This window comes from Salvelinus namaycush, chromosome 10 (assembly GCF_016432855.1).
Source record: "Salvelinus namaycush isolate Seneca chromosome 10, SaNama_1.0, whole genome shotgun sequence".
In the NCBI taxonomy this organism is placed as follows: domain Eukaryota; kingdom Metazoa; phylum Chordata; class Actinopteri; order Salmoniformes; family Salmonidae; genus Salvelinus; species Salvelinus namaycush.
Window position 1 is genome coordinate 44,521,786 of NC_052316.1, and position 144,179 is coordinate 44,665,964.

The 144,179-nt window shown below is 44.2% G+C and overlaps 4 protein-coding genes across 6 annotated transcripts in view; 1 reads left to right on the forward strand and 3 right to left on the reverse strand.

Moving 5' to 3' along the window:
* Window positions 1-22,579: 22,579 nt before the first annotated feature.
* Window positions 22,580-29,650, forward strand: tm4sf4 (transmembrane 4 L six family member 4). Its single transcript, XM_039002952.1, has 5 exons — window positions 22,580-22,948; window positions 24,095-24,184; window positions 27,187-27,332; window positions 27,518-27,705; window positions 28,498-29,650. The coding sequence occupies exons 1-5, from the start codon at window positions 22,775-22,777 to the stop codon at window positions 28,500-28,502; spliced, it is 603 nt and encodes a 200-aa protein (XP_038858880.1). The 5' UTR covers window positions 22,580-22,774; the 3' UTR covers window positions 28,503-29,650.
* Window positions 29,651-32,361: 2,711 nt separating this feature from the next.
* wwtr1 (WW domain containing transcription regulator 1) lies at window positions 32,362-96,302 on the reverse strand. Of its 3 annotated transcripts, none has more exons than XM_039002948.1 (7): window positions 95,531-96,302; window positions 62,975-63,111; window positions 52,041-52,154; window positions 41,767-42,002; window positions 39,700-39,833; window positions 39,204-39,319; window positions 32,362-32,928 (listed from the first exon to the last, which is right to left on the reverse strand). In XM_039002948.1, exons 1-7 carry the CDS (start codon window positions 95,932-95,934, stop codon window positions 32,744-32,746), a joined length of 1,326 nt encoding a protein of 441 aa, XP_038858876.1. In that variant the 5' UTR covers window positions 95,935-96,302; the 3' UTR covers window positions 32,362-32,743. The 3 variants fall into 3 exon arrangements, with proteins under 3 accessions (XP_038858876.1, XP_038858878.1, XP_038858879.1); XM_039002950.1 differs by having other exon boundaries at window positions 39,700-39,830; window positions 95,531-96,301; XM_039002951.1 differs by lacking the exon at window positions 52,041-52,154 and having other exon boundaries at window positions 95,531-96,287.
* Window positions 96,303-103,054: 6,752 nt separating this feature from the next.
* Window positions 103,055-110,686, reverse strand: commd2 (COMM domain containing 2). Its single transcript, XM_039002953.1, has 5 exons — window positions 110,485-110,686; window positions 109,340-109,417; window positions 109,114-109,196; window positions 108,736-108,909; window positions 103,055-105,144 (listed from the first exon to the last, which is right to left on the reverse strand). The coding sequence occupies exons 1-5, from the start codon at window positions 110,549-110,551 to the stop codon at window positions 104,944-104,946; spliced, it is 603 nt and encodes a 200-aa protein (XP_038858881.1). The 5' UTR covers window positions 110,552-110,686; the 3' UTR covers window positions 103,055-104,943.
* A 14,240-nt stretch (window positions 110,687-124,926) lies between these two features.
* Window positions 124,927-144,179, reverse strand: part of lmnb2 (lamin B2) — a 21,218-nt gene continuing 1,965 nt past the window's right edge. Inside the window, exons 2-12 of the mRNA XM_039002954.1 lie at window positions 142,187-142,323; window positions 140,115-140,271; window positions 136,832-136,957; window positions 135,509-135,679; window positions 133,725-133,850; window positions 133,294-133,514; window positions 131,909-132,137; window positions 129,947-130,054; window positions 129,656-129,775; window positions 128,541-128,627; window positions 124,927-127,158 (exon numbers count right to left, since the gene is read on the reverse strand). Coding sequence (XP_038858882.1) covers window positions 127,120-127,158; window positions 128,541-128,627; window positions 129,656-129,775; window positions 129,947-130,054; window positions 131,909-132,137; window positions 133,294-133,514; window positions 133,725-133,850; window positions 135,509-135,679; window positions 136,832-136,957; window positions 140,115-140,271; window positions 142,187-142,323 — 1,521 coding nt within the window. The 3' untranslated portion in view covers window positions 124,927-127,119. The remainder of the gene's footprint in view (window positions 127,159-128,540; window positions 128,628-129,655; window positions 129,776-129,946; window positions 130,055-131,908; window positions 132,138-133,293; window positions 133,515-133,724; window positions 133,851-135,508; window positions 135,680-136,831; window positions 136,958-140,114; window positions 140,272-142,186; window positions 142,324-144,179) is intronic.

The following is a 144,179-nucleotide window of genomic DNA, read 5'->3' on the forward strand; positions in this document are numbered from 1 at the left end:
ATTCTTAGCACGCAATGATTACATCAAGCATGTGACTGGATGTGTTGGATGCATTTGCAGTTTGTTTTGGTTGTGTTTGGGATTATGTTGTGTGGACCATTTCAGTTTGTCTGTGATGTGTACGCTGAGGAACTCAAAACTTTCCACCTTCTCCACTACTGTCCCATCGATGTGGATAAGGGGGTGCTTCCTCTGCTGTTTCCTGAAGTCCACAATCATCTCCTTTGTTTTGCTGACATTGAGTGAGAGGTTATTTTCCTGACACCACACTCCGAGGGCCCTCACCTCCTCCCTGTAGGCCGTCTCGTCGTTGTTGGAAATCAAGCCTACCACTGTAGTGTCGTTTGCAAACTTGATGATTGAGTTGGAGGCGTGCATGGCCACGCAGTCATGGGTGAACAGGGAGTACAGGAGAGGGCTGAGAACGCACCCTTGTGGGGCCCCAGTGTTGAGGATCAGTGGGGTGGTGATGTTGTTTCCTACCCTCACCACCTGGGGGCGGCCCATCCAGGACTGTCTGCACAGGGCGGGGTCGAGACCCAGGGTCTCGAGCTTAATGATGAGTTAGGAGGGTACTATGGTGTTAAATGCTGAGCTGTAGTCGATGAACAGCATTCTTACATAGGTATTCCTCTTGTCCAGATGGGATAGGGCTGTGTGAGTGTGATTGCGATTGTGTCGTCTGTGGACCTATTGGGGCGATAAGCAAATTGGAGTGGGTCTAGTGTGTCAGGTAGGGTGGAGGTGATATGATCCTTGACTAGTCTCGCAAAGCACTTCATGATGACGGAAGTGAGTGCTACAGGGCGATAGTTGTTTAGCTCAGTTACCTTAGCTTTCTTGGGAACAGGAACAATGGTGGCCCTCTTGAAGCATGTGGGAACAGCAGACTGGGATAGGGATTGATTGAATATGTCCGTAAACACACCAGCCAGCTGGTCTGCTCATGCTCTGAGGACGCGGCTAGGGATGCCGTCTGGGCCGGCAGCCTTGCGAGGGTTAACACGTTTAAATGTTTTACTCACATTGGCTGCGGTGAAGGAGAGTCCGCAGGTTTTGGTAGCGGGCCGTGTCGGTGGCACTGTATTGTCCTCAAAGCGAGCAAAGAAGTTGTTTAGTTTGCCTGGGAGCAAGACATCTGGGTCCGCGACAGGGCTGGTTTTCTTTTTGTAATCCGTGATTGACTGTAGACCCTGCCACACACCTCTCGTGTCTGAGCCGTTGAATTGCGACTCTACTTTCTCTCTATTCTGAAGCTTAGCTTGTTTGATTGCCTTGAGGAGGGAATAGCTACACTGTTTGTATTCGGTCATGTTTCCGGTCGCCTTGCCCTGATTAAAAGCAATGGTTCGTGCTTTCAGTTTTGCGCGAATGCTGCCATCAATCCACGGTTTCTGGTTGGGGAAGGTTTCAATAGTCGCCGCGGGTACAACATCACCGATGCACTTGCTAATGAACTCGCACACCGAATCAGCGTATACATCAATGTTGTTGTCCGACGCTATCCGGAACATATCCCAGTCCACGTGATCGAAGCAATCTTGAAGCGTGGAATCAGATTGGTCGAACCAGCGTTGAACAGACCTGAGCACGGGCGTTTCCTGTTTTAGTTTCTGTCTATAGGCTGGGAGCAAAAAAATGGAGTTGTGGTCAGATTTGCCAAAAGGAGGGCGAGGGAGGGCTTTGTATGCTTTGCGGAAGTTAGAGTAACAATGATCCAGAATTTTTTCCAGCCCAGGTCGCGCATTCAATATGCTCATAAAATTTAGGGAGCCTTGTTTTCAGATTAGCCTTGTTAAAATCCCCAGCTACAATAAATGCAGCCTCAGGATATGTGGTTTTTACATAGAGTCCAATGAAGTTATTTCAGGGCCATCGAGGTGTCTGCTTGGGAGGGGGGGGATATACACGACTGTGATTACAATCGAAGAGAATTCTCTTGTTAGATAATGCGGTCGGCATTCGATTGTAAGGAATTCTAGGTCAGGTGAACAAAAGGACTTGAGTTCCTGTATGTTGTTATGAGCACACCACGACTCGTTAATTATAAGGCATACACCCCCACCCTTCTGTACTGTCGCCTCATATGATTTTTTTGTTTTTGTTTTCTCAAATCCAAAATGTCGGCGTATAGATCCAAATTAAAAGTTTTAGCTTCACTGTACAAATACATATGTAGAAGAGTTCATTTCTAACCGTACACAGATGCACCAATGTTTCAGACAAACAGCTGAACTATTCATCCAAAGTAAACCCATGGCATGGCAGACATTCTGTGGTATCAGGTTATATGACCTTGAGTTTATTGACAGGACAGGTGGCTGCGAACAGCCCTCTGACTGAGCCAGTGATTCTCTCCACCAACAGGAGATGGCATGAGAAGAATAATCATAGACCAAACAGACGAGACGAGACGACACCAACCTATCCTGACAGACCTACAGAGTGACACAGTCTATCTGGAACGTCAGTCAGTTCTTTTATTCAGTCACAACAACCTCATCATAGTATCCCCAACACAATATATGTAGGTCAATGGGTACTTCATTTGGGACAGCTACTTAGTTAACCGCGTTACGTGTTTAATAGCTAAGTACACACATTGGGACTATACAATACTACACTTGTCCCGTGTAGCTCGGTTGGTAGAGCATGGCACTTGCAACGCCAGGGTTGTGGGTTTGATTCCCACGGGGGGGGACCAGTATCAAAATGTATGCACTCACTCAGGATAAGAACGTCTGCAAAATGACTAAAATTATTATGAGCAAGGCAGGAATGTGCTAGAATGGAAAGATATAGGATCAAGTGTAATGTAGTCTAGTAATATCATCCTGTATTAACCCTAATCTGGCGTAACCAAGGTTAGCTGGACTCGTTCACGAACCGCAGCTGCTAGTAGTAGTTCGTTCTTTCATTTGCTGACTGACCTATTCCAGGGGATTGGAGGCTGTGTACCAGGGGAAGCCTGTTGTAAGGGGATACAACAGTGGGCAGAGTCCAATCCACTGACGAAGGGCCACAGGTTTGAGATGTTGTGGGTAGATTTATGGAGCTCATGGATGGATTAACGCAAGAAAACCAAACGGTAAATGAAACTAGTCTTGTACCTACACAATAATGACATTTCACACATAACCCCAGGACGGCCTTTGTTCCTCTTTTCCGCAGTTGGGGGATTTCCCCCCCGGTGTCTAAAAATAGAAATAGAAGTCTCTCACAGGGTTATAGGGTCACTGACATTTCTATTCAATCAAATCAGGAAGAGAATACAAAATCCATCTAATGAATATTTCAAATGGAAATGCAATTGACCCCAACCTGCTATAACAGTCTGCCAGATAGAAAGAGAGAGCGAGAGAGAGAGCGAGAACATGCAGTCCCTGTGGAGTCCCATATGAGTTTGGTTGAGGGGGAATCGTGCAGTTTGAACACAACTCCCTGTTTGGATCAGGAGTGTTCAGTTGATTTTCCAGTGGCTCAGTCCAAGTCTGGGGTTTTAGGGCTGGGCTGGTCTGGGCTGGGCTTTCCCCCTAACCTCCCTCTCAGCCTCTCACAGAAGCAAAAACAAAGAGGGGCTTGGAGGGCTGTGACTCAGCCAGGATGTGCCCCCCCATCGCCCTTTTCCTTTCACTCAATAGAATTCAACGGCCATGACACATCGCGCTGCTGTTCATTCCAAAGGGATGTCGTCAAGGCTAGGCAGGGCAAACAACAAAACACTTTATAGGAGAAACAATTTTGGGATGCTTATCGGAATATACACTTTGTGATAAGAATAAAAACATAGAATTTTCACACACTTCCACTTGCATTACTAACAAAATGTGTGCACACGTTTCTTTAATTTGATTCTGAGAGAGAGAGAGAGAGAGAGAGAGAGAGAGAGAGAGAGAGAGAGAGAGACAGAGAGAGAGAGAGAGACAGAGAGAGAGAGAGAGAGAGACAGAGACAGAGAGAGCGACAGAGAGAGAGAGAGAGAGAGCGAGCATGAACATGGGTCATATTTGAATATTTAGAAGCGTCCACCACAAGACAGACAGATGGTTGTTGAAGGGATATTTATGCAGCGGTGTTAGACAGGGAAACCAGCCTGTTTTGTTTGTCTTTCATCTAGTGAATCAAGAGAGCAAAGTCTGGTAGGATTGATCGATTGGTGCTGTCGCCAGCAATATCTACAGCACGCAGAGTGTACCTGGCAGATACAGGTACCTATTTAGAGGGAGGAGGCGGCTATGCTGATATCTGCTTTATTGAGGAATTGTTTTACTTACTATGACTAAGCTATGTGGTTGTCTCCCCTAGCTCCCTTCAGATGAATGCACTAACTGTATCACAGGAGGTTGGTGGCACCTTAATTGGGGAGGACGGGCTCGTGGTAATGGATGGATTGGAATCAGTAGAACGGTATCAAAAACATATGGTTTCCATGTGTCACATGGTTTCCATGTGTTTGATGCCATTCCATTTACTTAGTTCCAGACATTATTATGAGCCGTCCTCCCCTCAGCAGCCTCCACTGAACTGTAAATAGAAAGGGTGGCGTTACCTCAAAGCCCTGATCCTGTCATGGATACAGACATTCTCTCTCTCTCTCTCGCACTTACTTAATCTTTCATAACACACACACACACACACACACTCCTGTGTGGTCTGACCTGTCCATGTGTATGTTGTGTGGGACTGTTACAGGCTGTAGTCGGTGCTAGACTTTCCAGAGCAGTGGCAGTCGGTGCCGTTTAAGAGGAAGAAGGATGTTTGAGTAGGCCAAACTAGCTAGCTGCATTCGATGCTAATTAACTAAGTGAAAGGGGAAAAAAATATATATTATGAAATATAGCTAGGTAGCTCTCTCTAGTTCTCTCTCTAGTTCTCTCTCTAGTTCTCTCTCTAGTTCTCTCTCTCTAGTTCTCTCTCTAGTTCTCTCTCTCTAGTTCTCTCTAGTTCTCTCTCTCTAGTTCTCTCTAGTTCTCTCTCTCTAGTTCTCTCTAGTTCTCTCTCTCTCTAGTTCTCTCTCTAGTTCTCTAGTTCTCTCTAGTTCTCTCTCTCTAGTTCTCTCTCTCTAGTTCTCTCTCTCTCTAGTTCTCTCTAGTTCTCTCTCTCTAGTTCTCTCTCTCTAGTTGTCTCTTGTTCTCTATTGTTCTCTCTCTAGTTCTCTCTAGTTCTCTCTCTAGTTCTCTCTAGTTCTCTTTCTCTAGTTCTCTCTAGTTCTCTCTCTCTAGTTCTCTCTAGTTCTCTCTAGTTATCTTTCTCTAGTTCTCTCTAGTTCTCTCTCTCTAGTTCTCTCTCTCTAGTTCTCTCTTGCTTCTCCTTAATTTTGGAATAAATCAATTTGTTCAAAACTATTGTTTTTCTCTCTCTTTGAGTCATGCATGCACTGCAGTGCTAACTAGCTGTAGCTTATGCTTTCAGTACTAGATTCATTCTCTGGTCGTTTGATTGGTTGGACAACATGTCAGTTCATGCTGAAAGAGCTCTGATAGGTTGGAGGACGTTCTCCGGAAGTTGTCATAATTACTGTGTAAGTCTGTGGAAGGGGGTGCGAACCATGAGCCTCCTAGGTTTTGTATTGAAGTCAATGTACCTAGAGGAGGACAGAAGCTAGCTGTCCTCCACGCGGAGTTGAGTGGCACTCATGCTTGCGCACCGCTCCATGCTACAAGTCCTTTCCAACCATTCTGCTAAAAACTGCTTCTCACTCACAGTAAGAAAAAATGCTGCTCCAAATTCACTTCATTTATTAAAATCACAATTTAACCAACCAATTATTTGGGCAATATTATTTCAATTATTTCAAGGCTATAACCTACAAAGAAATACATTGTAAAGCATTTGTGAGTGCAACACAATAGGCTGGCAGGGACATTAAGCGCTCAGAATTTAAACAACATTGTTGTATTAAATCATTATAGTCTATAAATTGAACATACTGTATAGGCTGTGACTTACTTACAATTAAATACAAATTAAATGAAAAATTAGGGCCTTATTGCCTTTGAATTCATTTTTAGAAACATGAGTTTGGCAGAGTCTGTGGCTTCAGGCTCTTGCGATGGTGCCTGGAGAGCAGGCCAGCAGCGGAGAATATCCTCTCAGAACCACTGGGGATCCTAAACACCTTTCTGGCCACTCTTGCCAGGCTGGGCAGGGATATGTATTTTTTTCTTTTCTTTCTGTAGCTAGATCTAAAGGATTTTAGGTAAAATAACCTTTATGATGGCCTACCGTATAGAAAATAGAAGGAAAATTAATGAAACTTTTAAGAGATCAGATTTTTATTTATGAATACTTTGCTACAGTGACACACTTAGCATGTGCACGTAGTAAGTACACCGTCATGCTTTCAGGATACCTGTCTTTTCAGATTCCACAATGATTCCCTCTGTTGCTCTTGGTCCTTATCATCTTTGTATGTCACCTTGATTTTTCACCTATGTGTTTTTTCAGTTTATTAATTCAAATATTTAGTGAACCCCATGACATGAGCTAAAGTAAGGGGCTATAGCTGCACAAAAGTAGACTATAAATGCATGCTGGGCCGGGCATGCCCTGAGCTCGTGAAGTGAAGAGTGAAATTGGAGCGGTGAGAAGGCAGATACTCCAGCCTCTGGAAAACTCGCTCCTCGCTCCGCTCCGCTCCACGCTCCAGTCAAATGGGGCACACTCCACTCCTCACTCCGCTCCGCTCCACGCTCCAGTCAAATGGGGCACACTCCACTCCTCACTCCGCTCCAGCTCCGCTCCTCGCTCCAGCTCCAGTCCTCGCTCTGCTCCACTCCTCACTCCGCTCCAGCTCCGCTCCTCGCTCCAGCTCCACTCCTCGCTCCGCTCCAGCTCCAGTCAAATAGGGCACGCTCCACTCCTCGCTCCAGCTCCACTCCTCGCTCCAGCTCCACTCCTCGCTCCAGCTCCGCTCCTCGCTCCAGCTCCACTCCTCGCTCCAGCTCCACTCCTCGCTCCAGCTCCGCTCCTCGCTCCAGCTCCGCTCCTCGCTCCAGTCCTCGCTCCCCTCCTCGCTCCACTCCTCGCTCCAGCACCGCTCCTCGCTCCAGCACCACTCCTCGCTCCAGTCCTTGCTCCGCTCCAGCTCCAGTCCTCACTCTGCTCCACTCCTCGCTCCAGCTCCACTCCTCACTCCTCGCTCCAGCTCCACCCATTGCTCCGTTCTAGCTCCACTCCTTGCTCCGCTCCAGCTCCACTCCTCGCTCTGCTCCAGCTCCACTCCTCGCTCCAGCTCCACTCCTCACTCCTCGCTCCAGCTCCGCTCCTCGCTCCAGTCCTTGCTCCGCTCCAGCTCCAGTCCTCACTCTGCTCCACTCCTCGCTCCACTCCTCACTCCTCGCTCCAGCTCCACCCATTGCTCCGTTCTAGCTCCACTCCTTGCTCCGCTCCAGCTCCACTCCTCGCTCTGCTCCAGCTCCACTCCTCGCTCCAGCTCCACTCCTCACTCCTCGCTCCAGCTCTGCTCCTCGCTCCAGCTCCACTCCTCGCTCCAGCTCCAGTCAAATGGTGCACACTCCACTCCTCGCTCCAGCTCCGCTCCTCGCTCCAGCTCCACTCCTCGCTCCAGCTCCACTCCTCGCTCCAGCTCCACTCCTCTCCTCGCTCCAGCTCCACTCCTCGCTCCAGCTCCACTCTTTGCTCCAGTTCCAGCTCCGCTCCTCGCTCCAGCTCCGCTCCTCGCTCCAGTCCTCGCTCCGCTCCAGCTCCAGTCCTCGCTCCGCTCCAGCTCCAGTCCTCGCTCCGCTCCAGCTCCACTCCTCGCTCCGCTCCAGCTCCACTCCTCGCTCTGCTCCAGCTCCACTCCTCGCTCCAGCTCCACTCCTTGCTCCGTTCTAGCTCCACTCCTTGCTCCGTTCTAGCTCCACTCCTTGCTCCGCTCACATACTCTGCCTCCGGCTACACCATGTTGCTACCATACAGAGTGTGTTTTCATCAATTGTTTGGTGACGTGAATATATTTTGTAAAGTTTTATTTAAAAATTGTAACTTTTTTTAATGTTTCACTATTTAAAAATAATGATAATAATTCACTGAGGAAGATGGTCCTCCCCTTCCTCCTCTGAGGAGCCTTCACTGCTCCAGAGGGATTTTAACATGGTCTGGGTCGGCACAGTAATGTATCAGCCAGGCTCAGTCTCAGGGCCTCAGCCGCCACACAGAGGTAACTCCACTGTTATGAACTGGAGCACAGATACACAGAGAGAGACACTTTTCATTTGTTTGTCTCAAAAGGATAAGAAATGTTTCTGAGTAGAATCTTTTATACCACAGATAGAACCCTTTTTTGGTCTCCATTATTCTACTCAGAACCTTTTAGTAGTGAAAGGGTTCCACTTAGAACCTTGCATTAGTGAAAGGGTTCCACTTGGAACCAAAAATAGCTATTTTCTGAAGGATCTCCTATGGGGGACAATTGAAGAACCCTTTATGGTTCTAGGTAGCACCTTCTTGTGTTGCATTGAACAGGCCAGTGTTTCTCAACACCGGTTCCGGAGCAGACCCAGGGTTGGATGTTTGTTGTGGAACGCCAAGACGGGTCAACCCAAGATCCTCACTGAGAGTAACAGGTGGCCTTATGTGGTCATTTCCTTTTGATTCCTATCAAAGCAACAATGGAAAAATCAAGCTGTAAGTAATTATTAACACATTCTCTCAATGGAGTTTAATGTTGCCATGCTCTTCCCCACAAATCAAGACATAGCTGGGGTTGTCCTTTATTGTTGAGCTGTAGCCAAGGTGAGGGGTGGACCTTTGATGGGAAAGTTCTCCAGTATATTGAGGGCCATGAGTCCTGCCATGAGGGATTTTCCATAGCTTCACCCCCTGATAGAGAGAGGGAGAGAGAGAGCGAGAAGGAGAGAGAAGAGCGGGAAAGAGAGAGTGGGAGAGAGAACAGAGAGAGAGAGAGAGTCCACAGTGAAGGACTGATAGTAACATGAACATTGTGTCACTGTGATCCATCACATCAAACTCCTGCTTCGTTGGTTGTGTTGTGTGTCCTTGAACATAACCTGTAGTCAGTGTGGATTTGTTTGAACTCCTCGTTGTCATGGTCACATAGATCCTCCAGACTCATCACGCCTCTGTTCTGAATGGTAGATGGGAGGGGTTGATGGTAGCTGAAGGATGGGATTCAAAACAAAACAAAAGATAACTATTTGAAATGCATTCCAGGTGACTACCTCATAAAGCTGGTTGAGAGAATGCCAAGAGTGTGCAAAGCTGTCATCAAGGCAAAGAGTGGCTACTTTGAAGAATCTAATATCTAAAATATATTTTGATTTGTTTAATACTTTTTTGGTTACTACATGATTCCATATGGGTTATTTCATAGTTTCTACAATGTAGAAAACAATGTAGAAAATAGCAAAAAAATAAGAAAAACCCTGGAATGAGTACAGTAGGTGTGTCCAAACTTTTGACTGGTACTGTATATATATTTACAAAACAATATATGGGGGTTTGGAAATTATACAGACAATTACATTGATGGAAGCTACAATCTATCTGCACTATTAAAGCTGGTCTACCCCCTCATTTATTTATTTTTAACATCAAAATAATACATTTTTAAAAATACATGAATCAATCATTAAGTTGGGAAATATTTTATCTATGAAGATATAGGAGTGACACTGCATAATAAAACTATTCCGTCAATCATTCATTTCATTCAACTGACATTCTCCGAACATAGACACCAGTGAAATATGAGTCAGAGATCAGTTTCTGTGTACACATGACATGTCGGCCCACTGGGACCAGGGATCTCTGTATCGGCCCACTGGGACCAGGGATCTCTGTATCGGCCCACTGGGATCAGGGATCTCTGTATCGTCCCACTGGGACCAGGGATCTCTGTATCGGCCCACTGGGACCAGGGATCTCTGTCTCAGCCCACTGGGACCAGGGATCTCTGTATCAGCCCACTGGGACCAGGGATCTCTGTCTCGGCCCACTGGGACCAGGGATCTTTGTCTCGACCCACTGGGACCAGGGATATTTGTGTCGGCCCACTGGGACCAGGGATCTTTGTCTCGACCCACTGGGACCAGGGATCTTTGTCTCGGCCCACTGGGACCAGGGATCTTTGTCTCGGCCCACTGGGACCAGGGATCTTTGTGTCGGCCCACTGGGACCAGGGATCTTTGTGTCGGCCCACTGGGACCAGGGATCTTTGTCTCGGCCCACTGGGACCAGGGATCTTTGTCTCGACCCACTGGGACCAGGGATCTTTGTCTCGACCCACTGGGACCAGGGATCTTTGTCTCGGCCCACTGGGACCAGGGATCTTTGTGTCAGCCCACTGGGACCAGGGATCTTTGTCTCGACCCACTGGGACCAGGGATCTTTGTCTCGGCCCACTGGGACCAGGGATCTTTGTCTCGGCCCACTGGGACCAGGGATCTTTGTCTCGGCCCACTGGGACCAGGGATCTTTGTGTCTCGGCCCACTGGGACCAGGGATCTTTGTCTCGGCCCACTGGGACTAGGGGATCTTTGTCTCGGCCCACTGGGACTAGGGGATCTTTGTCTCGGCCCACTGGGACCAGGGATCTTTGTGTCAGCCCACTGGGACCAGGTATCTCTGTGTCTCGGCCCACTGGGACCAGGGATCTTTGTCTCAGCCCACTGGGACCAGTGATCTTTGTCTCGGCCCACTGGGACCAGGGATCTCTGAATCGGCCCACTGGTACCGGGGATCTCTGTATCAGCCCACTGGGACGAGGGGATCTCTGTGTACAGGATTGGTGACTGACACCATCGCTAATAGGTGATGTGTCGTCTTGCCAACTGAAATATTTCATATTGAGGTCACACCATTCCTGAGGAAGGAGCTGTGGAGCGGATGCCATGGAAACTATGTGGTCCTCTGTAGCTCAGTTGGTAGAGCATGGTGCTGGCATCGGTATGATAGTGGGTTCGATTCCCGGGACCACCCATACGTATAAAGGTTTGCACGCATGACTGTATGTTTGATTTGGATAAAAGTGTCTGCTAAATGGCATAAATTAACTACAAAGGCACAATGAGATGTCTTCTTTATCAATGAACTGAAAATAATAATCAACTGGCTGTTATGATGGATGGATGATGCTATCCATGGCATCACTCAGTAATGAATAATAATAATCATATATTAAACTTCTATAGCACTTTTCATAAAAGAAAGAAATCTGAAAGCACTTCCAAAGCAAAAAACAAATAAGCAATACATCCATCGTCATGAGTAGCCTAGCTAGCTAGGTTAACCAATATATCATCATTACTAGCCTAGCTATAGCTATCTAGGTTAACCAATATATCATCATTACTAGCCTAGCTATAGCTAGCTAGGTTAACCAATATATCATCATTACTAGCCTAGCTATAGCTATCTAGGTTATCCAATATATCATCATTACTAGCCTAGCTATAGCTAGCTAGGTTAATCAATATATCATCATTACTAGCCTAGCTATAGCTATCTAGGTTAACCAATATATCATCATTACTAGCCTGGCTATAGCTAGCTAGGTCAACCAATACACCATCATGAGTAGCCTAGCTATAGCTAGCTAGGTTAACCAATATATCATCATTACTAGCCTAGCTATAGCTAGCTAGGTCAACCAATACACCATCATGAGTAGCCTAGCTATAGTTAGCTAGGTTAACCAATACATCATCATGGGTTTCCTTTAGGTTTTACTCATACAAAACCAGACTGGTGACTCAGGGACTCACAGGTTAAAGGACCAAGTCTGTTAGATATGGCATTAGAGATCCATTCTGTACACAATAGAGGTGAGCCCCATGCCCCAGGAGTGAGAAATGCACACACAGACACTCCTCTCTGAGTAATGTTGGACATCACTGATGGTGCGCTCAGTCAAGGCCCAGGACAGGGTTACCTGGAAGGTTAGGGCCAGATGGGGGTTGGAAAACATCTGTCCATGTTTGTGCCCCTCGTTCTTAATCAGGAAGTCTCCTTCCAGCTCCCTCCCAGCATCCCACCTGCTATGGACCCACTTGACCCAGTGGTGGGCGGAAACAACAGGGAAGGTCTGAGGAGGGCCTCAGGATGTCCTGGATGGAGATCTGCAGACACAGAGGAACAGGAAATGCACGGTCAGTTTGTCAGCGGTAATAGGAAGTTAACAGGAAACATAGAGTCACACCCCCATCTTCAACAGGATACACAGAGAGTCATTACCTGAGGGCAGTGTTGGAGAACCCTTTAGGAGAACCCTTTTTGGTTCCAGATGGAAAGGGAAAGGGTTTCCTCTGTGGAAAGGGTTCTACATGGAACTCAAAAGGGTTCTACCTGGAACCAAAAATGGTTCTTCAAAGGGTTCTCCTATCTATGGGGACAGCCAAAGAACCCTTTTAGGTTCTAGATAGCACATTTCTTTCTAAGAGTGTACCGGAAATTCACACACACAACCGCCCCACTGACTACTCCCAGGATGAAGACATGGAAGCTCTGAGATACAGTAGCCTACCAAACTTGCTAATGGCCAGTCGCTAATGGCCTGGTACTCAGCGCTCTAGTGTCCCTCAACATGAGCTCATGAGACCCCATGAGCTCATGTTGCGCAACATTTGTATGTCCTCTTAAAAAGAGGAGGATCCCATCAGCTTTCTATAGGCTAGGCCTACTATATTTATTTCTCAACTGTCCTAATATTAAGCACATTGCAACAGGAGTAGCCTACCTGGCTGACATGAAAGTGAGCCACGGGAAAAGTGTCCTCCATTTCCTATTTAAGTGCGTATGATCATTTTTCCCCTGAAAAATCGGAATAGAAAAATGTAATAAAATATTTTTTTCACAAAAGTAGTGCACTGGGCCTTTAATAGTGCTGTATTAGAGGACCAATATATCTGTCTGCAGCGCCAGCGCTGGCTAAAATATGTGTCCTACAATGAATTACATTCATCCTCTTTCCAACTAGTGTAACCAACCTGACATACATAGACGATGTGTGAGTTTCAAGTTTGGGGAAGCTAATTTTCACCATAAAAATGCGTCTTTATAATAAAGCATCCATACATAATTTCATTTGCAGACTTGTGTAAAGACAGCCTACTATTCGTAATGTGATGAGTAGATAGGATTGTCATAATTTAGGCTAATAATATAACTCAATCACTGTTTGCCAAAAAATACCTTTCAATGCATGGCTGAGATAGTATGGCATCGAGTAGCCTATAGGCTATGTTTCTTCTTTCTCTGAATGGGAAAAATGTGGCCTTTCATAAACACATTTCATGCTATTCTACTACTCTGACCTGTTTGTCTGCGACGGCCTACTCTGCTGACAAACAGGCCAATACAAATGAAGTTGTCCATATAATAGACCTACAAGAAGGGGAGACAGAAATATAATTTTGACGTCCAATTAAACTGGAGGAGGCAATTATTGTCCAAAAGCAAATTTAAGTAGCACTGACCCAATGATAAATAATGAATAGGCGCAGTGCACGCCCACCAAGGATATTACCAATGATCTCTGCGGGTGCCAATTAGATAGGCTATACTGTTATTCGCTCAATTTTGATAACAAACTTTTACAGCAATAATCATTTGCTTTCCAAACTATGTATTCCTGCGATTGTATTTTGAAATATTGTGATATGCCTGGCTTGGACTCGTTACTATCACAGACAGTTACAAATCAACAATAATCTGTCCAAATTGCACGCACTGTCTTTCCTTCTAACTGCAGGCAATGTCATTTAAAACAATCCACAGTTTATTTTTTGGAAAGAAGCTAACAATCCTCTGTAGCCAAATCATGCTTTAGGAGCCTATTTTGAATGGTTTTATTTCTGTATAGACAGGAGTAGGCGAATTAGGATAGAATTTTGGCAATTTAAATCAATTTACTTCAGGGAAAGTTTACCCCAGCCTTGTGGACGCACCACCTATGCTTGCATGTTATTAAAAACGGAACTGCACGTAACCTCCGTTTGCTATTCAAATGCAGGCTACGGATTACGTTTTTTTTGTGTGGGCCATTCTAAAGCAAAAATAATTACACACATATATTAGTAGACTATATGTAAAGACCAGATTAAATTAAGAATAGTCTGATGGGTGAGAATATTATCAAGGGGTTGTCAAATTGTGATTGAGAGACTGATGATGTGTGTGCAGCCTGCAACCAATCCCTGATTAGAGGAGAATAATGAAAAAATGCAGTGGAACTGGCTTCAAGGTCCAGAGTTGAGTTTGAGGGGTGTAGGCTATATTAAATTGATTTATTCAACTTTTTTTAAATGTAGATGTTCCAAAGGTCCGCATCAGTGGCTTGTAGGCTATACGTGGAAGCCAGGCGATGCTAAAGGTGTTTATGTTCATTAACGGCCAATTACCATGAGGCCGGCTGTTATTTGCATGACAATCACCGGCTGATAAAATGTCTTGAACACCACAGCCCTAGATGAGTCCTACTTTTTATTAGTTAACAGATCATGTTTTGAGGTATTACCACTTTAAATTAGTTAACAGATCATGTTTAGCGGTACTACCACTTTAAATTAGTTAACAGATCATGTTTAGCGGTACTACCATTTTAAAGAAGTTAACCAATCTTGTTTAGGGAAGTGCTATTATTAATGGTGTAGGGAGGGATGTTATTATACGTCTGGTTAATATATCTGGGTTATTAATGTTTACATATCAGATGTAATGACAGATAAATCTGTCATAACAGTGGAAGCAGAAGGTTGCCATGGAGAGCGAGAGTGACTATGAAGTCTTAATATGACACTGTACTATACGGATCATCACAGCAACAGACTGACTATGAAGTATTAATAGAATACTGTACTATATGGATCATCACAGCAACAGACTGACTATGAAGTATTAATATAACACTGTCCTATACGGATCATCACAGCAACAGCTCCTCTGAAGAAGGCATGGTAACATAGTAGAGGAGCCTGCTGGAGAACCTGCTGGACCCAGGCCAAACACAGGGCTGGAACGAACCAATGAGATCTACAAATAACAGGAAGGCAGTGTGTGAGGGTGGGGTCCATGTTTTTAATGCTATCACTACACAGAAAATGACGGCGAGAGTTAGGATTCGTTCATTTGTTGCTATAGACAAGCTACAGAAAAACAAAGGGTTAGAAAGAAGTTGTTTTTGATGTTTCAGGTGCAAGGCCTTTTTTAAGATGAATGTACACTATGAATACACGGCCTCACAACATGAGGGGTCTCATAGCTGAATAGAATAGAATAGAATAGCGCAGAATAGAGCAGAGTAGAATGGAATAGAGTAGGAAAAAATAGAGAGGAATAGAGTAGAATAGATTAGAGTAGAATAAAATAGAGTAGAGTAGAATAGAATAGAGTATAATAAAATAGAATAGAGTATAATAAAATAGAATAGAGTACAATTTAATAGAGTAGAGTAGATTAGAGTAGAATAAAATAGAATAGAGTAGAGTACAATTTAATAGAGTAGAATAGATTAGAGTAGAATAAAATAGAGTAGAATAGAATCGAGTAGAATAAAATAGAATAGAGTAGAATAGAGAAGAGTAGAACAAAATAGAGAAGAGTAGAACAAAATAGAGTAGAATAAAATAGAGTTGAGTAGAATAGTCTTAATATAACACTGTCCTATACGGATCATCACAGCAACAGCTCCTCTGAAGAAGGCATGGTAACATAGTAGAGGAGCCTGCTGGAGAACCTGCTGGACCCAGGCCAAACACAGGGCTGGAACGAACCAATGAGATCTACAAATAACAGGAAGGCAGTGTGTGAGGGTGGGGTCCATGTTTTTAATGCTATCACTACACAGAAAATGACGGCGAGAGTTAGGATTCGTTCATTTGTTGCCATAGACAAGCTACAGAAAAACAAAGGGTTAGAAAGGAGATGCTTTTGATGTTTCATGTGCAAGGCCTTTTTTAAGATGAATGTACACTATGAATACACGGCCTCACAGAATTGAGTAGAATAGAATAGAGTAGAGTAGAACAGAATAGAATAAAGTAGAATGGAGTAGAGTACAATAGAATAGAATAGAGTAGAAAATAACAGAATAGAATAGAAATTCTATCAAATAGAAAATAATAAAAATTGATTGTCTATCTGGAGCTTTAACAAGATAACCATACATTATACTTTATACATGGCCTTCTGACTGCCAAACAGGCGGACAGTGTCACACCAGCAGGCCGCGGCCCCCGGCACGGTGGCGTTCAGGGCGTGGAAGGATGGGATTGGCTTAGACGCCCCTCCAGGAGATCACACACACACACACACACACACACACACACACACACACACACACACACACACACACACACACACACACACACACACACACACACACACACACACACACAGTGTATATAACAGAGGCCTGAGGATCCAATGGCAAGCCACACTGGTTATTAACACAACACACACACACACACACACACACACACACACACACACACACACACACACACACACACACACACACAGTGTATATAACAGAGGCCTGAGGATCCAATGGCAAGCCACACTGGTTATTAACACAACACACACACACACACACACACACACACACACACACACACACACACACACACACACACACACACACACACACACACACACACACACACACACACACACACACACACACACACACACACAGTGTATATAACAGAGGCCTGAGGATCCAATGGCAAGCCACACTGGTTATTAACACAGCACACACAAATGGGTTTTGCGATTTGGACAAATCGAGATACCTACTGTCAGATTGACTGGAACCAGTGAGCAACCACTCCTCTGTGGTCAAGTATAACACATTGGGCTTAAACAGGAAGCTTAAGGTAATAGTGGCTTGATAAAAAGCCAAGAACAACACTGCTTATTACTGAATCAACACAGACACACACATACGTAAACCACTGACCCGTTACCTGGCTGTAGCACTCATTAATAAGAAACAGCAGGTATTATTCGCTGACTGACTGATTTGTTGGAGATCATTTTATTTCTCTGTTTATAGTTTGTTTACAAAACCAACGGGATGCAGGCTAAATCAAGGAACGGTAGAGGTCGGTTCAAATAGGGAAAATAGGCTTTATGACGTATGAAACATGACAGATAGAATACATGCAAAATCATTTCTCTACTGGTTAAAATGGGTCTCAGTTTATGCTGCATATGATTCCTTAGTACTGATGTCATTCAGGAAACTGCCATTGTCATTAGAGTGTCATTGTACACGATACAGAACACTGGCTATTTTCACAACAAACAAACAAACACGGAGATTATATTAGATCATATCACCAGCCTGACCATTCATGATACATTAACACTTGTATGAAAAGGCTGACTGTTACCACATATATTTGTCTGACTGTAGGTCCGGTTGTATGGTTAAAAACTACTCAAACAGATAATGAAACATGCCATTGTTCAACATTAAATATGACAAAAACATGAGCTACTCGGTTTGCAGGCTTTTATCCCTTCCAATCCCTTCTGAAAAGTCGAATTAGTCTCAGAAATCCCAGAGCCAGCACTGTGTGTGCATCTAGGTGGGAGCCAACATGTCTGCCTAGGGCATCTAGGTGGGAGCCAACATGTCTGCCTAGGGTATCGATGTGGGAGTCAACATGTCTGCCTAGGGTATCGATGTGGGAGTCAACATGTCTGCCTAGGGTATCTATGTGGGAGTCAACATGTCTGCCTAGGGCATCGATGTGGGAGCCAACATGTCTGCCTAGGGTATCTATGTGGGAGCCAACATGTCTGCCTAGGGCATCTATGTGGGAGCCAACATGTCTGCCTAGGGCATCAATGTGGGAGTCAACATGTCTGCCTAGGGCATCGATGTGGGAGTCAACATGTCTGCCTAGGGTATCTATGTGGGAGCCAACATGTCTGCCTAGGGTATCTATGTGGGAGCCAACATGTCTGCCTAGGGTATCTATGTGGGAGTCAACATGTCTGCCTAGGGTATCTATGTGGGAGTCAACATGTCTGCCTAGGGCATCGATGTGGGAGTCAACATGTCTGCCTAGGGTATCGATGTGGGAGCCAACATGTCTGCCTGGGGTATCTATGTGGGAGGAACGAGACTTTAGCAGCCCTCCTGTCCGGTGCTTGTGCCATAGAAGAGACAGAAGCTGTCCCCAACGATACTGCTGCTGTGTGGTTGTGTCACGGCCAGGGCGCGGCTACAGCCATGGCAGCATCGGCAGCATTCCGTCCTCTCTTCGGGATTTCTGTGAGGATACTACAATACAACATCAGGTCCAGCCTGGACACGTCTCAGATTCGATCATCTTTTAAAGCATAAAATTGTGATTTAAGTGTTATTTAAGTTATGTACAAAAATCGAACAACATGTAAAACAAATGTTCAAATTTAGAGAATAACTTCCTCATATGCCTACAGCCAGGGTTGGGGATGTAATGGATTACAAAAGTTACGTTACTGATTACAATTTTGGACAGGTAACTAGTAACTGTAACAGATTACATTTAGAAAGTAACCTACCCAACCCTGCACCAATGTCAGTGGCTCACACTACCCTAGCTCTGGTCTAGAAACACGCAACGCGCACTAATGACTTGGACCAGAGCTAACACTCACCCAGACCGATGTGGAGAGAAAAATGTACATTTTAAATTGTATTTCCTACAATTCTACGCATTTTGGCATGGGGTGTAGAGAAAATGTTGCTGTTTTAAAGTACGTTTTCTGTAATTCTACACATTTTGCAATGTGGTGGAGAGGAAACTGCAAATTTATAAACAAATGTCATGTAATTCTACAAATATTGCCTTGTGGCAGAGATATTTTTGGGGCAGAGATATTTTTGGGGCAGAGATTTTTTATTTTCTTCAGGTTAACAGCTAATGTCCTGCAATTCTACACATTTTATAATGACTTCTGCCATGTTAGTATGATATCTGAGTGTGAATAACTAACAAAATCAATGGGGACCCACTGGAGGTCAGGGACCCTGGGTAGATGCCCTGCGTGCACAGTCAGTATTCGGCCATGATTACTACAAGTTTAGATAGCTCACTAGACTAAATACCAAGCTAAAAGTTTTTAGCTTACATGGCGAATTGAGTGACTGTCAATAGGATTCTATTGACCCAGGTTAATTCGACAAAAGCAATGTCGCAACAAAAAATGGATTGCAACATGTTTAATGGAAACGGCAGAGATAAGAGACATTTTCTAAAGATCGACCACATTTTTATTCGTTCCAACAGCGTTGGATTTGTCTCTTATCAAACTTTCTTTATTGCTACAAAATTTGATGATCGAAAAAAAAAAATCAAATAATTTTGAAGATACGTGATGTCATCACCATAAAACTCAACTCCACATTTAATTCTAAACGCTTACTGCTTGCAAAATCTACCTTTCCAACTGTAAAAAATAATGTTTCTTTCAAAAATGTCTGAATTGTTTTGCCTTGCTCTTATGTGTTATGGCTTTACACCCCCTGCTATAATGTGGATAAAGAGTTACTTGTCTAACAGAACACAGAGGGTGTTCTTTAATGGAAGCCTCTCAAATATAATCCAGGTAGAATCAGGAATTCCACAGGCCAGAGTTTCTATGTATGCGGATGACTCAACTCTATGCCGAAGACGTGGATGTCGATTAAGGCAGCCCCCACGCACCTCTCTGATTCAGAGGGGTTGGGTTAAATGCGGAAGACACATTTCAGTTGAATGCATTCAGTTGTACAACTGACTAGGTATCTCCCTTTCCTTTTCCTTTCCCTATACATGTCAGCTACTACAGCAACTGAAATGACTGCAAAACTAAAACAAAGAGTTGCAGTTAGTTTCAGAATTGGTGGCAAGGAATAAGTTATTCCTAAATATTTCTAAAACTAAAAGCATTGTATCCGGGACAAATCAATCACTAAACCCTAAACCTCAACTAAGTCTTGTAATAAATAATGTGGAAATTAAGCAAGTTGAGGTGATTAAACTGCTTGGAGTAACCCTGGATTGTAAACTGTCATGGTCAAAACATATTGATACAACAGTAGCTAAGATGGGGAGAAGTCTGTCCATAATAAAGCACTGCTCTGCCTTCTTAATAATACCATCAACAAGGTAGGTCCTACAGGCCCTAGTTTTGTCGCAACTTGACTACTGTTCAGTCGTGTGGTCAGGTGCCACAAAAAAGGACTTAGGAAAATTGCAATTGGCTCAGAACAGGGCAGCATGGCTGGCCCTTGGATGTACACAGAGAGCTAATATTAATAATATGCATGTCAATCTCTCATGGCTGAAAGTGGAGGAGAGATTGACTTCATCACTACTTGTTTTTATGAGAGGTATTGACATGTTGAATGCACCGAGCTGTCTGTTTGAACTGCTGGTGCACAGCTCAGACACCCATACATATCCTACAAGACATGTCCCCAGAGGTCTCTTCACAGTCCCCAAGTCCAGAACAGACTATGGGAGGCGCACAGTACTACATAGAGCCATGACTACATGGAACTCTATTCCACATCAAGTAACTCATGCAAGCAATAAAATTAGATTTAAAAAACAAATAAAAATACGCCTTATGGAACAGCGGGGACTGTGAAGCAACACAAACATAGGCACAGACACATGCATACAAACACATGATAGCATATGCACTATACACACACGTACACATGGATTTAGTACTGTAGATATGTGGTAGTGGTGGAGTAGGGGCCTGAGGGCACACAGTGTGTTGTGAAATCTGTGAATGTATTGTAATGTTTTAAAATTGTATAAACCGCCTTAATTTTCCTGGACCCCAGGAAGAGTAGCTGTTGCCTTGGCAGGAACTAATGGGGATCCCATAATAAACCCTAGGAAGAGTAGCTGCTGCCTTGGCAGGAACTAATGGGGATCCATAAGAAATACAAATACAAATTTGTATTATACACTGCAGTTTTTAATATATTTTGTAGGTGTGATGTCATTACGTCCAGCCGTTTTAATCGACACAAGGTAATGAAATGGAAACGCACCATAGCAGGCAAACTGCACCTGGTGTATTCTCCAATTCTCCGGAGGCCCTAAGCAACCGCTTATGTCACTTATCCCTGGAACCGGCCCTGGTTGACTTGAAACCACACAGCCATGTAAACAAACAACAGGTGACCATCGAGAGGTGATGGTTGCATAGCTTACCTTTATCACACAAAATACAATTTGCTACGTTTTCCTCATGTGAAAATGTGTTAACAATTTTTCATCATGTGAAAATGTGCTACAATGTTTCCTCATGTGAAAATTCGCTAAAATGTTTCCTTGTGTGAAAATGTGCTACAATGTTTACTCATGCAAACGCACCGTGTAAAGTTCAGTCACATGTGTTGGGAGTATGCTCAATCAGGCCTACAGTGTGTTTCCCTGTGTCGTACTGTCACTGCCACTATTATTTACTCACCTAGATATCATATGAATAATCCAATATTATTATTCACGCTATTTTGCTACGTTGTGTGACTGCTTCCTGATTGATTAATCGGTGCTCGACTGATCCAGGAATAGTAGATGGATTACAGATCACACCCGTGAGCAGTGCATTGCATTAAACTGTACGTTTTTCTTTTCATTTTGTGACTATCATGTCAAGTGGCAGTATGTGGTAGGACTACATAGCAGTTTAACGACAAAACGAAGAAGACCAAAGTGAATGTCTACTTACCAACAGATAGGACCTGGTACAAGGCTAAAAGGGTTGTCTCTATACCGATTGTCCAGTTATGTTATCAAATTCTCTATTGGCTAAACATACATTTACCCTGTAGCCTATACATGATCAATCTAATAGTACACAAAATACTGCTTGCAATGTTGTTTTCAGACTGTATAAATATTGTGGACCTAATATAAGCCTAAATATGAATAAAACTGTAAAGGTTTTTACTGTGTATGATACCTTATGAGAAGCTTCGCAGGTGTTTCACTACAGTTTGACTGAGTCAAATAGAGTTTTTTTTATTTTACCTTTATTTAACTAGGCAAGTCAGTTAAGAACAAATTCTTATTTACAATGACGGCCTAGGAACAGTGGGTTAACTGCCTTGTTCAAGGGCAGAACGACAGATTTGTACCTTGTCAGGTCAGGGGATTCGATCTTGCAACCTTTGCGGTTACTAGTCCAACGCTCTAACCACTAGGCTACCTGCCACCCCCAGAGTACCGTAAAGTAGCAGGTAAAACTTAGTATTATCCCAAACGTACTCCCGTTGATAACCCAGTGTGATATGATAGGATTTAATTTATTGTCCCCGAGGGGAAATTTGACTTTGGACAAGTAGAATGTTGCTTCCACATAAATACATAGAGTCAATTGATACAACACACATAGATTCACTTCTTCATCGTCAGATGGACTCCAATAGGTCACCAATGTGTTCAATAACTCCAGTCTCGCTCTCTGTCAGGGCTGAGGCCAGGCAGACAAATCGTGTAGTAGAATATTAACCAGACCAGATGGTTGCCATGGCACAACTGCTGTAAATTCAATTTAAGGCAGTGTCATCATGACATCATCATCCAGCCAGCGGTGTGTATATATATATACACCCCTCCCCAATCTGAGGGACTGAGACCGTTTTCTGGTTCTGGACAGGTAGGCTATAGTCCTAGATAGGGACCTACAGTACCGTACAGTTTAGGCGTGTACGAGTTTGTGTGGGAGCCCTTTGGACTTTTAGAGAATCCCGCTTGGCCCTGTGTTGTGTGACTGTTTTAGCTGCTGAGGTGATCGTGAACCATCGACCATGTGTTCGGGTAGCTTTGCCAAGTGTCTGGGTATCACCCTGATCCCCCTGGCCATCCTGTGTGTTCTCTGCAACATCCTGCTCTTCTTCCCTGGGGGGCTGGTCGCAGAAGACAATAACCACATCACCGAGGAGGTGTTTTACTTTGGGGGTATCATGGGATCTGGTGTTATGGTAAGTCAACTGTTGCCGGGGGAGTGGGAAATGCCAGGGCTTTTGGAATGGGGCCTTTTAAATAACTTCTAATACTGTAACTCTTTAATGTCAAAATGTCTAATGTCAACGGTTGTATTTGAATGTCTCTATTCAACATGTGGTGAAACATAGAAAATGATAAATATTGTATTGAGTCTATCAGAAAACAGGTGAACAGTTAGACAGAGATACAGGTGTAGTTACTGGCCTAGAGGTTCTGTCTACATGACAGAATGGCTTTAGTGAGATGGATGGCCCTTTTTAAAAAGCTTTGTTTCCTACTACACAATCTAGGCTCAGGATATTCATTGAGAGGTCAGGATATTCATTGAGAGGTCAGCATATTCATTGAGAGGTCAGGATATTCATTGAGAGGTCAGGATATTCATTGAGAGGTCAGGATATTCATTGAGAGGTCAGGATATTCATTGAGAGGTCAGGATATTCATTGAGAGGTCAGGATATTCATTGAGAGGTCAGAAATGGGATTGAGAGGTCAGGATATACATTGAGAGGTCAGGATATTGATTGAGAGGTCAGGATATTCATTGAGAGGTCAGGAGTGGGATTGGTGGAAGTAATGTGTAGTCTATTATGCTCTGTGTCCATGCATAGTATATATTGCATTCACGTCTTCACTACAAGTCCCCTGTATGAATCAGAAACAAAATGTATGAGAACGACAGGCGTTTCCTTTAACTTAAGTGATAATATTGCAGACAAGATTTTGCACCAGTGAGTGTATTGTTTGATGTAGAATCTTTATATGAGGTGCAATTGAAAGGATCAAAATGAAAGCCTTTGTGGGTGGTCTTGTCCATTATGCTTGTGTTATTACAGAACTGTAAGAATTTTAGGAGAAGTTTAGGAAATTATCACAATGTTCAACGTTGCCAGTTTATTTCTGCTTCTAAAGCCAACCTGCTGTTGTCCTTCATGTCGCTGATGACAGAAACACTAGAATCTGTACTAATCTGATTCCAGCTAATATGATTGTCTGGCTATAGGGAGTATTTAGAACTGGAGAGCAGTTTTCCTGGTATTATCCTAATGGTTGTGGGTAGTATGATGTCTTTCTGTCCAATATTTGTGTATCCTAATGGCTCTGTATCTCTTTCTGAGCAGATGATCTTCCCGGCGCTGGTCTTCCTGGGCCTTAAAAACAATGACTGCTGCGGTTGCTGTGGCAATGAGAGTTGTGGAAAGAGATTTGCGGTGAGTACATAGGGACAAACATATCCATAGCAACTTTCCTATATAGTGTAGGTGTTCTCTTCTGTTAAGGGTCCGATTCAGACTTAGGAAATGTACGCCTGTCCTACGTACGCCTTTTCTACGCACTTCTCAGTAGATTGTACTCAGACTTATCTTATGCAGGTCCATAATGCTTTGCAGGCGTGGTTCCCCTGTGCACGGAATACATTTTATTCAACCGCTGAAAACCCTCCCATTTGTTGGCCAACAGATCTTCTCGTGGAATTTTTCATACAATAGGGTTATTTATCTAAAGCCATCTATTTAAATTTGGTTTACCTTTACGACAGACTCACTAGAACACATGGCGAGAACGGTTCAGAATATTAGGGATCAATGACAAAAAGCTATCTAAATACATGCAGATCATCTCCTGTTCAGCACCAATTGGTAGATTTAAAAAATACTCTGATCTTGTATATTATTTATCATTAGGAAAGCATAATTTAAAAAAAACAGGTTTGGAGACCCTCATTATATTGGTGAATCAAAAATACAGTGGTTGATTGACTAATCATGTTTAATCCATAAAATATTTGAAGGTGAGAAAAGTGTAGAATAGGGATTGGACAGTAGTCTAATAAATCTACCCTGATAATCCTCACTAGTCATGGAACTGTGATGACAATGGTCCAACTGTGGTGAACCGTGCACCAGGCTCCATGTTTAAACTGCTACAGTATGGTCTGTGTTCCATAATGATTCAAATAGGTTACGTGTCCCAAATTATTGCACTACTTGTAATACGTTAGCCTGATATGACCCACTATAGCTAAAGATCCTCAGGAACAACCACACTAATGTGACAGAGGAAAGAGAGGTCAACTAACGATTTAAAGGAATGATGCTAAATTTAAGAAAACTAACACTAAAGAGACATTTACAATTGTATGTGGGTATAAATGACGGTGGCTACCGATAGTGGCTCATATTTAACAGGATACAAATTGTAAAATATACAGTGAAAAGTCTGAGCATATAATCAAAACGTTGTAGAAATCCTAAATCAACTCGGTAGGTTTGACGCTACACTGTCATTTGCGCAAGGCTACAGAAGCCTATAGCTTTGGTGTCCACATTTCATCCCAAGTTACAAGGCTAGTGATTCATAAACGTACTGTGGAAAAGGTGCTATGTTGATATGTTTCACTTTGCTGTCATATAACTGGTTTCACATTTGTCTCCATCAATTATAAGGTCAAATAGATCTAAAACAATTGTCATTTATATTTACAATCCCTTTATCAAATCGGCTTACTCATTTACCCAGCTCTTATCAATAGCTCTTATCGAGTTGTAAATGACAGTGTATGGGGAATGGTGTTATTTCTTATCATGAATAATAAAGTAGACGTTGTTCCACTCGGAACCTTATTCATTGTTTCATAGTTTCATTATGAGGGAATGATGTCACGGTCAGAATAAGGTGTAGACACAGCTCCGCCACACCTTCATTGTTGGGGCGGCAGGTAGCCTAGTGGTTAGAGCGTTGGACTTGTAACCGTAAAGGTTATGAGGTAAAACAAGGTAAAAAAACTGCTGTTCTGCCCCTGAACAAGGCAGTTAACCCACTGTTCCTAGGCCGTCATTGAAAATAGGAATCTGTTCTTAACTGACTTGCCTAGTTAAAGAAAGTAGATGTTGTTCCACTCGGAACCTTATTCATCGTTTCATAGTGCGTAAAATGTGATGGAATTATGAGGGAATGATGTCACGGTCAGAATACGGTGTATCTGTAGACACAGCTCCCCCCCCCCAAGTGAATATAATGCTATTCTAAATGGATCAGTTCAAAGGTCAAAATGTACAGAGAAAAGAGCATAAAAAGGGAATTATGTTCCATTTACGCACGCCGAACTCGGGTCTGGGAATTTACCCATAAAGCACAGGGCGCATACTTGTAGACCTAACCAGTCTCTCTCACACACACACACACACACACACACACACACACACACACACACACACACACACACACACACACACACACACACACACACACACAGAGAGTAGATATAACACCTAGATGTTTGATCGGCCCAAAGCAGGGAGTTCAACTGACATTTCCCATGTCTCCTAGGGACAGAGCCCCCATTATATTGGTGGCCAGCAGATAGGAGAAACAAAGAGCTCTTACCACATGATCAATAGTATCATTCCATCTCACACTGGTACCATACTGCATCGTAGGAGGGTGCTGTTGCTTTCAACTGATTTTGGGCAAAAGGAGCAATTGATAGTTTGTCCAATGTTGCATTGGTTAGTTCAAGGAAATAACTCCTGCTGAAATACAGTATCAAACTGGGCCCGGTATGAGACCTGGGCCCGGTATGAGATCTGGGCCCGGTATGAGACCTGGGCCCGGTATGAGACCTGGGCCCGGTATGAGACCTGGGCCCGGTATGAGACCTGGGCCCGGTATGAGACCTGATCCCGGTATGAGACCTGGGCCCGGTATGAGACCTGGGCCCGGTATGAGACCTGATCCCGGTATGAGACCTGGGCCCGGTATGAGACCTGGGCCCGGTATGAGACCTGATCCCGGTATGAGACCTGGGCCCGGTATGAGACCTGGGCCCGGTATGAGACCTGATCCCGGTATGAGACCTGGGCCCGGTATGAGACCTGGGCCCGTATCCACAAAGCATCTCAGAGTAGGAGGGCTGATCTAGGATCAGTTTTGCCTTTTTTTTTTAGATCTCAATGAATCAGATTTATATGGACAGATCCTAGATCAGTACTCAACTACTCTGAGACGCTTTATACGGGCCCTGAAGTCCATCCCACTAACAGTATGAACCCTGAAGACTAGTGTTAGTTCTTCCTACCACAGGTTTTAGCTCAGTGGACTAACATGGTCTTCTTAAGTCACTTGTCTTGGATAGACCGGGTTCAATACCCAGATTGATTGATTGATTAAATTGGACCTCTGTAACTATGATCAATTTCACCTCTATCATCAGATGTTCACCTCTATCATCTTTGCTGCGGTGGGGGTTCTGGGGGCCGGCTACTCCTTCATTGTGTCTGCTGTTGCCATTCATAACGGACCCAAATGTCTCTATACGAATGGCACAACAGAGTCGTGGACCAACCCGTTTGTCAACGGGTAAGAACTGTTTTACCGCTCAAACACATATTGGTAATACATTGTTCATGTTGTGACACAATGTATGTAAATCACTCGCTCGCTTGCTCATTCACCCGCATTCATCATGAATTACACATGACGCAATTTATGTGCAGTGTGCTGAGTCTTATTTAACTTTTTCTGAACTCTCTGTTGTCCACCAGTGACTACCTGAATAACCACACCCTGTGGGAGGGCTGTAGAAAGCCTGACGGCATCGTGACCTGGCACCTGACTCTGTTCTCCATGCTGCTGGTCATGGGTCTGCTGCAGGTTGTGCTCTGTGCCATCCAGGTCATCAACGGTCTCATCGGGGCCATTTGTGGAGACTGCTGCGGCTGCTGTGGGGGGGGTAAGAGGACCCTGTTGTATTGAAACACCCCATGTCAAATCAACCTCTAGTCTAGCCCATAAGCCCAATTGGTACACATTTTTCTCCAGTTGACCACACCTGATTTAATTAAATGTATTAAATATGAGACTCGAAGCTGCTCAGCCCCAGTCCTAGCCCCACCCCCAGACCTAGCCCCACCCCCAGTCCCAGACCTAGCCCCACCCCCAGTCCCAGAGCTAGCCCCACCCCCAGTCCCAGTCCCACCCTCAGTCCTAGCCCCACCCCCAGTCCCAGACCTAACCCCACCCCCAGTCCCAGACCTAACCCCAGTCCCAGAGCTAGCCCCACCCCCAGTCCCAGAGCTAGCCCCACCCCCAGTCCCAGTCCCAGTCCTAGCCCCACCCCCAGTCCCAGACCTAGCCCCACCCCCAGTCCCAGAGCTAGCCCCACCCCCAGTCCCAGTCCCACCCCCAGTCCTAGCCCCACCCCCAGTCCCAGACCTAACCCCAGTCCCAGAGCTAGCCCCACCCCCAGTCCCAGACCTAGCTCCACCCCTAGCCCCACCCCCAGTCCTAGCCCCTCCCCCAGTCCCATCCCTCCAATAAGAGCTAGACCCTATTCTTCCACCTGTGTCACTGACCTCTCAGCCATGTGTTATCTGACCATGAACTACATGAACTTCAGTAAGCTAAGCAACAATTAGCTCATCCATGATTGACCCACTAATACACTGTATAAATATGTTTTTGTTTTGAGTAAGAATTTATTTGAATATTTTTGGAAAGTTATTGTCCTGTGTTTGTTTTTCAGAGTAGTGATGATGCAGTCTGAGGATCCGTGAGCCCTTCAGAAGAAGACCGAAGACTTCTTATATCAACAACACTGACTGGCTTTCTATGAGGTCCATATGATTTTGTTAAATACTTGTAGGAAAAAAAAGAAGAAAAAAACGAACATTTCCAACCTACCTACCTTGACGGCCATTTGCTTGGTGGTAGGTCTTATGACAGCAGAGGACATTTAAGAGCCACATTAAGTATTTCTATTTTTCACTTTTTAAATGGTAATATGTAATTAAATCAAACTTCTTATTCAATACGTTAAAAACATGAAAGCACTTTCAACATTTCATATTATAATTCCATATTATGTACCTTAAAAGACAGAACACTTGGCATCAATTAAATCTATTAAATATTAGTCTCTGGGCTTATTTAAATTGCAAATAATTTCCAATATTCAAAAACACATGAAAACCCCCTTCATAGAGGTTTATTACAGAGTGTGTGTACACTGTGGGCCACACCCGTGTCAGTCTTATCAGAGAAGGCTTGTGGGTGTCATTTTATAACTTTATTCTTGCTAGTTCCTGTTAAATGGAGGGACATGACGAGATTCCCTCCTCTGTGTCAATGTTTACTGTAGCGTCACAGGGTTACTAAGGAGTCTGTCGTGTTTTCAGCGACTTTATGGTTGGCTCCGCTATATTATACAAAACACACTGCAATGTAGCTTTCTCCAACCCTATTTACATATATAGATGGTAGAACCTGAACATTTACATTCTTGTTAGAACATTCACCCAGGACTCTCTGGAAAACAGAGGCAATTGTTACCGAGTGGATTATCCTAGCTAAATAAATACAAATTAAATTAAACTTCTACTTTATAAACATTTCTCTGGGTAGAGCTAGCTGGCCTTGGTGGGAGGAGGAGGGGGGGGGGGGGGGGGGGGGGGGGGGTGTAATTGGACTGCTCCCTAATGTATGGAGTGTAATTATGAAGGTGGGGGTATGTTGTTTTGTATACTAGCTTATTTTACCTAGAAGTAATAATGTTCGTAGGTCATTTTTGGTTCCGTATACGGTTGTGTGTGATCTGTGGCTTGTTGTGATATCAGTGATCAAGAGTGATCTTCTGTAATAAATGGCATCAATAAAATAAAAAAAACAAAGATCCACGGTTCTGACGCCATTTTATTCTTTATTCATTTTTTTTTTTAAACATGTTACTGTAATTTTCAGAGACTTCTTGCCGAGGTTACATCACGTAAAAATGAAGTCCACACTGCCAGGATAGGATAGAGTATGCGGCCATTTTGTTAGTCTGATTTTCACCACCAATGAGCATGCCTTCAACATTCCAAGAACCCTGTAACTACTGACAACACACCCCCGTCCCATCCTACCATGCAGCTGTAGCCTAGCCACTGCGCTATACTGCGCTATATATTGCTACAGTGTTATCCTGTCTATTCCATTTCCTGTCAAAACATGCGCTCCACACCAAACCATTTCCTCAAACCCTTAACGGTATAACACCACCACTGTGTTCTATGGTCTCATAGAATCTCTCTCTTCATCTGGTCTTTATATATCCCCCAAAGTATAGATTTACAAAAAGACAATCTGATACAAATGCTATCATCCATTTTCTCAAACATTTAACTTGTGCCCTTCATACTGGTGCAACCTTGAATTGTGTCCCCAGTAATGGTGCACAGACAGCCCTGCCAAGTTTCGCCCCTTAGAGCCTGGAACAGCACATCATTCAACCGAAAACACAAAACCTCCCTGACACAGAGACACCAAGAGAGGCAGCTGTGTGACTGGATTAATAACCTTGTTTGATTCTAAAAAGACCTCATCACCTCTCACTGGAGCCCTTTTCATGAGCTGTGCATGAGTTAGCGTGTTGCTAGCCCCGTCAGCTGGGCCTGGGCATGAGTTAGCGTGTTGCTAGCCCTGTCAGCTGGGCCTGGGCATGAGTTAGCGTGTTGCTAGCCCTGTCAGCTGGGCCTGGGCATGAGTTAGCGTGTTGCTAGCCCTGTCAGCTGGGCCTGGGCATGAGTTAGCATGTTGCTAGCCCTGTCAGCTGGGCCTGGGCATGAGTTAGCATGTTGCTAGCCCTGTCAGCTGGGCCTGGGCAAGAGTTAGCGTGTTGCTAGCCCTGTCAGCTGGGCCTGGGCATGAGTTAGCATGTTGCTAGCCCAGTCAGAGCTAGCCTTCTTTGGCCATGCCTGGGTAATAGAGGCCTCCAATCTCTGAAACCAATCCACACCGTCACACCCTTTCCCCCAATCCACACCACTCCAAGGACACAGGTGGTAGTGATGTGATAACTGTGTGCCCCCCCTTCTCACGCCCCTCTTCAAATCTCCCTTCTCACACCCCTCTCACCCTCCCAGTGTGTTTTGGCGTGCATTGAACACCCCCCCCCCTAAACTCAACAACCCCCCCTAATTCACCTGCCCCTACCCAGGATCCATCACTTCCTCGCCTTCTTAGTTCTAACGTTCTACATAGTAACCAGACTCGGTATAGTCACAATATAAGGTCGGGCTATAGACCACCTAACGCTAGGAATAGCAAATATGTCAATCAACATGCAAATACAAAAACTGAGACAAATGTAGATTTAAAAAAAAGGATCCGAGCAGATTGTGTTGTGGGGCCGGCACATTAAAACAAGATCCGAATACCAACCTCCATGCCAATCCAATCTGACAATTCACAAAAAATCCTCTAAAAACGTAAAGGCACAATAACCTCTGACCATATAAAAAGACTATTGTTGCATATTTCCCCGTAGAACAGATAGAATAATTTTTTTGTGTGTCCTTTTTGCAAAATCCCCCAAAAAACAGACCGAAGACCAAGGAGAGTTTGCGTATGAAGGATTATCAAGCGTCAACGCATATTGAAACAAAAACGTCTGGTGATCATCTAACTTCAACATTCACTTCATGATCAGATATATTTCAATCATTTTGCTGATTTGTAGTGCTTTGAAATCTCAATTTCATAAAAAAAAAAAATTGGAACAAAAATAATAGAATCATAGCTCTTGATAAATACAAAAAAATGCTAACTATATTATAAGTCCTACAAATGGCACCAGATGCAAAAGAACCCATGTAGGCTATTTTACAGATCAGAAAAAAACAAATACTATAGTATGATATAAAAAAAAAAAGTGTAGTATTAGAATACAGAATTTTACATTGTTGCATAACCGAGGCATGATATTTTAGTGTTCAATTAGCTACATGGAGTACAATTATTAAAATGACAAAAAAAACAACTAAAAACAGTTCTGTTTAAAAATCAAACTAAGTACAATTTTAAAGTTTTAAAGCTTTTGTAGTGATAGTGTAGCGAACAATAGGAAACTTTATTTGGTATACAACACACTTTGTTCCCATGGCTACTAATGCTGATGTAGAAGTGAATCTGTAGTTTTTTATGAACAGAAACAACAGTAACAGTGTGGGTTTTTTAATTCAAACCCAAACTGACAGTTAAAATACTGTTGGTGATTGATCATTTGTTAGATAAGAAGGTTTACAGTGCTGTAGCCGACAGAGGTGCACCTTATACTAAGAACCTACAGATGGACAGCCTTGTAGCCAGTAAAAGATCCATTTCATAACTACAGTAGCTTAAGCAATAGCGCCACCTATTGGTAAAATAAAGCCTCCCTGCATACATTTAGTCATGACAAAGCAATACCATTGGACGCCAATAATTATTCTAATTTTTTTTTCTCACCAAGTACTTGTTCCACATAGTGTCACCCCAAGAGAGACAGGAAAGCTGTAAAAAATAACATCTATTGTGATTCAAAAACCAGGGTGGGCGAGTCTTACAGAACATACAAAACGACTAACTTGTGTTACCATACAGTATTCACTTTAATACGTGTCATGATTTGATTTGATTTTGTTCTCTCAAGGCTTTGGTTAATACTCTTTATATATCTTTAACCTGAACTGAATCAGACTGATAGGCGGTCGGGCACACAGAGGGTAATATTACTGGACACGTGAAAAATAAATCAAGCTGATTTGAATAGGTCGCTAAAAGGCAGCACAGACAGAGTCTTTAGATACGTGGAGTCTTTCGTCCTGTTTGTTGGGCGTGTGTGTGTTGGTCTGTGTGTTTAGGGTTGTACATGTGTGTGTGTGTGTGTGTGTGTGTGTGTGTGTGTGTGTGTGTGTGTGTGTGTGTGTGTGTGTGTGTACATGTGTATGTTTGTAGAAGATGTGTGTGCGTGTTTACAGCCAGGTGAGGAAGGGCTCGCTCTTGTTGAGGACTGACTCCACATCGTTAAGAATGGGGATGAGGTCCGCTCCCTCCAGGGTTCCCAGGTCCACGTTGGTCCCTGGCAGGGAGTCGAGGAAGTCTGGGAAGCTGCTGTGCTGGGACACGTTCATACTGCCCGCCTGGGCCATGCTCTCACCTGGAGGGAAGGGGGGAGAGAAGGGGGAGTCAGAGTCAGTGAGAGAGAGTAATGATAGCAGTTTAATGGTGACGGTGGTGGTAGTATTAATGGTGACGGTGGTGGTAGTAATGGTGACGGTAGTAGTAGTAGTAATGGTGATGGTGGTAGTAGTAATGGTGATGGTGGTAGTAGTAATGGTGATGGTGGTAGTAGTAATGGTGATGGTAGTAATGGTGATGGTGGTAGTAGTAATGGTGATAGTAGTAATGGTGATAGTAGTAATGGTGATGTTGGTAGTAGTAATGGTGATGGCAGTAGTAGTAGTAATGGTGATGGTGGTAATGATGGTCGTAGTAGTAATGATGATGGTCGTAGTAGTAATGGCGATGGTCGTAGTAGTAATGGCGATGGTAGTAGTAGTAATGGTGATGGTAGTAGTAATGGTGGTGGTAGTAATGGTGACGGTAGTAATGGTGACGGTGGTGGTAGTAATGGTGACGGTGGTAGTAGTAATGGTGACGGTGGTGGTAGTAATGGTAGTGGTAGCAGGGGTGGTAGTAGTAATGGTAGTGGTGGTAGTAATGGTGATGGCGGTGGTAGTAATGGTGACGGTGGTGGTAGTAATGGTGACGGTGGGGTTAGTAATGGTGACGGTGGTGTTAGTAATGGTGATGGTGGTGGTAGTAATGGTGACGGGGGTAGTAGTAATGGTGACGGTGGTAGTAGTAATGGTGACGGCGGTGGTCGTAATGGTGACGGCGGTGGTCGTAATGGTGACGGCGGTGGTCGTAATGGTGACGGCGGTGGTAGTAATGGTGACGGTGGTAGTAATGGTAGTGGTAGCAGGGGTGGTAGTAGTAATGGTAGTGGTAGTAGTAATGGTGATGGTAGTAGTAATGGTAGTGGTAGTAGTAATGGTGATGGTAGTAGTAATGGTAGTAGTAATGGTAGTGGTCCTAGTAATGGTGATGATAGTGGTAGTAATGGTGATGGTAGCAGGGGTGGTAGTAGTAATGGTAGTGGTAGTAGTAATGGTAGTGGTAGTAATGGTAGTGGTGGTAGTAATGGTGATGGTAGTATTAATGGTAGTGGTAGTAGTAATGGTGATGGTAGTAGTAATGGTAGTGGTAGTAGTAATGGTGATGGTCCTAGTAATGGTGATGGTAGTGGTAGTAATGGTGATGGTAGCAGGGGTGGTAGTAGTAATGGTAGTGGTAGCGGGGGTGGTAGTAGTAATGGTGATGGCGGTAGTAGTAATGGTGATGGTGGTAGTAGTAATGGTGATGGTAGTAGTAGTAATGGTGATGGTAGTAGTAATGGTGTAGTAATGGTGATGGTAGTAATGGTGACGGTGGTGGTAGTAATGGTGACGGTGGTGGTAGTAATGGTGACGGTGGTAGTAATGGTAGTGGTAGCAGGGGTGGTAGTAGTAATGGTGATGGTGGTGGTAGTAATGGTGACGGTGGTAGTAGTAATGGTGACGGTGGTAGTAGTAATGGTGACGGCGGTGGTAGTAATGGTGACGGCGGTGGTAGTAATGGTGACGGCGGTGGTAGTAATGGTGACGGTGGTAGTAATGGTAGTGGTAGCAGGGGTGGTAGTAGTGATGGTAGTGGTAGTAGTAATGGTGATGGTAGTAGTAATGGTAGTGGTAGTAGTAATGGTGATGGTAGTAGTAATGGTAGTAGTAATGGTGATGGTAGTAGTAATGGTAGTAGTAATGGTAGTGGTCCTAGTAATGGTGATGGTAGTGGTAGTAATGGTGATGGTAGCAGGGGTGGTAGTAGTAATGGTAGTGGTAGTAGTAATGGTAGTGTTAGTAATGGTAGTGGTGGTAGTAATGGTGATGGTAGTAGTAATGGTAGTGGTAGTAGTAATGGTGATGGTAGTAGTAATGGTAGTGGTAGTAGTAATGGTGGTGGTAGTAGTAATGGTGGTGGTGGTAGTAGTAATGGTGATGGTGGTAGTAGTAATGGTGATGGTGGTAGTAGTAATGGTGATGGTGGTAGTAGTAATGGTGATGGTGGTTGTAGTAATGGTGATGGTGGTTGTAGTAATGGTGATGGTGGTAGTAGTAATGGTGATGGTAGTAGTAGTAATGGTGATGGTAGTAGTAGTAATGGTGATGGTAGTAGTAGTAGTAATGGTGATGGTAGTAGTAGTAGTAATGGTGATGGTAGTAGTAGTAGTAATGGTGATGGTAGTAGTAGTAGTAATGGTGATGGTAGTAGTAGTAGTAATGGTGATGGTAGTAGTAGTAGTAATGGTGATGGTAGTAGTAGTAATGGTGATGGTGGTAGTAGTAATGGTGATGGTAGTAGTAATGGTGTAGTAATGGTGATGGTAGTAATGGTGACGGTGGTGGTAGTAATGGTGACGGTGGTGGTAGTAATGGTGACGGTGGTAGTAATGGTAGTGGTAGCAGGGGTGGTGGTAGTAATGGTGACGGTGGTAGTAGTAATGGTGACGGTGGTAGTAGTAATGGTGACGGCGGTGGTAGTAATGGTGACGGCGGTGGTAGTAATGGTGACTGTGGTAGTAATGGTAGTGGTAGTAGTAATGGTGATGGTAGTAGTAATGGTAGTAGTAATGGTGATGGTAGTAGTAATGGTAGTAATGGTAGTGGTCCTAGTAGTGGTAGCAGGGGTGGTAGTAGTAATGGTAGTGGTAGTAGTAATGGTGATGGTAGTAGTAATGGTAGTGGTAGTAGTAATGGTGATGGTAGTAGTAATGGTAGTAGTAATGGTGATGGTAGTAGTAATGGTAGTAATGGTAGTGGTCCTAGTAATGGTGATGGTAGTGGTAGTAATGGTGATGGTAGCAGGGGTGGTAGTAGTAATGGTAGTGGTAGTAGTAATGGTAGTGGTAGTAATGGTAGTGGTGGTAGTAATGGTGATGGTAGTAGTAATGGTAGTGGTAGTAGTAATGGTGATGGTAGTAGTAATGGTGATGGTGGTAGTAGTAATGGTGATGGTGGTAGTAGTAATGGTGATGGTGGTAGTAGTAGTAATGGTAGTAGTAGTAATGGTGATGGTGGTTGTAGCAATGGTGATGGTGGTTGTAGTAATGGTGATGGTAGTAGTAGTAATGGTGATGGTAGTAGTAGTAGTAATGGTGATGGTAGTAGTAGTACTAATGGTGATGGTAGTAGTAGTAGTAATGGTGATGGTAGTAGTAGTAGTAATGGTGATGGTAGTAGTAGTAGTAATGGTGATGGTAGTAGTAGTAGTAATGGTGATGGTAGTAGTAGTAATGGTGATGGTGGTAGTAATGGTGATGGTGGTGGTAATGGTGGTGGTAGTAATGGTGATGGTAGTAGTAGTAGTAATGGTGGTAGTAGTAATGGTGATGGTGGTAGTAGTAATGGTGATGGTGGTAGTAGTAGTAATGGTGATGGTGGTAGTAGTAGTAATGGTGATGGTGGTAGTAATGGTGACGGTGGTAGTAATGGTGACGGTGGTGGTAGTAATGGTGGTGGCAGTAATGGTGATGGTGGTGGTAATGGTGGTGGTAGTAATGGTGATGGTAGTAGTAGTAATGGTGGTAGTAATGGTGATGGTGATGGTGGTGGTAATGGTGGTGGTAGTAATGGTGATGGTAGTAGTAGTAGTAATGGTGGTAGTAATGGTGATGGTGGTAGTAGTAGTAATGGTGATGGTAGTAGTAGTAGTAATGGTGATGGTAGTAGTAGTAGTAATGGTGATGGTAGTAGTAGTAATGGTGATGGTGGTAGTAGTAATGGTGATGGTAGTAGTAATGGTGTAGTAATGGTGATGGTAGTAATGGTGACGGTGGTGGTAGTAATGGTGACGGTGGTAGTAATGGTAGTGGTAGCAGGGGTGGTGGTAGTAATGGTGACGGTGGTAGTAGTAATGGTGACGGTGGTAGTAGTAATGGTGACGGCGGTGGTAGTAATGGTGACGGCGGTGGTAGTAATGGTGACGGTGGTAGTAATGGTAGTGGTAGCAGGGGTGGTAGTAGTAATGGTAGTGGTAGTAGTAATGGTGATGGTAGTAGTAATGGTAGTGGTAGTAGTAATGGTGATGGTAGTAGTAATGGTAGTAGTAATGGTGATGGTAGTAGTAATGGTAGTAATGGTAGTGGTCCTAGTAATGGTGATGGTAGTGGTAGTAATGGTGATGGTAGCAGGGGTGGTAGTAGTAATGGTAGTGGTAGTAGTAATGGTAGTGGTAGTAATGGTAGTGGTGGTAGTAATGGTGATGGTAGTAGTAATGGTAGTGGTAGTAGTAATGGTGATGGTAGTAGTAATGGTGATGGTGGTAGTAGTAATGGTGATGGTGGTAGTAGTAATGGTGATGGTGGTAGTAGTAGTAATGGTGGTAGTAGTAGTAATGGTGGTAGTAGTAGTAATGGTGATGGTGGTTGTAGCAATGGTGATGGTGGTTGTTGTAATGGTGATGGTAGTAGTAGTAATGGTGATGGTAGTAGTAGTAATGGTGATGGTAGTAGTAGTAGTAATGGTGATGGTAGTAGTAGTAGTAATGGTGATGGTAGTAGTAGTAGTAATGGTGATGGTAGTAGTAGTAGTAATGGTGATGGTAGTAGTAGTAGTAATGGTGATGGTAGTAGTAGTAGTAATGGTGATGGTAGTAGTAGTAGTAATGGTGATGGTAGTAGTAGTAATGGTGATGGTGGTAGTAGTAATGGTGATGGTGGTGGTAATGGTGGTGGTAGTAATGGTGATGGTAGTAGTAGTAGTAATGGTGGTAGTAGTAATGGTGATGGTGGTAGTAGTAGTAATGGTGATGGTGGTAGTAGTAGTAATGGTGATGGTGGTAGTAATGGTGACGGTGGTAGTAATGGTGACGGTGGTGGTAGTAATGGTGGTGGCAGTAATGGTGATGGTGGTGGTAATGGTGGTGGTAGTAATGGTGATGGTGGTGGTAATGGTGGTGGTAGTAATGGTGATGGTAGTAGTAGTAATGGTGGTAGTAATGGTGATGGTAATGGTGATGGTGGTGGTAATGGTGGTGGTAGTAATGGTGATGGTAGTAGTAGTAGTAATGGTGGTAGTAATGGTGATGGTGGTAGTAATGGTGGTGGTAGTAATGGTGATGGTGGTAGTAGTAATGGTGATGGTGTTGGTAGTAGTAATGGTGACGGTGGTGGTAGTAATGGTGGTGGTAGCAATGGTGATGGTGGTAGTAGTAGTAATGGTAATGGTGGTGGTAGTAGTAATGGTGACGGTGGTGGTAGTAATGGTGACGGTGGTGGTAGTAATGGTGACGGTGGTGGTAGTAATGGTAGTAATGGTGATGATAGTAGTAATGGTGATGGTAGTAGTAATGGTAGTGGTAGCAGGGGTGGTAGTAGTAATGGTAGTGGTAATGGTGATGGTAGTGGTAGTAGTAATGGTAGTGGTAGTAGTAATGGTGATGGTAGTGGTAGTAATGGTGATGGTAGTGGTAGTAATGGTGATGGTAGCAGGGGTGGTAGTAGTAATGGTAGTGGTAGTAATGGTAGTGGTAGCGGGGGTGGTAGTAGTAATGGTGATGGTAGTAGTAATGGTGATGGTAGTGGTAGTAATGGTGATGGTAGCAGGGGTGGTAGTAGTAATGGTAGTGGTAGTAATGGTAGTGGTAGCGGGGGTGGTAGTAGTAATGGTGATGGTAGTAGTAGTAATGGTGATGGTAGCAGGGGTGGTAGTAGTAATGGTAGTGGTAGTAATGGTAGCGGGGGTGGTAGTAGTAATGGTGATGGTAGTAGTAGTAATGGTGATGGTAGCAGGGGTGGTAGTAGTAATGGTGATGGTAGCAGGGGTGGTAGTAGTAATGGTGATGGTAGTAGTAATGGTGATGGTAGCAGGGGTGGTAGTAGTAATGGTAGTGGTAGTAGTAATGGTAGTGGTAGTAGTAATGGTGATGGTAGTAGTAGTAATGGTGATGGTAGCAGGGGTGGTAGTAGTAATGGTAGTGGTAGTAGTAATGGTAGTGGTAGTAGTAATGGTGATGGTGGTAGTAGTAGTAATGGTGATGGTAGCAGGGGTGGTAGTAGTAATGGTAGTGGTAGTGGTGTAATGATGAGGATGACAGTTCCATTTTCCATGTTTAGCCTTTTATCGTCACTATTATTTGTTATATTTCTACTATTGACTTACCATTTTGTTGTTGTTTTTTATTTGTATTATTGTTCATTATTTTTATTACAATGATTATTAAATACATTGTTGCCTTGGCAAAATTGACACAATGTTTTTCATGCCAATAAAGCAGCTTGAATTTGAGAGCGAGAGAACAAGAAGGTGAGAGAGACGTCGGGATAAAGCGTACTACCTGTGTCCATCTCCTCCATGTTATTAAGGAAGTCCTCTGGGGTGGTGGGGATGCTGTAACAGCCCAGCCCCAGGCCACTGTCTGTGCTCTGCTCCCGGGAATGCTGGAAGTGACCACTGTGGATCACAGAGGAAGGAAAAGAACGTATTAATAAACTGATCCCGTCTAATAACCAGGCTGAGAGAAGAAGGAGACGAGGGAGAGAGGGAGAGGGGGTGTTGAGAAAGAAGGGAGAATGAGGGGAATAAGAGAGAGAGAGGGAGACAGATGAGAAGAAACAGAAGCACATCATTACAACACTGTATATAGTCATAATATGACATTTGAAATTACTTTATTATTTTGGAAATTCTGTGAATGTAATGTTTACTGTTAATTTTTGATAGTTTATTTCACCTTTGCTTATTATACTACTTCACTTGCTTTGGAAATGTTAACATACGTTTCCCATGCCAATAAGGCCCTTTGATTTGAATTGAGTCAGGAGTGCACATGCCTGTTCAGGAAGGGGTCAGATCCGTTGGTGGGCATGTTGCCCTGGGTCATGGGCTGGGCAGGGTTGCCACCGGGAGTGGGCGCTGGTGCCATGCTTTCAGAGTCCACAGGGAGCTGTCTACACAGTGCCACCTCCTAGGGGGAAGCAATAGGCAGCAGGGGGGAGGGAGAGGAGGGGGGGAGGAGGGAGCGAGAAGAGGGAGAGAGAAGAGGGGAGAGAGAAGAGGGAGCGAGAAGAGGGAGCGAGAAGAGGGGAGGAGGAGGGGGAGAGAGGAGAGAGAAGAGGGGAGAGAAGAGGGGAGAGGAGGGGGAGAGAGAAGAGGGGAGGAGAGGAGGGGGAGTGAGAAGAGGGGAGGAGAGGAGGGGGAGTGAGAAGAGGGGAGGAAGGGGAGTGAGAAGAGGGGAGGAGAGGAGGGGGAGAGAGAAGAGGGGAGGAGAGGAGGGGGAGCGAGAAGAGGGGAGGAGGGGGAGCGAGAAGAGGGGAGGAGGGGGAGCGAGAAGAGGGGAGGAGAGGACGGGGAGCGAGAAGAGGGGAGGGGGAGCGAGAAGAGGAGGGGGAGCGGAGAGGAGAGAGAAGAGGAGAGAGAAGAGGGGTGAGAAGAGGGGTGAGAAGAGAGATTCAAGATTACTGAAACTATGTTCATTATTGTCCAGGAACACATTGTGTGCTACATCACTTATTGTCCAGGAACACATTGTGTGCTACATCAATCAAAATCAAATCAAGTTTATTTTATATAGCCCTTCGTACATCAGCTAATATCTTGAAGTGCTGTACAGAAACCCAGCCTAAAACCCCAAACAGCAAGCAATGCAGGTGTAGAAGCACGGTGGCTAGGAAAAACTCCCTAGAAAGGCCAAAACCTAGGAAGAAACCTAGTGAGGAACCAGGCTATGAGGGGTGGCCAGTCCTCTTCTGGCTGTGCCGGGTGGAGATTATAACAGAACATGGCCAAGATGTTCAAATGTTCATAAATGACCAGCATGGTCAAATAATAATCAGGAGTAAATGTCAGTTGGCTTTTCATAGCCGATCATTAAGAGTATCTCTACCGCTCCTGCTGTCTCTAGAGAGTTGAAAACAGCAGGTCTGGGAGAGGTAGCACGTTCGGTGGACAGGTCAGGGTTCCATAGCCGCATCACTTGAGAAACATTTGCTGAGTTCATAACAGAATCTGCTTCTGAACAAAGCAGTGTTTTTACAGCCGGTGTGCATCTCTCTCTCTCTCTATGTGAGCCTGCCTTCCTGTAAGTAGATGATTAACAGAATAGAGTAGCTGGTAGCTACCCCTTTCGGCCACTAGTGGGAGCTAATGTTTACCCCCCCAAAGTCATAGGCCCAAAGCCTGCACTCAAAACCAATCTACTGTCCAACTAAGAGATCCATTTGCTGTCTTTCTGAGAGTCTTCTGGGAAACCTTTTTTCTCATTGTGCTCGGAGGAGGCACGTGATGTGCTGGCTTGTGGCCTGTGTGTATGCTGGTTCTTCTATCCTTGTAGGGACCTAAAATACCCAAAAGGATAGTAAAACAAGAAAAATGTTCCTCGTTTAAGCTTAGGGGATAGGGTTATAATTAGGGTTAGGGGTTAAGTTTAGGGTTTTGGTAAAGAAAATAAGATTTTGAATGGAAATTAATTTTAGGTCCCCACGAGGATAGAACAAAACGTGTGTGTGTGTGTATGCATACATGCTAGTGTGGGTTTAGCCTGAATACATTTTTTAAAATGTAAAATCGGGTCTAGGTGTCTCTCTAAGAGGAAAAGAGGAGAGCAGGATTGATTAGGGGTATGTATCAGGTCTCTCCTGACAGTCTCCGGAGAGTTGTAGGTGTGGGATAAACAGAACAGCGTTAAGACGTGGACTGGAGGTCTGAGAATAAAGCAGGGTCTCCTTCTGCAGTCTCTTTAGTAATGCAAAAGAGACGTTGGTCTCAATGAGAATTCCCCTGCCTAAATAACGGGTAAATACTCTAGGATTGAGCAGCAAACCATTGAGGGCTAGCATTGAAGGCCTAGCGATGAAGGCCTAGCGATGAAGGCCTTTTAATGAAGGGCTAGACTGCCTCACCTGTCTCATGAGCTCCTCCTGGCGTCTCTGGATCCTCTCTCTCTCCAGCTGGATGCGCTGCAGCCTTATCTTCTGCTGGGCACTGACAACCACGCCCAGGGGGCTGGACAGACTCATCATCCCAGCCTGAGAGCTCTGCTGCTGGGGGAGGGAGCCAGGCGAACCCAAGGCCTGGGCCTGTTGGGGCTGCTGCTGGGTGTGTTGCAGGTGCTGCTGGTGGTGGTGTTGGGACATCACTATGGAAAGAGAGAAAGAGAGAAGGGAGAGGGTTGTTATCAGGGCTAGAAAACAATTCCAGTGGAGAACAGAGACAAAAAAGGTGAGAGGCTTTAAGTCTCTTATTTTGTTTAAGACTGATAGTAATGCCATAGTCTGACTGTGCTGATATGTACACAGTACTACTACAGGTCTAGTCAATCAGGTGAACAGGAGCTGATTCTGAAAACTGAGCTCAGCTCACTAGTTCCACATCACCTCTTTTCACACCACTGCTCTGGGAAAGAGCCAGAGTCCAGATAGTGTGTCAGTGTAGAGATGGATCACCCAGCTGACTGAAGATTGATTAAGTTTCTGTGGTAACATGGACTCTTAACAACGTGATGAAAACTTTGTAGCTCCTTGCTGAAACAAGGTGTTGTATTATGTAGGACGGTCTGACCGGCTAAAATAAATCTTTGGGTCGACCGAGTTGTCTGTTCTCTCAACCAATCGATTGGTAGAAATGGTAAAACCTGTATTTTTCCATATAGACACATCCTGTGTGTTCTAATCAAATCAACTATATGCACTGAGCTTGTCTGATGCTTTAAGCGCACTGTTTGATGAAATAATTAAGGACACACAAATGACTAGCGGGAGTCCGACAGCGATTGATTTGATTGTGCCGTGCCGAGCCGGGCTCAGACTGCGCTGTGTTAAACTAAAAAAGACAGAGTGACTGACTAGCACCCGTCGTCTCTCTCTCCTCCCTGCTGCAGAAACCACCACAGAACATCAGTGTTTATGGTGCTGTCCATGTTGCTGAAGCTGCCACATAATGACAGCCATTTCTGACTGAAAAAGTTCTGTTACCGAAATCTCTCATTTGTTTAAGGGAAAACATTCCCTATTCCCTTAAACCTTGCTGTCATTACGTGGACACATGTAAGCATCGCATGCACGCAACCAATAGGGCCTGACCTATAGCATATCATAATCACATCAATAAATTGGTTATAACAACTCCGAACATCATAACATGACAGCAAAGCGGACGCGGAGGACGTGACAAAAAGTCGAAAACGGGGAAAGTCAGATATATGGAATACATGTGACTAGTTGTAGAAAATACTGGAGATCAAGAAAAAGTGCATATTATGTGTGCCAAACAGCTGTTGTTAGATTACACGATTTTCTCTGACTGTTTGGAACAACATAAACACTAAATAAATCTCTTGTAAGTTTTATTTTTAAAGCCAATATTACAGCAAAGACTAAAAACAGTCGCACGCATTCGTAAATGTAATTACCGACATGGAACGATTTATTTATTGTTTTTACGCTAATTATTATAAGGTTTGCTTTTATTATTTTCCATCTAAAATGGTTGATTGCACTTCAAATCATGAATGGTGAGGAGGTGAGGAGAAAATGTGCACTTTAAAATAAAAATGTAATGTGTACTTTTCGAACGGTTACGGTGACCGTAGCAAGAACACGCAAAGCCAAGGTCTGTGCTCGCATACTCCCTAAAGACCTTCGCCAACATTAGTGTTGTTTTTTCCCCTCTTGAGCCACCGTAGCAACATAGCCAGAAACCGTTCCTCAAAATTGTCTGAATTATTCCAAGATAAATCAAGAAATCTTTCATTAATTTGACGTTTTAGTCGAGTACTTTTACACCAAACTAAGATGTTTGGTGCAGTATTTCTCTAGTGAAAAAAATATGCATAAAATGACGAAGGGGTTGTGGACTTCGGCTACCCTGAAAAAAAAGTAGTGCACGAACAACCGGAAAAAATACCTGCGGAAGAAACCAAGACAAACAAAAGCATCAAAAAAATTGTCGATTTATGCGCAAACCTTTGACTGGGAAGCTTTACTGTCATCCAAAATTGCGTGACCCTACAAACACACACACCAATACTACTTCAGATGTAAACAGTGAACAGAGATTACACAGTCTGCCAAAACACTCAAATAACCTGACCAAGCTCTCACTGTAAACAGAGTCCCAGCCACGTACTCTAAAAGCACACCAGTAACATGGATAGACTACTGCTGCTGTGTTTAAAAGAAAGCAGATGGTCAGATTAGACTAACCCCCAGCAATATCATCTAGACTTGGTTATTCCAAACAGCTAAAAAAAAGGGGCCAGTACGGTTGGTTTTAGAAAAACTAAACAAAATCAGAGAGCATTGATTTGGGGACATGACTACAGTCTTCAGCCAGGTAATCATCAGATCATTCTACTGAAGACTATTAAATCATTATCAAGCAGTAAAATGGACTGTCTTTGTTACCAGCGGTCGTTAATAATTAGCATATAGCTAGCCCCTCATGTCCGACTCAAATTCAGTGTGAACACACAGAATCCCCTTGCAGCCACACCAATCTACAAAGTCGCCCAGACGGTTCACCCACCCCCCATTACAAGCTCCAGTGTGAGCCGAGCCCACACCAGTCCCAGTAGCACAGCTCTGGGGTCTGTACACCCCACCCCCTGCATCTCATATTTCCTGGTCTTCCACTCTGACATTTCTGCCTGCCCCAACAGGTAGTTTACTAGTCCCTTCGCCTGTTGGCTACTCTATACCTAGACCCTCCTCCTGTTGGCTACTCTATACCTAGACCCTCCTCCTGTTGGCTACTCTATACCTAGACCCTCCAACATAGATTTGCCCCAAACATAATGTATTGTATCGAGGACAAAATAGTTTATTTGCAAACAGGCTGCATGTTTTGGAATATTTAAATTCTGTACAGGTTTCCTTCTGTCATTTAGGTTAGTATTGTAGAGTAACTAAAATGTTTGTTGATCCATCCTCAGTCATCTCCTATCACAGCCATTCAACTCTAACTGTTTGGCCTCATGGTGAAATCCCTTAGCGATTTCCTTCCTCTCCGGCAACTGATTTTGGAAGGAGGATCTACCAATAGGTGCCCTTCTTTGCAAACCACTGGAAATACTCCCTGGTCTTCGTAGTTGAATCTGTTAAATTCACTGCTCGACTGAGGGACCTTACTGATAATTGAATGTGTAGAGTACAGAGATTGGGTAGTGATTCAAATATCATGTTAAACACTATTATTGCACACAGAGTGAGTCCATGCAACTTGTGACTTGTTAAGTACATTTTTACTCCTGAACTTAGAGGCTTGACATAACAAAGATTTGAATAAATTACAAGACATTTTATCTTTACTGAATTTGTAAACATAATTTCACTTTGACATTATGAGGTATTGTGTGTACAGTGACAAAATCTCAATTTAATTCATGTTAAATTCAGGCTGTAACAACAAAATGTGGAAAAGGTCAAGGGGTGTGACTTTCTGAAGACACTGTATGTAAAGACAAGATTGAATTGAGAATAATCTGATGGGTGAGAATACACTTGTGAATCATGCCCGACAAGGGCAAATCATGTAACATTTAGCCTAACCTATAGGCCTATATGTTTTGATAAGGTTCACATCACAACTGAAGTAGCCAAATAACTCTAAACCCTAGCCTATAAGCCTTAGACTGAGATCTGCGCGGGACCCATGTTTTGGTACATTGCCCGCCCGCCCCCGCAAGATTTCAGACGGCGCCCGCAGGTTTTTATTTTGTGCCAACATCCAATGAGTGCATGTTTTCATAAGACATTTGCTGTTTTGAATAAAGTCATTTTATTTAAACAAACTCCAGCGTAAACAAACTAATTTGAAGCAGCACAGACAAAAAGTCCCTGCAAGACAGAATACATTTTTTGGGGGACAGGGACGAGTTCACTTTGTAAACTTTCCAAAATCATCTAAAAACTTGAACTGTCAGTAAGAAAAAGGCTTCTGATAGGCTGACTAGCGCCCAATCACAAGCCATTGTTTCATTGCCTTTAGAATATGATTAACAGCATAGTTTCCAGTGGGAACCTCAAGCTGACGACTGATTTTAGAATTCATCACAAACTCAAATCACATCGGAGAATAGTTTTTGCCACCACTACTGTTTGAAGCAGGCGCGTGATCCAGTGAGCCCCAGTTAGAGGAGACACAAGCAGACAGAATAAAAGCAAGGAATTCATGTGATAGACAAGTGGTTTTATAACAATTCACAACGCATTTACAACCATTATGTAACGCATTTACAACCATTATGAAATCACAACCATCATGAAATCACTAAAATAATATTTAATCCCAAATTATTCTTTCTGACCAACCGCTGCCCGCCCGCAGCATGAACCATTCCGATCACGCCGCACACTTCTGTGTCGGGTCCCACGGGAGTCCCATGGTATCTGGTATCTGGTCCCTATCTAGGACCCCTGGAACAGGGTTGGAGAGCACATAGCCTACAGAGCCTAGTCAAACGTCTTCTTATAACTGGCCACTATTTAAAAGAGGATCCCAGTTCTCATGCTGCTATATTTTTTTACACAACCGGTGTAGCCTAGATAGCATATTAAAAAAACGTAACCGCAGGAAACGCTTCCTCCAATTATAATTAGAGGCCATGGGTGTTGATTTTGTGGGCCATTCTGAATTAAAAAATGATTCCACACATATTAGTAGGCTAAATAAAGACCAGATTTAATTGAGAATAGTCTGACGGGGGAGATTATCAAGTGCTTGTCAAATTGTGAATGACAGACTGATGAAGTGTGTACAGCCTGTGTAAGAAACATGAGCAGAACTCATGCCTTTCATGTGACTTTTTTCAAATAATCATTAGAGTCCCATCATGCAGCCTTACAATGTAATATAAATCTAAACATACAGCCCAGCGTTTGTACGTTTCTAGAACAACTAAAATTGCATAAATAACTAAATGTGGAGCTAAAAAGGCACATGGTACAGAAAGCAGACAGTCTGGTGATTTCACTGCAGAGACCCTTTCCCCCTCTCAGGACATCGGTTTGCCCTCTCCCTTTCCCTCCATCTCACAGTCCTTTGCCCTCTCCCTTTCCCTCCATCTCACAGTCCTTTGCCCTCTCCCTTTCCCTCCATCTCACAGTCCTTTGCCTCCCCTCTTCTCCCTCCCCCTCTTTCCTTGGCAGTTCAGTGTGTCTCTCTCCCCATCTGTCAGCTGGACTTGAAGTCTGGATGAAGAGCAAAGGAACCTACATAGATTACCTACCCTCAACGTGGGGGGGGGGGGGGGGGGGGGGGGGGGGGTTGGACATAATACAGGGAGAAAAACTATTATAGGCATAGCTGTCATGCAATTTATGATTTCACCTTTTCTATAAAGCAACACATTTGTGGACCACAAGGTTTTCCACAGAGCCCCTTATTGTTACATAACGTACTTCACAATTTGGGAAAATACCCATCCGTGATCTTCCTATTAAACTCAATGATGTAATTCCCAGAGGCTCAATGCACGGCCATTTTGGATACAAAGCTGTTAGTTGCAACAGTCTCCATGTTTGGTGATGGGAGCAGACAGGAAACGCAGGTTATTCTGGAGGAAGCTCTGCAGAGTTGTCACTAGCTGGCACAGACACAAAGTAAAAACTAAATCTGATTTTAAACCTAACTTTAACCACACTGCTAACCATAATGCCTAACCCTAACCTTAAATGAAGACCAAAGTGCAAATGTTTGTTTTCATAAATTTTTACAAAAGAGCCAATTTTGACTTTACAGCTGGCCCATCTAGTGTAAATCGGTCAGGTCTACCTGCAGGACAAGACTCATCCCAATAAACATTGACCCGTACAGGAAACCACCATAGGGGCGGCAGGTAGCCTAGTAGTTAGAGCGTTGGGCAGGTAGCCTAGTGGTTAGAGCAGGTAACCTAGTGGTTAGAGCATTGGGCAGGTAGCCTAGTGGTTAGAGCAGGTAGCCTAGTGGTTAGAGCATTGGGCAGGTAGCCTAGTGGTTAGAGCGTTGGGCAGGTAGCCTAGTGGTTAGAGCGTTGGGCAGGTAGCCTAGTGGTTAGAGCGTTGGGCAGGTAGCCTAGTGGTTAGAGCGTTGGGCAGGTAGCCTAGTGGTTAGAGCGTTGGGCAGGTAGCCTAGTGGTTAGAGCGTTGGGCAGGTAGCCTAGTGGTTAGAGCAGGTAGCCTGGTAGTTAGAGCAGGTAGCCTAGTGGTTAGAGCAGGTAGCCTAGTGGTTAGAGCAGGTAGCCTAGTGGTTAGAGCAGGTAGCCTAGTGGTTAGAGCAGGTAGCCTAGTGGTTAGAGCAGGTAGCCTAGTGGTTAGAGCAGGTAGCCTAGTGGTTAGAGCAGGTAGCCTAGTGGTTAGAGCAGGTAGCCTAGTGGTTAGAGCGTTGAGCAGGTAGCCTAGTGGTTAGAGCAGGTAGCCTAGTGGTTAGAGCAGGTAGCCTAGTGGTTAGAGCAGGTAGCTAGTGGTTAGAGCAGGTAGCTAGTGGTTAGAGCGTTGGGCAGGTAGCCTAGTGGTTAGAGCAGGTAGCCTAGTGGTTAGAGCAGGTAGCCTAGTGGTTAGAGCAGGTAGCCTAGTGGTTAGAGCAGGTAGCCTAGTGGTTAGAGCAGGTAGCCTAGTGGTTAGAGCGTTGGGCAGGTAGCCTAGTGGTTAGAGCAGGTAGCCTAGTGGTTAGAGCAGGTAGCTAGTGGTTAGAGCGTTGGGCAGGTAGCCTAGTGGTTAGAGGGTTGGGCAGGTAGCCTAGTGGTTAGAGCGTTGAGTAGGTAGCCTAGTGGTTAGAGCGTTGAGTAGGTAGCCTAGTGGTTAGAGCAGGTAGCCAAGTGGTTAGAGCAGGTAGCCTAGTGGTTAGAGCGTTGGGCAGGTAGCCTAGGTTAGAGCAGGTAGCCTAGTGGTTAGAGCAGGTAGCCTAGTGGTTAGAGCGTTGGGCAGGTAGCCTAGTGGTTAGAACGTTGGGCAGGTGGCCTAGTGGTTAGAGCAGGTAGCCTAGTGGTTAGAGCGTTGGGCAGGTAGCCTAGTGGTTAGAACATTGGGCAGGTGGCCTAGTGGTTAGAGCAGGTAGCCTAGTGGTTAGAGCAGGTAGCCTAGTGGTTAGAGCGTTGGGCAGGTAGCCTAGTGGTTAGAACGTTGGGCCAGTAACAGAAAGGTTACTGGATCGAATCCCTGAGCTGACAAGGTCGTTCTGCCCCTTGAACAAGGCAGTTAACCCACTGTTCCTAGGCCGTCATTGTAAATAAGAATTGTTCTTAACTGACTTGCCTCGTTAAATAAAGGTTTTAAAAAAGATATAAGATATTCAAACACATCCAATAGATGATGGGAATATGGAATTATTCCTTGTTTTTATAAAAACAATTAGCCAGAGTAGAGGCATTAGGTTTGGATAGGGGCCAAACAGACAGATGGTATGCATGCAACTGCACACAGAAACACACAGAGCAGAATCTTTAGGGTCGGGTCTGGGACACGGCAGGACACACCCTATCAGAGAGTGCAGATTGGGGCTGCAGAAAACAGACTGCAGTCTGGCCAGATGTGCAGAGCTCCACACGGCCTCAGCCACAAGTAAAATAACACTCCTATACAACCTTCTGTTCCCCCACACCCTTCTCTTCTCCTCTCCCTCCCACACTCTTATCCTCCACCTCTTACCCCACCTCCTCCTTACCATCTCCAAACTCTCCTCGACTTACTCTCCCCACCCTCCTCTTCAAGGCTAGCACCGGGTGTTAAACCGACCGACTACCATGATGGAAAACACATGATGAGATAGATTAGAGCAACAAGGCGACGAGCCAGCAACCCCTCACAGCTCCCAGTCACGATATCAGCAGAGAGAGAGAAGTTGGGGTAAGGGAAAGAGCAGAGAGAGAGAGAGAGCGAGAGAGAGAGCGAGAGAGAGAGCGAGAGAGAGAGAGAGAGAGCGAGCGAGAGAGAGAGCGAGAGAGAGAAGTTGAGCAGGAAAGGGAGAAGGGGGGAGACAGTAAGTACTAAGTCTTAGTGGGGATGCTCTGCCAACAAAGACCTTCTTGTTTCGTTTACTTCCCAGAAACAGCTGTCCAACAGGGTCAGAGGAAGAAAAAAAAGAACTGGAAAAACTGAGAAACACTTCCAGTCTCGAAAATCTGCAACGCACTAAAACCTACAACATCCCCTGTTCGAAACAAAAGCTCCCCAACACACACAGAGAGAGGTCCCCCACACACACACAGAGAGAGGTCCCCCCACACACACAGAGAGAGGTCCCCCCACACACACAGAGAGAGGTCCCCCCACACACACAGAGAGAGGTCCCCCCACACACACAGAGAGAGGTCCCCCCACACACACAGAGAGAGGTCCCCAACACACACACACACAGAGAGGTCCCCAACACACACACAGAGAGAGGTCCCCAACACACACACACACAGAGAGGTCCCCAACACACACACACACAGAGAGGTCCCCCACACACACACAGAGAGGTCCCCCACACACACACAGAGAGAGGTCCCCAACACACACAGAGAGAGGTCCCCAACACACACAGAGAGAGGTCCCCAACACACACAGAGAGAGGTCCCCAACACACACAGAGAGAGGTCCCCAACACACACAGAGAGGTCCCCAACACACACAGAGAGAGGTCCCCAACACACACAGAGAGAGCTCCCCAACACACACAGAGCTCCCCAACACACAGTCCACCAGTTAATATCTGTCAGTGTGCATTACATTTGATAAGAGAGCTGAGGGAGTTCATGTCAGAGTGACATATTTAAGGGGGACAGAGTTTGTGTATGCATGCATATGTGTGTGGACTGTGGTCGGGGGCCAGGCAGGCAGGAGTGCTCACACTCTTCTCACGCACAGGCAGTCTCAGAGGACAACCTCTTGTGCAACAGGAACCCTGTTTGGGCGGCTGGCTGGGGGAGAGAGGGAGTCACAAGTCTGGCCTAAAACTCTTGTAAAAAAGGCATAATAACATGAACTATAAGTTAATGTTTTCCATATTCATCAAAATGATTTTTTTTTGTCACGGGTAACAGAGTAATGTAGTGTTGATATAGTGGCCCTATAAAATCTGTGATGTGGAGAACGCGGGCAGAATCACAAAATCCAACAATATACAAAAAAAACGTATTGAAACTTATTAGGAAAATGTATTAATATGAATTAAGAAGAAGATAAGACCTAATGCATCAGTATTTGTGTTTTCCTTCATCCGTCTGATGAGGCAACGTAGGAAAACTGAACGAAATTAGGGCGTTTTATAGGGCCCTACGATACGTTCCACTCCTAGTGGTTTAAATCAGTCTCCAGGTTGAAAACAATGAACACGGTTGAATCTGATACCAGTGAAACACCACTTAAATTCTCCTCCGCAGTTTTGCCTGGGTCGGTCTCCTGCCACATCTCTCTAGGGACCTGACAGGGTTCTGCCTGGCTCGGTCTCTTGCCACATCTCTCTAGGGACCTGACAGGGTTCTGCCTGGCTCGGTCTCTTGCCACATCTCTCTAGGGACCTGACAGGGTTCTGCCTGGGTCGGTCTCCTGCCACATCTCTCTAGGGACCTGACAGGCATCTGCCTGGGTCGGTCTCCTGCCACATCTCTCTAGGGACCTGACAGTGTTCTGCCTGGGTCGGTCTCCTGCCACATCTCTCTAGGGACCTGACAGGGTTTTGTGGCGAGTTGGAGCTCCACAGATAACCTAGTATCTGGGTGAGGAACGTGATGAGAAGAGAGGCTCCCTGGACACTTCCCTATCATATCATTCTGGCCCCAGTCATCAGACCCCCGGCCTGGCCCCAGTCATCAGACCCCCGGCCTGGCCCCAGTCATCAGACCCCCGGCCTGGCTTCTGTTATCAGACCCCTGTTATTAGTCCTGGGAGACCCCGTTAGTAGTCCAACTGGTGATGCTGCCGAGACTGACCAGAGTTCATAGTCCACCCTCCTGGCTCTCGAGTCAAGGGGTATGAATACTTTTAGGAGGCACTGTAGCTTCTCACAGGCAAAGCTCTGCCCCTAGGGGGCACAGAGTTAAGGGGTCAAGGGTCAGGTATGATGGATCAAGGTGCACAGTTTGATTAGTTCAGTGCTAGTGTGTGATCAGGGGGCTTTAAGGGTGAATGGGGTTGATCGGTTGGTTGGGTTGGAGGGTTGATCAGGTAGTGATTTGGAGGGGGGGGACGGGGGGGGTTGCGGTCCAGAGGATACTTACTGAGGCGAGCGTCCACACGCGGGTCGAGCCAGGACATTCGTTGTGTTTTGTGGTCAATGAAGTAGATTTCTCCCTGAGGATTTTCAGCCTGCTCCCAGTCATCAGACAGCTCCCCTGTTCACAAGCAGCACCAACACCACGTCAGCCAGAGTTACTTCATCTTTACCCAGAGAAATCACATTCAAATGACCAGTAGTGTCATTCCTAATTCTATGACTATAACCTTTACCATGGCTGACTGATGCAGTTCCCTGCGACCACATTTCACAGTAATGTCAATTTGAATGGACAATACAAGTTTTGGGGCGATTTAAAATCTTTGGGATTTGGAACAGAAACAGGTCTGACTGACCTTCAACAGTTGTTCCTCAGTTACGGACCTATTTATTTACCTTTTTGTTCCATCAGGTGACTGGATAAGGAATACAAACCCAAAGAGTGGAAGTGGAATAGAGAGCTTCTCCACTGTCCAGTCTTGATGAGTCAACGTGAGTAACAGTGGAGGATAAGCAGGAATCATGACTGGAGCTAAACCTGCCGAGTCAACACCGAGTGGGATCAGAGGTCACTCAATGGGTTGCCATGGGAGATAGAACACAGTGCAAAGGGGACGGGAAATTCCACTGAATCTATTGTAGAATTACAGGGACAGTGGTCATCGTCAGCCTTGGTAATGGAGAGAGACAGGTTGCTACAGTCTTGATTACTAGTGTGTCTTGGGAGTTGGGTTGTGAACAGACACTTTTCCATTCTCTCTAAGTTAATTGACAATGAAGTACATGTCTGAAAAAAACAACAACAAAAACAGGCGTTTTAGTGCAGGTCTGAAACAAAACCTTGCACACCATCACCTCTCTAGGGCCAGGATTGATGATAACTCTACAAACAAGAATCGCAACGCTCCTCAAGGAGTAGACAGCGTGATCTAATCAGTAATCATATGCCTAGGAACCAGAATTATACTGTTTGCACTGAGGTGGTGTGCCCTAGCAGGAAGTCCACTGTGTGCAGCTCACCAAGCACTAATAAAAATAACCAGAGCATGTCTACCTCTGCTAAACTTCCCAGTAAAGCAAGAAAAACATTCAAGCATCCCATAAAAGTATTAAAAATAGAATCATGAAATCAATAATTTTCTAGTAACAGATTGACATTCACATTCTGACCATCTCTGAAACTCACTTAGATAATACCCATGTTTTGTAGTGATTCGTATTTATTTAACTAGGCAAGTCAGTTAAGAACAAATTCTTATTTTATGATGACGGCCTACCCCGGCCAAACCCTCCCCTAAACCAGACGACGCTGGCCACCCTATGGAACTCCCGATCACGGACGGTTTTGATACAGCCTGGGAACGAATCAGGAACGAGCCACTCGGGAGCCCTTAAAGCCCTTATGTTGTTGATGTAAAGAATATTTGTTGGTCCGTGATGTGTAATGACGCAAATAGGTCTGGCTGTACAACCGATTGGGCAAACGTATTGCAAAATTGAGAAATCATGTGACTAAACCGAATAAAAAGAAACTACACTATGAAACAAAAACAACATTTACATAAAGAACGATAGTAAAAAGCATTGGAGCACCTTAAATTACATTTTGGGCAAAAAAAGATAACTCCGCTCCATCATTCCTTGAATCAGATGGCTCATTCATCACAAAACCCACTGATACTGCCAAATACTTTAATAATGTTTTCATTGGCAAGACGTGCGAACTTTTGCATGACATGCCAGCAACAAATGCTGACGCTACACATCCAAGTATATCTGACCAAATTATGAAAGACAAGCATTATATATATTTTTTTCTCGTAAAGTAAGTGTGGAAGAGGTGGGGGAAAATATTGTTGTTTATCAACAATGACAAGCCACCGGGATCTGACAACCTGGATGGAAAATGACGAAGGATAATAGTGGATGATATTGCCATATCTTCAATTTAAGCCTTGTAGAAAGTGTGTGCCATCAGGCCTGGAGTGAAGCAAAAGTTGTTCCCATACCTGAGAAAAGTAAAGCCACCTTTACTGGCTCAAATAGCCGACAAGATACAATGCTATTTTTACAGTAAACAAATTGATAGACTTTCACGACACTTATAGGGAAGGATATTCAACAAGCACAGCACTTACACAAATGACTGAGGATTGGCTGAGAGAAATGTATGATAAAAAGATTGTGGGGGCTGTTTTGTTAGACTTCAGTGCGGCTTTTGATGTTATCGATCATAGTCTGTTGCTGGAAAAACGTATGTGTTATGGCTTTACACCCCCTGCTATATTGTGGATAAAGAGTTAGAGGGTGATCTTTAATGGAAGCCTCTCCAACAAAATCCAAGTACAATCAGGAATTCCACAAGGCAGCTGTCTAGGCCCCTTACTTTTTTCAATCTTTACTAACAACATGCCACTGGCTTTGAGTAAAGCCAGTGTGTCTATGTATGCGGATGACTTAACACTATACACGTCAGTTACTACTGCGACTGAAATGACAGCAACACTTAAAGAGCTGTAGTTAGTTTCAGAATGGGTGGCAAGGAATATGTTTCTCCTAAATATTTCCAAAACTAAAAGGATTGTATTTGGGATAAATCGTTCACTAAACCCTAAACCTCAACTAAATCATGTAATGAATAATGTGGAAATTGAGCAAGTTCAGGAGACTAAACTGCTTGGAGTAACCCTGGATTGTAAACTGTCATGGTCAAAACATATTGATACAACAGTAGCTAAGATGGGGAGAAGTCTGTCTATAATAAAGCGATGCTCTGCCTTCTTAACAACACTATCAACAAGGCAGGTCCTACAGGCCCTAGTTTTGTCGCACCTGGACTACTGTTCAGTCGTGTGGTCGGGTGCTACAAAAAATTGCAATTGGCTCAGAACAGGGCAGCACGGCTGGCCCTTGGATGTACACAGACGGATAATATTAATAATATGCATGTCAATCTCTTGGCTCAAAGTGGAGGAGAGATTGACTTCATCACTACTTGTATTTGTGAGACGTGCAAACCCCACAAGACATGTCACTAGAGGTTTCTTCACAGTCCCCAAGTCCAGAACAGACTATGGGGAGGTGCAAAGTACTACATACTATACATAAAGTAACTCATAAAGTAAAACAAAAATAAACCTTATAGAACAGCGGGGACTGTGAAGCAACACAAACATAGGTACATGCATACAAACACACAACATACGCATTACACACACGTTATAGATATGTGGTAGTAGAGTACGAGCCTGAAGGCACTCATTTAATATTTTGTGAAATCTGTTATGAATGTATTGTAAATGTTTTTCAAATGTATAACCTTAATTTAGCTGGACCCAAGGAAGAGTAGCTGCTGACTTGGCAGGAACTAAATGGGGACCCATAATAAACCCCAGGAAGAGTAGCTGCTGCCTTGGCAGGAACTAATGGGGACCCATAATAAACCCCAGGAAGAGTAGCTGCTGCCTTGGCAGGAACTAATGGGGATCCTTAATAAACCCCAGGAAGAGTAGCAGCTGCCTTGGCAGGAACTAAATGGGGATCCATAATAAACCCCAGGAAGAGTAGCTGCTGCCTTGGCAGGAACTAATGGGGACCCATAATAAACCCCAGGAAGAGTAGCTGCTGCCTTGGCAGGAACTAAATGGGGACCCATAATAAACCCCAGGAAGAGTAGCTGCTGCCTTGGCAGGAACTAATGGGGATCCATAATAAATACAACAAACTCAGTTGGTGGCACACTAACCAAAAAAGGTTGGGAACCAGTGATCTACAGTATGGGATCAAGACCTCTAACTGGAAACCATAGACCTGTCTGTTCAAACCCTACCGCAGAGCAGAGCTAACATGTCCATCTGAGGGAGCGGAGAGAAGGGGAGAGGAGACGAGGGGAGGGGAAAAGAGAAGAGAAGGGGAGAGGAGACGAGGGGAGGGGAAAAGAGAAGAGGAGACGAGGGGAGGGGAAAAGAGAAGGGGAGAGGAGACGAGGGGAGGGGAAAAGAGAAGAGGAGAGGAGACGAGGGGAGGGGAAAAGAGAAGAGGAGAGGAGACGAGGGGAGGGGAAAAGAGAAGAGGAGAGGAGACGAGGGGAGGGGAAAAGAGAAGGGGAGGGGAGAGAAGAGGAGAACAAAGCAGTGGAAAATATCCATCAGGACAAGAAAGGCAGAGAGAATTCCTCTTCAACAAAGACTGGGGCGTCTGCCAGCATTGTCAACGCCGGAGAGAGGAGGGGAAAGGGGTGTACAACACACAGAGAACTGTACAGAGAGGGGGAGGGAGGCAAACCATGGAGAGAGAGAGAACATTTTTGTAATGTTACCCGTAATGTTCCTCTGATGTTTGTGTCCAGTTTTCCGTTAGTTATGGGAACCTTCTATATATGTTAGCAAAAACCTCCTGAGAACCTATTTAGCGTGTTTTGGGGTTTGAGTTAAGAGAACATACCCTTTAATGTCAAACAGAATTGACCAAGAACGTGGTTACCATGTTCTCAGAATATCCCATATTAATGTTCTAGATATATATTGGCCTTTTACCGTTATATCGTTATCGGACGACAACTGCATCCGATAACCAATATTCAATAAATAGGAGAGAATGCTGAGGCTCATGGGAACATTTGGGGTCATTCTCATGATGTCACAATGTAAGAAATCAACATCGGAACCATATTTCTTTTATGTTTTATGAGAACTCAGTGTAGAAAAGTGACACGAATTCCCCCACTGTAAAACAGTACATATCTGCAGATATATATTTTAAAAAAGTTTAAAATTTTAACATATTTCATAATAATTTAAAATATATATATATATATATATATATATATATATATATATATATATATATATATAAATAAATAAAATGTTAAAAAATATGTATATATACTAATCAAAACAACAACAAAAAGGTAAAAGATTTTTTAAATGTATATATTATTATTTTATTTATTATTATTTATTTTTTTTATTTTTTTTTAATCATCAAGGTTTGTCCCCAACCCCCAAAAAATTGGATCCGGTATTGGACCCAAAAAGCCCATATTGGTCGGGTTCTAGTTTCATGGGACGTTGCAAGAATATTCATGTGTCCAGTTTTCTGAGGTTCAGGACAATATTCCATCGACGCCACACCAAACATACGGACTTGCCTTGTTAAATAAAGGTTAAATAAAAAATGTAAAAATGACACAGAACGTGGTTGCCATGTTCTCAGAGTATAATATATGAATGTTCTAGACACGTTTCATGGGAAAGCTGCAAGAAGTTTTCAGTTTCTGTGTAAGATTAGTGTGCCGTGATGGAATATTTTCCTAACCCTCAGAAAACTGGACACCGGGAATATTCTTGCAACGTTCCAATGAAAACGGTTCTAGAACATTTCATATTGAATATTCTGAGAACATGGTCACCAGGTTCTGGGTAAGGTCTGTTTCACATTAAGGGTCTCTTGGAGACATCACTGGAACATCCCTATGCAAACGATAGGTAAGGATCTAATGAGACTCTTAAAATAGATAACGAAGCCATTTATCTACTTCCCCAGAGTCACACGAACTCATGGATACCATTTGTATGTCTTGGTGTCCAGTATGAAGGAAGTTATTTTTTGTTTAAATGCACCTTTATTTAACCAGGTAGGCCAGTTGAGAACAAGTTCTCATTTACAACTGTGACGTGGCCAAGATAAAGCAAAGCATTGCGACACAAACAACAAAGTTACACAAAACATACAGTCAATAACACAATAGAAAAGTCTATATACAGTGTGTGCAAATGAGGTAAGATAAGAGAGGTAAGGCAATAAATAGGCCATAGTGGCGAAATAATTACAATTTAGCAAGGGGGTAGTTTCGCGAGCCAATGCTAACTAGCGTTAGCACAATGACTGGAAGTCTACAGGAACAGCTACAGCGTTTGTTGTTAAGTGGGGAAAGAGAGCAAGAGAATGAAAATTCGAGTTGGACATTGAAAGAACAGCACTGGCACCTGTGAATCAGTCACCAACATCCATAGCAAATATCGATTTTATCATGTGAAAACTTTCCATGGAAGATTGACAGAAACACACGTGTGTGTGTGTGTGTGTGTGTGTGTGTGTGTGTGTGTGTGTGTGTGTGTGTGTGTGTGTGTGTGTGTGAGTGTGTGAGTGTGTGAGTGTGTGAGTGTGTGAGATCACTTCAATAGAGTAGGGGTAGGGCGTAGTAGGTAAGTCACTTTTGCATGAGCCTTGGTTTGTCCAAGTCAGAAAGGCTCCTGGTCCTATGAGCAGATCTCCTGTTTCTGTAGCGTGATGCACCAGTACACCGCCTGGACAGGACACTAGTCTATCTCCTGTTTCTGTAGCATGATGCACCAGTACACCGCCTGGACAGGACACTAGTCTATCTCCTGTTTCTGTAGCATGATGCACCAGTACACCGCCTGGACAGGACACTAGTCTATCTTCTGTTTCTGTAGCGTGACGCACCTTGCTGTACCAGTACACCCCCTGGACAGGACACTAGTCTATCTCCTGTTTCTGTAGCATGATGCACCAGTACACCCCCTGGACAGGACACTAGTCTATCTCCTGTTTCTGTAGCGTGATGTACCAGTACACCGCCTGGACAGGACACTAGTCTATCTTCTGTTTCTGTAGCGTGAGGTACCAGTACACGCCCTGGACAGGACACTAGTCTATCTCCTGTTTCTGTAGCGTGATGCACCAGTACACCGCCTGGACAGGACACTAGTCTATCTCCTGTTTCTGTAGCGTGATGCACCAGTACACCGCCTGGACAGGACACTAGTCTATCTTCTGTTTCTGTAGCGTGACGCACCTTGCTGTACCAGTACACCGCCTGGACAGGACACTAGTCTATCTCCTGTTTCTGTAGCGTGATGCACCTTGCTGTACCAGTACACCCCCTGGACAGGACACTAGTCTATCTCCTGTTTCTGTAGCGTGCTGTACCAGTACACCCCCTGGACAGGACACTAGTCTATCTCCTGTTTCTGTAGCGTGATGCACCTTGCTGTACCAGGACACTAGTTTATCTTCTGTTTCTGTAGCGTGATGTACCAGTACACCCCCTGGACAGGACACTAGTCTATCTCCTGTTTCTGTAGCGTGATGTACCAGTACACCCCCTGGACAGGACACTAGTTTATCTTCTGTTTCTGTAGCGTGATGCACCTTGCTGTACCAGTACACCCCCTGGACAGGACACTAGTCTATCTTCTGTTTCTGTAGCGTGCTGTACCAGTACACCCCCTGGACAGGACACTAGTCTATCTCCTGTTTCTGTAGCGTGATGCACCAGTACACCCCCTGGACAGGACACTAGTCTATCTTCTGTTTCTGTAGCGTGATGTACCAGTACACCCCCTGGACAGGACACTAGTCTATCTTCTGTTTCTGTAGCGTGACGCACCTTGCTGTACCAGTACACCCCCTGGACAGGACACTAGTCTATCTTCTGTTTCTGTAGCGTGACGCACCTTGCTGTACCAGTACACCCCCTGGACAGGACACTAGTCTATCTTCTGTTTCTGTAGCGTGATGCACCTTGCTGTACCAGTACACCCCCTGGACAGGACACTAGTCTATCTTCTGTTTCTGTAGCGTGATGCACCTTGCTGTACCAGTACACCCCCTGGACAGGACACTAGTCTATCTTCTGTTTCTGTAGCGTGATGTACCAGTACACCCCCTGGACAGGACACTAGTCTATCTCCTGTTTCTGTAGCGTGATGTACCAGTACACGCCCTGGACAGGACACTAGTCTATCTCCTGTTTCTGTAGCGTGATGCACCTTGCTGTACCAGGACACCCCCTGGACAGGACACTAGTCTATCTTCTGTTTCTGTAGCGTGATGTACCAGTACACGCCCTGGACAGGACACTAGTCTATCTCCTGTTTCTGTAGCATGATGCACCAGTACACCGCCTGGACAGGACACTAGTCTATCTTCTGTTTCTGTAGCGTGATGTACCAGTACACCCCCTGGACAGGACACTAGTCTATCTTCTGTTTCTATAGCGTGATGTACCAGTACACCCCCTGGACAGGACACTAGTCTATCTTCTGTTTCTATAGCGTGACGCACCTTGATGTACCAGTACACCGCCTGGACAGGACACTAGTCTATCTCCTGTTTCTGTAGCGTGATGCACCTTGCTGTACCAGGACACCCCCTGGACAGGACACTAGTCTATCTCCTGTTTCTGTAGCGTGACGCACCTTGCTGTACCAGTACACCCCCTGGACAGGACGTCTACCGCAGGGTCTTACCCCCCCATCTCTCTCATTAATGCAGAGCGCCAAGCAGAGATGCATCAGGTCCCATTTTCACAGTCTTTAGTACGACTCAGCCCGGGGGATCAAACTTCTAACTTTCCAATCTCAGGGCGGACACTAACCACTCTCAGGGCGGACACTAACCACAAGGCCACGGAGTAGACAGGAGAAAAACATCCCAGTGGCGTTTGAACAAGTCGAGTGGGGCGGTGTACAGACAATTATTCAGGATGAGAGACTCCATTCATACACGCACACTGACACGCATACACCCAGCCACACACACACCTCTCTCTGTGTCACAGACACCCCTCTCTGTCCCAGCCAGCTACCCTCTCTGTCCCAGCCAGCTACCCTCTCTGTCCCAGCCAGCCACCCTCTCTGTCCCAGCCAGCCACCCCTCCCCTCTCTGTCCCAGCCAGCCACCCCCCTCTGTGTCCCAGCCAGCCACCCCCCTCTGTGTCCCAGCCAGCCACCCCCCTCTGTGTCCCAGCCACCCTCCCCCTTCTCTGTCCCAGCCAGCCACCCTCCCCTCTCTGTCCCAGCCACCCTCCCCCTTCTGTCCCAGCCAGCCACCCTCCCCTCTCTGTCCCAGCCACCCTCCCCCTTCTCTGTCCCAGCCACCCCCCCCCCCCTCCCCTCTCTGTCCCAGCCACCCTCCCCCCCCTCTCTGTCCCAGCCAGCCAGCCCCCCCCTCTCTGTCCCAGCCAGCCACCCCCCCCTCTCTGTCCCAGCCAGCCACCCCCCCCTCTCTGTCCCAGCCAGCCACCCCCCCCTCTCTGTCCCAGCCAGCCACCCCCCCCTCTCTGTCCCAGCCAGCCACCCCCCCTCTCTGTCCCAGCCAGCCAGCCACCCCCCCTCTCTGTCCCAGCCAGCCAGCCACCCCCCCTCTCTGTCCCACTGTCCTAAATTCCCAAGTCTTTCACTTGGTTGCCTCGCTTTATGTTCTCCCCCTCCCCTCGCTTTGTTTACCACTCCCCTCCCCACTGCCCACTCCACTGCCCACTCCACTGCCCACTCCACTGCCCACTCCACTGCCCACTCCACTGCCCACTCCGCCCATCACTCTCCAGCTGTAGACACACCTAAAATGGCCAAACAAGACACACACACACACACAGTCGTGGGGCGGCAGGTAGCCTAGCGGGTAGGAGCATTGGGCCAGTAACCGGAAGGATTGCTGGATCAAATCCCTAAGCTGGCAAGGTAAAAATCTGTCATTCTGCCTCTGAGCAAGGCAGTTAACCTACTGCATTCAGTTGTACAACAGACAGAGACAGTCAAACCTCTCAACACAATCACTATACCAACTCAAGAGTTGTTCTTCCTGGCATGTTGTCTGTAGAACAAATAACAAAACACGAGGCCTTCCTGGAGTTGAGTTTGAGACCCCTGCTTTAGAGAGCGGTGCCCATTGGCCTGACCCTTTAGAGAGCGGTGCCCATTGGCCTGACCCTTTAGAGAGCGGTGCCCATTGGCCTGACCCTTTAGAGAGCGGTGCCCATTGGCCTGACCTTAGGTTGCCCATTGGCCTGACCCTTTAGAGAGCGGTGCCCATTGGCCTGACCCTTTAGAGAGCGGTGCCCATTGGCCTGACCCTTTAGAGAGCGGTGCCCATTGGCCTGACCCTTTAGAGAGCGGTGCCCATTGGCCTGACCCTTTAGAGAGCGGTGCCCATTGGCCTGACCCTTTAGAGAGCGGTGCCCATTGGCCTGACCCTTTAGAGAGCGGTGCCCATTGGCCTGACCCTTTAGAGAGCGGTGCCCATTGGCCTGACCCTTTAGAGAGCGGTGCCCATTGGCCTGACCCTTTAGAGAGCGGTGCCCATTGGCCTGACCCTTTAGAGAGCGGTGCCCATTGGCCTGACCCTTTAGAGAGCGGTGCCCATTGGCCTGACCCTTTAGAGAGCGGTGCCCATTGGCCTGACCCTTTAGAGAGCGGTGCCCATTGGCCTGACCCTTTAGAGAGCGGTGCCCATTGGCCTGACCCTTTAGAGAGCGGTGCCCATTGGCCTGTTTCCAGCAGTGGAGTGGCAGAGGGTTGATGTTCTGCAGGCTGAGTCAAGGTGGCTGTCAGATTGCTTAGCTGGGTCTATTATAGGTGCTAGCTAGGCTAACACGGATGAGAATACCCAGTCAATGCTACGCTATCGCTAATGTGAATTAGATTAACCTGTCAATGTGAATCTGTGTTATGAAGGAGCAGTCAGGCTCTGTCAGACTAAGTGGAGCATAAAAGGGTGAGGAGAGCTTCCTTATCTCTCCACCTTCAACACAACAACATGCATCTCTCTGGCAACAGGCTTCTGGTTGGTTCACACACACTCAACCAGGCTTTGGCGTTATCATGGTAGCTGGTAAGGACTGTGTGTGTGTGTGTTATTGTGGTAGTCCCCAGGCTGAAAGATATCATTGGTGTGAGTGATAATAGTCAAGGACTGTGGCGATGTGTAAACACTGACGTGTCAGGAGTGGTTAGGACAGGATACTCACAGTTGTTAGGTAGTTATGTGTGAGAGAGCGAGAGGAAGAGAGAGAGAGAGACACAGAGAGAGAGAGAGACACAGAGAGAGAGAGAGAGAGAGAGAGAGAGAGACACAGAGAGAGACACAGAAAAAAAGAGACAGAGAAAGAGACAGAGAACTTGCGTGACTCACCAAGGTTGGGCTGGGACAGGGCCATGTTGCGTTGCTGTGGGCTGGCAGAGGGTGGGGGGGCGTGGAGACTCATCTGGTTCATGGCTGTCGTCATGGTCTTCCGAGGGTCGTGCCAAGTGGTGATCTTCTCCACGTGACTAGATAGATAGATAGATAGATAGATAGATAGATAGATAGATAGATAGATAGATAGATAGATAGATAGATAGATAGATAGATAGATAGAGAGAGAGAGAGAGAGAGAGAGAGAGATCACATCAGGGGAAAAACAAAACCAAGTTACTACAGATCAGAGAGCGCTCTCTCCCATTGATATTTTAACTCCAGTATTGATTTTTCTAGATAGTTCTAGCTATCAACATTTATTTCCATGACGGATCAAAACTCATTTCCTCGTTGCTCTCGTCTCTCTGCGGCAGACATTACGGATGAGCAATATGTTTGGAACATCAAAATGGCAATAAAATAGAAGTATTGAATCACAATACATATAGAAAATTCTGAGAATCACAAATACGTAGCGTATCGGCGCCTAAGCATCACGATAACATCGTATGGTGAGGTCCCTTGGCAATCCCCAGCCCTAGTTACTACCATCACTCTGATTATTATATTATACTAAAGGAGAGGCTGCAGCAGGTTCATATGAATGATGTATTTGTGTAATATCTCATCAGCTAAAGTCATAGGAAATAAGTAACTTGAGAAGTTTCAGTTGGAATACCATGCTAAGAGAGTACAACTAGAGCCTTTAAAAAAAGGGTGCAACTAGAGCCTTTAAAAAAAGGGTACCACTAGAGCCTTTAAAAAAAGGGTACCACTAGAGCCTTTAAAAAAAGGGTACCACTAGAGCCTTTAAAAAAAGGGTACCACTAGAGCCTTTAAAAAAAGGGTACCACTAGAGCCTCTAACAGGGGTACAACTAGAGCCTCTAACAGGGGTACAACCTTTAAAATCAGTTAGAGACTTGCCCCCCAAACAGCTCTAGAAGGTTGGCAACATGTTTCTGGTGTAAATGTGTTTTTTGTATCATAGCTAGGCTTTTATCTTAATGAATACGTTTACATGCACACTAATAATTCAATATTAAAACTGATCATGGCAGAAGGCCGAGTACGGCATTAGTCATGTAAACACTTTACTCTGCTTATCTTAAAAATCGGCGTAAAAAGGTCATAAACGAAGTAAGCAAAGGTCAATTAAAAACTGGTTTCTGAGAAATATTTCAAATTATTAGGACATGTAAACTTCTTTCAAAATATTTTTTTTAAATAATTAAAAATAGAAATTGCCATTCCTATTGTGTATTTACTCTGTACATGTGGCAGCACGGGGTAGTGCAAGCTTCCCTCTAAAGCTTCCCTCTAAAAATAAAAAAATAACTGAAAGTACACATCTTATAAATAGTTTTCATAAACTAATACACATCTGAACTCTGATTTGATTGGGGATTTTCTACATTTATCAAAAGTCCCACCAGTAGCCTGATTCCAGATGTGTCCCATGTAAACTGGATCAGGTAGCCTGATTCCAGATGTGTCCCATGTAAACCGGATTATTAGGGACATCGTTCTTCTTGCAAAGCATGTCAACGTTTTTAAAACAAACTATTTATATGTGTAACCTGACTATCCACAATAATCTCATTATTGTGTGCATGTAACCGTGCTCAATGTTCAAGACCAACCAGTTCCCTTAAAGGGGTAATACAGTTGTATCTATGTATCCATCAAGGCTGCTGCCAGCTCAGTGCGTGGGATGGGAAACTAGTTTGTTTACAATACAAAGTCCAGGAAGGAGTCTCGGCGGTGTGGAAGGGAGCGGAGGGGTGCGGAGCACACGGCCTACAGTGAGTCAGAGGGTGAGGGTAGGGCACAAAGGGATTCTCTTTCTCTCCCTCTAACACACACACACAAAGGGATTCCCACACTATGCATGAGGCACACTGGGGGGGGGGGGGGGGGGGGGGGGGGGGGCACAACTCCTATCCCACAGCAGGGATACTGCCCTGATACCTCGTCATAGTATTGTTCGTTACACAGTTTTATATCATGGCATTGTTGAATACTCGTTTCTGATTGGCTTGAAGGGCGCCCATCATTTCCATATAATGCGTGGTATATTTGCACGGTAGAATCCAACGGCTATAGTTAATTCTTACATGTTCTATGTCTGAGCTGCTTTTGAAAGCACAAGTCGAATTGAAAACATTATTGGCATTGTTGAATTCGATTTTCATAATAGCAAGCTAGGACTGATGGTTTGGTTAGCTAAACTTGCAAGTCTGTTTGGTTACCAGGGCAACTACTGTAGCTATGTAGTTAACTCACAGACAGAACAATGAGACAGATATTTCACTGGATGTGTAAATGTGAAGCATCCGGTTGGCGCTACCAAATATGGTAGTGAGAGGAAGCCCACTGGCAGGCAGTAGGAGAAGATGGAACGAGATGGATTTTGGCCGACATTCTGCAAATGTTCTCATCGATTAAACATTTGATCTCAATACAGTGTTCTATTCCCAAAGCTAAAATGTGTTACGAACAGAGAGGACTAAGTTATGTAGACTTTACCCTTTGCAAAAGTTTTTTTTTTTTTTTTTTGAATTGTGTTGTTTAGAAGGAGTGCAAAGGTGATTTGAGCTATTGCACACGCGCACTTCACAGAGTAGGCGTTCCCTAACGGAAATATGCAGATGTATACTAGAACCTGCCAATAGGATATGGCTGCAAACTTTCTACTTTTAAACTCGGAAAAAACAGAGATGCTTGTTCTAGGTCCCAAGAAACAAAGAGATCTTCTGTTGAATCTGACAATTAATCTTGATGGTTGTAAAGTCGTCTCAAATACAACTGTGAAGGACCTCGGCGTTACTCTGGACCCCGATCTCTCTTTTGACGAACATATCAAGACTGTTTCAAGGACAGCTTTTTTCTATCTACGTAACATTGCAAAAATCAGAAACTTTCTGTTCAAAAATGATGCAGAACAATTAATCCATGCGTTTGTTACTTCTAGGTTAGACTACTGCAATGCTCTACTTTCCGGCTACCCGGATAAAGCACTAAATAAACTTCAGTTAGTGCTAAATACGGCTGCTTGGCCATGTTCTGTTATAATCTCCACCCGGCACAGCCAGAAGAGGACTGGCCACCCCTCATAGCCTGGTTCCTCTCTAGGTTTCTTCCTAGGTTTTGGCCTTTCTAGGGAGTTTTTCATTGGAAACGACAAGCTGTGGTCTATCTTGGTATAGTAATAAACATCTTTGGTAAACTGCTACTTCAGTAGATGTTGAACACATTTCTAGCGGCAAATGTGTTAAATTATAAAAAGGGATAATCAGCTCGTGGCTCTACTCTCTGGAAAATAATGCAACTCCGAGGGAAGTTGTTGTCATTATTTTCCATACCCTCTGGTTGATTATCCCTTTATCCCTATCCTTACATATACAGCCATACATGCCCCACAAATAAACGTAGGCATTTTACATGTGAATCTGAATTGCAGTGTACTTAGATACAATGAAGAGAATAACAACAAAAACATTTAAAAATGGGCACTAGACAGTCAGCGAGTGGCACAGCGAGTGGCACAGCGAGTGGCACAGCGAGTGGCACAGCGCGGGGCACAGCGAGTGGCACAGCGCGGGGCACAGCGAGTGGCACAGCGCAGGGCATAGCGAGTGGCACAGCGCGGGGCATAGCGAGTGGCACAGCGCGGGGCACAGCGAATGGCACAGCGAGTGGCACAGCGCGGGGCACAGCGAGTGGCACAGCGAGTGGCACAGCGCGGGGCACAGCGAGTGGCACAGCGCGGGGCACAGCGAGTGGCACAGCGCGGGGCACAGCGAGTGGCACAGCGAGTGGCACAGCGAGTGGCACAGCGAGTGGCACAGCGCGGGGCACAGCGAGTGGCACAGCGCGGGGCACAGCGAGTGGCACAGCGCGGGGCACAGCGAATGGCACAGCGAGTGGCACAGCGAGTGGCACAGCGCGGGGCACAGCGAGTGGCACAGCGCGGGGCACAGCGAGTGGCACAGCGCGGGGCACAGCGAGTGGCACAGCGCGGGGCACAGCGAGTGGCACAGCGCGGGGCACAGCGAGTGGCACAGCGAGTGGCACAGCGCGGGGCACAGCGCGGGGCACAGCGCGGGGCACAGCGAGTGGCACAGCGAGTGGCACAGCGCGGGGCACAGCGAGTGGCACAGCGCGGGGCACAGCGAGTGGCACAGCGAGTGGCACAGCGCGGGGCACAGCGAGTGGCACAGCGCGGGGCACAGCGCGGGGCACAGCGAGTGGCACAGCGCGGGGCACAGCGCGGGGCACAGCGCGGGGCACAGCGCGGGGCACAGCGAGTGGCACAGCGAGTGGCACAGCGCGGGGCACAGCGCGGGGCACAGCGCGGGGCACAGCGAGTGGCACAGCGAGTGGCACAGCGCAGGGCACAGCGAGTGGCACAGCGAGTGGCACAGCGCGGGGCACAGCGAGTGGCACAGCGCGGGGCACAGCGCGGGGCACAGCGAGTGGCACAGCGCGGGGCACAGCGAGGGGCACAGCGCGGGGCACAGCGCGGGGCACAGCGCGGGGCACAGCGCGGGGCACGCGCCTCCAGATTGAGTCAGGGTGTGAGGGCACAAAGGGCTCCTTTCCCACACCATGTTGTGACTCACAGATGCACTCTGGGAAGGTAAAACCCACATCCTGTTACTCTGTGCTCTAACCCAGGCAGGAAGACTCCACTGTGGGGTTAGTCACCAGACGCCACCGGGCTCAAAAAAAAGAAAAGCACAGAGCTGAGATGTAGATTCCAGGACAGTGCTTTAGTGCAACAGGACAGACTGGAGATGCAGTGTTGAGTCAGTACGACTGTGGTTACTCAACAACAAAACAGTGGTCAAAAGCCTTTGCTAATGAAGAAAACACCCACAGACTTATACTCCCAAAAAGTGAATAATAAACCTCAGCCACTCCAGCTGAATACAGATGAGACAGAGGCTAAACACTGAACATGGTAGTAGTACCAGGCCCTAATCTGGGTCAACTGAAAGGAAGGCTTTAAATTATTGTTGTGGCCTGCAGCTTCAAGTTCCAAGAAACCACTAGTCTCTGAGTGTGTGAGCGTGAGAGAGAGAGCGAGCGCGAGAGAGAGAGCGAGCGCGAGAGAGAGAGCGAGCGCGAGAGAGAGAGCGAGCGCGAGAGAGAGAGCGAGCGAGCCCGTGTGTGTGTGCGTGAGACGTCAGAAGAAAGGCTGACTAATGTTGTTAAGACGCAAGGCGGCAGAGTGTCGCTCCTCAGATGTACGAAAGGCCTGTGGGAGAGTTGGAGGAAGTAGCGCCCAGACACTGATCGCAGGTCATTTTGTGTTTTCCTTTAATAAGTTGGAGAGGGTAAGCAAATCCTAGAACTGTGCCTGGGGTGGGGGTTGCCTGTGGACGTCAGAGCACAACAGGGCCTCAGGCTGTTGGTGGGGCAGCTGTCCTGCAGCTGTAGGGAGGGGGATGACTGTCCTCGGGCCCTTCGTGAGAATATCTCCTCACCTCTAAAACAGCAGTGGATCAGCTCTCTTTTCCTTTCAAAGTGAGAAAGCAGCTGATCCTGTCCTCTTGCCAAGTTGAAACTGAAGACCCTGGGTTAAGGCCATGACCAGGATGGCACAGTGTCAGAATCAGACGGTGTGTTTCCATGGACCGAGGAAAACACATGAGCAGGGGCCTGAAGGCCTGAGGTGCTGGGTAGCCCTGACGGGCTTCACGTGGTGGTGTTTGGGAAAGAGCAGCACATTGTTTAGAGGAAACGGGAACAATGGCTGAAGCAATGGAACAGGACGGCCTGCAGGCTGAAACAACAGTCACCCTCAGTGGCTCACTCAGCACACACACCAGGGTTTCCGTTAGCAGGTAACAGCAATTTTTTGGGCCAATATATATATATTTTTAGAAAAGCCGATAAATAAAATTGTCCGCTGGCCAATTGTCTGTGATAATGAAGCATTTTATTTATTTTTCTTTAAAATATACTGAAATTGTTTGAAACCTGAACATTTTACTACATATGAAGCACGTCTTACCTTGCTTCAAAGTAGCCGAGGCAAAAATCTGACCATATCCATGGAGGCGATTAATTTAGATTTCTATATGCCATCTCTCCATTGAAACCAGAAGCCTATTTCTCTCATATTCTATTGGTTTTCAAAATCAACTTTTTTCCCCCCCATTGTCCAGTAGTCAAAGGCACAATCCTAGTCATATTTGCAACCCATCCTAGTTGTTGCATCTTTGAATCTCCTCTGTTTCTAAACAGACAAACCGTTGACATGAACGATGCACTTTTGAAAAGTGTTTCCCCACTAATTGCATTATGAACTAAACAGTCACATGTAGTCCACCACCTTGTGCGCATTGCTGTGCTTAAAATGTGAAATCAAATACTTGATCAACGTTTTAAGCTAAAATGTTCTCATCCGCTGCATCAGACTCATTGCCTTTTTAATGTTTTATGTAGCCTAGGCTTACCAGTTGGATGAATGTGGGATGTACCATCCCAAAACGGTCTCAGAACCTGTTTGGAAAAATGCCCACCAATAGAATAGGTAAGCTTTTCTACACTGGGGTATAGTAGACTGACGTAAGCTAGTGATTCTGCTGTTCGTTACTCGTCTTGTTGTCTGAAAGAAAATATATGTGGACAGCTTTTCGGACATCTTTAAAGTGCGCGTCGGAATTTGATAAGGACACCACACTCGTTGTTCTGTTAAGATGAATTACCATCATCTAGAAATGTGATTTGTCATTTAATCTTTTTTTATTTCACCTTTATTTAACCAGGTAGGCTAGTTGAGAACAAGTTCTCATTTCCAACTGCGACCTGGCCAAGATAAAGCATAGCAGTGTGAACAGACAACAACACAGAGTTACACATGGAGTACACATTGTGAGCACCGTGGACGGACGCCCTAATCAGGTTATGCACCCAATGCATACGGGTCCGGCACTTTTCTCAAAATGTCCTGTAAATTTATACCCTGCCAGTCAAAAAATGTCCAGCATCACATTTTCCTTTACGGAAACCCTGACACACAGTCTCCATCACAACTCATAAAAGGTCACAGGACTTCAGCATAAACAGTCTCTTGGATAAGCTGCTTTATCTCTCTCTACCCCCCCCCCCCCCCCCCCCCCCCCCCTCTCCCCCCTCTACATGTTTACATCAGCGCTCCCCAGACGTTCAGAACCTTGTGTGTACACAGTCCACTGATGGTCTGATCTACAGAGGCACATTACAACACACTACTAAGATGGTGACTATCCTTCCCATTCATTTCCTCTGCATCCGCTGCTAAAGCCCATTTCTAAATCACTCTTTACTACCACCTCCTCCCTCCTTAATCCTTCACTTCCTCCCCCCCTCCCTCTCCGTGGACGACTTTGTCAACCACTTTGAAAAGACAACATCCTCTCCTTATTCACTCAGCCTATTGAGTCCACTGGTCCCAATCACCCAGAACTACCCTACGCCTTGATCTCTCTCTCTCTCTCGCTCTCTCTCTCATGTGACTAATGATGTCCGGCTGCTCCATCCCATCTAGTGTAACATCATTTTGACCAGTTTTAGTATCACAATACTCAATACCATCATGATACTCGATAGCAAAACAATACCACGGCCAAACAGAAGGCGTATTTAGCCAAAGTCACAGAGAGGTCCTTGATCCAGACGAACTGAGCAACTGTTCTGTTCATTCCTTAGGCATCTTTTGAGTTCAATATCATTACATTTTCACAATTTCATTACACAATAATCTACCAAAACAACACCAAAATGATACCAGGGCTAAATAAGGCGTATCAGCCAAAGTCACAGAATGGCACTTGATCTTTTGATTTCAATATCATTCATTACATTAGTAATTTTTGTTTTTTAATGTATTCATTAATGAATCAATTATACAATCAAACATTCAATTATACAATGTTTCTAACCGCATAATAGTAATAATTTGTTTGAATAGTAAATCTGTAGTCTGTTGATAAACTGGGTAAATCAAGATGTAGCCACGGCCTATTCACAATACAGGTGAATGCATATCCAATAGGACTGTGTGCATGCATTGAGTTACTAGGCCTATTCACAATACAGGTGAATGCATATCCAATAGGACTGTGTGCATGCATTGAGTTACTAGGCCTATTCACAACACAGGTGAATGCATATCCAATAGGACTGTGTGCATGCATTGAGTTACTAGGCCTATTCACAACACAGGTGAATGCATATCCAATAGGACTGTGTGCATGCATTGAGTTACTAGGCCTATTCACAACACAGGTGAATGCATATCCAATAGGACTGTGTGCATGCATTGAGTTACTAGGCCTATTCACAACACAGGTGAATGCATATCCAATAGGACTGTGTGCATGCATTGGGTTACTAGGCCTATTCACAACACAGGTGAATGCATATCCAATAGGACTGTGTGCATGCATTGAGTTACTAGGCCTATTCACAACACAGGTGAATGCATATCCAATAGGACTGTGTGCATGCATTGAGTTACTAGGCCTATTCACAACACAGGTGAATGCATATCCAATAGGACTGTGCATGCATTGAGTTACAAGGCTTATTTTTTAAAAATCGGAGCCCTATTCACAGAGAGTCAGTTTGCTGAGGCAATAGATCATCTTTGGGAGAGACATCAGAGAAAGACCGACAAAGTTTTGGTCGGAATCAGCTTTGAAATGATCCCATTTTTCATGACGGTTTACATATCACAGACAAAGTCCTAGGGGTAGTGAGTTGATGTTGGCTTCAGCTTTAAGCTAGCAAGGAACGTTGGCCTACAAAAGCTTGACCCAAAGTGTTGTAGCCTGTATGGACATTGTTTTGTGAACAGACCGCCTGGTGTTCAACCTTCCCAAGTTGTCCCATGTCACCCCGTTCCTCTGCACACTCCACAGGCTTCCAGTCGAAAGATAGTATCCACAGCGACCGGATGAGTCACATGTACACATTCATGAGGTCAATAGCAGACTTCAGATGCAGCCAGGGGTTCTGATAAGAGACCACTATGGTGTCTCGTTGAATAGCAGACTTCAGATGCAGCCAGGGGTTCTGATAAGAGACCACTATGGTGTCTCGTTGAAGACAATAGCAGACTTCAGATGCAGCCAGGGGTTCTGATAAGAGACCACTATGGTGTCTCGTTGAAGACAATAGCAGACTTCAGATGCAGCCAGGGGTTCTGATAAGAGACCACTATGGTGTCTCGTTGAAGACAATAGCTTGGTTTTCATCCAATTGGCAACAGATTTATGTGAATATTCAACAACAACAAAAAATAAAGCATAAAGAAAACATTTGAGATTTTCTCACCAGTGGTGTTTCCACCAAACAGACTTGTTGCAGATACAAAAATCACTAGTTGACGTAGTGCACAACAACAACAACAACAACAAATGGTCAGTTACATTTTCATGTCCAGAATACAAGATGAATGTTCAACGTGTTCTAGCTCTACCGATAGTAGTCGTCAAAAACTGCTGGGTTAAATAGCCAAATGTGACTACTCTGATCTTAGCACGTGGCATATATCAGCTCGCAGATACTGTGTGGATAGGCTAGTCTACCGATGAGACTATTATGGTTAAGAGAGAGAATGTTTTGGTCCAAAAACGGCAGTCAAGCATCGATCATCACGTCACCAGAATAAGTCCCTCGATATCTATTGTAAAGGAGCATCAAGCTCATCCTGGCACGCTCACCACCCGGTGAAGTTCATCACTTATTTCATCTGTAGACTAATTTAAACCGCATGGTTTCCCCGAAGACGTAGTGGGAGGACCACACACCGTGTCATCGTGTGACTCCAAGTCTACTTCAATATGATGGTTATTATAGCAATATTTGTGCATAAAAAGGAGTTTCCACCGCCATTTCAAGATCCCACCATGTCGAACAAACTAATTATTTGTTTGCATTTATAAAATTGTACCGAAACGTCCCACTTCCATCACAGCTGTCGTGATTATTATATATATATATATATATATTTTTTTTAATACGGGTATGACTTTACATGCATAAAAAGTGTGGATGGAAACATGGTTAGTGATAATGACTTGAAATCCTTGGTCACTTTAATAAATGGAACACTAGTCATTTTTAATAATGTTACTTTAATAATGTTTACATATCTTCTCATATGTATATACTGTATTGTATACTACCTACTGTGTTTTACTCTATGCCACTCTGACATCGCTCATCCATATATTTATGTATTCTTAATTCCATTCCTTTACTTAGATTTATGCGTAGTCGGTATTTGTTGTGAAATTGTTAGATATTAATTGTTAAATATTGCTGCACTGTCGGAACTAGAAGCACGAGCAATTTCATTACACTCGCAATAACATCTGCTAAACACGTGTATGTGACCAATAACATCTGCTAAACACGTGTATGTGACCAATAACATCTGCTAAACACGTGTATGTGACCAATAACATCTGCTAACCACGTGTATGTGACCAATAACATCTGCTAACCACGTGTATGTGACCAATAACATCTGCTAACCACGTGTATGTGACCAATAACATCTGCTAACCACGTGTATGTGACCAATAACATCTGCTAACCACGTGTATGTGACCAATAACATCTGCTAACCACGTGTATGTGACCAATAACATTTAAATTTGATTAGACAGTTTGTCTGGGGGAAATAGTTATAGTAAAATATAGAGTTGGGGTAGCAGTCTACATGATAGGCCTATAGCTGAATGCTGAGGATTGTTTCGTGTGGTGACCCACAGTGTTTGGTCTGATTTTGATGTTATTCGCTGATAAACCCAGAGACATTCTGCTGCTTTCTGCGATCCAACGCCAGAGAAGAACAGAGATGAACATACAAATGGTGCAAGAACTGCCCTGCCGTAGAGACTATACTACTGGTGCAGAGTTTAGGAAGGCGAATGGTTGGAAACACACACATTATGTTTAAACAGCATTTCCTCTACGTAATTACAGACGGTCTGAATCAGGATTAACCCTTCACTGACCACACCAGAGAGTGACAGGGCTGCGTTGGAATGAACAGCATTCCCATTCCATCGCGGGTCTCTCCCAGTAATCTTAAATCAGAGGCCGGCATGAAGCAGCAGATCGGGTTTCCCCATTCAGGCCAGGCTCCAGAGCTCTGGTTACAAGGGGAATGGCCCCTCCATGCACACAATGGAAACCCCCACACTGACTGTAGGGGAATAGGGCTCTGTGAGAGCAGAACTAGTAGTCTCTCTGTCTCAGTCTAACATGGTCCTTAAGACTGACTAACTAACAGGAAATCCTAGAATTCCCTTCCTTTGATGGATAACCTTCCATCAGTTGGAGGCTTTCTTGAATCCCAACGAGCTCAAACATGACAAAATGTCAAAGGGGCTCTGATTCAGAGTTCTCTGGGTTTGTTGTGGGACGTTGCACTGGGCAGCAGCTGGAAAATGTTGGAATCAGAACTATTCAATTCAATCACAGAGGTTGGGGAGGGGCTAGGAAAGGGAGGGAGGAAGTGGATTGTGACTTGTTAATAACAGGCCTTCCCATTCGTAAGGCCTGCCTGCCACAGCAGCTCTGCCAGTAGGAGAGTATATAGCTAGCGGGTTTGGCACAGGAAGAGACTGGACTGCCATAGTTCCTGGGGCATGTTAGCGCTAGCAGGGACAAGCACCGACCGACCACACTCAGAGAAGGTTAACACTAAATCCTCCATGTTAGCACCAAACCTTCCATAATGAAATCTTTTTTTGGGGGGGGTAGTTTTGTCTTCTTGGAGGGAGCTTTGGCGCAAACATGGCGCCCGTTAGACTTCTACATCGCAAACCAAGTTTGCCAAAGTTTGAAACAAACCACTGGGAGGGAAAGCATTTTGTTGGGCATCAAGAGTTGTTTGTGTGTCAAGGTCAATATTGTGCTGATATTAGTAATGAGATCCAGAAATATCATTGGTCGAGTGGAAAGTTGATCCAGCTCCCCCTCAGCTGTTGCAAAGCACTATGGGTGACTCCTCTTGCTACTAGTGGGGACAACTGGTGGTTTGGGAGAGGAGAGAGGGGGAAGGAGAGTGGGGGCAGCTGTTGATGGGCCGTCTAACTATAGACCTGTAGCTGATTGGCTAGGCTTGGGGGTGCATGGGCACAACACACACTCCCTATTTAGGGGGAGAAGTCACTCGGGTGCCTTTAGGGCCACAGGAACCAGGCCTCCTAACTTCACCAGAGAGAGCGAGAGAGACAGAGAGAGAGACAGAGAGAGACAGAGAGACTTCGCTGGATGACAAATCAGATGCATCCATTGTTGTCGGAGAAGGCAAAATGTCTTTGAAACCTGATGATATGAATTACAGTGGTTTGTTTTCCCACTAGGGCAGGAGACATCTAGACATGGTTAGTTCTTCTGGTGCTACCACCATCTTGGACGTGATGAGAGAGAGGCCTTCAGAAGGGCAATTGTCAAGACCTCTCCTGATTCAGGGACTTTCTCCACAGCTCCAATATGTCATACATGCTCATCATCTATAAAAGCATCAAGAATAAAATGTCTTGGTAAAAATATGCAAAAAATAAAAATAATCCTCAAAACAAATATAATACATAAGCAGTAGGAAGTCACGGCAGAGTTTGTGGCATCCAACATCCTAAACCACCACATCCCAAACCACCACATCAACCCTTCTGCTCACTCTCACTCCCTCCCTCCCTCCTTGACTAATCACAACAAAAAGTTCCCTGGCTGTGGTTGATGTGATCATGAGACATCCTGTACGAGCAGTAAGAGACAAACATCATTCAGGCTGTTCTTCTTCATTTGTCCTTAATGTGCCAGGCCTGGCGCCCAGCCCAGTATGATAAACCAGTAAGACTGGCCCACCCCAGAACCCACTCTGGAGTCCAACAACAGACCCGACTGTAATGGAAGACAGATATTGGATGTAAGAGAGTCTCTCTCTCGCTCTCTCTCCTACGCCTGTAGCACGCACACACTTCCTCAAGGAACCACTTCATTAGAGGAGAGAACTCATGAATATAAAGATTACCACACTCAGAAGTAGCCCTGGGCTGTACAATGACCTCTATGTGTGTGTGTGATTCAGGCGTAGGAGAACGGATAGTAGTTTTACTTACCAATGGAATATTGACACAAACTATTTTAGGTTGTGAGTTTTTGTTTCTACATCAATGACCTAAGCAGGTGTTGTTTGGCTAAAGGAGTACTACAGAGGGCTGTGAGTGGTTGATTGTAGAGAGAGACAGCAGTCAGTCTTTCTCCTATACTCAGTTAGTAGTGGCGCCGAGACGCATTTTAAAGATCCGAGTGACAAGTTCTATATCTTCCTCAGATTGCTAGTTACCTTTTGCGATTTCTCAGCCAAAGTAATCCTGGAAGTGTAGCCAACTAGGGTAGCGTGATGTCAACCTTTCCCATCGTGACTATGTACTCTTAAAACATTGTGATATACAAAAGGGCATCTCCCCCACTCCCCAAACAAAAATAAAAAGTTGAAAATATATTTAGTGGAGCCAAATCTTTTCTAGTAGCCTATTCCACTCTGCTGGAGCTGTGGCAAGAAAGACCTGTGTGGGCATGTCTGTGTGTGTTGAAGACCTGTGTGGGCATGTCTATGGTGCCCGGAATGCGCTAATGGAGAGAGTGACAGTCAACAAGCCTCACTGACTGTCTTGTGATGGGGGTTGTAAAATCATCATGAGCTGCAGACTGCAACTCTGCTAGCCTCACAACTGGATAACTAAAAACTAAAATTAGTATTTTTGCCTCATCCTCCTCTCTTATTAGGCCTAGGCTACCATGTGTTGAAGGTAGGTTGCACAACGCTAGAACGTAGAAATAGGCCTAGGCTAACACATCGTTTTCTTCATTTCTTAATTTAAAAAAAAAAAACTTTATTTAACTAGGCAAGTCAGTTAAGAACAAATTCTTATTTACAATGACGGTCCTAGGAACAGTGGGTTAACTGCCTTGTTCAGGGGGCAGAACGACAGATTTTTACCTTGTCAGCTCGGGGGATTTGATCTAGCAACCTTTCGGTGACTGATCCAACGCTCTTACCGCTAGGCTACCTGCCGCCCCTTATTTCCTCAGCTGTAGCCAGCTCTCTTTAGACTTCATTACATTTTTTTCATCTTGGTATTGTTTGCTCAATTTTACTGCTTGTGGCCTGAAATATAATTTGTAATTCAAAATAAAAGTAGTGATTGAGAACAGCATAAACTCCTGATTTACATAACGGTTCCCATTTAAAACCAGAAACTTTAGGACATTAAACACTTTATTTTCATAACTTTATTTTGTCTTAATGCTTTTATTATATTTCAATTAGTAGGATTAAGCTTTTAGCAAGGAGAGATTTTTTCTTCTTCTTCGGCCTAGCAGCATGAATGCATCATTTGTCATATAATGCTTTGCTTAACTGTAAGGTCTCTTCAAATTTCTCATTTGATTTTTCTATCTGTTTGTTCCAACACGCTCATTGTTACCTTAGGCCAACCATATTTGTAGGTTATTCAAAAACAACAACTTTCTGAGATATCTAACGGAGTTCTAGGCTTCATTGACTGGGAGAAATCATCCGCTATTAGAGAGAGAGAAAAAAAACGTTTAAAAAAGGTGAAACTTAGCCATGTCTAAATTGTTCTATTACATTCTGTAAATATAAAACACATTTATTGAAATAAGCTATAGCAAATAGGAATATAGGCAATTTACTAGGAATGTCACCTATGCACTATCCTGCTGTGGACTGCCCGACTCTGCTCATAACTGCACGAGGCCAGTCAATTTTGAAATAGGTTCGGTATCATCTGTCACGTCAAACGATGGCCGTCACTAAAGACGATGGCTGTCAATCATCCTAGATAGATGACACTATGGTAATATCACCTGACCCTATTGATAGATGTAATAATTGCTAGCTAAAAATACAACAATGTCATGCTAGCATAATTTCTAGAGAGATTAATATAGAATTGGCGGGTGTCGTTACTGAGATCAAATTTTAAAAACTGTCCGATGAGTTTAAAAGAGAACATAATTTCATTTTAATGCCTTTTGGAGTAGAATGCCCTTAAAAAATAAAATAAAAAAAGTCACCAGAAGTGATCTTCTCACAATAAATGTCCCCCGTCACTGAGAAAGAAAGAAGAGAGGCAGCTCCACATTTTCCACGTTACTGTGACAACGTAGCATTAACAGTCCTACATTAACATAAAACATAGTCCTCCAACAAACTGAATGGTTAACTGGTGTGAGACCAGACCAGACCAGACCAGACCAGACAAGACCAGACAAGACCAGACAGACCTCAAACTGTTCGGGTAACTTCTGTTAAAAGTATTACACTGACATCACTGCAGTATGTGTGGCACACTACTAATGGCCGTGGCAGCCCTGTGACATCAGTGATTGAAGTTTCCCTGGCAGCTAGGTGCATGTCCAGGTCTGGAGGGCTGGGGGTGAACGAAAGATACAGTGAGAGACCCAGACAGACAGGACAGTCTGGAAAAGCACTCTGCCACGGAAAACACTTAGAAGGTGAACGAGAGAACAGGGGCTATAATGGGCTTGAGTGGGAGAGAATGACTGAAAAGAGGCTGTAGATGGAGATAAATGATGGCAGGCGGGGAAACTGCCCCAACAACAGACTGGTAGTAACACCCCTCACACTGCCCCAACAACAGACTGGCAGTAACACCCCTCACACTGCCCCAACAACAGACTGGTAGCAACACCCCTCACACTGCCCCAACAACAGACTGGTAGTAACACCCCTCACACTGCCCCAACAACAGACTGGTAGTAACACCCCTCACACTGCCCCAACAACAGACTGGTAGCAACACCCCTCACACTGCCCCAACAACAGACTGGTAGCAACACCCCTCACACTGCCCCAACAACAGACTGGTAGCAACACCCCTCACACTGCCCCAACAACAGACTGGTAGTAACACCCCTCACACTGCCCCAACAACAGACTGGTAGCAACACCCCTCACACTGCCCCAATAACAGACTGGTAGTAACACCCCTCACACTGCCCCAACAACAGACTGGTAGCAACACCCCTCACACTGCCCCAACAACAGACTGGTAGTAACACCCCTCACACTGCCCCAACAACAGACTGGTAGTAACACCCCTCACACTGCCCCAACAACAGACAGGTAGTAACACCCCTCACACTGCCCCAACAACAGACAGGTAGTAACACCCCTCACACTGCCCCAACAACAGACAGGTAGTAACACCCCTCACACTGCCCCAACAACAGACAGGTAGTAACACCCCTCACACTGCCCCAACAACAGACTGGTACTAACACCTCTCACACTGCCCCAACAACAGACTGGTAGTAACACCCCTCACACTGCCCCAACAACAGACTGGTACTAACACCCCTCACACTGCCCCAACAACAGACTGGTAGTAACACCCCTCACACTGCCCCAACAACAGACTGGTACTAACACCCCTCACACTGCCCCAACAACAGACAGGTAGTAACACCCCTCACACTGCCCCAACAATGTCGTAGGACACAAACCTCTTTCTCTGCGTCTGTCCAGTGACAGGCCAAATCATATCAGTGGACAGATAGCCTAATGCCCTCCTGTACAAAGCAGCCATTGTTATTAATCCTACAGCAGACATGAGAATGAACTCTGGCTCCACCATACTAGTCTGTCTATCCACCTCCCTCTACAGGCACTTTCAGGAGGACTATTTGTCATGCGGAAGGAGGGGAGTATGTCAGTGTGTACGTGTGTGTACGTGTGGGGGGGGGGAGTCTATAGAGTTTCACCCAACTCTTTCACCCCTTTTTAAATGATGTTTATCTTGTGGAACAGACTGTCCTGTGCTTGGCCCATCTTTGTCTTCCGCAAAAAGAATGAAAAACAAATCTATTTTCTCTCCCCTCGTCCCTCTCTCTCTCCATCTGCTCTCTACAACAGCCCCCTTGACAACAGCCCCCTTGACAACAGCCCCCTTGACAACAGCCCCCTTGACAACAGCCCCCTTGACAACAGCCCCCTTGACAACAGCCCCCTTGACAACAGCCCCCTTGACAACAGTCCCCTTGACAACCACTTATGGAACGAATTAGAATAATAATATCAGTAAAAATGAGGAATGGTTGCTGTCAAACCTCTCCCTCTTCTGCTGCACTTAGCCACCGCAATCATGTGGCTATGAGCGGGCTAACTACACCACGGGAAGAACCAGCTGGAGAATAACAGAGGTGGATGAGGGGTAGAAGGTTGTGTTGGCAGGAGAAGCAATGCAAGGACATTTTAAGAATATTTAATGCCTCAGCTGGTGATCGAGAGAGAAAGCCGTTGTTGCCATTACCAAACCCCTGGCCTTGAGGAGAGAGAAGAAGCCGAGGAACAGACAGGAAACCCGAGGGACAGAGAGGAGAGGATAAGTTGTAAAAGCAGAAATAGTGGTTGTGAGAAGGAGAGGAGGAAAGAACAGAGGTAAGAAGAGTGGCGTGGATATTGTAAGGGTCTGGGTGTAATCAGGGTATATGATCAGTGTGGCAGGAAAGAAGTAGGGCCTAACCTGCAGGCTGGCTGCTATGCAGACATACCCGTTCTTACTTCACACCCAGGCAGGTAGCAGCCAAGGCCGGTAATGTAGGTACGCATAACTCCGTCATTATGGGTGAAGGACACTGATAGCAGTGCAACTGAAATTTGTCAGATATTTTTTTTTATACCTTTATTTAATTAGACAAGTCAGTTAAGAACAAATTCTTATTTACCATGACGGCCTTCCAAAAGGCAACAAGCCTCCTGCGGAGACGGGGCCTGGGATGATTTTTTAAATATAGGACAAAAAACACATCACGACAAGAGACAACACAAAACAACATAGCATGGCAGCAACACAACAACATGATAGCAACACAACATGGCAGCAACACAAAACATGGTACAAACATTATTGGGTACAGACAACAGCACAAAGGGCAAGAAGGTAGAGACAATACATCACACAAAGCAGCCACCACTGTCAGTAAGATTGATTTGAGTCTTTGAATTAAGAGATTGAGATAAAACTGTTCAGTTTGAGTGTTTGTTGCAGCTCGTTCCAGTCGCTAGCTGCAGCGAACTGAAAAGACGAGTGACCCAGGGAGTGTGTGTGCTTTGGGGACCTTTAACAGAATTTGACCGGCAGAACGGGTGTTGTATGTGGAAGATGAGGGCTGCAGTAGATATCTCAGATAGGGGGGGAAGTGAGGGGGGAAGTGAGGCCTAAGAGGGTTTTATAAAATCAGCATCAATCAGTGTGTCTTGCGACGAGATACCGAGCAGAAATTACAATAAGAAGCATTTTAGATCTGAGTTTACGAAACACAGCAAGAGATTTCTTATGCGTTTTATATTTATTTCATACAGGAAAAAACACAGAATACTGGTCCTCCCCCCTCTTCTCCGAGCAGAGCAGGCCCGGTGCCCTAGAGACTCCAGACTCCACACAGACACAGCGTGTATACATGCTGCTTCAGACCCTGTACTGTTCTTCCTTCAGACAAGCGTGCGTCAAAACTTTGTTAATTTGCACAAATGTCTCTCGTTCACATTCGCTTTTAAAAATGTCCAAACTCACCAAAAATGACATTCAGTAGCTCCTACCTGTATATGTATAACTATGTGCTGGATTGCCCGTCTTTGCAATTCCTTTCTTTTCGTTTGCGCTCGTTAGCATATGTAGCTAGCAGCCTCTGTGGAAATTCACTATTGCTTGAGCTCATTTTGTTAGCATTCTGGTAATAGACACCCAATGGACTTATCCTTGCATTTTTGGCACCCCCTTGTGTACTAAGCCAGTAATACCATAAATCCCAGGATTTTATTGTTTCTTTTTTTTACCTTTATTTAACTAAGCAAGTCAGGTAAGAACAAATTCTTATTTTCAACGACAGCCTAGGACAGTGGGTTAACTGCCTTGTTCAGGGGCAGAACGACAGCTCGGGGATTCGATCTTGCAACCTTTCGGTTACTAGTCCAATGCTCTAACCACTAGGCTACCTGCCGCCCCAATGAGAGAAGGACGGTATGAACATCTGGATACAGCCCAACCCTAACATACCAATGCTGCTAGACAGTTGTATCAGACAGCCTTGTGGACAGCCTTGGTTCTGATATATGAAATATGTGGTGTGAAAATCCACAAGGCCTCCGGTCATCAGCTGGCCCCCCGTCATCATCAGCTGGCCTCATTTCAGATGGGTAAAAAGAGATGTGGGTGAGATTCCATTAGCCTGCCCTCTCCATCCCTCGCTCTCTGGGGCGTCGGTGGTGGCCCTCGCCCCCTGAGTGAGTGACCAGCGCCATTCACAACTCCAACCTGTCACAGAGTGGAATGTGGCGGCATTCATTCTGCTTGACTGAGATCAGACACGCAGCAAATTCCTCTCCAGAAGCCGCTGTGTCTCCGGGATTCCATCAAGGCGTTCCAGGGGACAATAGGCATGCATTAAGCGCATGCTTTCCCCCCCCCCCCCATCAAGTGGACCAATGATTGAGCAATGCATCACACCCCAGTGAATTAGGGTGACCCCCTCGTGCCAATACAAACTCCCCATCCCCTCCACACACCCCTAGCACGATGCTGTGGCAAGCAGTAGCAGTGTAGTAGCCTGGGCCTGGTGGATGCAATACCAGTGGTATAGAATAGAGGTGCAGAGGGCTGCTAAAGCCTGGGGAACAATACACACACATAACTACTGTTCACATTCCTGGGGCCATGAATAGGCTGCGCAGAGGGAGAGAGGGGGAGAGAAAGAAAGGGAGAGGTAGGCTTGAGAGGGGGGGAGGAGGTGGTCCTGGGAGAGTGAGTGAGTGTGTTTTCGTGTGTGCGTTTGTCCATTTATTTGTCCAGGCTCCACCCAGATACAGACACTCCCCTCCTGACAGACTGCAGTCAGTGACACTACACGTGTTTCTTTAGTGAAAGACCATGCATCACTATCCTTAAAAAAACCTTAGAGAGGTGGACATTTTTACAACAAACACTGAGCTATATCAGGTTGTTATAGTGTCACTGTTCTAGTCAGCCATTTTGAAATCCTGAGGAATGCAAATCGTTTGTGGATAATTAGGCTGATTTGGTCTCCTCCCTCTGTCATCACCTCAGAGCTGTCAAGGCTCCTTCAAAATCACTAGCTATTCTCTGGCTCCTCGCGCTGGAGTTATTTCCTCTCTCTAGCTTGCAACAGAAGACAGGCACAGAGTGCACAATGTGAATCGTTGGCTCCACTATAAACAGTTTATAACAAGTTATAAACAGACCAAACAAGTTATCAATCTCACACCATCCCACCGTGTATCTGAACTAAAATGGTGCCATCATATTGGGGATAAATGGTTGTCTATTTTGTAAGGCACTGCGGCTGCCATTCTGGCTCAACGGCCCAGTCAGACAGGAAGTCAAGTGGAAAGAGGCAATCCGTTTGTTCCTCGGCTGTGCGTGCGCCTTTGAAGTGAGTCATGTTTATTGTTTTGACTTTGTCAGAGCCCAGAGAGAGCCTTATGAGTCCCCTACAGCCAGTACCCCCCCTCTCTCTCCAAACAATGACCATCTTCATATCCTGTGGACGCGCCATTTCTTTCAACTGCTTATTGGAGGGGAGGGGGGGGGGCGGCGAGAGTGTACATGTTGGAATGGAAAGAGAGGGAGCGAGAGCGGGGAAAGATCGAGGGGAAAGAGCGAGGGAAAAGAGCGAGGGGAAAGAGCGAGGGGAAAGAGCGAGGGGAAAGAGCGAGGGGAAAGAGCGAGGGGTGTGTGTGGAGAAGAAGCAGAGCAGGAGAACATCTCTGATGAAGGGTTACAGCTACCTTCCTGTAAGAGGCGTCCTGGTCAAGGTCACACACCACTAGCGTAGGTCTCAACTCTCAGTATCAGATTATATATTTCAGATCTGAGTATTTTTGTTTGCCAACAAACACAGGTGTGTTTTTAATTTCTCAGTGTGCAGTAATCTAATCAGCTGAATCTCAGTACATATACATACCTCTTGTGACGTAAAAGATAGATCTGATCAAGTCAACTCCACAACTCAAGAGAGCGAGAGAGAAGAGCGAGAGAGAAGAGCGAGAGAGAAGAGCGAGAGAAGGGAAATTAGCAGGACAGACTGACTGTAAAGAACGGGGAAACACGTCCCGGTGAGGGAGTATGCCCCTCATTCTCACACGCAGGTTCCGGCAGGCTCTGTGTCCGGCTCTTGGTCCATAAATAACAAGGCTGTTTCTATGGATTTAATATCTGTGTGTGTTGGGGGGGGTGTGGCTGAGAGCTGGACGAGACGAGACAGGGACGGGGGGGGACAGGAGAGAGAGATGTGTCCTCAGCTGTTGTGTGGAGGAGACAGGGAGGGAGCTACAACGAGTCTGTAGACCTCAGTGAGATTATACTACATTCACACACACACAGCTTTGTGCTGGCAGTCTACATTCCTCTCTTTCTCTCTGTAATTCATGCACTCTTTTTCCCTCTCTGTTGTGGCTCACTTCCTTACTAATGTCTCACTCTTTCCCTCTCTGTTGTGGCCCACTTCCTTACTAATGTCTCACTCTTTCCCTCTCTGTTGTGGCTCACTTCCTTACTAATGTCTCACTCTTTCCCTCTCTGTTGTGGCTCACTTCCTTACTAATGTCTCTCTCTTTCCCTCTCTGTTGTGGCTCACTTCCTTACTAATGTCTCTCTCTTTCCCTCTCTGTTGTGGCTCACTTCCTTACTAATGTCTCTCTCTTTCCCTCTCTGTTGTGGCTCACTTCCTTACTAATGTCTCACTTCCTTACTAATGTCTCACTCTTTCCCTCTCTGTTGTGGCCCACTTCCTTACTAATGTCTCACTCTTTCCCTCTCTGTTGTGGCTCACTTCCTTACTAATGTCTCTCTCTTTCCCTCTCTGTTGTGGCTCACTTCCTTACTAATGTCTCTCTTTCCCTCTCTGTTGTGGCTCACTTCCTTACTAATGTCTCTCTCTTTCCCTCTCTGTTGTGGCTCACTTCCTTACTAATGTCTCTCTCTTTCCCTCTCTGTTGTGGCTCACTTCCTTACTAATGTCTCTCTTTCCCTCTCTGTTGTGGCCCACTTCCTTACTAAATCACTCAAACGCCTGTCACTGTAGTTCTCACACATTCTAATATAAAGTATCACAATCCGGAGGATAAAAAAAAGCACATGTGCAAGCAATATTCTCATGAATAATTTTAGCTAACATCTTGAGCGCCTTGCTCTTGGCTAGAACACTTCAAACCACCAGTTAAACTGCAGTACGGAAACATATGTTCTGTATACATAGGTCTGTATGCCCTCCTTGTGTTAGGACTCAATATGAAGGACAAACTAAACTGCAGCCTTCTCCTCCGCTCCGCATTATTTGGCTGTTGCAAAGCGGCCATTTTGTTGTCCTGCTAAAAAGGGTTCTATGCGGTCTGCGCAAAACGGAGCTGACGGTGTTCCGTTTAGCGTCGCGTTCCCAAAATTTCTGCCACACAAATGTACATAGAAGTACATAAGAGAGTGACACAAACTGACCTCCGTCGGCTCCGTTTGCATTAGACTGTGTAGACTCAAAGCCAAGCCGTTTCTGTTCCTTTAAAGCAGAGAGGCCTGGACCTGTGGAGGATTTCTCTCTATCCCTGACCTGAGACTGTTCCTCCTCTGAGCTCCAGCTCAGTAACCTCTGCTCCGATTCAGGGCCAGAGACAGAAACAAACCGGGGCAACAAACTCCGTTGGTTTTAAATTCAGCCCACATGACATTTCCTTCAACTTTAATTGCTTTCATACAATTTATATCTGTAAGTCACCCAAGGCCAAAGTGCTGTGCAGCTCTCTGGCGCTACAAAGCCCTTCTTGTCCTGTAATAACCCCCATCAGCAGGAGAGGGGAGCGGCCCAAACAAGCAGGTCTTCATGCTCGTCCAACTTACATATTGGGACAGGAAGTGGATCGAGCGTGTCCGCAGAGCCCAGGCCAGGCCTCAGCCAGGGCCATACAGAGCTGGCCTCAAGAGTCTGCCTGACTAGAAAGACGAGGCAGAGGGATCCAGCATGTCTGCCTGTTTGCTTGGCTATCTGCTAACCGCCTGGCTGATTGATTGGCTAACTGGCTGGCTGACTGACTGGCTGCTTGGCTACCAGGCCGGACCAACATCTGTTCTGGCTGTTCCACAGCGGCTTCAGATCGGTCTGTGATGTAGACGTCTACATGCCTGTTACTTTGCAGCAGTACAGGCTATTGTTTTGGAATGTCTACTCCCTCGCTCTCCGTGTGTATGACTCCCTAACCATTCCCCCTTCCCTTCCTCCCTTTTGCCTAGAACAGACTGAGGCAGCAGAGAGCGAAAGAGGGAGGGAGGTAGAGAGAGCCTCATGGCCCCTGGCTTTGGGCCTCTACCTCCAGCCGAGTCTATGGGAGCAAGAGGGAGGAGGAGCAAGAGGGAGGAGAAGGGCGACTTAAATTTTTCCAAAACAACAGTTCAAGCAGTGACCAAAGAAACAGCCGATTGGCTGCCTGTGCCGGGCACATGTAATATGTCACAGCTAGGTGGCTCATAGCATATGGAGACCCAGTGAAACTGACCTCCAGGTTAGTACACTAAAGGTTACTGACAAACAAAAGGCACTGGTGGCTGGGATGGACCAGGGTGCAGGAAACCAAAGACACTACAATCAACTGAACTCTACATAGCTGCCTCAGTTTGGGTCCTAATAGTGACAAATACTGCCAAAATATCCGTCACTCTTCTGCCATTGGTAAGGAGTGCCCCTGTCCCAAGCCATAGAACGGCTGGCACAAACACATTCCAAAACAATGACACCAAAGAATCCAAATTAGAACGTTATTGTCATGGAACATGTTGTGCCAACATGGATGATGACAGTGTTGGGAGAATATCTGTGAATATGCTCCGACTAGGTCATGCTCTTAGGATCTAGCCGTGCCCTTCATGAAAACAAATCGACACCAGCCACCCAGCCTTTTTACCAACAGACTGCTGGTCTGGTCCTAATTTCAGGCCCTAAAAACCTCATACCATCCCAGGTTGAAGATAAAAGTTTAAGACAAGAGGATTCTAATATCCCAGAAATCTTTGCATAAATGAGGAAGAACTCTAAGGGACCAGCAATGCTACTTAGCAACGGCACTGGTCCCATAAATCTGTGTATTTTTTAAAGCTTCCACATGGAATCATTACATTGTGCTAACCTGGGTATCTTTAACATAGTACCAATACCCAGGACCTCAACAGCCACTTCCACTCCCCGACCCTGCCTTCCTGGTAGAACCCCCCACCAACATACACCTGCCGCTTAGCCGGACAGAACTCACCCTGCCCATGTAGACCTACCTGTAAATCCTCCCAGGACAGCCCTGGGAGAGCCCCAACCCGGTGGGGACCACCCACCCAGCCACCATTACACCCCCAGGCCAGGTTCAGCCTTTAGTTACACTATGCGATTGCGCCCCCCCCCTCTGATCGCTATCAACGTTGAGTTTCAAACAGATTGGATAAAACAGACTTGGATAGCTATGATAGCACTGCAGTAACAGTGGTAATCACTCACATCCCTATGTGCTAGCACTGCAGTAACAGTGGTAATCACTCACATCCCTATGTGCTAGCACTGCAGTAACAGTGGTAATCACTCACATCCCTATGTGCTAGCACTGCAGTAACAGTGGTAATCACTCACATCCCTATGTGCTAGCACTGCAGTAACAGTGGTAATCACTCACGTCCCTATGTGATAGCACTGCAGTAACAGTGGTAATCACTCACATCCCTATGTGCTGTGAGGACACAGCAAGATTAAAAGTCAGCCTTCCGTCCAGACTGAGCCACTAATAGTAAACTATTAAAAGAACTGAATACACCTTTCAAATCACATCACCATCCATCTTAGTGGTTTGCACCTGGTAGCTGGACAGTTAAGTAGAACTTTTAATGAGCTGGTTGGTCTAATCCAAGCAGTGGCTCGGAGTCTGTTCCTGTGGGTCTGTCCATGCATGCTAGTGTGTATAAAACACACACACACACACACTTCTGGCAATAACTTCTCAGCCGGAACCTAAAAACTGCAATATTTAAGACTTTTTGGGAGACCTGACCAAAATAGAAATAGAAATATGAGTTATAGATCTGTCACTCATTGAAAGCAAGTCTAAGAAGCGCTAGATATCTTATGTGTGTTATTTCTATGCTTCCTGTTATTAAGTTTTGTTTTTGCATCTTTTACTTTGGGTTTTGAACACCAGCTTCAAACAGCTGAAATTATTATTATTATTTTTTTAATGGAAAATATATTTCACAGGGGTTTAGATGGTACAATTATTCCCTACACTATACTTGCTTGTTTTGTCACAAACTGAAATTAGGCGACCTACTAGAATTTTAGCAACCAGGAAATGGCAGAACGCACCTTTAAGAAGGCAGAACACTACAGGCTACATACTCTGGTTGCTGATTGGTCAAACCAATCACAACATGGCTGATTTTAGTTATGCATTAACATAGGAACACTACCAATGAATTTCAGCTACACCAAATTCCATTTTACAACAGATTTATGTGCTTCTGTTTGAAGCCCTTTGAAGACACTGCACCCATCATTAAATGACAAACTCAGGCTTAATTACAGACTACCCTTATTCCCAATTATTTTGTAAGAACAAAAAAAAAATATCCAAAACATTGAGGAATTTCCTAGTAGAGCAGACACTCTGGTATGCAGTGAGACAGCCTTGTGATTGAGGCAGGCACACACACACAGCCTTGAGTACGCAGACCAGATGAAAGCACTAAGCGATGCTCAGAGCCATGGCGTAAACTAGACAGCAGACATGCTGGGGTCCATGTTTGTACATAAAGGGCTCCAAGCAGTAGAATTCAAGATAAAAGCCAGGATTCAAAACGGGCCGTGGAATGTCCGATTGAGCCGAAATCTGCAGCATCGGCGTAGTAACAGTACCTTTAACCTGTTTGGGCTGCATGGGCAGTATTGAGTAGCCGGATAAAAGGTGCCCATTTCAAACGGCCTCGTACTCAATTCTTGCTCGTACAATATGCATATTATTATTACTATTGGATAGAAAACACTCTCTAGTTTCTAAAACCGTTTGAATTATATCTGTGAGTAAAACAGTCCTCATTTTGCAGCAAACTTCCTGACAGGAAGTGGAAAATCTGAAATCGATGCTCTGTTCTAGGGCCTGCCTATAAATGTCCTTGATATATATCAGTATACATGCACTTCATACGTCTTCCACTAGATGTCGACAGGCAGTGAGAGAAGAAATGGAGTGAATTACTTGATCTGGGGTCGAATAAAAGCTCTTTGCATGACGTGTCACCAGTTTCCTGTTTTCTGGAGAGCGCGTGAAGGGACCTGGATTTGCCTTCTGATAAGCTGTCGTTATAGACGACTAATATCTCCGGCTTTGATTTTATTTGATACATGTGACAATATCATCGTAAAGTATGTTTTTTCAATATAGTTTTATTAGATTATTGAAATTTTTTCGGGACGTTAGGCGTGTTGCTTTGTCTGCGTATGTTCAGGAAGGAGAGCTTCGCGCCACTTTGCTAGCTTTCCGTGCTAATTGACTGGAGAAGAGGACATTCTAAATCCAAACAACGATTGTTCTGGACAAAGGACCCCCTGTACAACATTCTGATGGAAGATCAGCAAAAGTAGGACCCATTTTATGATGTTATTTCATATATCTGTCGTACATGTGAACTAGTAGTTTGCGGCCAGGTTTTGGGCACGCTCTCGCCATAACGTAAACTGCATATCGTAATGTAGTTATTTTTAGAATTCTAACACGGCGATTGCATTAAGAACTAGTGTATCTATCATTTCCTATACAACATGTATTTTTTAGTTATGTTTATGAATAGTTATTTGGTCAGAATATGTGTGTCAGAAAAAGTGTCAGAAAAATATCCGGACGTTGTGGGAAAAAGATGCTACGTTAGCACAATGTATAACCACTGATTTCAGCTCTAAATATGCACATTTTTGAACAAAACATAAGTGTATGTATAACCTGATGTTATAGGACTGTCATCTGATGAAGCTTATCAAGGTTAGTCAAAAATTATATATCTTTTGCTGGTTTATTCGCTAACGCTAACGTGCCTATTGCTATCGCTAACGTGCCTTGATGAATGAATGCGGTAGTGTGGTAGGCTATTGTAGTAAGCTAATATAATGCTATATTGTGTTTTCGCTGTAAAACACTTAAAAAAATCGGAAATATTGGCTGGATTCACAATATGTTTGTCTTTAATGTGCTGTACACCATCGATTTTTCAGAAATGTTTTATGATGAGTATTTAGGTATTTGACGTTGGTGTCTGTAATTACTCTGGCTGCTTCGGTCCTATTTGTGATGGTAGCTGCAATGTAAAACTGATTTATACCTCAAATATGCACATTTTTCGAACAAAACATAGATTTATTGTATAACATGTTATAAGACTGTCATCTGATGAAGTTGTTTCTTGGTTAGTTTGGTTGGTTCTTGGTTAGTTAGGTTGGCTTTGTGCATGCTACCTGTGCTGTGAAAAATGTCTGTCCTTTTTTGTATTTGGTGGTGAGCTAACATAAATATATGTGGTGTTTTCGCTGTAAAACATTTTAAAAATCAGACATGTTGGCTGGATTCACAAGATGTTTATCTTTCATATGCCGTATTGGACTTGTTAATGTGTGAAAGTTAAATATTTCAAAAAAATATATTTTGAATTTCGCGCCCTGCACTTGAAGTGGCTGTTGTCATATTGTGCCCGGCTTCGGGCTTGCAGCCCAAAGAAGTTAACATGGTCCATAGCCGAAAAGGGGGCAAACAGATTGAACCCCGGCCGAAGTATCACCGTTTATCACCTTCATTCTCTCCCGTCTTGACTTTCACCTCTGCCTCAATGTACCAGGACAGACTGTTCAAGTCTCAGTCCTAACCCCAACCCCTGTACTAATGTAACGGATGTGAAATGGCTAGTTAGTTAGCGGTGCTGCGCGCTAATCGCAGTTCAATCGGTGACGTCACTCGCTTTGAGACCCTGAAGTAGTGGTTCCCCTTGCTCTGCAAGGGCCGCGGCTTTTGTGGAGTGATGGGTAACGATGCTCCGTGGGTGTCAGTTGTTGATGTGTGCAGAGGGTCCCTGGTTCGCGCCCGGGTTGGGGCGAGTGGACGGACTAAAGTTATACTGTTACACTAACTCAACACAACAGAGAGAGAGAGACAGAGATTGGTTAGCTAAACGCTGAATGACTTCTGCTCTTCTCTCAGCATCAATCACCTCTCCTCTAGTCCAGAGTCCAGTGAGGACAAAGCCACCCACGCTGATCTCCCACTCTCTGTTATCACTATCATTTACACTATCACATCCTCTATCGCTCGCACGATCATTCTATCACACAGACCATTATCACTCACTTTACAATAAGTTACTCTACTATAAACCCACCCAATGCACTGCTATATCAAGCCAGCTCTTCCTCGGTCCAGCTTGGGAACGCACGGTTAGGCACTGGGACTAGAACAGTTGGACTGGAACACTGTGGTTGAGGTGTAGAGTGGATGTCTATGAAGGGTCTCGGTCGATGGTAATGGGCTCCTGTTACAGTGGTAGTGAAGGTGGGAGCATTGGGATGGGTTTGGACACGTTTCGATTGAGAGAAAATGGGAAAACTGGTGAGAGGTTAAGCGGGTGACACAATGCGTTAGTTTTACAGTTAACACATCCTGACTGGATTAAACTGGACTGTGTCACTCATTTAGCTCTATTCACTGTCAATTCCACTAAGCACTAAATTAAATTGTGTCAGCTGTTGCGACATGCATTGTTTTCACAAGTGTGCGGGTGGGTGGGGAAAGGGGGGGGGGGGGGGGGGGGGGGGATAATAGATTAAATAATTGACTTGGGGAAACACACACACTGGGTGGATGTGAGAGAAGCACAAGACAGTAAGGATGTGTGACCTATGACCGGGGGCTACAGTCATCATGCAGGATTTCCTGCAGAGCCAAATGGCAGGACTCTAAAACCATAAAGGCTGAAGTCCTGTGCCTATTCTTTTGACGTTTACACACATTGTATCCCATCCTTTTTAAGCGCATTCTAATGTAAAGTAAAATTCCCAGAATAGAACACCGAAAAAAAAGTTGTGGAAAAAAAAGAAAAAAAGAAAAAAAAATCATGCCTCAAAGAGCTTCAAAAGGCAGACAGGAGAGAAGATGGAGAGGCAGTGGCCTCCATAACAAAGACCTCAGAGTGAAACTTGCAGATCCAGCAGCTCCGGGCCAGCCAGGCAGACTTTGTTTTCCTGCCTGGTTAATTGCAGGGTGCGGTGGGGCCGGGGCTCCCAGCTTTGTTGCTGGTGACAGAGCCAACTGTGAAAATCTCTGCAGGAGCAGGCATGTTCACACCCCCGGCTGGGACCGAGAGAGAGGAGACACCTCCTGGAGCCTGGGGCTAGACTGCAGGCGTTCCCTCCCTCTCCTCCCCCTCTCCGCAGCTCCTCCCCCTCTCCACAGCTCCCAAAAAACAGCCTCAGCCGCTCCTTCTTTCCCTGCCTCCCCCCCTCTCTTTCCCTGCCTCCCCCCCTCTCTTTCCCTGCCTCCCCCCCTCTCTTTCCCTGCCTCCCCCCCCTCTCTTTCCCTGCCTCCCCCCCTCTCTTTCCCTGCCTCCCCCCCCTCTCTTTCCCTGCCTCCCCCCCCTCTCTTTCCCTGCCTCCCCCCCCTCTCTTTCCCTGCCTCCCCCCCCTCTCTTTCCCTGCCTCCCCCCCTCTCTTTCCCTGCCTCCCCCCTCTCTTTCCCTGCCTCCCCCCCCTCTCTTTCCCTGCCTCCCCCCCTCTCTTTTCACACCCTTCTCTTTCTCCCTGTTGTTTCCACCCTCCTTCCTCCCACTTGTCCAACCCCCTCACCTCGCTGTGTTTTTCCCCCACCCATCTCTCCTCTGGGAAGCTATCTAGCTAATGAACAGCCAGACCTCCTGATCAGTGCTCCCTCTGTTGTATAGTAGTTCTCCTGACGGTCAGTCAGGATGCAGCCAGCCAGGCAGAACAGGCCAAGCCTCTCTTTTTTTAATTTAACTAGGCAAGTCAGTTAAGAACAAATTCTTATTTACAATGACGGCCTACACCGGCCAAACCCGGACGACGCTGGGCCAATTGTGCGCCGCCCTATGGGACTCCCAATCACGGCCAGTTGTGATACAGCCTGGAATCGAACCAGGGTGTCTGTAGTGACGCCTCTAGCACTGAGATGCAGTGCCTTAGACCGCTGCGGCCACTCAGGAGCCCCGAGCTCTCTGCTTTACTTTTCAGCCCAATGTCTGCCTGTTTCCTGGGAAAACGCCATCTGACAGCATTGTTACTCATAGTTTTACCTGGTCAGTTGGTGTTTAACATGCTAGTAGATACCCATAGACTTCGTCATTATGCTAAAGCTAGTTAGCATTGGCTTTGCGAAACTACCTCCAATTTCCTTCATATTGGACACAGACATAAATGGTATCCACTAGTTCAGGGGTAGGCAACCCTGTCCCAGGTACTGCAAGATTTTGTTCCAACTAGGCACCATGCCCGATCAACTGAGCTAATTAATCAGTTCAGTGATTGTCTGCGTCACTCCAGGACCAGGGTTACCTAGCCCTGTACTAGTTCATCCCACTCTGGTGAAGTAGATAAAGGGACTCTGCCAAAATCCCCAAGTATCCCTTTAAACTGATGTCTCCAAAAGTAACCGGTATCCGTTTTAACAATGGGCATCGGGCTGTTGATACTGTACTGTTGAGTAATCAGGGAACAGAGGCTCAGTGTGTGAAAAAGGGTGTGTGAAGTGAATGTGTATGTTTTAGCAGAGGGGCCCTCTGCTGCCCTGAGGCTGAATGGAGAGTAAACCAGGGTGTGTTTTCTCACACCTTCTATAATTACTGCCCTTTTGGAGGACACCCTGCTGAGCTGACCCCTACCACACACACACACACACACACTTCTGCCTTGAGTCAGGTAGCCATGGTGACCCCAGGGAAGAATGGGTCTGCCTGTTCGTCTCGTTCTTCACAGAGTCAAGAGTCGCAACACTCATTAGCATTGAGTCTGACAGTGTCTCCATCAGGAGAGATAGGGAGATACGAGCCAGCAGCACTGACGGTGTCTCCATCAGGAGAGATAGGGAGATACGAGCCAGCAGCACTGACGGTGTCTCCATCAGGAGAGATAGGGAGATACGAGCCAGCAGCACTGACGGTGTCTCCATCAGGAGAGATAGGGAGATACGAGCCAGCAGCACTGACGGTGTCTCCATCAGGAGAGATAGGGAGATACGAGCCAGCAGCACTGACAGTGTCTCCATCAGGAGAGATAGGGAGATACGAGCCAGCAGCACTGACAGTGTCTCCATCAGGAGAGATAGGGAGATACGAGCCAGCAGCACTGACGGTGTCTCCATCAGGAGAGATAGGGAGATACGAGCCAGCAGCACTGACAGTGTCTCCATCAGGAGAGATAGGGAGATACGAGCCAGCAGCACTGACAGTGTCTCCATCAGGAGAGATAGGGAGATACGAGCCAGCAAACAGGTGACAGAACAGAGCCTCTTCATTGATTTAAATACTGATATTTTCAGTCACACACACACACACTTCAGTACACCGTGGGCATGTGCTGAGGTGAGAGGTGAAAGGTCAGCGTGACACCTCAGTGTCTTGTCCCTGTGCATGGGTGAGGATAAGAAACAGAAGATACAGCCATTGTGGTTTAACCGGCTGGGGCTCAGAGAACGAAACCAAAGACAACTTCACTTGCTGTTGCATAACACACTAGACTAGAGGTGGTCTGTTATCACGTTGCCCATGGAGATACGTCCCTTACTGAAATGGGGAAACTTTCCATTGAGTGTATTCAGAGGTTTTCATGTTATTATATGGCCTAGCACAAAACATTGAATAATTATGGGAATGAGATTAATCCATTTAAAACAAAAACATTCAACCTGTGTGAAAAGTTTGACACAGAGCACTAGGGGGCCACTGCAAGCACAGACAGGTACGGCTCACAGAAATGACTTGAGGCTAGCTACAGGCCGTTACGTATTAGGTTAGACCTGTGTGAATAAGGGGATGGCATTATAAGGTTTTAGCTGATCAGAGCCAAACAAAGACAAACATAGTGTATTCTGTCAAATTTGCCACATAGGTGTTTCAAAGGGGCCAATCGTTCAGCACAGTGATCTGAAGCTTTTGCTGTTTACGCTCTAGTTACACTGATTTTTCACAGTCCACTTTATATGTCTATCATTTCAGATGAACCAATGTCATCTGAAGTGAGTTTTACACTGACTGAACTTCAGATCTGTGGTGCTTTAAGGATTATGGAGTTTTTGTTTTGTTGAAAGGACTGGGAACTTTACCGTGTGTGTTTTCTGTGGAATAAAAAACAACAACAAAAAACTTACTTGAGAAAATACTTCTGTCCGTTGGACGTGTAGGCCATCTCCCATCCAGGGGGCAGGGGCAACTCTTCGGCAACATCGAAAGACTGGTGGCGGATGTGCGAGTGATGTACCGGGCTTGGAGTTGGGTTGGCTCCCAATCCAATCTGTAAAGTAGCGGGCGAGGAATGTGACCGTACGTGTTGTACGGTGAGCCTGGGCGGGTGACTGCCCGAATCAGTGCTCGACTGTCGGGAGTGAGATCCAGAATCTGGCTCCTTGAAAAAAGAGTCGGGTAACATTTTTTTCCTCCATGAACTGGGTTTCGGGTTCATAACCGAATTAAAAAGCGCCTCGAGATCCGTATCCGAGTCCTGCGCGACATGGATAACTTGTTGTCCTGGCATTGGCTGAAGTGGGTTGCTCATTTTGTCTTAGTGTAAAAGTTAGAGCAATACAGAAAATATAAAAACGATTTAAAGTTGAGCCTTCTGAAGTAGGCCTAGGCTACTCTCAGGCAAACTTTTATGAACCCTCTGTGTGGACAAAAATAGTTCACCTTTCTGCAGTCTAACTCGCAATAAAACTATTCTATAAGAGTAAGATAGAGAACAATAAAATGTGTCCCTACTTGAGAAAAGTAAATTGAAATGTAGCTACTTTCCCTTCGCTCCGGCCAGTTCGATAGCTCTTGTTGCTCCTGCCCGGACTCCGCTCCTGTCCCAAAGTTTGTAAACTCAACTTTTCTACGACGCCTGTGTCAGCAGTCGCTCATGAATTATGCATGACCTCCGGCGCTAGAGGGATAGCACAGCTTCAGGATTACTAAACAAATATCTCTCAACTGACTGAAACTATTGATGGCGGGTGTAACAATGACGCAAATGTTGAAATAGTTCAAACTCAACGCCACAAAGTTGCGGAATAGAGTTGTTGCGAGATGGTTTTTGCAATAAATCACAGCTGCTTATTTCCGTTTGGAGACGGTCCCGTGTTCTGCTCTAAACTAGTTATTTACTGAAATATAACCATTTAAGTAGATTAAGTAAAGTTCATCTAAAACTGTCCACAGAGACGAAGATGTCGACTGGATGTATGTGTTTTGAATGTTCTGTAGAAGATAATGACTTTTTTTGGTGAAAAAGAACAGCCGTGAAATCGTTTTGAACGTATCCTAACTGATTGTCACACAACACCCCCAGTGTGGGTGTGAAAACATTAGCCTACCCATCTGTTGAATAACCATTTGAAATTTGAGCGCTTGGTGCCCCGTCCTAGGTACTTTGACTGAAATAAATGTTTCTCTGTGATTTTGCCCGAGTAAACATAAACTATGCAGTGATCTCTTCGAAGTAGGTTTCTCATTAATTTCCCCATATATAGTAGCATGAATGATAAGCCCTCCCACGCCAGTCAGATACACTACTTTTTCTCTTTGTGAATTTTCAATCCCACGTATTCTTTAGTGGTCCAGTCTATAGTGTGGTGAGTGGCCTGTATTTGATAAAATGACAAATACATTGTGCTTGCAAACATTTCATTACTATGTCAACACATTGCACTCATGGTGAATGTTATCAACATGTGTTTTTTTTTATGTATCTAGGTGAATTTTTATCCCCCAAAAAGTTTTATCTAGTTGAATTTTAGCCAATGTTTTTTATTTATTTTTTAGGTTAATTTTATCCAATGTGGTTTTTTAAAATAAAAAATATACACTAATGTGATACACAGGGCAAATATGCCTTTGGCTCAATTGATTAAAAAAAGATCAGCATAAGGGTATTGGAACGCAGCAGGTTAAATCTCTGTTTAGTGGGCTAAATTATGCTCCATGTTCATAATTATGATAAATGGATAACAGTTTTGTTTGTTTACTTTTTAGAATAGATTCCTATATGCTGCCCAGTTGGTGGCCCTTCAGGCCTTTAACCACTGTGTGAAACTGTAACACGGGCCACGATAAAAGTAACCAGAAGCCCTTGTACTCCACAGAGGGTGCAGCTGTCCTTTGTAATGTCAAATGCTAAGAGATGGCGTGTGCCACCCTGTAAACCAATCCCTTTGATGGACAATTACTCTGTCCTCAACAATGTACCTACCAAGCAGCCATGCACTCCTCAGTCTGGCTGGCCTTGGCCGGCTGGGGGGGGGGTGGTCTGGGTTCACTGGTCCGTTTCCGGCCTCAGACCACCAACCCCATCATGTCAAAGAAGTAGTGCACCTACAAGAGTACAGTAGAATCTTCAACAGTACAGTATAATCCTCAACAGTACAGTATAATCTTCAACAGTACAGTAGAATCCTCAACAGTACAGTAGAATCCTCAACAGTACAGTAGAATCTTCAACAGTACAGTATAATCTTCTAGAGTACAGTAGAATCCTCAACAGTACAGTAGAATCTTCTCAAGAGTACAGTAGAATCTATAACAGTACAGTAGAATCCTCAACAGTACAGTAGAATCTTCTCAAGAGTACAGTAGAATCTATAACAGTACAGTAGAATCCTCAACAGTACAGTATAATCTTCTCATGAGTACAGTAGAATCTTCTAGAGTACAGTAGAATCCTCAACAGTACAGTATAATCTTCTAGAGTACAGTAGAATCTATAACAATACAGTATAATCTTCAACAGTACAGTAGATCTTCTGGTACAGTAGAATCTTCAAGAGTACAGTAGAATCTTCTAGAGTACAGTAGAATCTTCTAGAGTACAGTAGAATCTATAACAGTACAGTATACTCTTCAAGAGTACAGTAGAATCTATAACAGTACAGTATAATCTTCAAGAGTACAGTAGAATCTTCTCAACAGTACAGTAGAATCTTCAGGAGTACAGTAGAATCTATAACAGTACAGTAGAATCCTCAACAGTACAGTATAATCTTCTAGAGTACAGTATAATCTTCAAGAGTACAGTATAATCTTCAAGCGTACAGTAGAATCTTCTGAGACCAAAAAGTCAACGATTTTCTCTGGATTGGAAGCTTTTTGGTCGAGAGGTAGACTATGTATGGTTGACTATAGGGTGCAGAATGTTGATGTGTCCCACAAAATAAATCAAATGTATATTTTTTATAGCCACAGAACTTATACATACTTATACTCTTAGGGTGGCAGGTAGCCTAGTGGTTAGAGCATTGAACTAATAACCGAAAGGTTGCAAGATCGAATCTCCGAGCTGACAAGGTAAAAATCTGTTGTTCTGCCCCACTGTTCCTAGGCTGTCATTGGAAATAAGAATTTGTTCTTAATTAACTGACTTGCCTAGTTAAATAAAGGTCAACATAATAATACAGCCTGACCCAGTAGGTACAGCCACAACCCACCAGTCATCCTGATGTAACATTTGGGTAACATTGCATGCCCAACCAAAGCCCAAACCCCAAGCTGTCTGGCATGCCAGGAAAAGCCCCAATCAAATGGAGGGGCAGTCAGTGAACAGGGATCATATAACATCGACTACATCCATAGTGGAGACATCATTTGAATTGAAGGTCAATAAAGAATTAGAATTATTATGTAAGAGTCAGTTTCTCATTAAAGTTCATACTCTGTTAACTCATACCCAAATAATGTTGTTGACTCGTCTTATACTCGTATTTGTTTCCAAAGCATAAATAAAACATTTAATAAAAATAAACTTTAAAAAAATCCCATCTCAAACTTGTATCTCAGACAGTTTTTTAAAATGTGTGCTATTTTCTCATAGAGACTGATTTCATCCTGCCTCATTGACTGTACTGGACAATCAACAACGGTCTAGTCGTGTGAATATTATTTTATGACCGGTATACGCCCACACCATTCCAACACAGAAAAGCTGCTTGTAACATACTGTTCCTTCCAAAAAGTATTAATTACAAGTGTTATTATAGGTCATATTTGATAAAAATCTGGAAACACTGGACAGTATCTTTAAAGGATTAGGATGAATCCACTCCCACAGTACTCATTCTCGTTTTTTAGCTGTGCCTGCGATTCTGATTTACACACACACACACACACACACACACACACACACACACACACACACACACACACACACACACACACACACACACACACACACACACACACACACACACACGGCTCTGACTGTCGCTGAGGTAAGCTCTCTGGCGATGTGCATCTGTCTCTGAGAACAGTTGACTTTGCCAGAAGTTCAGCAGATATCTGACACAGAACCCCTTGCCCCTCCATACACACCTCCACCCAACCCGTACCCTGAGAAACCCACCTGTCACTGGATCTATCCTGACCCCTGAATACAGCAGCCCCCTCAATAGTCTGGGGGGTAAGAGGCAGATCTATGGGATACAGTCAGGGCATACTTACTCGGGTGCTCCCGAGTGGCGCAGCAGTCTAAGGCACTGCATCTCAGTGCTAGAGGTGTCACTACAGACATCCTGGTTTGAATCCAGGCTGTATCACAACTGGCCGTGATTGGGAGTCCCATAGGGCGGCGCACAATTGTCCCAGCGTCTTCCGGGTTTGGCCAATGTAGGCCGTCATTGTAAATAAGAATTTGTACTTAACTAGTTAAATAAAAGGTAAAATAAAATCTGATATTTGACAAGAGGAATTTTAGTTAGTCTTGGTGGTGTGTTTAAGTTGTTTGTGTTATGCCTGTAATTAGCACAATCTTCTATATTAACAATGATCATAAGTTGATTACAAGCATGTATTAAGCATGTATTATTGTTACATTGTACTGGTATGTAATATGTTATTTATAAAGGCTTTCTGAATGACTACATTCCACCGATCTAAACATTTTCTTATACACATCTGTTTTCTTTTATGATACAATAACTTGATTTTAGTATTCAACCTCAAATAGCGCACTAGGGTCTGAACTGTGAAGATGGGTCCAGGAAGTGCAGTAAGTTGCCGTGATTACACACAGGAAGCACCTGTGTTATTGAACAACTGGGAGCTCGGAGCTCGCCGACTTCCGAGTGTTCAAAACAACTGGAAACACGGGAAAAAATATTGCTCAGACTGGAAAGAAAAACAAAATTGGTTTGAACAGTCATCCAAACTTGAGCCTCTTTCTAGAGCTCCGACTTTCCGACGTGAAGATCACTGACGTCGTGATTTAACCTCGTAGTTCCCAGAGTTCCCAGTTGTTTGGAACACGGCATTCAGAAAGTATTCAGACCTCTTGGACTTTTTCCACATTGTTACGTTTCAGCCTTATTCTAAAACGGATTAAATAAATGTTTTTCCTAAATCTAAACACAATACCCCATAATGACAAAGTGAAAAAAAAAAAAAAAAGTTATCAAATTTATTGGAAATAAATAAAAAAAAATACCTTTTTTGCATAAGTATTCAGACCCTTTGCTATGAAAGTCGAAATTGAGCTCAGGTGCATCCTGTTTCCATTGATCATCCTTGATATTTCTACAACTTGATTAGAGTTCACCTGTAGTAAATTCAATTGATTGGACATGATTTTGAAAGGCACACACCTGTCTATATAAGGTCCCACAGTTGACAGTGGATGTCAGAGCAAAAACCAAGCCATGAGGTTGAAGGAATTGTCCGTAGAGCTCCGAGACAGGATAGTGTCGAGGCACAGATCTGGGGAAGGGTACCAAAACATTTCTGCAGCTTTGAAGGTCCCCAAGAACACAGTGGCCTCCACCATTCTTAAATTAAATAAGTTTGTAACCACCAAGACTCTTCCTAGAGCTGGCCGCTCGGCCAAACTGAGCAAACGGGGGGTGACCAAGAACCCAATGATCACTCTGAACCGATGGCCTGACCAATCAGGCCTTCATGGTAGTGGCCAGATGGAAGTCACTCCTCAGTAAAAGGCACGACAGCCCATATGGAGTTTGACAAAAGGCACCTAAAGGACTCTGAGACCATGAGAAATAAGATTCTCTGGTCTGATGAAACCAAGATTAAACTTTTTGGCCTGAATGCCAAGTGTCTCGTCTAGAGGAAACCTGGTACCATCCATACGGTGAAGCATGGTGGTAGCTGCATCATGCTGTGGGGATGTTTTTCAGTGGCACGGACTGGGAGACTAGTCAGGATCGAAGGAAAGATGAACGGAGCAGAGAGAACCCGCTCCAGAGCGCTTAAGATCTCAGACTGGGGCGAATGTTCACCTTCCAACAGGACAACAACCCTAACACCTCCAGGCTGTGTAAGGGCTAATTGACCAAGGAGGTGGTGATGGAGTGCTGCATCAGATGACCTGGCCTGCACAATCACCCAACCTCAACTCAATTGAGATGGTTTGGGATGAGTTGGACTGCAGTGTGAAGGAAAGCAGACAAGTGCTCAGCATATGTGGGAACTCCTTCAAGACTGTTGGAAAAGCATTCCAGGTGAAGCTGGCTGAGAGAATGCCAAGTGTGCAAAGCTGTCATCAAGGTAAAGGGTGGATACTTTGAGGAATAAAATATTTAGATTTGTTTAACACTGTTTTGGTTACTATATGATTCCATGTGTTATTTCATAGTTTTGATATCTTCCCTATTATTCTACAATGGAGAAAATAGCAAAATAAAAACCCTTGAATGAGTAGGTGTGTCCAAACTGTTGAATGGTACTGTATAATTTCAGGGCAGCTGGTATCCTAGTGGTTAGAGTGTTGGGCCAGTAACCAAAAAGTTGCTAGATCGATTCCCCTGACCTGACAAGGTAAAAATCTGTCGTTCTGCCCCTGAACAAGGCAGTTAACCCACTGTTCTTAGGCTGTCATTGTAAATAAGAATTTGTTCTTAACCGTCTTTAAAGGTTAAATATAAATAATTCCTGAGCTTTGTTATATCTCCTAGTTATAGGACAGACACTTCAAAACCTTATTCCTTATTTTTTTACTGTCTTTTTAAAATGTCTGAATGTCTTATTTGGTGCGTTTCTATGGGCTATAGTAATATAGGCCAAATTCAATATTTCCCCTACATTGCAAGGGAGGGTAAGCTGATCCGAGATCAGTGCCTGGAGGCAAATTCTATCTGGTATGGTCTGGAGCCAAGACAGTTACAGTAACTTTCCAGCCACCATATTGGCCCGGTTCTATTTCTCCCCTAGTTCCTTCCCCCAGCTAGAATTCCATTCCGTATGACCTTCATAGGAGGGATAGGTACTGTAATAAGGAATAGGGCCGGGCCGGGCAGGGCAACCCCCGCAAAGGTTCATTTCCAGCTACTATATTCTCCGGCCTACTGTGTCTTAAGACTGCCTTAGGAGTTGAATTAGTTCTCAGTCAAGTCTCTGCTTTCGTTTTGCTGATAGTGTTGAGAGTGGTGGTTTACCGATAACATACATCAAAATAAAAACAGGAGCAAATAGGACTAAGTAGCTGTTTTGTTTAGTAGTTTCCTGATGGAGGTATTTATGTGTAATCATTCCCTATTTGAGAAGTAATACTATTATAAACCAATGAACAGGCATGTGTTCACAATACATTCTTGCCCAAAAATTAACTCACGAAAACCTGACTTCATCAGTCTTTGAAAAATGAATAGACGGCAATATCTAAATAGTGTTCTCTGTTGCTCAAGAAACAGTCGCAGGTAAACATTTTAACTTCTTTGCTTTATAAAATTCAAAGTAACATTCAGCCACTCAAAAAAATCATCAGAAATCTTGGAAGAATACATTAGTCAGACATGCAGAAGTAAAACAAAACAAAAAAATTAACAATTGATGTATAACAAGAAAGAACACATTCTGAATCCTCTACATTATACAGCGCAGTGTTCTCTCACCGTCTCCTCATCTTCCACCATAATTGACCCTTCGTTACCGCCCGCCCCCCTCCTTGGTTCCTGTTGCAATGTCAGAAAACATTTCAGTGCTGCCCAATTCAACCACTGGCGACATCCCCTCACAACGATCTCAAACTGTGTTTTCTAATACATAATGAAAATAAACCTTTGCTAATCAGGAAACTCTTGGATATGTTGTAGTGGACTATCATTACAATTGCTTCCTGGGAACCTGATAAAATTGTGTTTGTAGTGCAGCTAGCCACTGAAAGGCTCTGAATTCACTGTCAGCATGCAGTCAAACTATAACCCCCTTTGGAGCCAACTAGCGCTTTCAAATCATATCCTGATGTTGATACCAGATAGGAGTTGTATTCATAACATTGCAAACTTAGCTAGCTAACATACATTGAGAAAACAAGTTATATTAAGTAGCTAGCTAGCATCAGCAACATTTTGGTGACCAATGAGACAGAGCTTGCTACCCAGCTGAGCTAGCAAACAATGTAACAAAAGTATAATTTCAGATTTAAAAAATACTCCATCAACAAGTTCTGCATTTCAGGAATCACAGTATCAAGTACTCTTGCTGCACTGTTCAGTTATTTAGCCATTTAGGCTAAATGTTGTTTTTAAAGAAAACTGTTTTTGCCATAGTCCTCACTGGATTTCATAATCCTCACTGGATTTTGTGATTTAAACGGGAGCTCGTCCGAGTCGGACATGACGACAGTTGCTATCCATTGGAGCGATGCAATTGGTTGCCCAAAATTCTGGGGCAGGGCTTAGCAAAGGGTCAATTGGTCCGTGAAGAGAATCAAGGCTACCCCCCCCCAAAAAAATGTTAGCACAAAAACGTGATATATAAAATACAATTAATACTTTTACATTTGAAGGTGAACAAATTCAATGATCAAAAGAAGATGAATGCAAAAAGCACTGTATGATTACGACTGAGGGCTTTTACCAAGTGCTGTTTCTCCACAAATTTAGAAAATATCCATCAGTTAACCTCAACATACCACATTATAAATGCCCAAAATACCCTCCCACCTAATTCTGATCTGGTTATTGTGATAGCCATTAGCTAAGTGAATTAGAATTGCAGTGCCTTTACATCTCAACACCTTAGTGTGTGGCCTCATCTCCTTGTCTCCCTCCCTGATCGGAATAAAACAGCACAGGTGATATCATACCCCAGGTGGCCTCTGACATCTTTATTTCACTTCTCCTGATCAGCTCTCTCAGGGCCTATGTCCACAAAGCGTCTCCGAGTAGGTGACAGCTGATCTAGGATCTGTCCATATAAATCTGATTCATTATGATCTAAAAAGGCTAAATTGATCATAGATCAGCCCTCCTACTCTGAGACACTCTGTGGCTACGGGTCTTGATCCAAACAGATAAAGTAAAAAAAGAGACAAGGAGACATAAGCACTTCAGGCAACAAATTTTTATCCTATGTGATAGCGGCCCATCTCCTATCCCTGCTATTCCTGATGCAGGGGAAGCTGTAGCGCCCTCTGCTGGCAGTGCTCAATTCAAAGTTGAGAAATAATTTAATGTCAGAGGGGACCCCATTTGCTCTTACATAGGGTTCCGGGGTCAAGGAATAGAACCCTGTTTGATGTTGCACGTGTCCAGATCAATGATGTCCCAGTTCAATAACCGACAATAGTTGTGTCAGTCGGGGGACCCTATTTGATGTTGCGTAGGATCCTGCGGCAATGGGTGGTCTTGAGCTCAGCTAGGGCTTTCTCCAGCTCCTGGATGAGGTGCATCAGGGTGGCAGGGTCAGTCTGTAGTACCTTAGCGCTCTTATCTCCTCCACTCTCCTCCAGGTGCAGCTTCATAGTCACTGTAGGCTTAACCTGCTGCCGGAGGGCACGACTGGCCAGCTAGTGGAGAGAGATGGGAGGGGGACTTTCTTTACAAACTGAATTGATGTACCATCAAAGAGAGAAACACAGAAAGACTCCACTCACTCAGACACGGTTGCCAGGTCTAACTAGCCCCTCTCCCCCAAAAAATTGCCGCAAGTGGAATCGCCACATTTGTTCAATAAACCCTTTTTCCATGACGTTATCAAGCAGGAATATCGACGTAACTTGTAATGACGTTAGAAGCAACATTTGGTTTTCATCAAAATTATTGCAAGCTAGGAGGTGACGTAATAAAGGAATTTGAATATGTCGCAAGAATACAGCCCTTAGCCTTGGTATATTGGCCATATACCACAAACCCCTGAGGTGCAATATTGCTATTATAAACTAGTTACCAATGTAATTAGAACAGTAAAAAAATGGTGTCATACCCATGGTATATAGTCTTATATAACACGGCTTTCAGCCAATCAGCATTACGGCCTCGAGCTCGGTTTATAATTGTAAATAAATCCCTGTTGCACATGTGCATAACTACAGATAAATCCAACAAGAGATTGAGTGAGTTGGACAGAGGACCTCAAAACCTCTGCACAAGAAACACTTGAACGAACTTCCAAAAAAACGAATGTTAAGCTATTTTCTGGCAATTGTGCCGGATGTTAAGACAAAATATATATAATTAAATAAATTTATAAAAATGGCCTTTCTGCGAGATTGACTTGTCGTTTCAATAGGCATAGGCTACAGACTAAAATCTAGGTTTATGATAGTAATTCACCCTTGCCATGGTTTGCTTAACGAGATGCAGGCAGACTATAGCCCCTGATAAAACTACATCTAATTTCAGATAGCCTACAGTAGCCTAGGCAAGATGTAGGCTAAACGATTTAGCAGCTTGCTTAGTTCAAATTGACAGAATAATTTATCAAATCAAAATTTGATTGCATACACATATTTAGCAGATGTTATTGCGGGTGTAGTGAAATGCTTGTGTTCCTAGCTCCAACAGTGCAGTAGTATCTAACAATTCACAACAACACACAAACCTAAAAGTAAAAGAATGGAATAAAGAAATATAAATATTAGGACGAGCAAAGCGTGTGCAAAGCTGTCATCAAGGCAAAGGGTGGCTACTTTGAACAATCTAAAATATATTTTGAATCGTTTAACACTTTTCTGGTTACTACATGATTCCATATGTGTTATTTCATAGTTTTGATGTCTTCACTATTATTCTACAATGTAGAAAATAATACAAATAAAGAAAAACCCTTGAATGAGTAGCTGTGTCCAAACTTTTGACTGGTACTGTATATGTCTATGTATATATAGGGCAGCAGCCTCTTAGGTGCAGGGTTGAGTAACCGGGTGGTAGCCGGCTAGTGATGGCTATTTAACAGTCTGATGGCCTTGAGATAGAAGCTGTTTTTCAGTCTCTCGGTCCCAGCTTTGATGCACCTGTACTGACCTCGCCTTCTGGATGGTAGCGAGATGAACAGGCCGTGGCTCAGGTGGTTGACGTCCTTGATGATCTTTTTGGTTTTCCTGTGACATCGGGTGGTGTAGGTGTCCAGGAGGGCCGGCAGTGTGCCCCCGGTAATGCGTTGGGATGACCATACCACCCTTTGGAGAACCCTGCGGTTGCGGGCGGTGCAGTTGCCGTACCAGGCGGTGATGCAGCCCGACAGGATGCTCTCAATTGTGCATCTGTTAAAGTTTCAGGGTCTTAGGGGCCAAAGCGAATTTCTTCACCACACTGTCTGTGTGGGTGGACCATGTCAGATTGTCAGTGATGTGTACGCCGAGGAACGTAAAACTTTCCACCTTCTCCACTGCGGTCCCGTCCATATGGATGGGTGGTGATCCCTCTGCCGTTTCCTAAAGTCCACGATCATCTCCTTTGTTTTGTTGACATTGAGTGAGTTAAAAAAAATGTTATTTTCCTGACACCACACTTCCAGGGCCTTCACCTTCTCCCTGTATGCAGTCTCGTTGTTGTTGGTAATCAAGCCTACTAATGTTGTGTCACCTGGAAACTAAATTATTGAGTTGGGGGGCGTGTGGCCATCAGTCATGGGTGAACAGAGAGTACAGGAGGGGGCTGAGCACCCATCCTTGATGTGCCCCAGTGTTGAGGATCAGTGAAGTGGAGGTGTTGTTTCCTACCTTCACCACCTGGTGGGCGGCCCATCAGGAAGTCCTTAATGATGAGCTTGGAGGCTACTATGGTAAAGACTGAGCTATAGTCAATGAACAACATTCTTACATAGGTATTCCTCTTGTCCAGATGGGATAGGGCTGTGTGCAGGCGATTGCGTCGTCGTGGATCTATTGGGGCGGTAAGCAAATTGAAGTGGGTCTAGGGTGTCAGGTAAGGTGGAGGTGATATGATCCTTGACTAGACTCTCAAAGCACTTCATGATGACAGAAGTGAGTGTTATGGGGCGGTAGTCATTTAGTTCAGTTACCTTTGCTTTCTTGGGAACAGGAACAATGGTGGACATATTGAAGCAAGTGGGGACTGCAGATTGGGATAAGGAGAGATTGAATATGTCCATAACCACACCAGCCAGCTGGTCTGCGCATGCTCTGAGGACGCGGCTAGGGATGTCGTCTGGGCCGGCAGCCTTGCGAGGGTTAACATATTTAAATATCTTACTCACATCGGCCACAGAGAAGGAGAGCCCACAGTTCTTAGCGGGCAGCGTCGGTGGCACTGTGTTATCCTCAAAGCGGGCGAAGAAGGTGTTAAGCTTGTCCGGAAGCAAGATGTCAGTGTCCGCGACGTAGCTGTATTCCTTTTGTAGTCCGTGACTGTCTGTAGACCCTGCCATATACATTTAAACGTGTTAACCCTCGCAAGGCTGCCGGCCCAGACGGCATCCCTAGCCGCGTCCTCAGAGCATGCGCAGACCAGCTGGCTGGTGTGTTTACGGACATATTCAATCTCTCCCTATCCCAGTCTGCTGTCCCCACTTGCTTCAAGACTACATTGTTTTTTATTCAATCATATTCCCGGTCACCTTGCCATGGCAAAAATGCGGTGGTTCATGTTTTCAGTTTTGCGTGAATGCTGCCATCTATCCACAGTTTCTGGTTTGGGTAGGTTAATGGTCACAGTGGGAACAACATCCCCTATACACTTCCTGATGAACTCAGTCACAGTGTAAGCCTCAATGTTATTCTCAGAGGCTACCCGGAACATGAATAGCGAGGCGATTTTGAGTTAAGTGTTTCCCAATAGCCTGCTGAAATAGGCTACTGAGGATGGGGTCATACTTTCAATCACTGAATTAAATATTAATAATATAGATATGAACTGAATATGCTTGTCAACAACAGACATTGTTTTTTCTCCCCCTGTAGCCTAATCTGACTGACTGTTACCATCAATCTAATGCATTCTAACAACAGATCAGCAATTGTGATTGACCGGTACAACTTAGAAGTAGGCCAAAAACCCACAACCAATACATTTTCACCCGCGACATCGTTGTCAAAGTATCCCAATTTGGCAGGGAAACCGCAGACTTAGCAACCCAGCACACACAGACAGGCCAACAGAGAGACTGACAGGCAGAGGGGAAAAAACAAACACAGTACCTGCACGTCCAGCCTCCACTCCAGGTTGTGGTAGTGTGGCAGTGAGGGGGTGAGTTCACCGAGGATGTGTCGGATCTCCTTCCTGTTTTCCAGGTAGAGCTGCAGCAGCAGCTGGTTCAGATCCTCGGTGAAGCCCAGCACCAGCACTGAGTCCTGAAAGTCCACTTCAGAGATCTGCAACACATACACAAGGCAGAGAACATGCTTAACATGGCAGTTCATTCCAAACTCAAAAATACTGGTTTTCCGAACTCTTCCGAGAGCTGCCTCAATGTAAGTGTGCTAGTTAGAGACTAGCACACTCCTCTGTCTAACTTCTCATCACTCAGTGTGTTAGGTGTAGGAAGGGTATAGGGCAGGCTCTAGGTACCCACTCACCATGAGTTTGGAGCTCTCGGTGAGCAGGTACATGAGTCCCTCCACACCATGCTGTACGGTCTCTGCGTCAACACTCAGCTTTCCTGAAGGACACAGTGAGGAGGGGAAACTAGTTAGCTACAAATCTACCATGTAAAACATTTTGAACAAAGAAATGGAATGACAGCTTTACATGGATAAATTGTTTGGTAGGAAGAATTATGTAAGCTTGGAAACTGATACTTACTGGCAGCCCCCTCATAGATCTTAGGGTTTGTTCCCTTTCGAAGGAACTCAACCGCTATTCGTCCAAATTCACCAACCACTGATAAGGGAAAAACAAGAAATATTACCACTCAAACTTGTGGCAATGATCCTGTGACTCCTGTCCAGATAACCATTAGCCTACCACTAGCCTGGGCAGCAGCTAGTGGGCATTAAAGTGTAGGGCCATACAGCCCACTAGCGGCTGCCCAGGCTAGCCCAATAACGGACTGAAGGAGCCTAACATTACTCCGTATTGTCCAAGGACTATGGTACCCCATTCATAGACGCTAATTTTGTTAGCGCCTATTGACTAAAGTATCTTCTCGGACCAGGGCCGACGCTTGCTCTAAATATTAATATGCATCGCTTGTGGTACGGTTTTTGAAACCTAAGGAACGTATATTTCATATCAGCGATAAATTATTTTCAAAAATGAAAAGGTTAAATTACTACACAACTTTTATAAGATTAGGGCTCCCACACGGCAATATTACCATGTTACAGACCGAGTGGACTACCGGTGCGAATTAGCTATCTGCGTCTCCGAACACCGGTGTCAGTGTGTGAACGTAAGACGGACGCCACAAACGTGTTGTCACTGAAAAATACACAGTTGCTGTTTTTATGTGATATGAAAGTAAAGGGAACTGTTTCTATAACCGTACTGCAATTGAGTATCGATTCACGTTTAGATTGAGTATTTGGCTGTTTTGGTTTCCACAGCCAATTCGCCTTTAAACATAACATGTAAGGACATTGCACCTATCCCGCCTAGGGATATATATGAGCACTCCCTTGCTCTCTGATAGTCTAGTGGAATTTGACATTTTGCTATACCCATCAGTCATTTCAGATCCACTCAAGGGGTATAGGTAGCTAGGTTGTTTCTGGACAGGCACAGTAACGTTAAAGGCACTGGCAGACGGAAGTAGTTAACGTTAGCTAGAATAACATCTCGACAACAGACATGACAATCTATGAATCTATGTTGGATCAAAACTCAATGTTGCACTGTATTCGCTGGTTTAATAACTTTAAAAAAACACAATGAATCTAGCGTTGATTTAGTTAATCTAATGACAGCTGGTAACGTTAGCTAGTTGTCATGCTAACAGTCATATTTACCCGCAGAGTCCACCTCTGGCAGAAACCCTAGGTGCTCCTTATGTTCGTCAGATAACACCAACAGCATTATTATAAGTTATAGTCTAACTCTTATTGTGCAAAGTCGACAAATGTACCTACTACAGAATGAAATGTTGACTTTTATCAGTTAGCTAACTAGGCTGATCAAAATCACATGACCACCAGGATCAAATTCTACAGCCCATACAATTCGAAAGAAACAAAATTGCAGCAGAAAAAGGTTCCGGATTCCTGCCGCACTGGCCGGTTTATATTTGTCCTGTTACAAGCGTTTAATATAAATGTCTTTCTTGCATATCCCAACTCCCCCTGAGACACCCGCATGGGGGTCACGGCCAGGGCCACCATTGACAAGTTAAATGGCTTGCTCAAGGGCACAGCAACATATATTTTTTTCCACCTTTTAAACTCTGGCATTTGGACCGGCAACCATTCGGTTACTGTCCCAACGCTCTAACCTCGAGGCAGGACATTGTAATGACATGGGTGTTGAAATTAAGTTGTCGAAATTATCACTATTCTCTCTGGTATTCATCACAATAGGCCACGCTATCACCAGGCACTTGAGGGGCTTCACATTTTTGTAATTTTAAACAGTGATAACAACCAAGGCATTCCAACCTTGTGATGTCTGGAGGCTGAAGAAAACACTGCTTTCAAGTAGGCTACGTACATGCAGTGGTGGAAAAAGTACCCAATTGTCACACTTGAGTAAAAGTAAAGATACCTTAATAAAAAATGACTCAAGTAAAAGTCACCCAGTAAAATACTACTTGAGTAAAAGTCTAAAAGTATTTGGTTTTAAATAAACTTAAGTATCAAAAGTAAATGTAATTGCTAAAATATACTTAAGTATTTTAAGTAAAAGTATAAATAATTTCAAATTCCTTATATTAAGCAAATCAGACCGCACCATTTTCTTGTTTTTTTTTATTTACGGATAGCCAGGGGCACACTCCAACACTCATCATTTACAAACGAAGCATTTGTGTTTAGTGAGTCAGCCAGATCAGAGGCAATAGGGATGACCAGGGATGTTAACTTGAAAAGTTCATGAATTTCACAGGGTGGGCAACTCCAGTCCTCGAGGGCCTGATTGGTGTCACACTTTTTCTCCATCCCGAGCAAACACAGCTGGTTAATCAAATTGCATTCTAAACTGAAGATCATGATTAGGGGATTATTGGAGTCAGGTGTGTTAGCTGGGCCTGGGTCAAAACTGTAACACCAATCTGGCCCTCGAGTGTTCCACCCCTTTAAGCGTTCTAAATGTAACGAGTACTTTTGGGTTTCAGGAAGTAGTAAAAAGTACATTATTTTCTTTAGGAATGTAGTGAAGTAAAAGTTGTCAAAAATATAAATACTAAAGTAAAGTACAGATACCTAAAAAAAAACTACTTAAGTAGTACTTTCAAGTATTTGTACTTAAGTACGTTACACCACTGCGTACATGTCTACACTCCACTTCTACAAGTTGTTTCTATAACTTTCTATTAGTTGTACTGTACCACACTCCTGCAGTGCATACCATTTATAGATTTTATAATATTTTTAAGAATCACTGGAATGAATAATTTGTCCATTGTGCGGTCGACAGCACCGAGGAACTGTAATAAACATAATTCTGAACAGATGGGTGAATGACTATGAATGAACATTTACACGTTCAATTTTTTTACTTTGTCTCCCTTTACTCGGTTAAAGATATTTTTTTATGAGTACAAGCTTTTGTCAGTAATGTGTCATCAGTAAAGGACATGAACCTAAATGTAGCTAGACAATTTAGCAACTCTAGCCCAGACCTTAGAGTTGCTTTGCAGCTTCCGGTTTTATTTCAAAAATAAAAGCCTAGAGCTTGTTTTAGAACTGTATTCAATAATGGCGTTATTCCAGTAGATGATGTAGTATAGGCTTGGACCTTTAGCAAATGACTTGTGTGAGAATGATAAAGACACAGAAGAGCCTTGTCTAGAATAACCGCCTGAGCTGCAAAATAGAAAGTAAATATTGTTTAGGCTAGGCCTATTCCGCCAGCTAAATATGCCATGCTGTTGTGTGTTATTTAATGGCCATATAATTGCATCATTTATTTTTACAGCCACGTGGGGCTATTGTGGTGATCATGTAACCTAATGAATCACACTTTCTCCAGTATTTAGGAGCACAGACTGTAGGCCTTATGTGGTGCCAGGGCAACAACCTCTCCCTCGACGTGATCAAGACAAAGGAGATGATTGTGTACTGCAGGAACAGGAGGTTTCGAGCACGACCCCATTCTCATCGACGCGGGCTGCAGTGGAGCAGATTGAGAGCTTCAAGTTCCTTGGTGTCCACATCACCAACAAACTAACATGGTCCAAGCACACCAAGACGGTTGTGAAGAGGGCACGACAAAAACTATTCCCCATCAGAAGACTGAAAAGATTTGGCATGGGTCCTCAGATCCTCAAAAGGTTCTACAGTTGTACCATTGAGAGCATCCTGACTGGTTGCATCACTGCCTGGTATGGCAACTGCTCGGCCCCCGACCGCAAGGCACTACAGAGGGGCCAAACTTCCTGCCATCCAGTACCTCTATACCAGGCAGTGTCAGAGGATTTATATTTAGTGGCCTGTGAGCTAGGGTCTCTTTTTAAAGGGAGCCTCATAATAAAAACAGTTATAAAACACAAATAGAGTTTTGGGTACTGGTGTCCACAAGTTGAAGGCCTATTTTTTATGTGGATAGGACTAAATTAAACATTTAATTATTAAAGTGATAGGCTAAAGAACTTTGGAGAATTAAAATCATTTTGAATACACACATGGATTTCAATAAACATATGGATAAGACTGTTCAATTCTCTTTGATTTAGTTCCTATTGCAAATCAAGACAAAAGACTGAATGGATGACATAGTGACTGAACTGAACTGAATGAAGGATGAATTAGATGTTCAGATATGTTGGAATGACGAACTACACGCATCACGCATGCTCTGCACTTTACTTGGCTAGTAGGCAAAGAGGCCTACATTAGGGTATAATGACTATGACTGCATGCCTCCAGAAAGGCATCTTCTGAGGCTGAGGGATGTTTTTCCGAAGGCGCATGGTGCTATGGTGCTGCATGGAGATCACAAGCTCTTCAACTGGGCAGCAGTATCGCGATGGAAGGAATAGCCTATAGGGAGACTACCTAAGACCACAGCAACAAAGTTTGTAAAGTTTGGGGAAAAGCTTATGCCAGACTGTTTAACCTCTCCCTTGTTCATTTCAAAGTCTGTATGTTCATGAGCCGATTCATATAAATCATGTCACATTATTTTAAATTCATATTAACCCCTCCTACAAAATATTATTTGGCAAGATTTTGAGTGATTAAATAAATATCCAAATATTAAATAAATGTCCAAGATTCCAGTGGTCATACATAATTCATAGATTCACCAAACATTGATTATTATTCTATGTTTCATTATTCCTGGTAGCCTAGTGGTTAGAGCGTTGGGCCAGTAACCGAAAGGTTGCTGAATCAAATCCCAGAGGTGACAAGGTAACAAGGCAGTTAACCTACTGTTCTCCAGGCGCCGAAGACGTTGATGTCGATTATGGCAGCCCCCCGCCCCTCTCTGATTCAGTTGAATGCATTCAGTTGTACAGCTGACTAGGTATCTCCCTTTCCCTACTACTGGTTATGATTGCAGACAGAGCCCGGGATGGTGCAATATTGAATTAGTCATAATGACTCATATTTTGGTACATGCATGGGGATGTTCTTTACCATTCGGCCATCAGATTAACCACCAAATGCTCCTTATAAAACACATCACTGCACTCTATACTCCTCTGTAAACTGGTAATCTCTGTGCTGCTACCATGTTGTGTTGTCATGTGTTGATGCCATGCTATGTTGTTGTCTTAGGTCTCTCTTTATGTAGTGTTGTCTCTCTTGTCGTGATGTGTGTTTTTATTTTTAATCCCAGCCCCCTCAGGAGGCCTTTTGGTAGGCCGTCATTTTATTCCTAGCAGACTGAAACTTCACTGTTGTAGGCATAATACAGCTAGTGCTATCTGGACTTGCGCTGGCAAACAAATGCATTACATTAGCTACCTAAATGTGAAGAATACTCAACTGAGTAATAGAGAATGGAGACTTTTAACTTGAAAACGTGCAGGATGTCTCTTTCCGGTTTCTACGACTTCCGTTTTTCTTTTTTATACTGTGTTACGGTTGTTCGGGTAGCGCTCCTCACAGGCCGTTTGGTGTATGTTTTTTTGTTGTTGTGAGGTGATACTGCCAAAACTCTGAAAGGTATTATTGTACGTCAGAATTGCAACACAAGATTTGTTCAAGGCTAACATTTTAGACCGTAATCGTAACATGGTGTTTGTATGTTCACAGATTACATTTCACGTTTACGTTCATATTTCACGCATGGCTTTTCTTACGATCCTAACAATTTATGTATGGATTTTTTAACGACTCGTATAGTAAGTTACCAGTCAAAAGTTTGGCCACACCTACTCATTCAAGGGTTTTTCTTTATTTACAGCATTGTAGAATAATAGTGAGGACATCAAAACTATGAAATAAAACATGGAAGTAACAAAAAAAAAAGTGTTAAACAAATCAAAATATTTTATATTTGAGATTCTTCAAAGTAGCCACCAATATGGTCAGGGCTGTTCTTAGTCACGAGGCAACGCAGTGTGCCTGGATACAGCCCTTTAACCGTGGTATATTGGCCACATACTACAAACCCCAGAGGTGCTTTATTGCTATTAGAAACTATTTACCAACATAATTAGAGCAGTAAAAATAAATGTTTTGTCATACCTGTGGTATAAGGTGTGATATACCACGACTGTCAGACAATCAGCAGTCAGGGTTTGTACCACCCAGTTTATAATCTCTATTAGGCTGCTACATAGCATGCGTCAACCAATGGTTGCGTGCTATGTCAGCGACTGACAGACTGATATAACATATGTGGTTAAATTGATACTGTAAAATACTTATCCAGGCGTTGTAAGATCTGCCACGCCCATTTTGTCAGCCCAGAGGATATCCTCCAACCCCTCATCCCTTCATCCCATTTTATTTTTATTAACAACAAATCAATACAGGAAGTACATGAGGGAACACAAATATATATAGATTATATACAATGGACAATTGAGCTAGGGGGTACAATATCACATTACACAAAGACCTTAAGGGACATAAATACACTTACAATTCTAACAGCTTTTTTGTTAGTAGAGTATTTAATTGTCTTAAAATAAAGTTCCATTTTTTATTTTTGTAGGGTAAGAAAATGTGTTTTTTTGTTTGTAAGTTTACATTTGTGAATATGAAATTTGGCCAAAAGAATAATGAAATTAATTACATAAAAATGTTTCAGCTTATTTCTATCGTAGGTAAAGAATCCAAGCAGTACATCTCTCCACAATAGTGTAAGATCTTCATAAATGTGTTCAATTATAAATCTACTGATGTCTTGCCAAAGTTTTCTTACATGAATACAATGCCAAAAAAGATGCAACACTGTTTCTGGGTGGTCATTACAAAAGGAGCAATTTGAGTTGATGTTTTCCTTAAACTTCTTCATATAGTGGTTGGCAGGATAATATTTATGAATATACAACGTACTGCTGAAACAAGGTTCGTATCGCTCTGTTGTTGAATGGACCAAAAGAGAAACAAATCTTTCCTACTGATGAGTCAACAGGGTCAATAGAAGGTAGGCTCTGAGGGTCAGGTCTTGACACGTTCCTGAATAACAGAGCAACACCTGAGGGAATGGTGTCTAAAACAATTGCAAAATCTTTAGGTGTTACAGGGACCTTGTAAAGTGATAAGAATTCCTTATAACTAAGTAAAAGACCCTCTGCATTTACCAGTTGGCTCACCAATAGGATTTTATTTCGGAACCAATATTCTAAAAACAAAGAAGTATTTTTATACAATATATCCCGATTATTCCATATATAATATCTGTGTGGAGAATAATTTATAATCATAATTTAGGACCATGACAAGAAAACCTGCCGATGAAAAGCAGAAAGTTCCACTGGAATTTTGTCAATATTGTAATTGCAAAACAACATGAAGTTAAGGCCACCAAAAGTAGAGAAGACATGATGAGGAATAAAATTCCAGATAGAAGTGGGTCTTCTTAGGAATTATTTTATCCAATTGATCTTAAAAGTATTATTTAAAGTAGTAAAGTCCAGAAAATTCAGCCCACCATTCTCATAAGTTTTCATTACAATAGTTTTCCTAATGCAATGGGTACGGTTTCTCCACAGAAAGTTGAAAAGCATCTGGTCTATCTCCTTGCTTATTTTACTGTCAAGATATAAAGATAGAGCGCCATATGTTAATCTAGAGATACCTTCAGCCTTGGTTATTAGGACTCCACCTTTTAAAGATAAGTCCCTCTGTAGCCATTGATTTAGCTTCTTCTGGATTTTTTTAATAAGAGGGTTAAAATGTAGTAAGCCTCTAGACTTCTGATCCTTTGTAATGGTTATGCCTAAATATGTAAGTTCTTCTTTTACTGGAATACCATAATATGAAGGTGTCACACAATCTTTGACAGCCATGAGTTCACATTTATTAATGTTAAGATATAGACCAGACGCTTTGGAAAAGGATTGTATCACATTGATCAATATGGGAATCGCTTCATCCCCTTTTCCTTCCACTCCTCTTCTCCCTGTCACAGTCACTTCCACACAGGATGCAGCTGTGGAACAGCAGTAGTACAGTCTGTAAAACCCAGAGGCGCAACATCACAAGACTTCCGGGAACGCTTGCGAAGCAGACTTGGCAGACCAGGCTGGGGTTTGAGAAGTCAATGAGAGAAGTGTAAAAAAATATATATTTCTTAGTAAATATAACAATATAAATATGTTTACCTATAAGGCACACCCTAGTTTCTAGCCAATGTCTTAAGTAGCTTAACATGTTTTTACTCCAACCACGTGAAAGTGACAAACTGACACGCTGATTTTTTTTTGTCAAAAACAACTTTACGTCGAAGGAGTGCCTTTGATTTGACAGCCTGCGCCGTTAGATGACCGTTAGACCCGATTAACTTTGTTTCTGAGTATGAGTTTAACTAACCAACTCCCTAGAACCAGTGGCGGACTTACCATTAAGCATGTCACATGCTTCCCAGTCAAAACAGTTTGCGTATATATTATGACCACATTTTGACACGTTTTAGTGTTCGGCAGGTTTTTTGGGGGGGGGGGGGGGGGGGCCTGTAGGAGCACATTTTTATTACGTGTTTGTTGTCATTCACAGAGACGCCACTAGTTTTCATACACATTTTTTCACTTGAGAATAACTGCATCAAACATTTCAGTTGTAAAATTGCGTGACTAAGACCTCTGCAAAAACGTCAAAATTAAATACAGATTTCTTGATTTATCTTAGATTAATTCAGACTAATTTTGAAGAAGTGTACACTGGCTATGTTGTTGCTACGGCGGCTCAAGAGGGACAAACATGATAACATGATATCTACACTGAACAAAAATATAAATGCACATGCACCAATTTCAAAGATGTTACTGTGTTACATTTAATATAAGGAAATCAGTTAATTGAAATAAATTAGGCCCGAATCTAAGTATTTCACATGACTGGGAATACAGATATGCATCTTTTGGTCACAGATACCTTAAAAAAAAGTATGGGGCGTGGATCAGAAAAACAGTCAGGATCTAGTGTGCCTCATGCAGAGCTACACATCTCCTTCCCATAGAGTTGATCAGGCTGTTGATTGTGGCCTATGGAATCCTCTTCCATGGCTGTGAGAAGTTGCTGGATATTGGCAGGAACTAGATCACGCTGTTGTATACGTCAATCCAGAGCATCCCAAACATGCTCAATGGGTGACATGTCTGGTAAGTATGCAGGCCATGGAAGAACTGGGACATTTTCAGCTTCCTGGAATTGTGCACAGATCCTTGTGACATGGGGCTGTGCATTATTATGCTGAAACATGAGGTGATGGCGGCGGATGAATGGCACAACAATGGGCCTCAGGATCTCGTCACGGTATCTCTCTGCATTCAAATTGCCATCGATAAAATGTCTGCCCATAACATAACACCACCGCCACCATAGGGCACTCTGGTCACACCGTTGACATCAGCAAACCACTCGCCCACACAACGCCATACATGCTGTCTGCCATCTGTCCGGTACAGTTGAAAACAGGATTCACCCATGAAGAGCACACTTCTCCAGCGTGCCAGTGGCCATCAAAGGTGAACATTTACCCACTGAAGTCGGTTACGACGCCAAACTGCTGTCAGGTTAAGACCCTGGTGAGGACGATGAGCTCCCAGATGAGCTTCCCTGAGACGGTTTCTGACAGTTGGTGCAGAAATGATTTAGTTGTGCAAACCCACAGATTCATCAGCTGTCCAGGTGGCTGGTCTCAGATGATCTTTTCAGGTGAAGAAGCCGTGGAGGTCCTGGGCTGGCGTGGTTAGACGTGGTCTGCAGTTGTGAAGCTGGTTGGACGTACTGACACATTTTCTAAAAACGACGTAGGATTTTAGTTTAGTTTATTAATTCGACCATTTAAAAAAAACAAGCACACACAAAACTTAAAAGTCATACATGCACATGAATAAAATCATCGAGGATAACACACAATAAAGTCTGGGACTTATTTCCATTGTGGTCCTCTTGGAGTCAGCTTATGGTAGAGAAATTAACATTAAATTCTCTGGCAACAGCTCTGGTGGACATTCCTTCGGTCAATATGCCAATTGCACGCTCCCTTAAAACTTGAGAGGTCTGTGGCATTGTGTTGTGTGACAAAACTGGACATTTTAGAGTCTTTTTATTGTGCCCAGCACAAGGTGCACCTGTGTAATGATCATGCTGTTTAATCAGCTTCTTGATATGCCACACCTGTCAGGTGGATGGATTATCTTAGCAAATGAGAAATGCTCACTAACAGGGATGTAAACAAATGTGTGCACAGAATGAGAGAAATAAGCATTTTGTGCGTATGGAACATTTCTGGGATCTTTTATTCCAGCTAATGAAACACGGGACCAACATTTTACATGTTGTGTTTATATTTTTGTTCAGTGTATAAACCCTTGATTGCTGATGCTATGTACTGGCCAGTAGTGAAAGGCTTTGAAGCCACCGGTAGAAGCAGTCCTCCATAGGAATGAATGGAATTTTTTCAAATTTTGACGGCGAGGAAATGTAACCAATTTTCTGTGCGGCCCCCCGGCAAATGTGGCCCCCGGGACAAAATGAGTGTGAAACTTCTGCTGTACTGTCTTTGGCAGTAGTGCTGTAGCCTGGTCGACTCTCCGGGCCAGGTGTCTTAGCATTTTAGTGGGCTGGCCTAGTGTCTTTGGTATTCCAACTGGGCCAATCACAGGTCCTCATGGGCTTGTAGTCTACTGCCGTCATTTGGGCTCAACTTGTATGGCAACAGACAAATATGAATTCACAATAGTTTTTGAAGTTTTAAACCTCAATTTGAGATGGATTGCAAATATCTGCAAAATAACAAGTATTACAGAAGCAGCTGTCATATAGAAAGTACTACAATATCTCTACATATCACAATTACATTCATCCTACATAACTACGGCTGTGCATACCTTTTCCTACTTATACTGAACAAAAATATAAACGAAACATGCAACAATTTCAACGATTGTACGTAGTTACAGTTCATACAAGGAAATCAGTCAATATAAATAAATTCATTAGGCTCTAATTTATGGATAAATTAATGGCCAATATGTTTTTCCCCAACAAAAGCGCTTTAGTACATACATACATACTCCTGTTTCATTAGCTGTCCGGGTGGCTGGTCTCGGACGATCCCGAAGTTGGAGAAGCCAGATGTGGAGATCCTGGGCTGGCAAGGTTGTGAGGCCAGTTGGGCGTACTGTCAAATTCTCTAAAACGACTTGAGGCAGCTTATGTTAGAGAAATAAACATTCAGTTCTCTGGCAACAGCTCTGTTGGACATTCCTGCAGTAAGCATGCCAAATTGCACACACCCTCAAAACTTGTGACATCTGTGTTGTGTGACAAAACTGCATATTTTAGTGTCCTATTGTCCCCAGCACAAGGTGCACCTGTGTAATGATCATGCTGTTTAATCAGCTTCTTGATATGCCACACCTGTCAGGTGGATGGATTATCTTGGAAAATGATAAATGCTCATTAACAGGGATGTAAAGTAATTTGTGCACACAATTTCTGAGATATTTAATTTCAGCTAATCAAACTGGAGGCGGCAGGGTAGCCTAGTGGTTAGAGCATTGGGCAGGGTAGCCTAGTGGTTACAGCGTTGGGCAGGGTAGCCTAGTGGTTAGAGCGTTGGGCAGGGTAGCCTAGTGGTTAGAGCGTTGGGCAGGTAGCCTAGTGGTTAGAGCGTTGGGCAGGTAGCCTAGTGGTTAGAGCAGGTAGCCTAGTGGTTAGAGCGTTGGGCAGGGTAGCCTAGTGGTTAGAGCGTTGGGCAGGTAGTCTAGTGGTTAGAGCGTTGGGCAGGTAGCCTAGTGGTTAAAGCGTTGGGCAGGGTAGCCTAGTGGTTAGAGCGTTGGGCAGGGTAGCCTAGTGGTTAGAGCGTTGGGCAGGTAGCCTAGTGGTTAGAGCGTTGGGCAGGGTAGCCTAGTGGTTCGAGCGTTGGGCAGGTAGCCTAGTGGTTAAAGTGTTGGGCAGGTAGCCTAGTGGTTAGAGCGTTGGGCAGGTAGCCTAGTGGTTAGAGCGTTGGGCAGGTAGCCTAGTGGTTCGAGCGTTGGGCAGGTAGCCTAGTGGTTAGAGCGTTGGGCAGGGTAGCCTAGTGGTTAAAGAGTTGGGCAGGTAGCCTAGTGGTTAGAGCGTTGGGCAGGGTAGCCTAGTGGTTAGAGCGTTGGGCAGGGTAGCCTAGTGGTTAGAGCGTTGGGCAGGTAGCCTAGTGGTTAAAGTGTTGGGCAGGGTAGCCTAGTGGTTAGAGCGTTGGGCAGGGTAGCCTAGTGGTTAGAGCGTTGGGCAGGGTAGCCTAGTGGTTAGAGCGTTGGGCAGGTAGCCTAGTGGTTAGAGCGTTGGGCAGGTAGCCTAGTGGTTAGAGCAGGTAGCCTAGTGGTTAGAGCAGGTAGCCTAGTGGTTAGAGCGTTGGGCAGGTAGCCTAGTGGTTAGAGCGTTGGGCAGGTAGCCTAGTGGTTAGAGCGTTGGGCAGGTAGCCTAGTGGTTAGAGCGTTGGGCAGGTAGCCTAGTGGTTAGAGCGTTGGGCAGGGTAGCCTAGTGGTTAGAGCGTTGGGCAGGTAGCCTAGTGGTTAGAGCGTTGGGCAGGTAGCCTAGTGGTTAGAGCGTTGGGCAGGTAGCCTAGTGGTTAGAGCGTTGGGCAGGTAGCCTAGTGGTTAGAGCGTTGGGCAGGTAGCCTAGTGGTTAGAGCGTTGGGCAGGTAGCCTAGTGGTTAGAGCGTTGGGCCAGCAACTGAAAAGTTGCTGGATCGAATCCCCGAGCTGACAAGGTAAAAATCTGTCGTTCTGCCCCGGTAGGCTGTCATTGTAAATAATAATTTGTTCTTAACTGACTTGCCTAGTTAAAAGGTTAAATAAATAAAAGAACCAACACTTTACATGTTGCGCATGTTTACAGTACCAGTCAAAAGTTGACACACCGACTCATTCAAGGGTTTTTATATTTCTACATTGTAGAATAATAGTGAAGACATCGAAATTATGAAGTAACACATAGAATCATGTAGTAACCAAAAGTGTTAAACAAATCAAAATGCATTTTATATGAGATTCTTCAAAGTAGCCACCCTTTGCCTTGACAACTTTGCACACTTGACATTCTCTCAACCAACTTTGAGGCAGTCACCTGGAATGCATTTAAATTAAAAGTTAATTTGTGGAATTTCTTTCCTTCAGTTGTGTTGTGACAAGGTAGGGGTGGTATACAGAAGATGGTATTTTACCAAATAGGGCTAAGTCCATATTATGGCAAGAACAGCTCAAATAAACAAAGAGAAATGACAGTCCATCATTACTTTAAGACATGAAGGTCAGTCAATCCGGAAAATTAAGAACTTTGGAAGTTTCTTCAACTGCAGTCGCAAAAACCATCAAGCGCTGTGATGAAACTGGCTCTCATGAGGACCGCCACAGACAAGGAAGACCCAGAGTTACCTCTGGTGCAGAGGATAAGTTCATTAGTTACCAGCCTCAGAAATTTCAGCTCAAATGCTTCAAAGTTCAAGTAACAGACATCTCAACATCAACTGTTCAGAGGAGACTCTGTGAACCAGGCCTTCATGGTCAAATTGCTGCAAAGAAACCATTACTAAAGGACACCATTAAGAAGAGACTTGCTTGGGCCAAAAAAACACAAGCAATGGACATTAGACGTGTGGAAATCTGTCCTTTGGTCTGATGAGTCCAAATATGAGATTTTTGGTTCCAACCGTCGTATCTTTGTCACAGAGTAAGTGAACGGATGATCTCCGCATGTGTGGTTCCCACCGTGAAGCATGGAGGTCTGATTGTGTGGGGGTGCTTTGCTGGTGACACTGTCAGTGATTTACTTAGAATTCAAGGCACACTTAACCAGCATAGCTACCACAGCATTCTGTAGAGATACACCATGCCATTTGGTTTGCACTTAGTGGGACTATCATTTGTTTTTCAACAGGACAATGACCCAACACACCTCCAGGCTTTGACCAAGGAGAGTGATGGAGTGCTGCATCAGATGACCTGGCCTCCACAATCACCTGACCTCAACCCAATTGAGATGGTTTGGGATGAGTTGGACTGCAGAGTGAAGGAAAAGCAGCCAACAAGTGCTCAGCATATGTTGAAACTCCTTAAGACTGTTGGAAAAGCATTCCAGGTACAGCTGGGTGAGAATGCCAGGAGTGTGCAAAGGGTGGCTAATTTGAAGAATCTTAAATATATTTGAATTCGTTTAACCCTTTTTTTGGTTACTATATGATTACATGTGTTATTACACATTATTCTACAATGTAGAAAATAGTAAAAATAAAGAAAAACCCTGGAATGAGGTGTGTCCAAACCTCTGATTGGTACTGTATATTTCATACGGTGTTCAAACACACACAACATATTTATATTCCGGACTGACATTGCTAGCTGTGATATTTCTTAATTTCTTGTTTCTCCATTCGTTTTTGGGGGTGGGGTCATTTGTGTGTTATATTGTACAGTTAGACATATACTATGTTGCTGGAGCCAGAAACACAAGCTTTTCACTGCATCTGCAGTGATTTGAAGTAATTACCATGTTACTACACTTCCTAGAGTGGGACCGATGACAGAATACAACCCAGTTAGCAGTGTTTCTACTTAAGTACTTGTCTTTGATATATGGCACTCGAGTCAGAATAAATCAAACTATTAATATGGAAAACATTTATTATGATTTATGTATACAAAAAAAAAAAAAAGTTCAAAATTGTAAATGTAATAAATCAATAGCAGTACGACAAACACACATTTGGCATGCAACCTCCCTACCAGTCCTCTGAGTGATAAAGTTTAGGGTTTCGGTTTATCTGCGCATTTGACCCAAATATCAATTCACAATGTTTAGTATGGCTCAAAATGACTAAACCATGCTCTCCCATGTTAACTGGATTTCCTCATTGTCCGTCCTTACCACCGCTACTATACAGTAAAAAGTACTACTAACAATATTTCTTAGCTTCTCCACTGGCTTAATAAATCCCAGCATCTAATGTGGTAAGGAGTGAACACTGAAAACCTGCCCTGAAAAACACCGTAGTCTCTCACATTTCACTTGCTACATCTGTAACATAGAACCTGATAATTTGGCAGTACTGTGAATACATACTGACATCACTGACTAACATTAATAGTAGTACTGTGTACTAACAGTAATGGTGTGTCTAAACCAAACAGTGCATGAAACTAAAAGCTGTCAAGAAGCCTAAGTAAAATATCACCAGTAATGGTGGTGGAATTCCTATAGAAAACACTTAGTAAAATGACCGTCACAGTTAAAAAGAGAGAGTCTGGATACCCTGTCTGCAGTGGATACGCCATTCCCAGGGTATCCAATCTTGAGTTCAATGGAAAATGCATCATTATTTCCATGCTTTTCAGTTACCGTGACAATTAAAAAATGTCAAAAAGCTCTGCCTGAAGCATAGCCATGCATTTATACTATAGACACTAATTTTGCTAAATATTTTTTGGGAGAATTAACACTTTATAGTCAAACACACACAAAAAATAGTTCTGCCATTTTAGACCCAAACTTGATCCATCTAAAGAGAACTCGAAAAAAACAAAAATTACAATAATCCTATCAAAATAATATTCAAATAAATGCAAAGCACTGCAATCAAATAGACATACAAAAATTATGTTTCCCAGGCCAATATTAAAACTATAAAAAAAGCAAAGCAACATTGCATCTCTTTTTATTTGTTATAGTCACGACTATTGATCAAGTAAAAAAAAAAAAATCAATAATCCAATTGCTCCTTCCTTCCAATTTCAAAGCCATGTTAAGAGATAACACTGCTTGGGTAGTATAACTACTTCAACCGCTGAGATGCTGTAGCACAGCCAGCCACGAAGAACGGAAAATCAACGAGGTTTATAAGTGTTCAAATCCTGAGGTCTTTATAAAAAAAATAAAAAGGGTGTCACTCAAAATGACAAAATTACATATTCGTTTCCTTACCCTGTAAGCAGTCTATGGACAAGGAACTGTATGTAATTTTGGGTTACTATCCCTTTAACTTGTCTACAACAAGTAGTTGTGTGGGACGAGAGTCGAGAAAACAGATCCTCTCCACGCATCCAAGCATATTGCCATTAGAATCTTTTTCAATTCTATTTTGAAAATCCTAACTGCACCCGATCTTCATGAGGAAAAAAAAGGCAGATTCTCACCAATTGCATCTCATATTGCTGACTTGAAGTAGCACGACTACCGTTCATTCTAGGCACGACCATACATTCAAGTAGGTGCAAAAGGTAGAAAAGTTACATCTGGTTTAGTTTTAAAACAGAAACCCTACCATTAAATCTTAGTTGCATTTAAAATATGCACACTGTAGTTCTTACAGTCTACTTGTCTTGAGAAACATAATTTTCAAAAAGATACAAAATTCATGATTTATCATGTCAACAGCATCAGAATAAGACAACAGGTTGGAAACGTTCAGTCACTGTTTATACCAGTACACACCTGATTGAACATCAACTAATCATCAAGCCCTCAATGAGTTGAATCAGGTGAGTTTGTCTGGAGGAAAAACACTTTTTTTTTTTGCTGTTGGGGGGGGGGGGGGGGGGGGTACTCGAAGGACTGGAGTTGGGAAACGCTGCTTTATAGGATAAAGAGTGGCGTTTTAAAACACAAGCTTGGCATGATTGCATGCCATGTTCTATCGTAACTCATCTTTGGCCTCATTAAGTCGCCATCTGATGTAATTCTCTCCAAACCATAAAAGTACTATTGTGAGAAAGAGCAAAGTCTAAATCTATATTTCATTACGTTAAAAAATATACATTTCGTTGAAAATTTGAAACATTTCCAATTATAAAATTGTAGGCATGAATGCATTTTAAAATATACCAATCCATTTAGTAGAATACGTAATCCTAGCATTTCCATCCTGTTGCTGTGATTTGCCAGACTAAAGCCAGTACATGAGCTAAGCGACAGCTGTCAGTTACAATCTACTACACATTTAAGGAACCAAAGATCACATCCACTCTGCCAATATGCTCGAGCCTGTAATGGAAACCACACTGAACAGTGCTCAGTTTCATAATAATAAAATGCCATTTAGCAGACTTTAATCCAAAGCGACTTAGTCATGCATGCATACATTTTCTACGTACAGGTGGTCCCAGAAAGCTTTGCAAGTGCCATGCTCTACCAACTGAGCTAGAGGATCATGTTGTGAAATTAAACATTGAAAAGGAGCGATATTCAGTGTGCAATGGATTCCAGGCTGACCATTCTCCCCCAAACTCCTTTTCGCCCTGCTGCCTCGATCGTGACAAGTTCATCGAATGAGCAATCGATTCAAATGCCACCACAGATAACTATGCCTCCCAAAAACATTCTACAATGCATTTTTTTTTTTTTTTTAACAGACAATTGGTTAGGTTTAGGTCCAGCTTTTTCTCAACAGACGTGTCTAGGGTTAAAACGTATCCCATGCACACAGTGAAGTCCTTTCTGACAGGACAACAGCAAGCCTAATGCCAGTGTCCTCCAGTCCCGAGGGCTACTCTCATTGATTCATGTAGATTCAGTGGAATGTGGGATCATGTGGTAAACGACCAATCATTATTCTTTAAATCCAGAAGACTTCCAGCTGTCTGACTCAACAAAATTGGGGTGGAAGGGGGGTGTAACTAACTTAGTGAATTCAGTCCTAAACTCAATGCATTTTTTGTTGTTGTCATGATTACTTGGATGTTAAAAGCGGAGTGTTAAAAATATGGGCAGGCTCTTAAAATTGTCTTATAATATAAAAAAAATTATTAAAAACACAACACAGAATTATACAAAAAGATTTGAGTGGCTCTAGAAAAAGAAGCAGATTTTGTAGGAGAACAAACTATGGGAACTTCTTCACATGATTGAACATTCCCTGGAAGAGGCCTTTTCTCCCTGGAAGGAAACAAGGGTAAGATGTGAGACAAAACAATGTACCACTAAATGAATACTAGATGTTACATTAAAACAGCCATCTTAATCTAGTATAGACACATGAGGCACGTTTTTAATGTAGAAGGGCTGAGAAGCGCAGTTCTGGCGAATTTAAGCGGACATTCTACTCCGAAATGAGTACAAATAAAATTACGATGACACCATCTAAAATATAATTTCCACCTCCAGAAAGGAGGCCAATAACATATGGGTAAAAAGCATTATCACCTGTAGCCTAACTGATGTAGCATAGTGGCTATAAATACATAGGCAACCCCATGCTTCAACCCATCGACACTTACCCTATTGGACTAATCATTAACCAGATTCCAAATTTGATCTTTTAACTAGTTGGCATTCGATTTATACATTTTATGTCCCCAAAAAAGCTGCATAAACAGTGAATATAATGTAGGCCTACCTGTTAGGGTAACTCGCCACCCGGGGGAAAACACCCCCCCCTTACCCTACAATTGACCAGTGTTACATTTAGCCCCACTCTCCCCTTTGTACTCACAGTGAACTGCTGAGTAGTAACACGCTTAACCATGCCGCTGCTAAAAACTCCAGGTTTTAAAAATGGTGCAGTTTGGACATATTTACAAGTTGCAAAAATAAAGTAGGAATGGAAAGCTGGGATCCCACTCTTTTTAATAAAGGCCATTAAAACTTCTGCTTTCCCTGCAATTGTCAAGAATTGTTGTTTATTTATGTAACTAGACAAGTCAGTTAAGAAAAAAATATTATTTACAATGACAGCCTACCGGGGAATAGCGGGTTAACTGCCTTGTTCAGGAGCAGAACGACAAATTTTTACCTTGTCAGCTCAGGGATTCGATCCAGCAACCTTTCGGTTACTGGCCCAACGTTCTAACCACTAGGCTACCTGCTGCCCCTGTGCCTTGACGGTTGTCAGAATGCAGGTTTCCCTCCCTATGGCACTCCTTACTTGAATTCACCTCTAAAGGAATATTTATCTTGCATAGAACGGACAGCAACCCGACGAGGTAAATACATTCTACTATGGGGTAGTCTGGTTGTTCAATCCATTACTCGTTATGTGTGCTGAGGAAAAGTAAAATGTGGACTGTTCTAGCGTCTTTAAAGTGCGCCTCGGCAGAAATATTTTTCTCATGTTCCTAATTTGTTTGGCCAGGTGTCAATGACTTTTCCCGTGGAGCAACGCCACAGCTAAATGACTGCAGGGGAAACACTGGGCACTCGTAAGAGTGCTAAATAACATTTTTTATAGTAAAACACCAGATGGCAATAGCTCCAACTTCCCCTGACTGGGATAAGTTAATTATTGCCATTATGGATTCAATTCAAGGGAAATAATTTACTCTCAGTTCCTCCTCCTCGAAGTCATCGTCATCATCTCCATTCTCCACCTCCATCAACGTCTTGGTGACGGTTCTCTTAGCCACCTCCTGGACAGGAAGACAACAGCTCAATTACAAATCTCTACATAGGTCTTGTACTTATTCTGCCGTTTTCGCCCTCACCAAATATTTTGCACATCGCAATATTTGTAAAGGCTATTGAAATTGATATTACAATTCAGGACATGTAGCTAATGTCTGAGAAGAGTCAGAAACAAATATTGTACTTAGTGCCTTCAGAAAGTATTCATACCCCTTGATTTTGTTGTGTTACAGTCTGAATTCAAACAGGATTAAATATTATTTTTCTCTCTCACTTATCTACACACAATACCCCATAATTACATAGTGAAAATATGTTTAGAAATTTTATTTTTTAGAAATCTCATTTTAAAAAGTAATCACACCTGAGTTAATACATTTTAGAATCACGTTTGGCAGCGAATACAGCAGTGTCTCTCTGGGTAATTCTTCAAGCTCTGTCAAGTTGGTTGTTGCTCATTGCTAGACAGCCATTTTCAAGTCTTGTCATAGATATTCAAGCCAATTTAAGTTAAAACTGTAACTAGGCCACTCGGGAACATTCAACATTGTCTTGGTATGCATCTCCAGTGTATATTTGTCCTTGTGTTTAAGGTTTTTCTTCTGCTGAAAGGTGAATTTATGGATATGCTTGTTCTTGCTAATGACAAGCATACCCATAACATGTAGCCATCACCATGCTTGAAAATATGAAGTGGCACTCAGTGACGTGTTGGATTTGCCCCAAACGGTTTTTATTCAGGACCTAAAGATCATGTCTTTGCCACATTTGTTACAGTTTTACTTAAGTTCCTGATTGCAAACAGGATGCATGTTTTGGAATATTTTTATTCTTACAGGCTTCCTTCTTTTCACTCTGTCATTTAGGTAAGTATTGTGGAGTAACTACAAGGTTTCCTTCCTCCCCAGCAACTGAGTTAGGAAGGACACCAGTATATATTTTTTTGTGACTGGGTGTAATGAAGCGAGGCATTGGTGAATTCTTTATGAAGGCACTGTAGGGGTGCGTCCCCCCCCCCCCATGCTCCACTCACCTCTCCGTCAGAGTTCACAAGGATGGTGGTGATGTCGTCCCCGGTGCCCCAGGAGGCCTGGCTCTTCCACAGCAGGTCAGAGGGTGGGCTGTGAGACACACCTGCGTCTGAGCCCCACACCTACAACAGGACATCACACAGAAAGATGAAATCAGGACTATGTTCAACACCAGGGGAAGGTGAATCAAACTGTTACAAATGTGCATTTACAAACTCTTGTTACTTGGGTGAATTTAGTTGCTATATACATAAAGAAGAACAGTCATAGACTGACTGAGAAGTGCTGCTTACCGTGACAGTCTTGCCAGCCTTGAGGACAAACTTGGGGGAGAACTTGTAGGTGATCTCCTCTCCTTCTCCAATCTGCCTCTGCAGCCTCCAGCTACCTAGAGACTGGTCCTATAGACATTGTGTTTTAAACCCCGTTGCTTTCACCAATCCTAATAACATGCAATGAATTATTGATTACTTCACGGCAGTGAAGTATCAGAGAAGTTGTAATATTGAATTGTAATATGTAATTGCAGTATTGTAGCATTCGAGTCGGACTCGAGTCTCAATTTTCACGACTTTAGACTCAACTTGGACACGACTATCGGTGACTCGGACTTTCCTTCCTGTGACTTGTATTTGCACTTGGACTGAACAGGCTACTATGATAAACAGAATATTATCAGCACTGGGTGGGCAGAGTAGCGAGGGTTCTGTTCTCCAGCAGGGGAAAGGACACGCAGCTCCAGCACACACAGCCTACATCAGCTGGTGGGCTGCGTGGGAGCAAGCGATCAGTGTGGGCAGACAGGCGCCGTCTCGAATCATAGGCTAAACGTCGTACAAGCGACTCGCTTGCTTCCCCGTAACCACCAGTCACCAGTCTACTATTTAGCTTTGCCTGGTTAAGAAACACAAACTCCTTTACGAAATTGAAAACAATAGCATTGAGTTTAAAAGTTAAAAAAACAGTCTAGCTACTGTCGCTCTCCCTTTAGGTCTGAAATGTAGGTAATCTTTGAATTTGTCATCTCGCTCTACCCGCTCACTTTCGCTCTAGAATAAAACATTTACAGAAATATCAGTGTGCGACTACAAAAAGTAGCCGAGAGCCGGTAATTATTTGTGCAAATTATAAATCTGGTCAATCTGACAGGAGCAATAGCCAATTCCGTCTAGAGACCATTCATCCATTCAAAACAGCATTACTGATTTGACAGAACTATTGAACATAAAAATTAAATATTTGTGTAAACCTGTATATGAAGGACTTGTGTTTCCTAGGCTATTGCATATTGAAGGCAATTATGACGTAAACCGAATCATTCGTTTTGCTTTCAAACGTTGAATTTTTTATTTGCACATCAACCAATATTAATACGTGGTATTTTTTGTTCAAATCAGACCCAGAGACTCAGACTTCAGCCATTGCGACTCGTGACTCAATTATTGACGACTCGGAACTTAGCCATAGGGAATCGTGACTCAATTATTGACGACTCGGAACTTAGCCATAGGGAATCGTGACTCGACCATTGACGACTCGAAACTTAGCCATAGGGAATCGTGACTCAATTATTGACGACTTGGAACTTAGCCATAGGGAATCGTGACTCAATTATTGACGACTCGGAACTTAGCCATAGGGAATCGTGACTCGACCATTGACGACTCGGAACTTAGCCATAGGGAATCGTGACTCAATTATTGACGACTTGGAACTTAGCCATAGGGAATCGTGACTCGACCATTGACGACTCGAAACTTAGCCATAGGGAATCGTGACTCGACCATTGACGACTCGGAACTTAGCCATAGGGAATCGTGACTCAATTATTGACGACTTGGAACTTAGCCATAGGGAATCGTGACTCAATTATTGACGACTCGGAACTTAGCCATAGGGAATCGTGACTCGACCATTGACGACTCGGAACTTAGCCATAGGGAATCGTGACTCAATTATTGACGACTTGGAACTTAGCCATAGGGAATCGTGACTCGACCACTGACGACTCGGAACTTAGCCATAGGGAATCGTGACTCAATTATTGACGACTTGGAACTTAGCCATAGGGAATCGTGACTCGACCATTGACGACTCGGAACTTAGCCATAGGGAATCGTGACTCGACCATTGACGACTCGGAACTTAGCCATAGGGAATCGTGACTCGATTTCGAGGTTTAGTGACTCGACTACAACACTAATTGTAATTCTGAAGAGTAGTAATATGGAATTTTTTTGAGTAGCTAACGGTACCTTGTCTGAGTCGTTCTTGAGGGTGACACACTTGCCCTCCAGGTCAGTCTCCTCGATGGTGACGCTGCCGATGGCCTCTGCCTCCTGGTTGATGTGGACCTGAGGAACGACCACTGACTCTTCCTGCAGCTCCACGCGCTTCCTCTTGGCCCAGGAGGAGCGGGAAGAGCTTGTGCCCATGGCGCGGGACACTGTCACACGGCCGGACGGGGTGGGGGACAGCTTCAGTCTGTGGAAGGAAGGGAGGAGAAAAACAGGAGGGGTAAATGGAGTAGAAGGAAACGTGAGTCATCCATTACTTGCATCCCCATTACTTTAATCAAGAAAACAAATACCTACTGTAATGTGGAGCAAGACATTGTTTTACTAGTCAACCTTTAGTCTTCTGCTCTCCACTCCAGTAGTCTGTCTGGCGCCAGCTGACTGGCTTCACTCAGGGTCTCTCAACCACCTGCCTTCAAATACTGCTTATGACATTACGTCATAGACATCTATCCAGCAGCCCCTCGATAAGCCTGCCTAAACCCTTCACTTGGGTGCCTGCTGAACTACTCACAGGTAAAAGTTAAAAGAGAGGCATAACATTTGGGGGAGAAACAGGTGTCAGCTTGAGAGGCCTGTTTCAAATTAGCTAGTTGTTTACCCTTCTGTTCTAGCCTGGGGGATATTCTCTAGCCTGGAGGGTCAGTGACAAACCAGAACAGAGAAGTGGGATTATTTGACCATGCTGGTCATTTATGAACATTTGAACATCTTGGCCATGTTCTGTTATAATCTCCACCAGGCACAGCCAGAAGAGGACTGGCCACCCCTCATAGCCTGGTTCCTCTCTAGGTTTCTTCCTAGGTTTTGGCCTTTCTAGGGAGTTTTTCCTAGCCACCGTGCTTCTACATCTGCATTGCTTGCTGTTTGGGGTTCTAGGCTGGGTTTCTGTACAGAACTTTGCGACATCAGCTGATGTAAGAAGGGCTATATAGATAAATGTTATGATTTGAACAATTTGAATTATTGCCATATTTATTAGTCTACCTGTTTAGTGTAACAGGACGAATGCAGTTTGACTTGTTCTAGCAGCTTGCCAACAACAACATTACAGACGGACAGAGAGAGACTGCTGCATCCCTATAACAAGTGAGGAATGTACCGGCTGGAATTCACTGAGTGATGTGGAACTTCTCAGGCAGGGGTTGAAGGAATGCACTGCTCATCTGTCTGTTCTCCAAATCTAACAACTAGTTTGCAAGATGCAATGAGGGCTAAACGTTTTTTTTTTTATAAATATTTTGTATAACTTTTTTAAGAATCAGCTTTCACCTGTTCTCTATGGATGAGTGAAGTCAGTCAGTCAGTCAGTCAGTCAGTCAGCTCGTCCATCCCATCCTCACCTGTCCTCCTCTCCCTCCAGCAGTTTCCTGTAAGCGTTGATCTCCATGTCCAGGGCCAGTTTGACGTCCAACAGCTCCTGGTACTCGTTCAGCTGCTGCTGCATACGCTCCCTCATCTCAGCCATCTCCCTCTCCTTCAGGTCCATCTGCCTGCGGTGCTTGTCCCTCTCTCCAGCCATCAGGTCCTCAAGCTCACGCACACGCTCCTCATTGGCAGAGGCCTACACATGGAGGGATGGGGCTAGTTAGAAAATTACATTACAAATCAATAGTAAAATTACAAAATAAGGACAGTTCAAGGAAGTACAACGTAATTGCAGTAGATGGCTATCTGGAAGTAAATAATCAAATTGTGTTTAATAAAAGTTTACAGACGACCAGATAGATGAGCAACAGTACGTTCAGGTTATGAGGTGTGTGTGTGTGTGTACCTGTTTCTGCAGGGCAGAGAGCTGGTAGGCCAGGCTCTCGATCCTCATATGAGCCTCCTGCAGTTCCTCCCGAGCTGTGCTCACCGCCTTGTCATTCAGCTCAGACGACACCTTGGCATTATCCAGCTAAACAGAGGGGGTGGGGGGTGGCGGCAGAGAACAAAACATGTCATTTACACTCCTGCCCGGCCGGAACTACAGACAAAAGGACCACAAACAGCAGTATCAAATGAACTTGTCACAGATACATGATATAGTATGAAATGTACTTGTTTTGCAAGTAACATCCCCCCCACCCCCCTCACTTTCATAGCCAATTATAAATCATTATGGCAGTATTTCCCAATGTGTCCCGCAGGACTGCATTTGAAAAGTATTCGGACCACTTTCCTTTTTTCCACATTTTGTTACGTTACAGCCTTACTCTAAAATGTATTAAATGACTGGCCTCCAAGCCAAACTGAGCAATCGGGGGAGAAGGGCCTTGGTCAGGGAGGTGACCAATACCCGAGGGTCACTCTGGCAGAGCTCCAGAGTCCCTCTGTGGGGATGAGAGAACCTTCCAGAAGGACAACCATCTCTGCAACACTCCATCACAGGCCTTTATGGTAGAGTGGTCAGACGGAAGCCATTCCTCAGTAAAAAGGCACATGACAGCCCACTTGGAGATTGTCAAAAGGCACCTAAAGACTCTCAGACCATGAGAAACAAGATTCTCTAGTCTGATGAAACCAAGACTGAACTCTTTGGCCTGAATGCCAAGCGTCACATCTGGAGAAAACCTGGCACCATCCCTACGGTGAAGCATGGTGGTGGCAGCATCATGCTGTGGGGATGTTTTTCAGTGGCAGGGACTGGGAGACTAGTCAGGATCGAGGCAAAGATGAACGGAGCAAAGTACAGAGAGATCCTTGATGAAGTCCTGAGCGCTCTGGAGCAGGTTCTCAGACTGGGGCAAAGGTTCATCTTCCAACAGGACAACGACCCTTAGCACACAGCCAAGACAACGCAGGAGAGGCTTTGGGACAAGTCTCTGAACATCCTTGTGTGGCCCAGCCAGAGCCCGGACTTGAACCCGATCGAACATCTCTGGATAAACCTGAAAATAGCTGTGCAGCGACACTCCCCATCCAAACCTGACAGAGCTTGAGATGATCTGCAGAGATGTATTTGGGGAGTTTCTTCCCTTCAAGTGTGCCAAGCCATACCCAAGAAGACCCGAGACCGTAATCGCTGCCAAAGGTGCTTAAAAGTACTGAGTAAAAGGTCTGAATACTTACATAAATGTGATTTTAATTTTTTTTTAATTACATATACATTTACCAAAATTTCTAAAAATCTGTTTTGCTTTGACACTATGGGATATTTTGTGTAGATTGATAAGGGGAAAAAACGATTTAATCCATATTGGAATTAGGCTGTAATGTAACAAAATGTGTTAAGTCAAGGGCTCTGAATACTGTCCAAATGCACTGCATTTCTGTTGCAGCAAAAGCACACCTGATGATTAAACTAAAATCAATGACCGGGCTGCTACCTAGTTCCACCGGGCTGCTACCTAGTTCCACCGGACTGCTACCTAGTTCCACCGGGCTGCTACCTAGTTCCACCGGGCTGCTACCTAGTTCCATCGGGCTGCTACCTAGTTGTAGGAAAGGATGGCCTAGGGGTGTAAGGCTAGTTTCTTAAAGGTAAAAGAAAGGTCATACAATGGCCATAAACCCCTAGCCTTACAGATATAAAAGGTTTAGGGTGGGAAGCACGGGGCCAGACATCATACATACCTTGGCCTGGAAGGTGTTGCCCAGCTCCTCCTTGTAGATGGTGACTTGTTCCTCATGCTGCCTGCGCAGGTCCTGCAGAGCCTGAGCCAGTTGGAACGTGTAGTCCTGGGTCACCCCACTGTCCACCTCCACGGTACGCTTCTCGCGACGTCGACGTGTTTCACGTACCTCCTACACACACACACACGAGGGTCACCAAGCCAGTCATACAGGTGGTCCCGTTACATGGCTAGTATGCTTGCACATGCCCAGGTGTAAAGATGTACAGCTTTTATATAAATTGGTTTGTGCAGAAAAGGAGGCGTGTGAATCACAGTTGTAGCTTTTGTTGTCGTGCATTTCACTGTGTGTGTGTGTGTGTGTGTGTGTGTGTGTGTGTGTGTGTGTGTGTGTGTATTTGAATCCACAGCAGCTGTAGGACTTTATACACCGAGTATACAAAACATTAAGAACACCTGCTCTTATGACAGACGGACCCGGTGAAAGCTACGATCCTTTATTGATGAAAGGTAGGAGACAGGTTAAAGAATAATTTTTAAGCTTTGTGACATGGATTGTGTATGAGTGCCATTCAGAGGGTGAATGGGCAAGACAAAAGATTTAAGTGCCTTTCAACGGGGTATAGTAGGTGCCAGGCGCACCGGTTTGTGTCAAGAACTGCAACATTGCTGGGTTTTTTCACGCTCAAGTTTCCCGTGTGTATCAAGAATGGTCCACCACCAAAAGAACATCCAGCCAACTTGACACAATTGTGGGAAGCATTGGAGTCAACATGGGCCAGCATCCCTGTGAGACGCTTCTCGACACCTTGTAGAGTCCATGCCCCAATGAATTGAGGCTGTTCTGAGGGGAAAAAGGGGAAGGTGTTCCTCATGTCTGGTATACTCAGTGTACAGGACTAAGTTGGCCCGAGGTTACAGTTTCTAAAATGTGACATTTATTTACCTGCTGGGGCTTTAAATCAATAAATAATAGTGTTAGTAGGTTTTTAGTGCAGTACGTGGTACTTATTTGTCATTCATTTTTTATTTAACTAGGCAAGTCAGTTGAGAACAAATTCTTATTCACAATGACGGCCTACACCGGCCAAACCCGGACGACGCTGGGCCAATTGTACGCCACCCTATGAGACTCCCAATCCCGTCCGGATGTGATACAACCTGGAATTGAACCAGGGTCTGTAGTGACGCCTCTAGCACTGAGATGCAGTGCCTTAGAACGCTGCGGCCACTCAGGAGCCATTTACCTGAGGACCCCCCCAATGAATAGTGTTGCCCCACCCTGGGCAAACAGTGATGATGTTATCGCTATCTGTCCACACACCTCGTCAAACATGCTCTTCCTGAACTGCAGCTCCTCCGTCAGGCTCTGGCAGCGGTTCTCCAGATCCACTCTCATCAGAGTCTCGGTCTCCAGCTGCTTCTTAGCTACAGAATGGGCATCTTCAGCCTGGAAACACAAGACATGGTGTGTGAGAACAAAGGTCTGACCTGTGTGTATATCCTAACCTTGCGGCAACATGGTAGCGTGTGTGTGTGTGTATCCTAACCTTGCGGCAACATGGTAGCGTGTGTGTGTGTATATACCCTAACCTTGCGGCAACATGGTAGCGTGTGTGTGTGTGTGTGTGTATCCTAACCTTGCGGCAACATGATAGCGTGTGTGTGTGTGTGTATATATCCTAACCTTGCGGCAACATGGTAGCGTGTGTGTGTGTGTGTATCCTAACCTTGCGGCAACATGATAGCGTGTGTGTGTGTATTAGAGGTCGACCGATTAATCGGAATGGCCGATTAATTAGGGCCGATTTCAAGTTTTCATAACAATCACATTTTTTTTTACACCTTTATTTAACTAGGAAGGTCAGTTAAGAACATATTATTTTCAATGACGGCCTAGGAACGGTGGGTTAACTGCCTTGTTCAGGGGCAGAACGACAGATTTTTACCTTGCCAGCTCGTGGATTCAATCTTGCAACCTTTACAGTTAACTAGTCCAACGCTCTAACCACCTGCCTCTCATTGCACTCCACGAGGAGTCTGCCTGTTACGCGAATGCAGTAAGAAGCCACGGTAAGTTGCTAGCTAGCATTAAACTTATCTTATAAAAAACAATCAATCATTATTTTTATTTATTTATCCATTATTTTACCAGGTAAGTTGACTGAGAACATGTTCTCATTTGCAGCAACGACCTGGGGAATAGTTACAGGGGAGAGGAGGGGGATGAATGAGCCAATTGTAAACTGGGGATTATTAGGTGACCGTGATGGTTGAGGGCCAGATTGGGAATTTAGCCAGGACACCGGGGTTAACACCCCTACTTTTACAATAAGTGCCATGGGATCTTTAATGACCTCAGAGAGTCAGGACACCCGTTTAACGTCCCATCCGAAAGACGGCACCTTACACAGCGCAGTGTCCCCAATCACTGCCCTGGGGCATTGGGATCTTTATTTAGACCAGAGGAAAGAGTGCCTCCTACTGGCCCTCCAACACCACTTCCAGCAGCATCTGGTCTCCCATCCAGGGACTGACCAGGACCAACCCTGCTTAGCTTCAGAAGCAAGCCAGCAGTGGTATGCAGGGTGGTATGCTGCTGGCAATCATAATCACTAGTTAACTACACATGGTTGATTATATTACTAGTTTATCTAGCGTGTCCTGCGTTGCATATAATCGATGCGGTGCGCATTCGCAGAAAAAGGGCTGTCTTTGCTCCAACGTGTACCTAACAATAAACATCAATGACTTTCTTAAAATCAATACACAGAAGTATATATTTTTAAACCTGCATATTTAGCTAAAAGAAATCCAGGTTAGCAGGCAATATTAACCAGGTGAAATTGTGTCACTTCTCTTGCGATCATTGCGCGCAGTCAGGGTATATGCGCTAATAATAAACGTTTTGTTTTCGAAATGATAGTTTCCGGATTCGACCATATTAATGACCAAAGGCTCGTATTTCTGTGTGTTATTATGTTATAATTAAGTCTATGATTTGATAGAGCAGTCTGACTGAGCGATGGTAGGCAGCAGCAGGCTTGTAAGCATTCATTCAAACAGCACTTTCGTGCGTTTTGCCAGCAGCTCTTCACTGTGCTTCAAGCATTGCGCTGTTTATGACTTCAAGCCTATCAACTCCCGAGATTAGGCTGGTGTAACCGATGTGAAATGGCTAGCTAGTTAGCGGGGTGTGCGCTAATAGCGCTTCAAACGTCACTCGCTTTGAGTAGTTGTTCCCCTTGCTCTGCATGGTTAACGCTGCTTTGAGGGTGGCTGTTGTCGATGTGTTCCTCGTTCGAGCCCCGGTAGGAGCGAGGAGAGGGATGGAAGCTATACCGTTACACTGGCAATACTAAAGTGCCTATAAGAACATCCAATAGTCAAAGGTATATGGAATACAAATCGTATAGAGAGAAATAGTCCTATAAATACTATATTAACTACAACCTAAAACCTCTTACCTTTGAATATTGAAGTCTCGTGTTAAAAGAAACCACCAGTTTTCATATGTTCTCATGTTCTGAGAAAGGAACTTAAACGTTAGCTTTTTTTACATGGCACATATCGCACTTTTACTTTCTTCTCCAACACTTTTTTTTGCATTATTTAAACCAATTTGAACATGTTTCATTATTTATTTGAGGCTAAATTGATTTTATTGATGTATTATATTAAGTTAAAATAAGTGTTCATTCAGTATTGTTGTAATTGTCATTATTACAAACAAATAAAAAAATCGGCCAATTAATCGGTATCGGCTTTTTTGGGTCCTCCAATAATCGGTATCGGCGTTGAAAAATCATAAATCGGTCATCCTCTAGTGTGTATCCTAACCTTGCAGCAACATGATAGCGTGTGTGTGTGTGTATATCCTAACCTTGCAGCAAAATGATAGCGTACGTGTGTAAATCCTAACCTTGCAGCAACACGATAGCGTGTAAGTGTAAGCTCAGTCTGACTCACCAAAGTGTGTATGCGTGTGTGAACGTACTTTACAAATAATATGACTCACTTCCCCAATGTACATATATAGCCCATAACAGTTACGTAACTAACGACAACCATCTCTACCAACTTTCAATTGGGTCATTTCCGTTCAGTTTGCCCCTTGTGGTTGCCCAACCCCCAGGAATAAACCTCCATCCTTAACAGAAGAAACAGACTGTATGGCAAGTAGCAGGCAGGTGTGAGTAAAACAGGCAATCCAGATAAGGCTACTACCAGGCTAGAAATATTGTGCGTGGGATTCCCTTTTGTCCTTCTAAGTAAAAGCACAGACCTTGTTGGTAGAAAACCAGACAGGGCTGTGTGACGTAACGGAAGCCCGTCTACCAGGCTAGAAATACAGTGCACGGCCTTGGACTCATTTTGGTCTCACCAGTAACACTTTAGACTGTTTATGTGGTCCTCTGTAGATCAGTTGGCTAGAGCACGGCGCTTGCAACGCCAGGATAGTGGGTTCGATTCCCGGGACCACCCATATGTAAAACATGTATTTATTCATGACTAAGTCGCTTTGGATAAAAGCATCTGATAAATGGCATTTTATTATTATTTTATAACCAGTGTCGTGAAAGCGAAACTGTAAAAGGTAGAGAAACCTTGGCTAACTGGGCCTTCAGGTCGGCAACCTCCGCAGACAGGTTTCCATTCTCACTGAGGGCCGTGGCCAGGTTTGCTTCACTCTTGTTGAACTGGGCCTCAAGGTCCTTGGCCCGAGCCATGGCAAGAGCCAGGTCGCCATCTTTCTTTTTCAGACTGAGGAGATGGAGAACAAAAACAGACACTGTGAGACCACGTGCATTTATTTTCATAATATAAAAACAGTAACCTAGAGGAAAGTGTCCATAAGTACCATTTCCATTCAAACCAAAGAGATTTTAAGACAGAAATTTGTTTAACTTTTGCCAATTTCCAACCAACTGTTTGATATATTAAAGCGTGTTTCTTGTCCCTAATCTGATTTCACAGAAAAGGCACCGAAATCTCAGCACTTCTCCCACTTCTTCTGTGCTGTACAGCAGCAACCAACAGAAAAAAGGATCACGACTGTATAGCTACACATTAAACATTGCTTTAAAGAGAAGCATGCCCACAAGACCGATAAAGAGGATATTTCTTCAGTGGTTAGCAGCAGTAACCAAGAGAGTCAGTGCTTTAGAAACTAACTTCCTGTCCACAAAAGTGTTAATTAGCAACCATGTAAACAATGATCAACACAAGTGTCTGGCACTTTTTGAGGAACAGACGTAAAATCTCCCAAGCGTCAAACCAACTGCCTTAACAAGTAATTAAAAAACAGCTTGGCTGAAATCCCCTCACCCGAGTCTCCCACCTAGCATCTGACCAGGGGGAAATAGGATTAGTTTTAAGATTAAGTGAACTAGGTTTATACTAACAGCAAGAGTAATTGGGAATCAATACTACTAGGCGTGTCCACAAAATGACCCTGCTCATAAGACCATGGAGTTAAGTGAAGTGAATAAGATCATGTGAGGGTTAATAATTTGGAGTTTACTCGGACTAGGATAATAACATATATACAACACAGGATTGGATTCCATTCGATTGAAGGGAGTCAATTCAGGAAGTAAACTAAAATTCCAATTCAATAATTGGGGGAAAAAACAGCCATCTATTTTCAATGACTTCTTACTTGTGACGTAATACATTAAAGTAAATGCTATGCATTTCAAACATTTATTTTTTAAAGTTTAAATTAAAATCACTTCCCGAATTGACTACCCTCAATTCAAATTAACCCCAACCCTGACAGGGTCATAAAACACGTTGCTCTAAAGGGAGATTAGCAACATCTGGCAATGAAAACACATTCTGTAGGATTAGAAACAATCTGAGATATTAAATAAACTATTTGGGTTGGAGCGTAGAACTTGCATCTCAAACAACTAACGTGAGCCACAGATTCTGTCCTACTGTCATACATAAGTTAACACAGCATTTTTGTAGGACAGGAATTAGCAGCTTGTCATATGACAACTATTTTGTGTAACAGACTGTAAAGGAATGTGTGCAGGACGTCATAAAGGAATTGTGTAGCAAGTGATTAAGCAGGGTTCCCCAACTGGCTGCCCGCAGTTCTCTGAGCAAAACTACATTAAAATAACTTTTTTGGGGGGGGGGGGGGGCTGCTTAATGATCAGCATCCAAGTGATTTTAATTTTGGAAATCTGTTCCAAAGTATTCCCATGCATAATAGAGAGATGTACAGTACCAGTCAAAAGTACCATTCTACATTGTAGAATAATAGTGAAGACATCAAAACTATGAAATAACACATATGTAATCATGTAGTAACCAAAAAAAGAAGAAGTATTAAATCAAAACACATTTTATATTTGAGAATCTTCAAAGTAGCCACCCTTTGCCCAAATGACAGCTTTGTACACTCTTGGTATTTTCTCATCCAGCTTGGCCCACGGCTGAACCTAGTTGATGATCCCTGTCAAAGGATTGCGTGTAGAATGTCATACAACCAACACAAAGATTTCCTACGACAGTCAAACGGAATGGAATGTACATCTTGTCACGTTGGCCTATAATTCAATCATTTCCTCTTCCAGAGTGAGAGGAATGTGCAGCCTTTCCCATTGAATAACACACTTTTCAGACAGACTCCAAATCTTGGGTATCAGTGGGTGTTATTACTTACTTCCTGGTCACCTCCTCCACATCAGAGTTGGCCTTGCCCAGGTCTATCTGAAGCCTGGCCCTCTCCCTGGCCGTCTCATCCAAAACACGCCGCGCATCCGCTAGCTCTGCCTCGTACAGGGTCTTAATCCCAGTCACCTGGTGCAGAGGGAGCACACACACAAATCACAGTTTGTCACATGCGCCAAATACAACAGGTGTATACTTTACCGTGAAATTATTGCTTACGAGCCCTTCAACAATGCAGAGTTTATTTTTAAATAGTAACACAAGGGGAATAAAATACACAAGAATGGAGCTACATACCGGAAGTACCAGATCAATGTGGAGCTACATACCGGAAGTACCAGATCAATGTGGAGCTACATACAGGAAGTACCAGATCAATGTGGAGCTACATACAGGAAGTACCAGATCAATGTGGAGCTACATACAGGAAGTACCAGATCAATGTGGAGCTACATACAGGAAGTATCAGATCAATGTGGAGCTACATACAGGAAGTATCAGATCAATGTGGAGCTATATACAGGGTGTACCAGATCAATGTGGAGCTATATAGAGAGTACCAGATCAATGTGGAGCTATATAGAGGGAGTACCAGTACCAGATCAATGTGGAGCTATATACAGGGAGTACCAGTACCAGATCAATGTGGAGCTATATACAGAGAGTACCAGTACCAGATCAATGTGGAGCTATATACAGAGAGTACCAGTACCAGATCAATGTGGAGCTATATACAGGGAGTACCAGTACCAGATCAATGTGGAGCTATATACAGAGAGTACCAGTACCAGATCAATGTGGAGCTATATACAGGGAGTACCAGTACCAGATCAATGTGGAGCTATATACAGGAAGTACCAGTACCACATCAATGTGCAGAGGTACGAGGTATTTGAGGTAGACATGTACATGAAGGCAGAGTAAAGTCATTAGGCATCAGGATAGATAAGAGTAAAATAAATAACAGAGTAGCAGCAAAAAAATGAGTATGTATGCGTGTTTGTGTTGTGTCGGTATGAATGTGTGTGGGTTGTGTGCGAGTGTCAATGAAGTGCGTGCGAGTGAGTATATATATATATATCTAGTGAATGTGCGTAGGGTCAGTGCAGATAGTTGGGGTACTATTAAATAGACTATTTAGCAGTCTTATGGCACACAGGCTGTCAGTCACGAGCTGTGCCAGGTCAGAAGGCTGTACTATCCAGCATTCCACAGATTTTCCCCCTCATACATAACAGACTGCGGGCGTGGCTTGCTTTACAATTCCCAAAACGAAAGGATTGGTGTTAACAGGGTTATTCACTCAGACCGTTGGTTATAAAAATTGTTTATATCTAAAACTGGTAATTAAAAACATGTTTGAAGAGACGCATAACTTTTTCTGGAACGCCACTTTCCTTGCAGAGACACTTTAACTCATTCCATTATCAAATACAAACTAAAATCATAACGAAGACTTTCAAGAAACCATCTGACATGCATCAACCTAGTTTTCCCAAAACATCAATATTTGCATACTAAGTTGTTTAGCAATGCATGTTGCCTCAAGCTGTGCAAATCACAACAGGCATGTTTAATATAAAAACAGGCCGGGAGAAAGTAACAGTTACAGATTCAAAACTTTGAAAAGGCGCGCCCCCCCCCCCCCCCCGGGCCACTCCCATCTGGAACTTTGACTCTGCACAGCCCCGGCAGCCCAACACATAAATCTGAACAATACCCAGGCGTTGCACAACACTCCCCTCGGCTGGAAACAGGGCTGTGTCTCTTTACAGTTTGGCTCAAGTCCAGAAAATGATCCCATTCTGGGGTCTGTTCAGTAGACAGAGCATAAGTCAAAGCCCTTCTTAGTGGCTGAGATTTTCTACATAACCACTATGTAACAGTAATAGAATGTAGTAGCTAGATGAGCTGAAAGGTGCTTCATAACCTAGCAATGAACAGGTGTACGAGCTGACAGGTTAGGAAGCACCTTTGACATATAA

Excerpts from the sequence above, each read along its gene's own strand:
- commd2 (XM_039002953.1), bottom strand. The coding sequence starts at position 110,551 with ATGCTGTTGGTGTTATCTGACGAACATAAGGAGCACCTAGGGTTTCTG. Across the intron at positions 109,197-109,339 it reads GATCTATGAGGGGGCTGCCA|GAAAGCTGAGTGTTGACGCA; the intron begins GTAAGTATCAGT and ends TGTGTCCTTCAG. Across the intron at positions 108,910-109,113 it reads CCGAGAGCTCCAAACTCATG|ATCTCTGAAGTGGACTTTCA; the intron begins GTGAGTGGGTAC and ends TATGTGTTGCAG.
- wwtr1 (XM_039002948.1), bottom strand. The coding sequence starts at position 95,934 with ATGAGCAACCCACTTCAGCCAATGCCAGGACAACAAGTTATCCATGTC. Across the intron at positions 52,155-62,974 it reads CCTGTCCCAGCCCAACCTTG|GGGAGCTGTCTGATGACTGG; the intron begins GTGAGTCACGCA and ends GCTTGTGAACAG. Across the intron at positions 32,929-39,203 it reads CATGGAGGAGATGGACACAG|GTGAGAGCATGGCCCAGGCG; the intron begins GTAGTACGCTTT and ends CCTTCCCTCCAG.
- tm4sf4 (XM_039002952.1), top strand. The coding sequence starts at position 22,775 with ATGTGTTCGGGTAGCTTTGCCAAGTGTCTGGGTATCACCCTGATCCCC. Across the intron at positions 22,949-24,094 it reads TCATGGGATCTGGTGTTATG|ATGATCTTCCCGGCGCTGGT; the intron begins GTAAGTCAACTG and ends CTTTCTGAGCAG. Across the intron at positions 27,333-27,517 it reads ACCAACCCGTTTGTCAACGG|TGACTACCTGAATAACCACA; the intron begins GTAAGAACTGTT and ends GTTGTCCACCAG.